The following is a 144,179-nucleotide window of genomic DNA, read 5'->3' on the forward strand; positions in this document are numbered from 1 at the left end:
TTCAAATAATTTAACGACCGGTTCTCTGCCCTAATGATTTCTTCCAACAATCAGTTCACCAAACTGCTCAGAAAGTTAATAACCGGTTCTCCTGAAGTGGTGCGAACCGGCTGAATCCCACCACTGGGTAGAAGGGAACAATCTGTATGTGCGGTGAGCACACACGCATGCTGCTCGTATGAGTGGGGATGCGTGCATGCTCACACACTCACCTGCCACCTCCGTGGCCCAGTTCCAAAAGGCTCAAGGCCTGGTAGTGGGCCACGGCTCAGGGACTGGGCACCTCTGGGTTAGGGGAATGTAGCTGTTCTAAAAAATATTTCTGAGGCTAGCCTTTGTGTCAAAGAAAATAGGAGATCCCACGGTGATTAAAAAACCTGAGTTACTGAGTTCAGAGGAGAAGTTGAAAGCATACTCTTTATTTTTTTCAGTTGTGCCTGACTTTTTGTAACACTATTTCTCAACCTTGGCCACCTTAAGATGTGTGGACTTTAATTTCTAAAATTCTGGGACCTGAAATCCACACATCTTAAAGTTGCTAAGGTTGAGAAACACTGATTTAGAGCCTTTTATAGATTAGCTCTCTCCATTTTTTTTTTCTGATGCTATAAAATTTTGCTTTTTGCCATTCTTAGCATAACTGGTTTTTCTAAGGAGTTTGATTGTACAACATACCCAAAAGATGTATGTTTACCTTCTTACCTTACCTTCCTAATCCTAGGTTTCAGTGACCTGTCTGGCTTGACATGGTCAGTGGATTTAAAACAAGATCGGAACAATAAAAATGTTGATTTGGGGTGATTTTACATTGCTATTTATTTCAGTTATATCTTAACCATAATTTACAAGATAGGGCTTAGTGCACCAAGTTCCAGAAAAGGATTCTGGAGTAAGTTAGAAAGTTTGAACACAGATAATATATAACAACACTGTATTGGGAACCCTGGAGAAAATCTACTAGCAATTCTGTGTAAAACTCTCCTTTCGCTGAGCAAAGGGATCAGTAATCAAGAGTTCTAAGTGGTTCTTCTGGAATGTTGGAGATACATCATGGAGAAGGGCAAAGTTGACTAAGTCATTCCCTGCTCACCATTGGTGTCCTCAGCAAAAAGGGACCCCACCATCACAAAAAAGTAAGCAAGAATTGGCATAAGGTAGGCTTATAGAGTATTGGAATAATATCATATTGGTTGTAACTTTTTCCAGGTCCACCGACTGTCCTACTATTGCAATGCCTTGTCTGCTGTGCCCATCTCTCTTGAGCTGCCTCCTCCTCCTCCTTCCTTTCCCATTAGCCTCCAGTTCTGCGTCTAAGGGAGACACAGTGGTCATAACCAGAAGTGGCCCTATTAAGGGCAAGCAGTTTCTGGCTGACCTTGGATCTGTGACAGCCTATCTAGGCATTCCTTATGCTGAGCCTCCCCTGGGGAAGTTGCGTTTCCAGAAACCTCTTCCACATCAGCCATGGAGTCAAACATTGGAAGCCACCAGTTTTGGCAATTCCTGTCCTCAATTTATTTTCCGGGACGTCCCTGAAGCAGATATATGGTCTCCTAAAACACCATTGTCAGAAGATTGCCTTTCCCTCAACATCTGGGTGCCACATCCACAACCTTCTTCACCAGTCCCTGTTTTGGTCTGGATACACGGAGGGGGATATGCATTCGGCACATCTTCTGTGGACGTGTTCAATGGGACACATTTGGCTGCCACTGAGAATGTCATTGTGGTCACCATCAATTATCGCTTGGGAGCCCTGGGCTTTCTGTACTTGCCACCAGCTGCTCCAGGGAACCTAGGGTTATGGGACCAACAGCTGGCCGTGAAGTGGATAAAAGAGAATGCAGCTGCCTTTGGGGGAGATCCTTCTCGGGTGACCATTTTGGGCCACAGTGCTGCAGGATCTTGTGTGAATCTCCATCTTCTCGCACCAAAAAGCCAGGATCTTTTTGCCCAAGCAGTGATCCAAAGCGGAACAGCCAATGCCTATTGGGCTTTGAGGTCTCCTGAGGAAGCCAGACGGTTATCTCTGGAATTTGTTCATTTGCTAGGCTGCTCTGAGGACAATAATATCAGCATAGTGCATTGTCTGCAAACAAAAAATGTTTCTGAACTTATTCGGCATGAAATAGCTATGTCCTTCAAAGGCCTCCTTGCGGATTTTCCCTTCAGGCCAATCATAGATGGGGACTTTTTGCTTGGTGATCCAGGAAAGCTCATGGAGGAGAGGCAAATTCAGGTCAAACCTCTCCTCATAGGTGAAACCTCTGATGAAGCAGCCACATATGTCCACACTACTTTCCCTAACATCACCGACAATCTCATCAATCAGGAGCAGCTTCTGAAAGGGATACAGCAATTGGTGCCAAATGCAACTGAAGATTTTATTCGGACTATTGCACTGAAGTACAGTGAAGGAAATCACGGCCCAGCGAAATACCGCTCTGCTATGTCCCACTTCTATACAGATCGGATCTATTCATGCCCAATGAGGGAAGCTGCAGCAAATATCAGGAAAGCTGGGAGTCCTGTATATGCCTATTTATTCACACATCGCCCTTCATGGTCAGTCTGGCCTGAATGGATTGGGGCATCTCACGGTGCTGATGTTCCTTTTGTTTTTGGAACCCTTAAATCAGCACTGCCTTTCAATCAAACATACACAGATCTTGGGCACAGGGAAGGAAGGAAGGAAGGAGCCACCAAGAGTAATTTACAGAGAAGATTACGCAGTGTTGCAAAAGATAAAGCATGAGAGTGAAATTCAGCCTGTGGGGGAAATCAGTTTTCAGATGAATGGGACTATTTAATAGACAGATGGAGACACTGGGAATGTGTCCTTGTAGCCCAGTGATAAACGTTATCAGAACTTTCCCATAGGCACCCCTGAATCTCAAGATGCAAATATTTCTTCTAACTAAGACCATTGTCCCCTCTAGATAACAGAAGGGCAGGAAGTAACTTGAGATCAGTTAGGTTATTAATTACCAATGTTTATGCATGCACATAAATCCCCCTCCATTTTGAAATGTATACTGTAAATATGAGTGTCAGGTCTGCCATCATAATGTACTCTACTCACAATAGAATTCCCTATGCCTTTAGGCTTGAAGTTTTGGGCTTGGACAATCTGGAACTGCGCCGTCTGCGGTCCGATCTAAGCACAGTACACAAAATTGTCTGCTAGAATGTCTTGCCTGTCAATGACTTCTTCAGCTTGAGCCACATGTCCAAACAATCGAGACAAACTCAAGATAAACCGCTCCAACTTCAGCAACAGAGTGGTCAACGCCTGGAATGCTCAACTCAACTCCGTTGTTACAGCCTCAAACCCTCACAGCTTCAACCTCAGACTGTCTACCATGGATCTCACCCCATTCTTAAGAGATCCGTAAAGGGGTGTGTGCATAAGCGCACCAGTGTGCCTACTGTCCCTGTCTTACTGTCCCTATTTATCTGTATTTACTCCCTTTGTTCTTGTTTATGTTCATACCTATACTTGTTGTCTTGTACATGTTTGACAAACAGACAAACAAACAAACAAATAAATAAATAATGGCTTCAGCCTACTTTGCTTTGCTGGCCTCTTGCCATAAAATGCGGGGAGGGGGAGAATGAGGTTGTAGGGAAGGAATATGACAGGATGATAGAAACCAGAGGTGTCAGTCTGGAACAGGCTGGCTGATCCAACAACATGAGCATGAGAATGGAATGTGAAACTCCACCAAAGCAGCACCAAACCTTAAAGCTGTTACCAAAACTCCTAATATTATTGGAGTCTTAAACCTGATCAAGATGGGAGGACCTGGAAGAAGGGGAAAAGGCAGGCTTTGCGCAGGAATAGTCAGATCCAGCTTTTCTTGCGCTGTAACCAGTTGAGTTTAGTAAAAGTATACCTTTTGCTACAAATGGATTTGAGGGTCTTTCTTTCCTAATCATCCAATCTGGGACAAGCCTGACAGCATCCTTTTCTCTGCAAGAGTTCCTCCCACGATTTTCTCAAGGGAATTTCTCCAGTACACACTGTTAACAGTAAATACTGCAGCGAGCCTTGATTACTTGCTTTGGGTCCTGCATTTTGATTCCACAAACCCCTCCATGTTTAGTATAAGAGGAATGCAGAGCACCTTAGGTGGACTTTTAAGGTTAAGATTAAGGCACCAGGCTAGATATCAAGAGACTGTGAGTTCTAATCCTACCTAAGCCATGAAAGCCAGAAGGGTAGAATTAGAACTCACAGTCTGATAACATTTAGTCTGGTGCCTTAATCTCAAAAACCCATCTAAGGTGCTAGACTAATCACTCTCTCTCGGCCCAACTCACCTCACAGGGTTGTTAATTTGGGAGAAATAGGAGGAGGAAGGAATGTGGGGTATGTTCTCCACCTTGGGTTATTTGTAAAAATAATAAAGGTGAGATACATATAATAAACAAAAATAAATAAAATTATCTTATTCTAACTAATTAAGGCAAGTTTGGCCTTGGAGTACAAAATGAAGCAGGGCACATCAATACAGTCAGTAAAAACAAGACCAGGAGCTGACTGTGGCTCAGTCCATGAGCTTCTCGTTGCAAAATTTAGACTTAAATTGAAGAAAGTAGGGAAAAGCACTCGGCCACTCATGTATGAACTATATCGTATCCCTGATGAATATACAGTAGAGATGACAAATAGATTTGAGGAATTAGATCTGATAGACAAAGTGCCTGAAGAACTATGGACAGAGGTTCTTAACATTGTATAAGAGGTAGCAACTAAAACCATCCCAAAGAAAAAGGAATGCAAGAAAGCAAAATGGTTATCTGAGGAAGCTAAAGAAAGAAGGGAAGCAAAAGGCAAGGGAGGAAGAGAAAGATACACCCAGTTGAATGCAGAATTCCAGAGAATGGCTAGAAGAGATAAGAATACATGATGAAGTTTATGAATGTCAGTACAACAAAGATGTATAAAACAATGGATATAATATGAACAAATTTGTAAATAAGCTAGTGTAAGTAGAAACTTAGCTGAAGTTTTCTTTTATTTCCTTTTCTTTTTTGTTTTTTTGTTGTATTGCTGCAATTACTGTTAACATAGTACAGTTATAGTTATTAGCATGTATGTTATTTATCATTGATCTGTCTCTGGTTGTGCTTATTTGCATTGTTATCCTGACATGGCACTTTCTATTCAATAAAACAAAATAAAATTAAAAAAAAAATCTTAAAAGACGATGCAGTAAAAGTGCTACACTCAGTTTGCCAACAAATTTGGAAAACACAACAGTGGCCACAGGATTGGAAAAGGTCAGTTTACATTCTAATTCTAAAGAAATGCAATGCCAAAGAATGTTCAAACTATTGCACCATTGCACTCATTTCACATGCTAGTAAGGTTATGCTTAAAATCCTACAAGCTAGGCTCCACCAGTATGTGGATCGAGAACTACCGGAAGTACAGGCAGGATTTTGAAGAGGCAGATTCATTTGAACTAGAGTTCAAATTGCCAACATACGCTGGATCATGGAGAAAGCTACGAAGTTCCAGAAAACATCTACTTCTGCTTCATTGACTATGCTAAAGCCTTTGATTGTGTGGATCACAACAAATTGTGGCAAGCTCTTAAAGAGATGGGAGTATCAGACCATCTCATTTGTCTCTTGAGAAACCTGTATGCGGGTCAAGAAGCAACAGTGAGAACTGGACACAGAACCACTGATTGGTTCAAAATTGGGAAAGGAGTCCTTCAAGGCTGTATTAAACTGCCTATTTAACATATGCAGAGCACATCATGAGAAAGACAGGCTAGTTGAATGCAGAATTCCAGAGAATGGCTAGAAGAGATAAGAATACATGATGAAGTTTATGAATGTCAGTACAACAAATGGGATGAGTTTGATTCTGTGGCTCCCGAGGACGTGGACAGGTTGCTGGGGAGGTTGCATGCGACCACGTGTTTACTGGACCCGTGTCCTTCCTGGTTAGTACTGGCTGCTCAGGAAGTGACACGAGGCTGGTTCCAGGGGATTATAAATGCTTCTTTAGCTGAAGGGGTTTTCCCCGCCGCCTTGAAGGAGGCGGTGGTGAGACCTCTCCTGAAGAAGCCTTCCCTGGACCCAGCTATTTTGGGAAATTATCGTCCAGTCTCCAACCTTCGCTTTTTAGCGAAGGTTGTAGAAATGGTTGCATGGCAGCTTCCCAGCACCTGGAGGAAGCTGTCTATCTAGACCCGTTCCAGTCCGGCTTCCGGCCCAGTTATAGCACAGAGACGGCTTTGGTCGCGTTGGTGGATGACCTCTGGAGGGCCAGGGACAGGGGCTGTTCCTCTGCCTTGGTCCTATTAGATCTTTCAGCGGCTTTTGATACCATCGACCATGGTATCCTGCTGCGCCGGTTGGAGGGATTGGGAGTGGGAGGCACCGTTTATCGGTGGTTCTCCTCCTATCTCTCTGACCGGTCGCAGTCGGTGTTGACAGGGGGGCAGAGGTCGTCCTCGAGGGGCCTCACTTGTGGGGTACCCCAGGGGTTGATTCTCTCGCCTACCCTGTTCAACATCTACATGAAGCCGCTGGGCGAGGTCATCAGTGGGTTCGGGGTGAGTTATCATCTGTACGCTGATGACACTCAGCTGTACTTTTCCACCCCGGACCACCCCAACGAAGCGGTCGAAGTGCTGTCCCGTGCCTGGAAGCCGACGGGTCTGGATGGGGAGAAACAGACTCAAGCTCAATCCCTCCAAGACGGAGTGGCTGTGGATTCTGGCACCCCGGTACAGTCAGCTGCATCCGCAGCTGACTGTTGAAGCAGTTAGTGGCCCCAAAGGAGGTGGTTCGCAACTTGGGCGTCCTCCTGGATGGCGGCTGTCCTTTGAGGAACATCTGGCAGCCGTCACCAGGAGGGCTTTACCAAGTTCGCTTGGTTCGCCAGTTGCGCCCTTCCTTGACCGGGATGCCTTATGCACGGTCACTCACGCTCTGGTTACGTCTCGGCTGGATTATTGCAATGCTCTCTACATGGGGCTGCCCTTGAGGTGCACCCGGAGGCTGCAGTTAGTCCAGAATGCAGCTGCGCGAGTGGTAATGGGAGCCGCCCGGGGCTCCCACGTAACACCTCTGCTCCGTAGGTTGCACTGGCTTTCTGTGGTCTTTCGGTGCGCTTCAAGATCCTGGTTACCACCTTTAAAGCGCCCATGGCTTAGGACCCGGTACTTACGAGACCGCCTGCTGTTACCATATGCCTCCCATCGACCCGTACGCTCTCACAGAGAGGGCCTTCTCAGGGTGCCGTCCGCCAAACAATGTCGGCTGGCGGCTCCCAGGGGTAGGGCCTTCTCTGTGGGAGCACCGACGCTCTGGAACGAACTCCCCCCTGGCTTACGTCAAGTTCCTGATCTTCGGACCTTCCGTCGTGAGCTAAAAACATACTTATTTATTCAAGCAGGACTGGCATAAATAGTGATTTTAAATTGGGGTTTTAGAGATTTTAAACATTTGTAAATTTTTAAAATTTTTAAATTATCGGCCATTTATTAATAGTTTCTTTTAATTTCTTTTAATTGTTTATACTCTGTATTTTATTTTGGCTGTACACCGCCCTGAGTCCTTCGGGAGAAGGGCGGTATAAAAATTTAATAAAACTAAACTAAACTAAACAAAGATGTATAAAATTATGGATATAATATGAACAAATTTGTAAATAAGCTAGTGTAAGTAGAAACTTAGCTGAAGTTTTCTTTTATTTCCTTTTCTTTTTTGTTTTTTTGTTGTATTGCTGCAATTACTGTTAACATAGTACAGTTATAGTTATTAGCATGTATGTTATTTATCATTGATCTGTCTCTGGTTGTGCTTATTTGCATTGTTATCCTGACATGGCACTTTCTATTCAATAAAACAAAATAAAATTAAAAAAAAATCTTAAAAGACGATGCAGTAAAAGTGCTACACTCAGTTTGCCAACAAATTTGGAAAACACAACAGTAGCCACAGGATTGGAAAAGGTCAGTTTACATTCCAATTCCAAAGAAAGCCTTTCCATTCAACAAATGCACTTTATATCTAAAGCAATGAAGCCATAAAAATAATGCACGCTGTTCTTTGTGTATGTTTACAGGTTGTGTAAGTAGTTCATAATTTACGATCACAGTTGGGATTAGAATTTCTGTTGCTAAGCAAGACAGTTGTTAAGTGAATCATAAGTGCAAGGACCAGTTGTAAGTCACTTTTTTCAGTGCCACTTTGAATGGACGTTAAATGAATAGTTGTAAGTCAAGGACTACTGTACTGGAAACAGCCCTGAAATTTTTAAGGATTCTTAATAATGTCACTTATAGATAATTGTTCTTTTATGAGTTCAGTGGTATCATACAAATTCCTGGGTACATTATTTCTCCAAGTGCAATAGAGGAGGCAAAAGGGAGATAAGAAACAGAGCATTACTCTACCATTAAGAGAACAAGCAAAGACTTGCAAGGGAGTAAGTACTGAAGGGGAAACTCACAAGAGGGAGGGTGCCCAGGGTGTGTGACTGGCAGATCCAAGAGTCTATGAGGAGCTGACCTGGGTTTGGAGTTTGACCTCCAGTAAGGAGGAGACCCAAGAGATTTCACCAAGCCAAACTCCATCCCTCCCTCAAAGTCCCCTTTGGGAGTTCCCCTTGATTGTATTTCTCAAGTCAAAACCAGTCTCTTTGGAAAAGAGTAACATCAGAATTACAGAGTTGGAAGGGATCTTGGAGGTCTTCTAGACCAACCTCCTCCTCAAGCAGGAGACTGGCTTCCTGTGGTCTTTCGGTGCGCTTCAAGATCCTGGTTACCACCTTTAAAGCGCTCCATGGCTTAGGACCCGGTACTTACGAGACCGCCTGCTGTTACCATATGCCTCCCATCGACCCGTGCGCTCTCACAGAGGGCCTTCTCAGGGTGCCGTCCGCCAAACAATGTCGGCTGGCGGCTCCCAGGGTAGGGCCTTCTCTGTGGGAGCACCGACGCCTGGAACGAACTCCCCTGGCTTCGTCAAGTTCCTGATCTTGGACCTTCCGTCGTGAGCTAAAAACATACTTATTTATTCAAGCAGGACTGGCATAAATAGTGATTTTAAATTGGGGTTTTAGAGATTTTAAACATTTGTAAATTTTTAAAATTTTTAAATTATCGGCCATTTATTAATAGTTTCTTTTAATTTCTTTTAAATGTTTATACTCTGTATTTATTTTGGCTGTACACCGCCCTGAGTCCTTCGGGAGAAGGGCGGTATAAAAATTTAATAAAACTAAACTAAACTAAACAAAGATGTATAAAATTATGGATATAATATGAACAAATTTGTAAATAAGCTAGTGTAAGTAGAAACTTAGCTGAAGTTTTCTTTTATTTCCTTTTCTTTTTTGTTTTTTTGTTGTATTGCTGCAATTACTGTTAACATAGTACAGTTATAGTTATTAGCATGTATGTTATTTATCATTGATCTGTCTCTGGTTGTGCTTATTTGCATTGTTATCCTGACATGGCACTTTCTATTCAATAAAACAAAATAAAATTAAAAAAAAATCTTAAAAGACGATGCAGTAAAAGTGCTACACTCAGTTTGCCAACAAATTTGGAAAACACAACAGTAGCCACAGGATTGGAAAAGGTCAGTTTACATTCTAATTCTAAAGAAATGCAATGCCAAAGAATGTTCAAACTATTGCACCATTGCACTCATTTCACATGCTAGTAAGGTTATGCTTAAAATCCTACAAGCTAAACTCCAGCAGTATTTGGATCAAGAACTACCAGAAGTACAGGCAGGATTTTGAAGAGGCAGAGGAACTAGCGATCAAATTGCCAACATACACTGGATCATGGAGAAAGCTAGGGAGTTCTAGAAAAACTACTTCTGCTTCATTGACTGTGCTAAAGCCTTTGATTGTGTGGATCACAACAAATTGTGGCAAGTTCTTAAAGAGATGGGAGTACCAGACCATCTTATTTGTCTCTTGAGAAGCCTGTATGCGGGTCAAGAAGCAACAGTGAGAACTGGACACGGAACCACTGATTGGTTCAAAATTGGGAAAGGAGTCCAGCAAGGCTGTATATTGTCTCCCTGCCTATTTAACTTATATGCAGAGCATATCATGAGAAAGGCAGGGCTAGATGAATCAAAAGTTGGAGTTAAGATTGCTGGGAGAAATATCAACAACCTCAGATATGCAGATGATACCGCTTTAATGTCAGAAAGTGAAGAGGAACTAAAGAGCCTCTTGATGTGGGTGAAGAAGGAGAGTGCAAAAGTTGGCTTGAAACTCAACATTAAGAAAACTAAAATCATGGCATCCAGCCCTCTCAATTCCTGGCAAATAGATGAGGAAGAAATGGAGGTAGTGACAGATTTTATTTTCCTGGGCTCCAAGATCATTGCAGATGGGGACTGCAGCCAAGACGCTTGCTCCTGGGGAGGAAAAGCTATGGCAAATCTAGGCAGCATACTAAAAAGCAGAGACATCACCCTGCCAACGAAAGTGCATATAGTCAAGGCTATGGTTTTCCAGTTGCAATGTATGGCTGTGAAGGTTGGACCATAAGAAAGGCTGAGTGCCAAGGAATTGAGGCCTTTGAACTCTGGTGCCGGAGAAGACTCCTGCGAGTCCCTTGGACTGCAAGGCGAACAAACAAGTCAGTTCTAGAGGAGATCAACCCTGATTGCTCTTTAGAAGGGCAGATCCTGAAGATGAAACTCAAATATTTTGGCCACCTAATGAGAAGGAAGGACTCACTGGAGAAGAGCCTAATGCTGGGAAAGATTGAGGGCAAAAGAAGAAGGGGACGACAGAGAATGAGGTGGCTGGATGGAGTCACTGAAGCAGTAGGCATGAGCTTAAATGGACTCCAGAGGATGGTAGAGGACAGGAAGGCCTGGAGGAACGTGGTCCATGGGGTTGCGATGGGTCGGACATGACTTCGCAACTAACAACAATTTTTTTTTTTTTTTTTTTTACATTTATACCCCGCCCTTCTCCGAAGACTCAGGGCGGCTTACATATGCACCTGTCAAATCATAGTTTTAGTTGATTGTGAACATGATGTTTCTGTGAAAGAGAAGAGGGAACTCCCTTAACTCAACTCAATAAAACTCTTTAACTTTTTGTCAATTTGCTTCAACACTTAATTATGTGAATTAGTAAATTGATGAACTATTGATTTAGCTCTTGCCTTGCTGTCCATTGGGCTAATAAGCTAATAGGCTTTCAGAGCTACACATAGTACAGAAATTCAATGCAAAATTATCTCCAGGCATTCACCAAGTCCAACTCCATGATCATCTCAATGGTGCCATCTGCTGGCAATCACCAAACAGTTTTATTACCTCTAAATCAATGTTTCCAATCTTGTCAATTTCTCAGAAATAGACATCAATGGCCACACTGCCTGTGGAATTCTAGGACTGACACTCCATACTGCTGAAGCATCAATGAAATTGTCAAGAATTGGAAACAGTACTCTAAATTAAGCTTTGAAAAATGGAATCAGGAATGAGCTTTGGGTAAAGAAGAACCATGAGGAGTTTTTGTGTGGTAAAAAACATTATAGAGATATTTTTTATGCTGATTATAAATTCCTGAGTTTAATCATGTTTTGGGAAATGTTTCCTTAATTTACAGCATGTTTGGTTCACTATTTTGTGTTTAGCTTTGCCTGCTGGTCTTCAAAGTTCTTAAAAAAAAAACAGCAGAGCAGTTCCTGCAAGCCATCTTAACCCTATCCCTCTTATCTGAATAAAAGGGAACATTCGGTCACACATATTAATAACACATCAACGTCTCCTAAATCTTGCTGAAAACAAAATTGAGAATTCTGATTTACCACATGTAGAGAATGAAATGTTGTACCAAAAGTATAGGGCTCACTTGTCCTTCAGTAGTTGTTGCTTTGGCACTGGGATGATAGTAGAGTGTTCGAAGCAAGAAGAAACATAACACATGTCTAGTGATATATTAAATGTTTGGGTGAAGATGGGGGCCAGTTGTTCAGCACAAGCTTTCAAGCAAGAAGGAGTTATCTTGTCTGGGCCTGGTGCTTTTCCAGGCTTTTGTCTGTGAAATAGACCTTGCACATCATTTTCTGTGATCATCAGAGATGGAGGCCCCAAAGGGATGGAGGAGGCTTGTCTGTTGTTGTGTATCTGAGATGGAGACAGTGGTGATAGTTGACAGTAGGTTCCTCTCAAACATATTTTTTTTATTTTGTTTGTAAAACATATTTTGGTCAGCTGCTAGAAGGTTTGTGGTAACCAGTGATAAAGAGTTTTTGATACATTTGCTGGTTCATTTGTTGAGAGCTGATTCCTCAGCTTTTCAGAGCAGCTTCTTTTTGCTGCTCTGATCTGCCTTGTTGATACATTTCTGGCCTGATTGCACAGCGTTCTATCTCTTTTCCTCCTAGGCTTCCTCTTTGGTACAATGTAGCTGCTTGAGTTTAGCTGTGAACCAAGGCTTGCTGTAACTGTATATTCACAGTTTTTTGATCGGCACACATAGGTCTTCACAAAAACTAACATACAATGTTACAGCATCTGTTAGTTCTTCCATGTTTGCAGAAATATCTTCAAAAATGTTCCAATCTGTGCAATCAAGGGAAGCCTGTAGCTTTAACTTTGCCTCCTCATTCCAAGACTTCACTGATTTAATTGTTGGTTTTGTGGTTTTAAACCTTTGTCTATAAACAAGCACAAGGTGAAATACAATGATCAGAGTGTCCCATAGTTGCTCATGGTAAAGATCAATAAGCATATTCTAATGCTGTGTAGCAGTGGTTTAAAGTACTCCTACCTCTAGTAAGACAGTTGACATGCTGAAAGTCTCTTGGTAGTTCATGGCTTAAGCAAGCATGGCTGACTAACACAATGAGGAACAAATCTAGGTATTTCTCTTCAGCCCACATAATGTGGTCAGCTAGAGTTTATAATGTGTTGTTTATGCAACCTTGTGGGGGAATATATGTTGCAAATAGAAGAAATGATGAAAACTTTTGTGGAGAATAAAATGGTTTGTAATTGATAATTAATATCTGTAAATTCACATCACAGAATTTCTTTAGTGTAGTTACATTTTTACACCATCGGTTGTTGATATAAAGAGACTCCCTCCTTTCTTTTTACCAGATGTTTCTGCAATTCTGTCTGCCCTCTGTATCTGAAAACCTGGCATGTGCAGGCTGCTATCATCAATAGACTCATTTAGCCATGTTTCAGTGAAGCAGAGAGCTGCTGAGTTGTAAAAATCAGAGTTGCATCTGTTTAAAAGAAGTATTTCATCCATCTTATTAGAGACTGGTCTGATATGTTAGTATTTCCTTGGCACTTCAGTCCTGAGTTTTTAAAAAAGAAGGTGGAGGTATTAAATCCATTGGGCTTTTCAGATACAGATGACTGTCATGAGTGCTCTAAAGCATGAATGCTGTCATGAGGATTCTATCTATCTATCTATCTATCTATCTATCTATCTATCTATCTATCTATCTATCTATTTATTTATTTAGTCAAACACAACAGTATATGTAGGTATAAGCATGTAATAACTATACGAATTGGATACAATCAAAGGGAACATTAGGACAGGAACGGTAGGCACGCTGGTGCTCTTATGCACGCCACTTATAGATCTCTTAGGAATGGGGTGAGGTCAATAGTAGATAGTCTTTGGTTAAAGATTTGGGGATTTTGGGAAGAGACCACGGTGTCAGGTAGTGCATTCCAGGCATTAATAACTCTGTTACTGAAGTCATATTTTCTACAATCAAGATTGGAGCGGTTCACTTTAAGTTTAAATCTATTGTGTGCTCGTGTATTGTATTAAATTCAAGAACAGTAGAGATCAATGTATCTCCAAGTTTATGGTCTTCCTAGCCTATAAAGAAACTCTGAGAACCACTTCAAGTTCCTATGTCCTGTGCTGAAGTCAACTTACAATTCTGGATTTTAATATATTAATATAACAACAGAGTTGGAAGGGACCTTGGAGGCCTTCTAGTCCAACCCCCTGCCCAGGCAGGAAACCCTACACCATCTCAGTCAGATGGTTATCCAACATTTTCTTAAAAATTTCCAGTGTTGGAGCATCCTCATCAAACTCCTAGACACACCATTGGTCAAAGCACCAACCTAAAGCTCACCTACATCCTCCTGCTTTCCTTCTTGTCTTCCTTTCTATCTTGGCTGGTTTTAGACAATGATTTGCCTTTAGCATCATCTTTTCAGTTTCTCTCTCTGCTCTATTGGCCAAAATGCTGACTGTGATGTTGGCATTCATGGCTACAAATCCAGGAAACAGAATGAAGAAATGACTGGGGAAGAATTTGGTAATGGCCATTGCACTCTGTGAGTTCATTACTCAGCTGCGAGGCTTGAACTGGAATTTCTCCTCTGATCAGGTCCAAAACCAAGAGTCTTCATTGTCTCACACCTATAGACAAAATTTTGAGAGACTGAGGACTCTACTATCTGCATGTACAACATACTCTATGAACTATTAGGGAGGGATTGTTTTCATTCTCTTTCTCTCACACACGATATCTGGGCCAAGTTGCCTCTTACTCCTCTGGAGGGCACCACCTCCCTCCTGGGGTTCCACCTCTTCATTACAATCCATCACACTTCCCTTGACACTTGATCCCAGATTGAACAGCTAGTGCTGCAATACAATAAAGGATCTGTCACCATGTCTTACATTGCCCTTGGTTATATGGGCATTCAGGCAGCCATCTGTTTCACTGTGGTTTTCCTAGCCATGGAATTGCCAGGTGGTTTCAATGAAGCCAAGGCAATTACCTTCAATATGCTGGTCTTTTGCAAAGTTTGAGTGTCCTTCATGCCAAGCTATTTGAGTATTAATAGAAAGTATAATAGAAATAACAGCCGTGCAGATCCTCTCCATTTTGGCTTCCAATGCTGGGCTAGTAGATTGCATCTTCCTTCCCAAGTGGTACCAAACTGGATTGCAGCTTCATTTGAGTACTAAAGAGCACCCACTGGTGAAAATAAGAAAGTAATAGTTTCAGAATATATCCCATGGTGAAGTGCTTTTCAGTGAATCTTGTTGGGAAGAAAGCCAACCATTGGATTATGAATGCATACCAATGAAACTGCTGGTAATTATCTTTTGAGAATTCTTCCTAATTTCACTGAAAATGCAGCAGTACATTAAAGAGCCAGTTTAGACTGCAATATTTCTGTATCAAGGACTTGTCTTTTTTTCCTATAAATTTTTCTCTGTAGTGTTTGTGCTATTTGAACACTTAAAAAACTTTAAGATAAATATGAAAGCTGTTACAAATTTGTACCCGAGTATAAAAATTATTATTTTAACTTTGACACAATATGAACAGTAGATATCCAAATAAAGCCTGCTAGGTTTGAATGGATAGATCATTTGTATAATAAGATATAGAGCTCCATAGACAATTTCTTTTAAGCAACCAGATGGGGAACCCTAACTTCTTCCTAAAATCACATAGTCTTTGCCAGATTTTGGTATGTTTTTTTGTCTTATTACATTGTCTTTAATGGATTTAATGTTAGAATGATTTTACAATTTTTATAAAAAAATTTTTTTAAAGGAGGGAGTGATCAACATAATTTTGGGTGAAAACTCAGAGTTTTCTGATAGAATACCTTAACTCAATGTTTCTCAACCTCAGCCATTTGTAAGGTAAAGGTAAAGGTTCCCCTCACACATTTGTGCTAATCGTTTCCAACTCTAGGGGGTGGTGCTCATCTCCGTTTCTAAGCCGAAGAGCCAGCGCTGTCCAAAGATGTCTCTGTGATCATGTGGCCGGCATGACTAAACACTGAAGGTGCACGGAACACTGTTACCTTCCCACCAAAGGTGGTCCCTATTTTTCTACTTGCATTTTTACGTACTTTCAAACTGCTAGGTTGGCAGAAGCAGGGACAAGTAACGGGAGCTCACCCCATTACACGGCAGCACTAGGGATTCAAACTGCTGAACTGCTGACCTTTCGATCAACAAGCTCAGCATCTTAGCCACTGAGCCACCATGTCCCTTGTAGAGGTGTGGAATTCAACTCTCAGAATTTCCTAGCCAGCATATGCTGGCTGGAGGATTCTGGAAATTGAAATCCACACTTCTTCAATTGACCAAGGTTGAGAAGCATTGCTGTAACCCTGATGTAAAGATTCTAAACACATATGAAAGAAATGCAAGTAACTAAAATTTTCAGGGATACTTGCCATGAGATGAAGATAAGGAGAATGATGGGTTTTATGGTGTAAGCTACTCAGCATAGTAGGCAGCATAGATCTTGGGTAAAATTAATAAAACAGGTGTGAAGATGTAACTTATCACAATATGCATTTTGCTATACATTTTCTGATTCTGATTTTCTACTACTGCTGAGTTTATTCATTCCTTAAATGAATATCTATGTCTGGGTTAGTCTGAAATGACCATGTGCTTTTCTGATCCCACCCACTACTGATCATCTGACTTTGCCTCTGATAAGCAGGTAGTCCTCAACTTTTGATCACAATTGGGAGCAAAATTTCCATGGTAAGTCATTGTTGTAAGTCAAGCTGGCCTCGATTTTCTGATGATTTTTACATCATCATAATGAATCACTGCAGTCATTAGGTAAATCAAATTCCCCCATGGGCATTTTTTGCTGGAAATTAGCAAAACAGGCGGCAGACCATGTTCATGTGACCAGAGGACACGGCAACCAGTTGTAAACGCAAGGTGGTTGCCAAGTGCCTGAATTGTGATCACCTGATCATAGGCATGGTGCAACAGTCAATTAACAGTACAGGCCATAATTTGCTTTTTCTAAGGCCAGCGTAACTTTGAACCATCGTTAAATGAACGGTTGTAACTTGGAGAGTACATGTAATGAGTAGCTAATTATGATAAATGTTACAATTGTGGTTGAATGCTGGAATAATAGGGGAAATATTATTTTAACACTAGTATAGCTAAAAGTAACTTAAACCTATCTCATTGGGGGATGAAATGATAGCATAGGTCCAGCCTATTCTCCAAAGCACCTGAAGGCAGGACAAGAAGCAATGGAGGGAAACTAATCAAGAAGAGAAGCAACCTCGAACCAAGAAGAAATTTCCTGACAGAACAATTAATCAGAGGAAAAACTTGCCTTCAGACGTTGTGAATGCTCCAACACTGGAGGTTTTAAAGAAGAGATTAGACAGCCACTTGTCTGAAATTTATTTATTTTATTTATTTATTTATTTTGTCACAACAATATATGTAGGAATCATACAAAAGATTATATAGTATATAAACATATATGGGTAAATATAAGGAGGTATAAGCATATATATAGAAAGAAGAAAAGAAAAACAATAGGACAGGAACGGTAGGCACGTTTGTGCGCTTATGCACGCCCCTTATGGTCCTCTTAGGAATGGGGTGAGGTCAATAGTAGAAAGTTTTTGGATAAAGCTTTTAGGATTATGGGAAGAGACCACAGAGTCAGGTAAAGTATTCCAAGCACTGATGATTCTGTTACAGAAGTCATATTTTCTGCAATCTAGATTAAAGCGGTTGACATTAAGAAATGGTACAGGGTCCCCTGCCTGAGCAGGGAGCTGGACTAGAAGACCTCCAAGGTCCCTTCCAACTCTGTTATTCTGTTATTGAGACAAAGCAAAGTAGTTGCCAGGGGACATTTTGGTGTGATATTGGACAAATGGAGAAATGACCTAAGCTGAGTTTACATTCAGGCCAAGCATCTTGTTCCTTAATACAGGGCCTTTATAAGCATTTAGTCCTTTGGCCTCTGGTCACAAGACTGGATTGCAGCTTCATTTGAGTACTAAAGAGCACCCACTGGTGAAAATAAGAAAGTAATAGTTTCAGAATATATCCCATGGTGAAGTGCTTTTCAGTGAATCTTGTTGGGAAGAAAGCCAACCATTGGATTATGAATGCATACCAATGAAACTGCTGGTAATTATCTTTTGAGAATTCTTCCTAATTTCACTGAAAATGCAGCAGTACATTAAAGAGCCAGTTTAGACTGCAATATTTCTGTATCAAGGACTTGTCTTTTTTTCCTATAAATTTTTCTCTGTAGTGTTTGTGCTATTTGAACACTTAAAAAAACTTTAAGAGAAATATGAAAGCTGTTACAAATTTGTACCCGAGTATAAAAATTATTATTTTAACTTTGACACAATATGAACAGTAGATATCCAAATAAAGCCTGCTAGGTTTGAATGGATAGATCATTTGTATAATAAGATATAGAGCTCCATAGACAATTTCTTTTAAGCAACCAGATGGGGAACCCTAACTTCTTCCTAAAATCACATAGTCTTTGCCAGATTTTGGTATGTTTTTTTGTCTTATTACACTGTCTTTAATGGATTTAATGTTAGAATGATTTTACAATTTTTATAAAAAAAAATTTTTAAAGGAGGGAGTGATCAACATAATTTTGGGTGAAAACTCAGAGTTTTCTGATAGAATACCTTAACTCAATGTTTCTCAACCTCAGCCATTTGTAAGGTAAAGGTAAAGGTTCCCCTCACACATTTGTGCTAATCGTTTCCAACTCTAGGGGGTGGTGCTCATCTCCGTTTCTAAGCCGAAGAGCCAGCGCTGTCCAAAGATGTCTCCGTGATCATGTGGCCGGCATGACTAAACACTGAAGGTGCACGGAACACTGTTACCTTCCCACCAAAGGTGGTCCCTATTTTTCTACTTGCATTTTTACGTACTTTCAAACTGCTAGGTTGGCAGAAGCAGGGACAAGTAACGGGAGCTCACCCCATTACACGGCAGCACTAGGGATTCAAACTGCTGAACTGCTGACCTTTCGATCAACAAGCTCAGCATCTTAGCCACTGAGCCACCATGTCCCTTGTAGAGGTGTGGAATTCAACTCTAAGAATTTCCTAGCCAGCATATGCTGGCTGGAGGATTCTGGAAATTGAAATCCACACTTCTTCAATTGACCAAGGTTGAGAAGCATTGCTGTAACCCTGATGTAAAGATTCTAAACACATATGAAAGAAATGCAAGTAACTAAAATTTTCAGGGATACTTGCCATGAGATGAAGATAAGGAGAATGATGGGTTTTATGGTGTAAGCTACTCAGCATAGTAGGCAGCATAGATCTTGGGTAAAATTAATAAAACAGGTGTGAAGATGTAACTTATCACAATATGCATTTTGCTATACATTTTCTGATTCTGATTTTCTACTACTGCTGAGTTTATTCATTCCTTAAATGAATATCTATGTCTGGGTTAGTCTGAAATGACCATGTGCTTTTCTGATCCCACCCACTACTGATCATCTGACTTTGCCTCTGATAAGCAGGTAGTCCTCAACTTTTGATCACAATTGGGAGCAAAATTTCCATGGTAAGTCATTGTTGTAAGTCAAGCTGGCCTCGATTTTCTGATGATTTTTACATCATCATAATGAATCACTGCAGTCATTAGGTAAATCAAATTCCCCCATGGGCATTTTTTGCTGGAAATTAGCAAAACAGGCGGCAGACCATGTTCATGTGACCAGAGGACACGGCAACCAGTTGTAAACGCAAGGTGGTTGCCAAGCGCCTGAATTGTGATCACCTGATCATAGGCATGGTGCAACAGTCAATTATTTGCTTTTTCTAAGGCCAGCGTAACTTTGAACCATCGTTAAATGAACGGTTGTAACTTGGAGAGTACATGTAATGAGTAGCTAATTATGATAAATGTTACAATTGTGGTTGAATGCTGGAATAATAGAGGAAATATTATTTTAACACTAGTGTAGCTAAAAGTAACTTAAACCTACCTCATTGGGGGATGAAATGATAGCATAGGTCCAACCTATTCTCCAAAGCACCTGAAGGCAGGACAAGAAGCAATGGAGGGAAACTAATCAAGGAGAGAAGCAACCTCGAACCAAGAAGAAATTTCCTGACAGAACAATTAATCAGAGGAAAAACTTGCCTTCAGAAGTTGTGAATGCTCTAACACTGGAGGTTTTAAAGAAGAGATTAGACAGCCACTTGTCTGAAATTTATTTATTTTATTTATTTATTTATTTTGTCACAACAATATATGTAGGAATCATACAAAAGATTATATAGTATATAAACATATATGGGTAAATATAAGGAGGTATAAGCATATATATAGAAAGAAGAAAAGAAAAACAATAGGACAGGAACGGTAGGCACGTTTGTGCGCTTATGCACGCCCCTTATGGTCCTCTTAGGAATGGGGTGAGGTCAATAGTAGAAAGTTTTTGGATAAAGCTTTTAGGATTATGGGAAGAGACCACAGAGTCAGGTAAAGTGTTCCAAGCACTGATGATTCTGTTACAGAAGTCATATTTTCTGCAATCTAGATTAAAGCGGTTGACATTAAGAAATGGTACAGGGTCCCCTGCCTGAGCAGGGAGCTGGACTAGAAGACCTCCAAGGTCCCTTCCAACTCTGTTATTCTGTTATTGAGACAAAGCAAAGTAGTTGCCAGGGGACATTTTGGTGTGATATTGGACAAATGGAGAAATGACCTAAGCTGAGTTCAGGCCAAGCATCTTGTTCCTTAATACAGGGCCTTTATAAGCATTTAGTCCTTTGGCCTCTGGTCACAAGACTGAAGTGCATATGTTGTCCTTTAAAAGGAAAGGCGTTTTGATGGAAGATTCCAATTTTTGGAGTGAGGAGGGGGCTGTCTACTTCCTTTCTGTGTCAACCACATACTGCTTTCCTGTCTCTGGTTTTCTCTTTTTGTCAAACTTCCTTTTCGAGGGGATTGAATTAAAGCAAAACAATCGCTTTAAAACTGCATCTTGATATCAGCCGCCTTGCAGTGACGTTCTTTCAAAATCAGAGAGGAAAGCTGATTGCTTTAATTGAGGCAGATCGAAAGTATAATTTAAAGTGAAGAGGTTGTAAAAAAATTCAGCCGAAGAGGTTGTAAAAAAAAAAAAAGGTTTTAAAAGGCTCCTCTGGTGATCCCAGCTGAGTTCCTCATCACCAGAACCTTAGAAAACATGTTTTCTTCAAGCTCTTCAGCCGAAGAGCTTGTTAAAACTATTATTTTAAGAGGTTCTGGCGATGAGGCAACTTCAGCTGGGCTCGTCAGAGGAGCTTTTAAAATCTTTTTTTCCTCTGGCGATCCCAGATGAGTTGCCTGATCATCGCAGGCTTTTAAAATCATTTTAAACAACCTCTTACAACAGCCCCCGCCCATGCCCACCTAATCCCCCCTCCCCACTTACCTAATTACTGCTCCGTTTGGGCTGGCAAAGCCATGCTTTACATCAGTTGCATCAGCTAGCAACTGAATCTGCCTGCCTGCAATCCATCTCCTCAGTGAGCAACTCAATCTGCCTGCTTTGCTGACTGAGGAACTCTGGGAATTGAAGTCCACAAATCTTAAAGTTACTAAGGTTGGAGACCCCTGATCTAAAAAATATAAATAAAATAAAATAAAATAAAATATTTGTGCAGCTTTCTGAGATTTGGTGTGTTTCTATAGTGTTTCACTCTAACTACACAAACACACAAAATTTTATGTGGCATTGTGTGTGTGAGAGAGAAAGTCAGTTGTGTTGTGTTGTGTGTGTGTAAAGTGTGAAAGTTGATTTTTGAGCTTTTTGTGGCTGTGTGAGGTTCCTGCATGTTGCAGGGGCCATTTTGGGTGAAGTGCAGCTGCTTTTACATTGTGTGTGTGAGTCAGTTGTGTTGTGTTGTGTTGTGTTGTGTTGTGTTGTGTGTGTGTAAAGTGTGAAAGTTGGTTTTTGGTACCTCTTATTGTTTTGTATACTTTGTTTTTTATTTTTATTATTTATTGTTATTGGCCACGCCCAGCCAGTCATCTGACCACTAAGCCATGCCCACCAATGAAGCCATGCCCACAGAACCGGTAGGGAAAATTTTTAGATTTCACCCCTGTCCCAATGACTGACCCAGATTGGATCCTGCAACGTTATCCTGGGACATGTACATTCTCCTTCATTTGTAAAAGAGAAATACACTGCTGATCAACATGATTTTTATTTTATTTATTTAATTTATTGATCAAACTTAGTTGCTACTCCTCTTGCAGTTCAAGCAGCTCTTTTATGCAGCAATTTTTGTTAAGCAAATAAGAGTGCAGAGATCTCTCTCTTTCTTTCCCTTATTCTAATAAAAGCCCAGCATCATACAATAGACCAGGGGGTATCAAACTCAATTTCATTGAGGGCTGCATCAGGGCTGTGTTTGACCTCAGGTGGCCGGAGTGGGCATGGCCAGCTTGATGTCACTTGTGTCGGGGGGCGCCTATGGCCCGAGGGCTCTGCCAGTGAAAATAGACTCCCAAGCTCCGTTTTCAGCTGGGATGGCCTCCTGCAGCTCTCTGCCACTGAAAACAGAGCCCACCCCCCCGAGCTTTGTTTTTGTTGGCAGAGGGCTGCATTTTCACTGGCAGAGGAACCGGGGGTGGGGGCGGTCCTTTGCTGTTTAGAGGGCGGCCTCACAGGCCTTGAGTTTGACACCCCTGCAATAGACTGAGATACATTTTTCTTCTCTCTTTACACCAATTCTGACTCAAACATAGCTCATCCACAGTTACTTGTTTCCTGATTTGAAAACTATGAACAGGGAAAGGAGGTCAATGGAAGCATAAACCTTGGCTATTTCACACTTATGACGGTTGAAGCATTTCCATGGTTGTGTGATCAAAATTCAGAGGCTTGGCAACAGTGGTGGGTTTCAAAAAAATTTACTACCGGTTCTGTGGGTCTGGCTTGGTGGGTGTGGCTTGGTGGGCACGGCAGGAGAAGGATACTGTAAAATCTCCATTCTCTCCCCACTCCAGGGAAAGGATACACCGCCCTGAGTCCTTCGGGAGAAGGGCGGTATAAAAATCGAAATAAATAAATAAATAAAATAAATACTGCAAAATCCCCATTTCCTCCTGATCAGCTGGGACTCGGGAGGCAGAGAATAGATGCGGGGCGGGGCCAGTCAGAGGTGGTATTTACTGGTTCTCCGAACTACTCAAAACTTCCGCTACCGGTTCTCCAGAACTGGTCAGAACCTGCTGAAACCCACCTCTGCTTGGCAACTGGTTCCTATTTATGACGTACACATACACCCTGGGGATTGTGTGATCACCTTTTATGACGTTCTGAGAAGCAAAGTCAATGGAAAAGCCAGATTCACTTAACAAGTGTGTTACTAATTTAACAGCTGCTGTGATTCACTTAACAACTGTGGCAAGAAAGGTTGTAAAATGGGGCAAAACTCACTTAACAAATGTCTCACTTAGCAACAAATTTTGTGCCCAATAGTGGTCAGAAGTCAAGGGCTACCGATAGTTGTTATGATAAAAATAATCCTGGCCTACCTTGTGGTAGAAACAGACTGGTGGAGCGTGGAAACTGTTGAAGAGTCTGCAGACACCAATAGGCCAATATTCTACATACCATGTGGAGGTTACTGGAACATACCGTTTATTCATGGGAACTAGTAGGCAATTATCAACCTTGAGCCAAATGTGAGCTTGGACCATCACCCCAATAGGAATCCAAATGGGAATATATCAATTTAGCAAGAATTGTGGATAAATTGTACATAGAGTGATTGTGTGCTTCTGGAAAGATGTTTGCGTCCTAGATTTTAAATATTGGTTCTATGAAATTGGTCAGCTAGGAGATAACCAGATGAAGCCTGAAAGGGGAGGGGGTCAAATATGTCATTAGTTTGGAGGTGCTGTGCTCTCAGAAAATATTAAATCCAGGTCCCCCATGAATTCTGTTGACTTTTATCTCATGCCAATTTGCCTCAACCATTAGTAGATCAGAGTCAGCTTTAATAGGTAGCCTGTAATAATCTTGCGATATAGTACTTTGAACTCAACTCCTGTTTCTGGTTACTTGTACCTGACATTAAGGTATCATTTAATTTAGCTTTGTTCTGATGGAGCGACAAGGTGGTTCCATATGGCCTAAGTTTAACTCACCATTTGAATTGTAATGATACCTATTTAAGAATTTATACTGAAGAAAAGTAGCAACATCTTGACATGGTGGTTTCCAGTTCGGGCTCATGAAGTGTTAGACTTCATATTGGGAAATACTGGGTTTTTTAACTTATCTTTTTTCTGTCTTTCACTTCTTTTTCTTTTCAGGAAACTTTCTTATTATAGAATCATAGTGTGCAACTCATTCAGCTGCTGTAATCAACTGCTATGTTTTCATAAAACTCAGCAATTTTTTAAAAAAGAGCTCAGTAACATGCAAATTTCTCTGGATGGTTCTGAGGAATGAGCTACCTTTAAAAATAGTGATAAAGATACTAAAGTGCATCCAGCTTTGATTCCCACAATGTAAAAAAGATGTTAAGACTCTCGAAAGAGTGCAGAGAAGAGCAACCAAAATGATTAGGGGACTGGAGGCATATGAAGAACGGTTGCTGGAATTGGGTATGTCTAGTTCAGGGATAGTCAAACTTTTTATACCTACTTTTGTTTTTTTTTTGTATCTTTGTTAGTAGTAAAATTTTCTAACTGCCCACCGGTTCCACAGTAATGCACTGTGTATCGTTGTCTGTGCATGCTTCTTGCACATTGTGGATTGGGTTTGGGTTTGGGGGAGTGCCGGCTACCAGCTCTGCTTGTGTATTACAGCTGGGTGGTGTGTGGGGAGATGTGCGAGCTATTCTGGGACATGGCTCTTTTGTTTGCGGTCGCACTATAGCACCATTTAGTTTCACTTACATAATGTGAACTAAACTTATGCGTGGGCGATACAAATAGTATATTTTCAGAAATTTAAATTGTCACGGGGAATTTTATGAAAACCTAATGAAAATGTTTTTAAATAATGCTATGAAATTTTTTTTAAAAGTCAATTAAATTAAAAAAAAAGGAAAGTGCTTCAGTATTGGACAAAACCCCTACCGCTCACCATGACAGGTGGAACACCCACTAGTGGGCGGTAGGGACCAGGTTGACTACCACTGGTCTAGTTTGATGAAAAGAAAGACTAGGGGAGACATGATAGCAGTGTTCCAATATCTCAGGGGCTGCCACAAAGAAGAGGGAGTCAAGCTATTCTCCAAAGCACCTAAGAGCAGGACAAAAAGCAATGGGTGGAAACTAATCAAGGAGAGAAGCAACTTAGAACTAAGGAGAAATTTCCTGTCAGAACAATTAATCAGTGGAACAACTTGCCTCCAGAAATTGTGGGTGCTCCAATTGTGGAATTTTTAAAGAAGAGATTGGACAACCATTTGTCTGAAGTGGTGCAGGGTTTCCTGCCTGAGTAGGGGGTTGGACTAGAAGACCTTCAAGGTCCCTTCCAACTTTGTTATTGTGTATTCTGTATAAGTAACTTTTGGGGAAACATTGGCATTTGTTTAGTTTTTTATTTTTACGGGAGAGCCCTGGATTCATTTTCCATCTGTGAAATCAAGACTTTTGGATTTTATGACTTGTACTGGACTTGTGCTGGACTAAAATCCCTAAAATCTTTCTCAACCATAGCTGGTTGGAGAATTTTGGGAGTTGAAGTTCACACATCTTCAGGTTGCCAAGTTTGAGAAACACGGCCTCAGAATGTTTACTTTTATCAAGCCGACATTAAATTAAAAACTGCAAAAGAGGCAGAAGAAATTGATCTTGCAAAGCACAGGCTGTGGTTTCAAAGGATGAATGGAGGCAGGCACGATAAATAACCAAGCAATGAAGGATCCATATTGGGGTCAGAGGTGGGTTTCAGCAGGTTCTGACCACTTCTAGAGAACCGGTAGCAGAAATTTTGAGTAGTTTGGAGAACTGGTAGTAAAAATTCTGACTGGCCCCGCCCCCATCTATTCTCTGCCTCCCAAGTCCCAGCTGATCAGGAGGAAATGGGGATTTTACAGTATCTTTCCCCTGGATTGGGGAGGGAATGGAGAGTTTACACTATCCTTCCCCTGCCATGCCCACCAAGCCATGCCATGCCACGCCCACCAAACCACGCCCACAGAACTGGTAGTAAAAAATTTTGAAACCCACCACTGATTGGGGTTGTTTGTTCTTTAGTTTTTTCTCTCTGTATGATGCAAAAGTATGCTGGGGGAAAAAAGTAGGAAGAAGAGTGAGCAACAAGGTGGATGTGCTGAACATCTTGGATATATTTTTATTTACTTATTGTCTATATGCCGCCTTTATTATTTTTATAAATAACTTAAGGCAGCAAACATACGCAATACTTCTTCCACCTCCTATTTTCCCCACATCAACCACCCTGTGAGACAGTTGGGATGAGAAAGTCACCCAGCCGGTTTTCTTACCTATAGTGGAACTAAAACTTACAGTCTCCTGTGGTTTTTAGGCCAGGGCCTTAACCAGTAGCCCAAACTGGCATTCTTTTTTCTAACAAAGTTCTTGGCAAAGTTTACAATCCCTTCGGAGTTTCATAATGAAGCGTGACAGGACTCAGGTGGACTTTGGCAAACATGTTTTCTCCTGCTGTGCACACATACCTGCAGCTGTCATGCATGTGTACAATTTCTGGAGATGATAACATTTCTATTGTAATTATTAAAATCACTATAATTGCCAGTGTTGTTATTTGTCCCTAGTGCCACTGCTCTTATTTGTCCCTAGTGCCAAGAACTTTGAAAGTTTTCACGTGTCACTTCAGATGATGAAACTGATGGTGTTTAAAATCACTAATAATTTCTTCAGCGAATCCAGAAAAAAGTGTGGTAGATAATTATACCAATAGTTATTATGATTGGGGTTTTGGATTACCATAAATTAGGAACCATGTAGGATCAATTCTTCTAAAAATCAGAAATATCTTTTTAAGTACTCAAGGTAAGCCTTCGACAAAGTCAGTGTATTTTTTTAAAAAGATGGTGGTTCTGCTATTACTGCTTTCTTTGAACTTTGGGGCAGTAACAACTCAAAGACCAGGTCAGCCGATGCAAAAAATGTATCCTCATAACTATTATCAATGGGGAGAGTATCTCATTGCTGGAGTCGTACCGACCAGGACAGCTGTGTATCCAACACACATTTTCAGATCTGACCCATCCGAAGACTTTTTCCCGTAAGTTAGCTTTCAATTTATCTTCTCCAGTTTAGTTCTTCCTTGATGGAATCAGGTGGTTGGTTTTTTACCAATAGTAGTATACTCTTAGATTCCCAATTTTGGAAAAAAGTAAAGTGCTTTAAAATATGAGAGATGTTACAAAGCGAAGAGAGGAAACACCAAGGTTCACATGAGGATTTTAGTGAAGTATGAGCCGGTGGATAAATCATAAGGTATGTAGTCATTAAGAGTTGACACCAATTGATTGATTACCATTGTACAGGAATAATGGTAGAATTAAACAAGTTGGAATGGTATAAAGTCGGGACCGCTCGGTAACCACTCCCGAAGGGAAAGGATAAGGAAAGAGGAGTAAAGAAGGAAGAAAGTAGGTAGGCAGGTAGGTAGGTAGGAAAGGGAGGGAGAAGAAAGGATAGGAGGAGAAGAAGGAGGAGAAGATAGAGGGTTAGAAAGGATGGTAGTGAGAAGTGGGAAAGAGGAGGGGAAGTAGGAAAGAGAGGAGAAGGATGGTGGGGAAAGTCGAAGAAGGATGAGAAGGGTAGAAAGGATTAAGGGAGGGAGTGGCGGTCGAGCAGCCCTGATTGAGCATAATTTGAGTATAGGATCGATTGTTGGATAAGTGATTGTATTGTACACTGGTCAAATTGTGAGAATTATTGTGGAAAATAAAAAAAATTTGCCTTGAAAAAGGCCCAACGTAAGAGTTGACACCAATTTGAGAGCACTTCATCAACACCTAAAGGCCCTTATTTCCTTTTTAACAGCTGTTCTTGGAAAGTTGCAGTCTACACATTGCTTTTTATTGAGATTTCAGGAATGCTGATTTTTTTAAAAAAATCTTCTAGTGTGATGCCTTCTCCAGTAATCTTGGAGCTACCTTACCTGGGATTCAAATGGATGGGTTAAAAGCTTTTAAAGGAGAAGTTCCACTGAAATGTTCAGGACAATGAGATTTTTAGTTGAAAGAGCAAGCTTAAGAATTAGCATTTAAATGGGCTGATGTCCAGTTTAATTTTATTCTAGGTTACTGGAAAGGAACTTCCAACATATCTTTGCCATCTTAAAAGCCATAGAGGAGATCAACCAAAACTCCCTGCTGTTGCCCAATATTTCTCTCGGCTACAGCATCTACGAAAATTGCTTCAGCACAAGGACAACCTATGAAGCCACCATAGATATAGTTTCTTCTGGTCATGGGATGGTCCCTAATTTCAAGTGTGGAAGGGAAGACAATCCCTTGGCTGTGATTCAAGGAGGGGACTTTGAAACCTTCTTTCAGATGGCTACCATGTTAAGCATTTACAAGATCCCTCAGGTATGAACAAGTCCACACTTTTGAGTCAACCACTTCCATCAATTCTGCAAAAATTCGAAAAAGGACATTGTGTGGACAATGTAAAGTGGGCCAGTTCTTTTCTTCGGTTTGGGAGCTTTTTATTGAAGTCTGCCACAAATAAATTGTGATATATAAGAATATGAATTGATAGAATTTGACTGGTGGTTCTGGACTCCTGACTGAAGAAGAATGTCCATATAGAATGGACCGCTGAGGTTCAGTGAGACCCAAGAAAGAAACAAAGGATGGAAATAGCATGAATTGTTCTTTTTAAGAACAATGGAGGAAAATAATTTCTGCTTTACAGATCTGGTTTCAGAATGTTTTCTAAATTTCCTTTGGGTATTCTTTATTACATATTTTCAGACAACTTCCATAAACATCTTCTATACAACTTAGGCAATATAAATATATACTGAAAGCAATATCAGAAATATGGGAGAGGAATGTACTGTATATGCTCTCAGTTTTTATATTTTGCATGCCATGAAGCTATATGCAAACTGGAGTGGGCTTTAAATGTTTGGGTTTTTTTTGCAATATGGTATTTAAAAAGTTAAATATTTCAATAAAGATATGCATAGAAATGAATAAACTGGGGAAAATATGCAAAAATATGTGATTACAGAAGATCATTTGTAAAAGTGACCATATACAAAAATGTATATACTAGGATTAATGTGTCATTGTTTTCATATAAAACACATACCTGTATGAGATATGATAAATTTCACAGAATTAAAGACACGGTTTAAATCAGTAGAGAGAAATGCAAAGCAATTCCAACTTTAAAACTTCAGAAAAACAATAATAAGCAACTGGGGTTTGAATATAAGATTCCCTTTTGTTACTTTCTCAATTCTAAACCTGACATTATGCAAATAGTTTGAAAATTATTGTAAATATATAGCAGGTTAATCTGGATTTTTGAAAATAATTTTAAGCATTTAAAAATGGCAGACAGATGGGCATTATGTTTTTGTGTGATACTCTAACATGAAATATATTATTTATTATCCTGGAGCTACTGCTACAAGACATCAAACCTATTTTAGAATTTAAAAAAAACAAATAGCAATGAAAACTATGCTGAAAAACAATCCATTTATAACTGTTAATTATATTCTAATAGTAAAATCTGGTGCAGATATGCTCAGAAGATTTAGAACATCAGTGGACCCTTATGGGGTCTGGGAATAAGGAGCCTAGAACTAAGAAAAGCTACATTCTTTTTTTTAAAATAAAAAAAAATTATATATTTTTTTACGTTTAATGTTTGATTTGTATACTACCCAGTGTCCCTCTGTGAGGGAGTTGAGAAGTTTTAATGAATAAAATGAATGATGCATAAATGAATAAAATAAATAAATGAATAAAATAAAAATAAATTCTTCTAAATAAAGCTGAATCAATCCAGAGAGATGGACTTTTGAAAGGCCCTTAATCAGACTTCACAGAGAGGCTAAAGCCTTTTTTTTTTTTTTAAAGAGACTGAATAGTATTTCCAACACTAAGCATTGATTCTGTTTCTCACTTAGCTCACTTATGGCTTTGTTAACCACATTCTGAGTGATGAAGCCCAGTTCCCTTCCTCTTTCTGGATGAGCCCAAAGGAAACCCCACAGTACGTGGGGATCATAAAGCTGCTCCTGCATTTTCAGTGGACATGGATTGGAGTCGTTGCCCCAAAACATGATAGCGGAGATTGGTTTATGAAGACCATTGAGACAATGGTCTTCAGGAGTGGGATCTGTGTAGCCTTCACATTTAAGATTCCACAAATTCATACTGAGAGGGTGGATGATTTTTATGAGGTATTCTCACGTTTTAATGCTCTCCTTACACACCGGACAAGCAAGGTGCTCATTTATTATGGGGATCTTGACACAATGCTTCTGTTGCCTCTTATGTTGTCCAACATTGAAGAAGCCAATCAAACCCCACTGGGGAAAGTTTGGATCTCCACAGCTTTGTGGGGTTTCACTTTAAGCACAACTTTTAGATACTGGGACATCAAACCCTTCCATGGAGCACTAACCTTCACCATCCAGGGAAACCAAAGATCCAAATTCCATGATCTTATTTTGATTCAAGATGATTCCCTTGAATCGCTTTGGTCAGAAATGTTTGACTTCCATGATTCCAACTATAGATTGTCAAGGAAGACATGGAAAAGGGGCCTTCTGAGAAGAAACACAGCAGGCTTCCTCCCAGGTTGGCCTGAGAAAGGAATGTCTCTGGAGAGCTACAACATCTACCATGCAGTCTATGCTGTGGCACACGCCCTCCAGAATATCTTCACATCTTTATCTAGCCATGTTGTCATTCCAAGAGAAGACAAGGTAGATCTTCCAAACCTTCTACAACCATGGCAGGTAAGAGTGAATTCGACTTAAATGACAGCTGAAGTAAATCTTACGTTTTGGATGGTTTTCTTTTCCAGAATCTTTTTATTTCATTCCAGCTCTGGGAATATCTTCTGGTATTTCCTTCCAGCATGTAGACTTGGTTCCTCTACATTCATTTTTTAAAAAACAATGTGTGATTGGATCCTTCATTTGCTGAAAGGCCTGGAGAGCACTTCCATAGACTCTATTGTCCTCCTGTTCTGCAAATCGTAAATCACAGAAGGTCGATGTAGCATCCCCCTTCATTGTTTTTGGAGAGTTGTTGTGTTTGTATACCTAAAGATTGGGAAAGGCTGGAATGGACAATTTTAGGGTAGACAGACTGTGGTTTTGACCAGATCTAAGGATGTTTCTCAAGACTTGTTTTGCTATGGAAGATATTTCACTGGCTTCCGTAAAGGAGTAGACTCATAATGAAATATGAGTTGTGACAGTGTGATGACAGTGTGATCCTTACCTAGTCTCCTGAAAGTTGTAAGTGAAGAAACGTTTCATCAGGCAAAAGTGAGTGCTGCTGAATATGAAGAACATATATGAGTGGGTAAGGTTTATGATGTAATGCCATGGTCCATCATTTTTGTTCCCATCAGTTAATAGCTGATGCCAATGAGAACCACCTAAATCAACCTGTGTGCCAGGACATCAGGCTAACATCTGTGTATTTCTTAACATGTCATCAGAAAGAAAATTCATTGAAAAGTCAGCATTTTTCACAATGTGTTCCAAGCAACCACATACAGAAGACATTTCTCACACAACAATCATGTTCATATAACACATTAAAGCCACATCAGTTTTAGTGTGTCAGCCAACCACATTTTAGCACTAAATGTCAGGTGAATCCAGACCTATGTGGTTACATTATGGCTTAGCATGTCACCCAAACTCAGAAACTGTTTAAGGTATTTGTAGGATTTTGTTTGGTTGATTGCTTATTGAGTTTTATCTAGTATGATGAGCCAACAAAAATCTTCTATAATTACAGCAAAAATGATAAATAAATAAATCAAGCAAGCAAGTTAATCATGTAAAATCATTGTTCAATTAAACTATGGAAAACATCTGAAAAAATGTCTAGTATGAGCTGATATTTACTGACCAGCGAAGGGATTTGGAGTGGCTGAGATGAAATATCTATACAATAACTAAGTGCTGTAGAAAAGAATGTACTTATATGTTATATTGATTTATTAAACTTCCTCAGAGATATTATGGAGAAAGTAAAGAAAATAAAGCTGGAACAATTTTCCCATAATGCAAACAAGGCCAGCTGTATTGCTAAATTTAGGCAACCATTTTTAAAAATGGCCAACTATTCATCCTCATCTTGCCATTTATTGTACATAAATATGCTGTACAGTAACAAAGCGGCCAGTTTGATATAATGGTTAAACATCAGGCTCGAAAATGGGAGACCATGAATTCTAGCCCTGACTGGGCATGAAACCAGTGGGTAACCTTGGTCCACTCATTTTCTCTCAGCCTTAGGAAGGAGGCAATGGAAAACCACCTCTAAAAAAAACCTTGCCAAAAAAACTGCAGGGATTTGTCTAGGCACTCGCTAAGAATCAGACATGATTGAATGGAATAAAGAAGCTTATGAGCTTTCCTACCTCATACTGTATCTATACATATATATAAATAAATGGCTGTGTGTGTATATGTGCATATGTTCCAGCATAACTCTGGAACACCTCGAGCAATTTCAACCAGACTTGGTACACAGATGACTTACTCTCTGGAAAAAAATACTGTGGAGGGGGGGGAAATACGCTCGGGTGTGTGTTCTGTTAAGATACAGCCTGTTGTGCCTTAAAATGGAAACTATTTGATTAGTGGAAACTAATCAAGGAGAGATGCAACTTAGACCTAAGGAGAAATTTCCTGACAGTTAAAACAATTAATAAGTGGAACAACTTGCCTGCAGAAGTTGTAAATGCTCCAACACTGGAAATTTTTAAAAAAATGTTGGATAGCCATTTGTCTGAAATGGTGTAGGGTTTCCTGCCTGGGCAGGGGGTTGGACTAGAAAACCTCCAAGGTCCCTTCCAACTCTGTTGTTGTTGTTGTTGTTGTTGTTGTTGTTGTTGTTATTATTATTTTAAAATGGATTCTGCTGTACAGCACAGCGGAGTTGCCATGGTAACAGCTTCACAGTACTCCACTAGGAGGCTCCCTCTGGTAAGGGGGAAAATCCAACATTAGAAATTACGTTTGGTCCAGACCATTGGGCGATCCGGTAGCGATGGGGGCGGGTAGTTCAGAGAACTGGTAGCAAAAATCCCTGGCCCCTGCGCCCATGCCCAGCCAATCGCCCGGTCCCTACTTGCCTACTTAGCAGCTTCCTGCTTTTTTCAGTCTCGCTCGCTATTCCGGCCTTGCTTCAGCTGTTGCAATCAATTGCATCAGCTAGCAAGTGAATCTGCCTGCTTGCAATTCATCTCATCGGTGAGCAACTCAATCTGCCTGCCTTTTCCCTTGAATTGGGTAAGGAAGGGGGGGAGGGGAAGCTTTTAAAAAAAATAGTTAATTGGGGGTTTTTTTAGGAGTTTTATTTTTTTTTACACATAGCAATTTAAAGTTAAGGAAGTTTAAATTTAGCTGCTTTTATCTAAAAATATAAATAAAATAAAATATCTGTGCAGCTTTCTGAGATTTGGTGTGTTTCTGTACTGTTTCACTCTAACTACACAAACACACAAAATCTCACAAAGCTGTATGTGGCATTTTGTGTGTGTGTGTGTGTGTGTGTGTGTGTGTGTGTGTGTGTGTGAGTCAGTTGTGTTGTATTGTGTTGTGTTGTATTGTGTTGTGTTGTGTGTCTTTAAAGTGTGAAAGTTGGTTTTGGAGCTTTTTGTGGCTGTGTGAGGTTCCTGCTTGTTGCAGGGGCCATTTTGGGTAAAGTGCAGCTGCTTTTACATTATGTGTGGGTCACTTGTGTTGTGTTGTGCTGTGTGCGTGTGTAAAGTGTGAAAGTTGATTTTGGGTACTTCTTATTGTTTTGTGTACTTTGTTTATTATTTTTATTATTTACTGTTATTAGCCACGCCCACCCGCCCACCCGATCACCAAGCCACACCCACCAATTAAGCCACACCCACAGACCCAGCAGGGAAAATTTTTAGATTTCACCCCTGGTCCAGACATTTTCAACAAGGCTTTGATTCTTCTTGAGGACAAATGTATGGCCGTGATTACCACTACGAGACCAACACGACATACTTCACGCAGATTACATACGAGAAAAGAACTACAGCGTCAAACAGCTTAGTGCATATATCGTAGAAAAGAAGCCACTTCCAAATCAAGATCAGAAAAAAGCATATCAAATGATCATGTACAAGAAGATGGTATCATTTTACTTGACATTTCTGGGGGCACAGGGAAAACATTTTTAACTAATTTAATTCTTGCCGAAATCAGGGCTCAGGGTGAAGTTGCTCTTCCTGTCTAATACAGGACTGGGATAAATAAACACCTGGGAAACACCAGGTTATCAGCTAGTGCTAATATAAAAAGGAAGCTAATATGATGATGATGTTATCCATTCAATTATGTCCAAGTCTTGGCAATTCTATGGGATAGGTCTCTCCACATCTTCCAAGAACTTAATACAGGTTCATTTTAGACCCACCAAAATTTAGTATTTTTATATATATGGTACACATTTGTAGCAGCACAAGACTCATTTCGCCTGCCCCCCAAGAGTTAGAGATGGATTGGTCCAAAGTATTGCAGTGAGATTTGAGGGTAAATTAAACTCTCACCCAATTCCCCCATTCCCCCATTCACAGTCTGTTACCTCATTCGTACCCTATCCTTGGATCAAGCCAGGGGTGAAATGCTCCCGGTTTGGACCGGATTGGCCGATCCGGTAGCAATGGCGGCGGGTGGTTTGGAGAACTGGTAGCAAAAATCCCTCCCCCACCCCCGCCCATGCCCACCCAATTGCCCGGTTGCCCACTTGCCCGCTTGCCGCCTCTCTCCGGCTCATTTGCTTTTCCCGCCCAAATGGTAGGAATAGGTTATAAAAAATGCTTTTAAAAGGTAAAAAAAGGCTCTGATGATCACAGCTGAGCCACACGATCATCAGAGCCTTTTTATACTTTTAAAATCATTTTTTTACAACCTATTCGGCCAAATAGGTTGTAAAAAAATGCTTTTAAAAGAAAAAAAACACGTGCTGTTCTACTTATCCCATGCCTCCTTTTGGTGTGCACTGTGTGCACGCGCGCATCTCACATTTGGTGTATGGTGCGCACTGGCATGCAGCGGGCATGCGCAGCCAGCGAACCGGTAGTAAACCGATTCAGATTTCATGATTGGTCCAAGTGCCTGTCTCCTCCAGGGAGCTTCCATGGTTAAAGAGGGACTAGAACAGGGGTTTTAAACTCAAGGCCCGCAAGCCGGATTGGCCCATGCGGTGTTTAGATCTGGCCCACGAGGCCGCCCTGGAAACAGTGAAGGACTGGCCTGCAGTGCCACTGCCAGTGAAAATGGAGCTTGGGAGGGTGGCGGGCGGAGCTCGAAAGCCCATTTTCGCCACCACCGGCACCCCCAACATGAGTGATGTCGAGCTGGCCATGCCCATTCCGGCCCCCCAGGTCAAACGCAACCCTGTTGTGGTCCCCAATGAAATTGTACTTGTACTTGCAGAAATAGAATTTCAGTGACACTGCACAGTTTTTAAAAAAAGATATTAAACAGTTTTCCAGATGATTCTTCACTATTACTATAGCAATAGTATAGTATATTCATCTCTGAGGAAGCAGAGATACTAATAGCCTAATATTGGTATATATTTTTTTATAAATGTATCCAATAGTTTAACTGGTAACATAGATGTAAGGAAAAATGACACTTAAATGAAGATGTTTTCCTTGCTGTATTTTTGAAAAGAACTGAATCTTGAACTACTATAGAAATCTTTGGCACTTTGGAAGAACAATCTGCAATTGACATAGAAAGAGAAATCTTCCCTATCTAAAGTCTGCTTCCTGCACTGCAAAAAAATTTCATAGAGACAACCATTTAAAAATATATATCCTTTTAAAAAAGAAGCTTTTCCAGTGATCCAGAAGTGGCCCAACTACTATTCAAAACCTGGATTGGAGTTTTTCAGTACAACTTGCATTTCAGAGAATAAAGCAGTACTGGAGAAGTTTTTCTTCTACATTGCTGTCTTGAATACCACTAGCTTCTGTTCTGCTCAGACATTAATGTCAATAGTCTCTTGCTAAGCAGGGCATTGTCCATTGAAGGTATTCAATCATATCACCTTGTTTTTCAACCACTTCTTCCAAACTTGAGATTTCTCTGAATCCAACTTCTGAGCTAACTTGATTAGGATAAGAATACATCTTCTCTTCTTCTATTATATCAGGTCTTGGCTTTGCTCGGTTAAAGTTGCTTACCTTCACTGTGTAGACAACCAGACATATCAATGAACATATCAATTCCATAGCCAAGATTCCCAGCATGAAGCAGAGATACATTTTATTGTGATTAGGAAACAAATGTTGCAGTGACACTATCAGCAATAAAGCCACATTTCCTGTTGACTGAATTAGTAGGGGAACCCTTTTAAGATGCCTTGTGGTTCGGTAGATGCGGAGGTAACCTTTGCTTCTAGCTTTGCCGTGATGAAAGTGAATGTATCGTTCCAGGAATAGATGAAGCATCCAGAGAATTACCTAATTTGAGTTTGACACCCCTGGACTAGAACCTGGGTTTCCTCATTCCAGTCTAGTGCCTTCACCATTACACCACTCTGGCTATAGGACTGAGAAGAAGGGAATGGATCCCAAACAGGTCTTGCGGTGAAGGGGCACTAGAACCTGGGTTAGGGTTAGGTTGGGAGAGGTGCATAAAATGAAGCATGGTGGGTTGTGAAAAGAAAGGATGGGGAATTGTTTTTCTCCCTCCCTTATAACACTGGAATTCAGGAGGATGGGCAGCAGAGGTGTCCAAAGTTTGTGTACATAAATGAACTTGATTATTTAGGTGTCTTGCTCATCTTTTAGGGGCCTCTGGTGGCTCAGCAGACTAAGTCTCTATGTTATTAACACAGCTGCTTGCAATTACTGCAAGTTCAAGTCCCACCAGGCCCAAGGTTGACTCAGCCTTCCATCCTTTATAAGGTAGGTAAAATGAGGACCCAGATTGTTGGGGGCAATAAAAGTTGACTTTGTATATAATATACAAATGGATGAAGACTATTGCTTAACACAGTGTAAGCCGCCCTGAGTCTTCGGAGAAGGGTGGGATATAAATTCAAATTAAAAAAAAAAATCTTTTCTGTGCCTTCTGTAACCTTTCTTGAGGTTCAATGATATTTGTACTTGTGGTGTTGCAGTGTCTGTTTGCTAAAAAGTATTCCCAGTATGCATTTTTCTTGCTGAGTTTTTTTCTTCTTCTTTTCTTGCTTTGCTGCAACCCACACACTGGTTTGTTGTTTTCATTGCACTATCCTCCATCATCATTGCCATGGTGAAATCTGTATCCTGTTTGGTCCTCACCCAAATTTAGAAATGCCGAGAAATATGGAGAGAGAGAGAGAGAGAGAGAGGAAATGTCATGGGTCAAAGAACCCTGAGGTTCTGCCTGGTGACACTTCTGCAAATTCAGGGAAATTGCTCACTGGGCCAAAGCGGTTATTTTATTTCAGCATCTGGGCCTTCTTAAGGAGGAGCTGATCTCTTTAACTGGTAATATAAACTATTTCAAATGCTCTCACATGCGGTAAACCTGGCCCTGCTCTGCCTGTAATGTCAGAAGGGGCGCTTCTATCAGTACCAAAACAGACAATATGAGAAGGACACCGGAGAAAAGTATGAATAAAAACAGCAAGCAGGTGTTCAAAAAGACAATATTAATGAAAAAGCAACCACTAACGCATTACAATGTACACTCTAATATAGAAATTGAAGATTTAATCTACTTTTCTGCCTGTCTTCCACTGGAAGACAGGCAAACTGCTAATGACGGTGGTGGCCCACCCACCCAGACATCTCTGTGCATGCACAGAAGCTTCTGCGCATGCAAAGAAGTGTTGCACATGCAAGCAAGCGCCCATGAACGCCCATGAGCAAACCACTAGTGGCCGAAACTGAAACCCACTACTGCTGTCTTTCTATCTATCTATCTATCTGTCTGTCTGTCTGTCTGTCTGTCTGTCTGTCTGTCTGTCTGTCTATCTATCTATCTATCTATTTATTTGTCTATCTATTTGTGTATTTATATCTGGGGGTTTTATTGGGTTTTTATTTTTATAATCTGTCCCAAATCACTGCAAGTGAATTGAGTGGTCATAAAAATTTTCTTAATAAAATCATCTATCTATCTATCCATCCATCCATCCATTCATCCATCATCATCTCTCTTTTTCTCAGATCTATTTATATACGTCTAGGTTGGATTACTGCAATGCTCTCTACATGGGGCTGCCCTTGAGGTGCACCCGGAGGCTACAGTTAGTCCAGAATGCGGCTGCGCGAGTAGTAATGGGAGCCGCTCGTGGCTCCCATGTAACATCACTACTCCGTAGTCTGCACTGGCTTCCTGTGGTTTTTCGGGTGCGCTTCAAGATTTTGGTTACCACCTTTAAAGCGCTCCATGGCTTAGGACCTGGGTACTTACGAGACCGCCTGCTGTTACCCTTTGCCTCCCACCGACCCTTACGCTCTCACAGAGAGGGTCTCCTCAGGGTGTCATCCGCCAAACAGTGTCGGCTGGCGGCCCCCAGGAGTAGGGTCTTCTCTGTGGGGGCAGCGACGCTCTGGAATGAACTTCCCCCTGGCCTATGTCAAGTGCCTGATCTTCGGACCTTCCGTCGTGAGCTTAAAACACACTTATTTATTCAAGCGGGACTGGCATAATAGTGTTGAATTTTAAATTTGGGGTTCTGTAAATATTTTAAATTTTAAATCTAAATTTTTAAATTATCAGCCTTTTATAATCTGCTAAGTTTTAAATGTTGTTTTAAATTGTATATTTTGTGTTTTATCTTTGGCTGTACACCGCCCTGAGTCCTTCGGGAGAAGGGCGGTATAAAAATTTAATAAATAAATAAATAAATAAATAAATACAGGTAGTCTTCAACTTATGACCCCAGTTGGGACCAGAATTTCCTTGGCCAGGCAATGCAGTTGTTAACTAAGATGTGCCCAATTTTACAACTTTTTTTGCCATGGTTGTTAAGTGAATCACTGCCATTATTAAGTGAATCAACACGGTTGTTAAGTGATTCTGGCTTCCATTGACTTTGGTTGTTGAAAACTGACTGGGATCCCACCCTGATCCCAAGACACTGCAACTATCTAAAATAACTGCCAGTTGCCAAGCTCCTGAATTTTGATTCCTTGGCCATAGGGATTCTGCATTGGTCATAAATGCGAGGACCGCTTGTCAACTTTTTCAGTGCTGTTGTAACTAACCGAATAGTTTTTAAGTTGAGGAGTCCCTGTAAGTATTAAATCCTTACTTTCTTAAGCTTTACAGAAGCTTTCTTATAGCTTTATGTTACGTTTCTTATAAAGGCTTGATTTCTGTGGCCGCCAGGCATTCCAGAGAAAATTATTGCAGATATATTTTTCTGTCATTATCAAACCGATTTACCTGATTTGTTTGTGTGTGTGTGTGTGTGTGTGTGTGTTGTGTTGTGTTCCCTTTCTCATTCCAGCTTCACCGTTTTCTGAAAACTGTCCGCTTTAACACTACCACTGGAGAAGAGGTATTTTTTGACGCAGATGGGGAGTTGGTGGCCGATTATGACATTGTGAATTTGGTTGTATTTCCAAACAAGTCGGCTGTACGGAAGACCGTGGGAAAACTAGAGACCCTGGTCTCTGCAGGTCCAGTGATGAGCATTCAGGAAGAGGCTGTTGTGTGGCCCAGCTCGTTTAATCAGGTGGGAAGGAGACTTAAACTCCACAAAGCCAATTAATGTAGGAATTAAAAGTGTGAGTTGAAATTCAGCAGAATTTGACAAATAACCATAGCCAACTGCTCTCTCCCAGGTGTTACCTCTTTTTAGCTGTTCAATTGCTAAGTTGTGTCTGACTTTTCATGACCCCATGGATCACAGCACACCAGGCCTCCCTACCCCCTGTCCTCCATTGTCTCCTGGAGTTTGTCCATGCTCGTGGCCATTGCATCAATGACACTATCTGTCGTGTCCCACTCCTCCGCTGACAGCCGGGTCAGGGAAATCCGAATCAGGCTTGCCTCTGCAGCTCTGCCCAAAGTCCTAGCAAAGTCCTCAGAGCAGGCAGGAGACCAGTAAGTGACTTCAGCAAGGTAAGTTCGACTTTGCCTGACTCAGAGACTGCCAGAAAGCAGATCCTTTATATAGGCCATGGGGTGTGGCTCCATGACTCAGCACTCATTAAGGCCTGCCCCTCCCTTCCTTCTGTTGCCTCCGCCTATCCAATCTTCTGATGCGAGGGTCACTCCAATCAGCAGCTGTTGGAAGTAAACTTTCCTCAGGCTTACATGCTGTGGAGGAGGGGGAGGGGTCTAGCTGCTCCGTTTGCCTGGGCATGGAGCCAGGGCTGGGGCCGGGGGATGCTCCCTCCTCTGCAGCCTGCTTGGGCATGGAGCCAGGGCTGGGACCGGGAGGTGCCCCCTCCTCTGCAGCTTGTCTGGGCATGGAGCCAGGACTGGGGCCGGGAGGCATACATTCCTCCGTGTTCGGGAGCAGATAAGCAGACCCCGGCTGCGGTGAGAGCGGACAAGACACAACACTATCTAATCATCCCACCCTCTGCCGTCCCCTTCTCCTTTGGCCTTCCATCTTTCCCAACATCAGGGTCCTTTCCCTCGAGTCCTCTCTTCTCATTAGGTGGCCTAAGTATTTCAGCTTCAGCTTCACGATCTGTCTTTCCAAAGAACAGTCAGGGTTGATTTCCTTTATCACTGACTGGTTTGATCTCCTTGCAGTCCAAGGGACTCACAAGAGACAGAATAAGAATAACAGAGTTGGAAGTGGCCTTGTAGGTCATCTAGTCCCCTGCCCAAGCAGGAGACCCTACACCATTTCTGACAGATGGCAGTCCAGTCTCTTCTTGGAAGCTTCCAATGATGAAGCTCCCACAACTTCTGAAGGCAAGCTGCTCCAATGGTTGAATGCTCTCACTATCAGAAAACTTCTCCTTATTTCTAGGTTGAATCCCTCCTTGATCAGTTTCCATCCATTATTTCCTTGTCTGGCCTTCAGGTGCCTTGGAAAATTAGGTTGACCCCCTCATCTCCGTGGACAGCCCCTCAAGTATTGGAACATTGCTATCATGTCTCCCCTGGTGCTTCTTTTCACTACACTACCATGCCAAATACTTGCAACCGTTCATCGTATGTTTTAGGCTCCACTCTCCTAATCATCTTAGTTGCTCTTCTCTGCACTATTTCTGGAGTCTCAACATCTTTTTTACAGTGTGGTGACCAAAACTGGATGCAATGTTCTCAAAAAGGGCCGTAATAGCTCAGGCTGTTAGAAGCCTGTTATTAGAACACAGCAGCCTGCAATTACTGCAGGTTCAAGCCCGGCCCGAGGTTGACTCAGCCTTCCATCCTTTATAAGGTAGGTAAAATGAGGACCCAGATTGTTGGGGGGGGCAATAAGTTGACTTTGTAAATATACAAATAGAATGAGACTATTGCCTTATACACTGTAAGCCGCCCTGAGTCTTCGGAGAAGGGCGGGATATAAATGTAAATAAAAAAAATTTAAAAAAAGATGTGGTCTCACTAAGGCTTTATAAAGTGGTAGTAGTACTTCGCTTGATTTTGATTGAAAATAGCTTTTTTTTTTAATTATTTGCATTTATATCCTGCCCTTCTCCGAAGACTCAGGGCGGCTTACACTATGTTAAGCAATAGTCTTCATCCATTTGTATATTATATACAAAGTCAACTTATTGCCCCCAACAATCTGGGTCCTCATTTTACCTACCTTATAAAGGATGGAAGGCTGAGTCAACCTTGGGCTTGGTGGGACTTGAACCTGCAGTAATTGCAAGCAGCTGTCTTAGCTGTCTGAGCCACCAGAGGCCCTTGACCCCCTCATATCTGTGACAGCCCCTCAAGTATTGGAACACTGCTATCATATCTCCCCTGGTCCTTCTCTTCACTAGACAAGAAGAACACCACCACAATTTGAAAACTTTAAGTCTTTGTGCTTAGCCATCCTTGTAGTCCAACTCTCACAGCCATACATTACTACTGAGAAAACCATAGCTCGGACTATACAGTGTTATCTGTTAGGGATAAAGTAACGTTAGATGACTGTAACCAACCTGATCACATAATTCACACAAAATGCCATGATAGGCCTAGCAAAATGTAGGCAAGCTTCTTTGTTACTGGGAAGAAATATTTTGCAATAGCTTGAAGTTTAGGAGATAAATAACATAAGGTTTCATGGATCAGAATCTATTTCATAGGGCCCGGCCTACCATTAGACAGGGGGTGGGAAGTGATTACCTCAGACAGCAACTACTTCAAGGTGGGGAAAAGGCTGCATGGCCATTGGGGATTGCTGACACAAAACCTAGAAGTGTATTCGCATAAATAAAACACGCTCAAGCACTTTCATTTCCTTGACACTCTTCAGACAAAGCCTCGTTCTGTCTGTACCAAAAGCTGCCAACCAGGATACCGCAAAGTGATCCCTGAAGGACGCCAAGTGTGCTGCCATGATTGTGCCCCATGCAGAGAAGGGACAATTTCTACCCAAACAGGTAGGTTACTCTGAAAACATGGCATGTGTCAGATGACCAAAGGCAGATTTACTGAGAATTTTTGTTTTCTGTAGGTCTTACAACAACTTTAGTCATCTTTGCAAGTTCAAATCCGAAGCATTTGGATCAAAAGAGTTAGTACCTCAGCTCTTCTGACCTTATATTGAGCCCCAATACACACCTTAAAAAGGAAAGGTCTAAACAAAATTAGAAGTGACAAAATTAGTAGAACAGAGAAATGCTGTCGATATAATTTACTTGGACTTCAGTAAAGCATTTGATAATGTAGACCATAACCTACTACTAGATAAAGTAGAAAAATGTGGGTTAGACAGCACCACCACCAGATGGATTTGTCACTGGCTGACCAACCACACTCAACGTGTAGTCCTCAATGGAACTACATCCACATGGAGGGAAGTATGCAGTGGAGTACCCCAAAGCTCTGTTTTAGGCCTAGTACGCTTCAACATCTTCATCAATGATTTGGACGAGGAGATAGATGGGGAACTCATCAAATTTGCAGATGACACCAAGCTGGCAGGAATAGCCAACACTCCAGAAGATAGGCTCAAGTTACAGAAGGATCTTGACAGACTTGAACATTGGGCGCTATCTAGCAAAATGAAATTCAACAGTGAAAAAAGTAAGGTTCTACATTTAGGCAAAAAAAACCCCAAAATACACAGGTACCGTATATGTGGTACCTTGCTCAATAGTAGTACCTGTGAGAGGGATCTTGGAGTCCTAGTGGACAACCATTTAGATATGAGCCAGCAGTGTGCAGCAGCTGTTAAAAAAGCCAACACAGTTCTGGGCTGCATAAACAGAGGGATAGAATCAAGATCACGTGAAGTGTTAGTGCCACTTTATAATGCCTTGGTAAGGCCACACCTGGAATATTGCATTCAGTTTTGGTCGCTGCAATGTAAAAAAACAAGCCCCAGGTAAAACCTTTCTGATGGTGCTGTCTGTGGTTCTCAGCTAGATCATATTTGACCATGCACAACACCCATGGTGATCTGTGGAGACTTTTGACTGTTAAGTTAAAATAAATATTAAACAAGTATATATTTTAATTTCAAAAGAAGCTTTGGAGCTATTTTTTATGATTGGAAGAGAACTGAGACTGTATAAAGCATTTGAAGAAAAGCAATTTGGCACATGAGCACAACAGAGGATAAAAATCCTTGTATAAGAGCCGTAGTGGCGCAGTAGTTAGAATGCAGTACTGCAGGCTAACTCACTGCTCACTCCAGGAGTTCAATCCTGTCTGGCTCAAGGTTGACTCAGCCTTCCATCCTTCCAAGGTGGGTAAAATGAGGATCCAGATTGTTGGGGGCAACTTGCTGGCTCTGAAAACCACTTAGAGAGGGCTGTAAAGCACTGTGAAGCGATATATAAGTCTAAGTGTTACTGCTAAGTGCTAGTCTTGCAAAGCTCTATATGGCTGTTTTGCCCAATTGTTTCTGGAAGAGGACACATGTACAGCTACTTGGCTGGTAGTTCCATCAGAATTATGCTGCCCACCACAACGTATATTAGATCATGATGGTGGCGGCAGCGAATGGGCTGCGCTGAACAGGCAGTGCCAAATGGGCCACAACAGTGGTGGTGGCGAACAGGAGGTGGCAAATGGGCTGCAGTGAACAAGTGGTTGGCGCCAGTGGCAAACGAGCTGTGGCTAATGGGCTGTGGTGAATGGGGGCGGCCGCAGAGAATGGGCGGTGGCAAACAGGCCAGATGAATACCGGATGGATGCTGGGAGGCAGAGGCTGAGTTTTTTCCCCCCTTGTTTTCCTCCCCAAATGCTAGGTGCATCTGTTAAGGGTAATTTGGGTTCACAACCAAGGTTGTGGACTGTTGAGCAAAGTACCCTATGCATGAAAACGACTGAGACTGGTTGTATACAATAACAGTCACTTGCAGACAAACTGGGGTTTGATATTCCTTTACTTTTAGGGAAAAGGCAAAGTCATAGTCCAAAAACAATTCCAGGTCATACACAGATAAAGTCAGTCAGTCAGTCTTCTCACCAACGTAGACTTGCAAAACAAACAAGGTCTTCTTTCAGTTTGGCAAAACACAGTTCAATTCACAACAGTCAGTATCTTGAGGAATCAGTAACTAGCCATGATCAAGCAACGATCATAAAGCTCAAATATACAGTTGCAGCATGTCATCAGGTTACAATGCTGTAGCGTCCCTGTAGATTCCCCCAACAAGCCATAATTTAGTAGTCCTTTTATACATTGGCTACAGTGCTCAACCAATCAGGATGCTTGCATGATGCAGCACAGCCTTAAAGCAATATCATGCCTTTCTACAAACATACATAGTTAGTTTATATATTGCCTGGCCAACTAGTTAGGCAAATAATAATTTCCTGACAGCATCTTATAGCCTGGACCGTCTTATAGTCTGAAAAATACGATAATTGTTTTCACTGTCAGGAAGTTTCTCCTTCATTCCAGTTTGCTTCTCTCCTTGATTAGTTTCCATGTATTGCTTCTTTGCCCTGCCCTCAGGTCCTTTGAAGAATAACTTGACCCTCTTCTACTTTGTGGCAGCCCCTGAATATTGGAAGACTGCTATCATGTCTGCTATCATTTACTTCCAATTTCCAGCACAAACTGACCAATAGTGAACAATGGGTTCACTTAATGACTGCCATGTTTGCTTAATGAATGCTGCATCCACTTTATAACCACCATGACCATTGCTAAAAAGGTCATAAAATCATGTCCAGTCATGTGGTGATCCACATTTTGACCATCATGACTTACGACCATAACTGCCAAACTCAATTACGGTTATAAGCCAAAGACCTCCTGTCACTGGCATTTATCTAAAGCAGGGATGCCTGAACCTTTCGTTATTTAGTTAGTATAATCTTGACCTTCCCTAAAAATCCAAATACCAAAATGAAAACAATACAATGAAACCTCAGAAATGATAGATTTATTGGGACAAGGGAACCAAAACATGTCTTCAGATGTCCCCAGAGTCTGTCTACACTTCCCCAAGGGAGGTGCACCTCAAATATGGAAACTGTGGTTAAACATACCTCTTCCTCTCTTCTGTATTCTAGCCATGGTAGCTACATTTAACTAACATATCTGTTGAAAAGCCCTTGATACAAAAATTGAAAAAGCACAGGCGTACTATTATTTCACCTTTACAGCTCTAGGAAATTATTAAATAGACCACAGGATGAGCAGTTGTATAGCCAGAAACTTCCACACAGGGCAAATGTTCAGATAGTTATTTTGTTTGTATGTTTATTTTGCATACAAATATAGGGCAAATGTGGATTGGATATGCTTCAATTTCTCTTAATAGCAATAGCCCTTAGACTTATATACCGCTTTACAGTGCTTTACAGCCCTCTCTAAGCTGTTTATAGAATCAGCATATTGCCCCCAACAATTTGGGTCCTCATTTTACCTACCTCGGAAGGATGGAAGGCTGAGTCAACCTTGAGCCCGGTGAGATTTGAACTGCTAAATTGCAGACAGCTGGCAGTCAGCAGAAGTAGCCTGAGTACTGCACTCTAACCACTGCGATACCGTGGCTAATGGAGTGAAGTGCAAAATTCTGTTGTGCCAGGACATGTAGCAACTTTAGCCAAGACACTGTCTGAGAGATTGACTCAAGATGTTCCCTATAATAGTTTGACTTGGGTAGGCATAAAACAATTGCAATTAACTTTACCTAGCTGTGTTAGAGATGAGGGTTACAAATGGTCAATGACATGGAAGCGTCATTGATGCTTTAGTATTATCTCAGCAGTTTTCAATCTCTAGATTTGCCTTCTTCCATGAGACTCATTTTGTAGATTTTGATGCTCTTTAAGAAATTGCAGTAGAAGCCAGGATAACAAAGAAAATGTCAATTAGGACCTCTGGTGGCTCAACAGACTAAGACAGTCTGTTATTAACACAGCTGCTTGCAATTAATGCAAGTTCAAGTCCCACCAGGCCCAAGGTTGACTCAGCCTTCCATCCTTTATAAGGTAGGTAAAATGAGGACCCAGATTGTTGGGGGCAATAAGCTGACTTTGTATATAATATACAAATGGATGAAGACTATTGCTTAACAGAGTGTAAGCCACCGTGAGTCTTCGGAGAAGGGCGGGATATAAATGCAATATATATATATATATATATATATATATTGTGGAAAAATACCAGGTGGTGAAGTTTCTAAATATATTGTGTTTTTCAGATACAGTTGATTGTCATGAGTGCTCCAAAACTCAATATCCAAACAATGTCAGAGATCGATGTATCCCCAAGATTATAGTCTTTCTAGCCTATGATGAACCTCTGGGAATCACACTGAGTTTCTTTGCCTTCTGCTTAAGTCTAGCTACAGTTCTGATTTTAGGAATCTTCATTAAATACCTAGACACACCATTGGTCAAAGCCAACAACCAAAAGCTCACCTACACCATCCTTGTCTCTCTCCTGCTTTGCTTCTTATCCTCCTTCTTATTCATTGGTCCCCCTCACAAAGTGACTTGTCTCCTGCGCCAAACTGCCTTTAGCATCATCTTTTCAATTGCTGTCTCCGCTGTGCTGGCCAAAACTTTGACTGTGGTGCTGGCGTTCATGGCTACAAAACCAGGAAACAAGATGGACAAATGGCTGGGGAAGAATTTGGCAACGGCTGTGGTACTCACTGGGTCCATGGTTCAGTGCGGCATCTGCGTGACTTGGATTGGAATTTCTCCTCCCTTCCCAGAACTTGACACTGATTCTCAGATTGGACAGCTGGTACTGCAATGCAACGAAGGGTCTGTCGCTATGTTTTACAGCGCTCTCGGTTACATGGGCATTATGGCGGCCATCTGTTTCACTGTGGCTTTCCTAGCCAGAGAGTTGCCAGGAGGTTTCAATGAAGCCAAGCTGATCACCTTCAGTATGCTGGTCTTTTGCAGTGTTTGGGTGTCCTTCGTGCCAAGTTACTTGAGCACCAGGGGCAAATATATGGTAGCTGTGCAGGTTTTCTCCATCTTGACTTCCAGCGCTGGGATCGTGGGCTGCATCTTTCTTCCCAAGTGTTACATAATTGTATTGCAGCCTCATCTGAATACCAAAGAGCACCTAATGATGAAAAGAAGAAAGGAATAGTTTTATGAAATTTGCTATAGAAATTACAAGCTTTGATTTGAGTGTGCCAATGTAATAAATTATTTCATATGAACCCCAGGGAGAGAAAAAGAAATATTTATTCTTTTAATAAATGGGTTTGAATAAATAGGGGTACTTTTGTCTAGAAGCTGACACCTGCTGAAGTTAAAAAAAAAAAAAGTAAAGTAAAAAAGCCTCCAAAATAGTTGGCCAGCAATTTAATTCAGGAGAAAGTGAAGCATTCAAAAATCCAGCTTCTACTTTATTGATAAAACGGATAGAGGCTGCTAAGGAATGGAAACGAAGTGGTTACATAAATTAACTTCCTTTTCGTCGTCGTCCCCCCCTTTTAGTCTTTTTGCTTGTGGTTCTTTCATTTTCAATTTTTATTTCGAAGGGCTTCTTTAAGGCAGAGAGTTTATTCAACATGAATCGTCAACCGCACCATCTGCCAAAACCAAGCGTTCACCCCACATTAATATCAACTCAGCCCAAAGGTATTGAATTCATATTCTAATTGCCTTTATTTTATTTTATTTTATTTTTGAACCATGAAGCTATTCTTGAAGGACTCTTTTGATATTAGCATAAAGCCTAAAGAAAGACTGGGTTGTTTTTTTAAAGGAATTAAATTTAAATTGCTATTTTGCAACCAAACTTCAGCAGCTAAGTTGTTCAGGGACAAAGGACTTCCAGGGCCAAAAACAGGGACTATAACTGCCTATAGGCCATAGGCTTCCAACTGTGCACCTCTGCTGTCTAATTTCAGTCTCAAACAGGGACAACAAAAAATGTAGCTGGCTCTTTTTGTTCTCTTTTAAAGTTTATTGGAAAAAAAATGAAATTTGATGTGGTCTGGTTTTAGCAATAAGATTAGTTTTATGTGGTTTCAAGATGAGAACAGTTCTTTAAATTTAGAATCGTGCTTTGAGCTATATCGATACTTGAGGCTGATTCTGTCTGCCCATTTGCGTAAGTTTCAGGAGCGGTTTTGTTTCTGAAAAGTTTAGGCTTGCTTGACATTTGGTGTTCGCCTTCAGATAGAGAACATTTGTATTAAAAGCTGACATTGGCTTGCTGATACACAAGGCTGTAGTGCAGGGTTATCCACCAGTGTGTGTGTGTGTGTGTGTGTGTGTGTGTGTAAAAAGTCAAGATGGCTGGCATAGCTGAAGCCTCAACACTTTGTTTTTACATCTGTTGCACGATAGGGCTTCAGTTATATGGTCACAACTGCCATCTTGTCAATTCTATGAGGTAATTCCCATTAGGAAGTCAACTCCACAGGAATATTAGAACAATAGAGGTAGCCCTTGACTTACAACCATTTGTTTAGTGGCCACCGGGAAAAAAAGTGACTTATGGCCAGTTCTCACCCTTACAACCTTCGCAACATCCTCAAGGTTCACATGACCAAAAATTCAGCTGTTTTGCAATCTGAATATATTTATGATAGTTGCAGAATCCCAGAGTCATGTGAACATTGCTTGGGGCCTTCTTAGCTGGTTTCTGACAAGCGAAGTCAATGGTGGAAGTCAGATTCACCGAACAACCATGTGATTTATTTAAGAACTGCTGTGATTTGCTTAACAACCGAAACGAAAAAAGTCATAAAATTGGTCATGACTCGTTTAACAACCACCTTGATTAGCTAAGGAAGTTCTGACCTTATGACCCAATTGTGGTCATAAGTTAAGGACTACCTTATATTTCATTGAAATATAGTAACATATCTTGCAAGTTTGCCTGAGTTTTCCCTTCCCTTCATCTTATACGCACAGGAATTAGAAGAGGGAGGTAGGGTCAGTTTTTTTTCTAATACAGGTAGTCCTTGATTTACAACATTTCCTTTAGTGACTGTTTGAAGTTACAACAGCACTGAAACAATGACATGACCATTTTTCACACATACGACCAATACAGCATCCTCACAGTCATTTGATCAAAATGCAGACCCTTGGCAGCTAACTCACATTTATGACCATTGCTGGGACCCCCAAGGTCATGTGATCACTTTCTACAGCCTGACTGTTGTGGTCCTCCAGCAGCCTGTGGAGTTAGCAGCGGAGTTGGACAGTGAGGAGGCTGGGGAGGACAATGGGCCAGTCCTGGAATCAGGGGAAGGCCCGGATGAGGGTTCTTCATCAGAGGCAGAGATGGGGCCAGGGCCATCTGGGAGCAATGCACAGACTCCGGAGCCTCCAGAGGTGGACAGCAGAGAGGCAGAGGAACAGGAGCAGCCTGTTCCTAGTGCATGCATGCGAAGAGCTGCCAGAAGGCAAGAGCAGCTAAAGCAAAAAGGATGACTCTGGAGTAAGGCCAGGAGATGATTGGCCCCTCCCATAAGGCTTAAAAGAGCAGCAAAGGCTCTTAGGCTCTTTGTAGGAAAGCAACGCTGCTACATCTGTTTCTATTCGGTGTCTCTTGATACTGAACTTTGCGGGGCTTTGCCAAGAAAAGCCTTTGGCAGGGTGCCAAAGGAGATAAAGGTTTGTGATAAGGCCAGAGGACTTTTTCTGAAGGACTGTTTTGGAATTAATTTGGACTAAGATGGGAATGAAGTAATTCCCACCTGTTATAATAAAATAGGTTTGTTTAAGACTACGTGTGTCTTTTATGCCTAAGTGAACCTAGGTCACAAAACTGACAAGCAAAAAGTCAATGGGGAAGCCAGATTCACTTAACAACTGTGTTACTAACTCAACAACTGCAGTGATTAACAACTTAACAACTGTGGTAAGAAAAGTCATAAAATGGGGCAAAGTTCACTTAACAAATGTCTCACTTAGCAAAAAAAGATTTTGGGCTCAGTTGTGGTTGTAAGTCGAAGACTACCTGTATTTTTCTACCAAACCTCACTTAACACATGCTTTTTCCATCCCCACTGTTATACTAGTGGTTTCTGCAAAGTCTTCTCTGGGGGTTCCTATACCTCTAGAGTTTTTTTGACACCATCCCATACTTATCACTGATGTCCCTCCTACACCTGTCAATATCATGCAGCCAATCCGTCAGCTACAATGAACTTCCAGGTGCTTCATAAGAACTCTTACATTTTCCAACGTTATTGATCTGTTTTTACTGTATTTATTTCCCAATGCTCCACAGATGCTCCATCTTTCTTCTGGCCCAGAACTGTTTTTTTGATATTGCTGGTAGCAAGCATTGCTCTGAAGTGCACTGTGATCGCTCTGATGTTTTCAGGTAATGATCTGGTTTCATCTTGTAATTTGAATATAAAAACTGGCCCTAAAGTCAACACTCAACCCCTGACTAATAACCACTAGACTTCATCCCATTGTGCAACCCCAGCAGCTCATTCATCCGGCTCACTCAGTCCAGCCAGAAGTCAAGATTGATCTGAAAGCACCAGTCCTGCCCCCTTTAGCATTTGCCCCCCCCCCCCCGGTCACATTTCTAAGAATAAGTCTGTTGATTTCAAAATTGTTTGTCTTAAAGATGACACAATTCTATTTCTAAAGACAAGAAAACAATCTTTGAAACATGAGCTGTCTTTAGCATGAAAAAGACGATTGAAGATCTATTTATGAATGCTATGCTCTCCTGCTATCCTCATTTTCCCCCTCTCTGTTTAATATATCAAGATGTCCACCTCAACCTCAAAAATACACTTTTTCCAAAAGGTTGCCACAATTTTGGCCATTACTGTATATATATGTATGTATGTATGTATGTATGTATGTATGTATGTATGTATGTATGTATGTATGTATGTAAGAAATAACTACATCCAGTGGTGGGATTCAGCCAGTTTGCACCACTTCAGGAGAACCGGTTGTTAACTTTCTGAGCAGTTTGGTGAACTGGTTGTTGGAAGAAATCATTAGGGCAGAGAACTGGTTGTTAAATTATTTGAATCCCACCACTGACTACATCTCTACAGAAATAGAGCACAACAATGATGAAAACTGCCTTGTATGATTTGGGTCAATATAAAAGGGAGAGAAATGACATTGCCATAGGTTTATGCTATAGGCCACCCAACCAAACAGAGGAAATAGATGAACTTTTTGCTACTTGTTAACTAAGGTATGTAGGAAGCACATCATCGTAGTAATGGGGGACTTTAACTATCCTGACATCAACTTGGAGACAAACTGCACCAAGTGGAAGAGCAAACAGGTTCCTGACAAACCTAGCAGACAACTTTGTCTCTCAAAAAGTAGAGAAAGGAACTAGGGGATCAGCCATATTGGACTTAATTCTCACTAACAGAGATGAAATGATAGAAGGTGTTGAAGCTACAGGAACCTTGGGTGAGGGAGTGATCATGCAATATTGAACTTCAACATTATGCAAGCACAAGCAATAGAACAAAGTCAAACTAGAGTCTTGGACTTTAAGAGAGCTAATTTCAATAAACCTAGAGAGAGCTTGGGAAGGATTCCATGGATGAGAATCCTCAAGGGGAAAACAATAGATGATCCTCACTCTGTCAAGGACCTTGGAGTACTCATGTTTAAAGATCTAAGTACCAGAGCCCACTGTAACAACATTGCCAAAAAGGCACTAAGAGTTGTTAACCTAATCTTGTGTAGCTTCTTCTCTGGTAATATTGTACTACTAACTAGAGCATAAAACATTTGCTAGACCAATCCTTGAATACAGCTTATCTGTCTGGAACCTGCACTGCATATCGGACATAAATACAATCGAGAGGGTCCAGAGATATTTCACAAGAAGAGTCCTCTACACCTCTGCTCGCAATAAAATACTTCATGCCACCAGACTCCAAATTTTGGGCTTAGACAACTTAGAACTACGCAGACTTCAATCTGACCTAAGCATAGTACATAAAATTATCTACCACAATGTCCTACCTGTCAATGACTACTTCAGCTTCAACCACAACAATACATGTTGTTGTATTGTTGTGGTTGAAGCAAATAATAGATACAAACTCAAAGTAAACCACTCCAAACTTGATTGCAGAAAATATGACTTCAGTAACAGAGTGGTCAATGCCTGGAATGCACTACCTGACTCTGTAGTTTCTTCCCCAAACCCCCAAAACTTTAAGCTTAAACTGTCTACTACTGACCTCACCCCATTCCTAAGAGGTCTGTAAGGGTCATGCAGAAGTTCACCCGTGTGCCTACCATCCCTGTCCTAATATTCCTTTTTTACTTACTCTTTTCATGTATCCAAATTATGTTTATACTTTTACCTGTTATCTTATATATGATTGACTGATAAATAAATAAATCTTAAGAAGCTTGGGAAATTTTGAAAAGTGAGATTATAAAAGCCCAGTCTAGCACAATACCAATGAAGAAGAAAAATAATAGCTCTCAAAATAAACCAGCATGGCTGCATAAAGATCTCTCTGATAAATTGAAAGACAAAAAGGACAAGTATAAAAAGTGGAAAGAGGGGTACATAACTAGGGCAGAATATCAGCAAATAGCCCAAGCCTTCAAAGATGAAGTGAGAAAAGCTAAGGTTCAAAATGAATTAAGGCTTGAGACAAAAGTAAAAAACAAAACAAAACAAGTATCTTTCAACGTGATAAAAACAAGAAAAAAGTGAAGGAAATGTCCATTGATGGGAGAAAGTGGCAAGAAGGTGACAAGTAACAGGAAGAAAGCAGAACTCTTTAACTCTTTTGCATCTGTCTTTACACAAAAGGAAAAAACAGTCCAACCTATCAAAAATAGCACCACAGAAAACAGATTAGGAACACAAGTTAAAATAGGGAGAAAATGGGTAATCGGGTATGTCTAGTTTAATGAAAAGAAGGTCTAGTCTAGGGATGATATGATAGCAATGTTTTGATATCTCAGCAGTTGCCACAAAGAATCAAGCTATTCTCCAAAGCACCTGAGGGCAGGAGAAGAAGCAATGGGTGGAAACTAATCAAGGAGAGAAGCAACTTAGAACTAAGGAGAAATTTCCTGACAGTTAGAACAATTAACCAGTGGAACAACTTGCCTCCAGAAGTTGTGAATGCTCCAGCACTGGAAGAGATTGGATTTTAAGAAGAGATTGGATAACCATTTGTCTGAAATGCTATAGGGTTTCCTGCCTAGGCAGGGGGTTGGACTAGAGGACCTCTAAGGTCCCTTCCAACTCTGTTAATATTCTATTCTATTTTCTCATTCACTGGGAGCCTCTTTTGTTCCCTTTTGGAAACAAATCAAAATTGAAGAGAGCACTGCATTCGTTCCCCATTTTAACTGCCGGAAATCTGGGGAGCAGAGGTTATAAATATCTTAGTCTTCCCTCTTCTCCTCACAATATTTTCCATTGGCTGCAGAGGAGTAGTGTCAGGGCTGCCATTCAGCTACGCCGTGCATTGTTTGCTGTCAGTCTGCCACAGCAATGGGGGTAGGGACCAGTGGGTGGGATAAGAGGGACGGTTAGCAGGAGGAATTGAGAATCTGTCCTGTGAGAATCACTGGCCATTCCAAGGTCAAGCAAAGGAATACAGAAACACCCAGCCTGCAAAGACACGGACTGTTTCCCAAACAATTTGTTAGCACCTAACTGGACACACTTTGATAACCAGGGTGGGGGTGGATGGGAACAAGGGAAAGTTAACCATATGCTTTGGGCATGAAAACCTCAGATTCCGCTTTGCTTCTTTTGTAACCATTTCGCTTTAGTAAAGTGTACCTTTGGCTAACCATGGGCCAGAGAGTCTTTCTTTTCTTTTTTTTTAATTCAAAAAGTTTTACAGAAAATTTCCCTCCCCTTTCCCCCCTCCCCCTCTCCCTTCACAACCCCCCTCCCCCCCCCGACTTCCCGGAACGAGCACAAGGTATAGTTAAAAATAAAACAAACATATGGTAATAAATTTCGTCCCAACTTAATTATACCCCTACAATTCCTAACTTCCCCTGAAAACAATCAAAAATAATACATCATAATCATTCAAAGGCAGTCTGATAACTCTTAGTCTGATATCTACTTTGAATATAGTCAATCCATTTTTTCCATTCCTTTAAGTATCTTTCTTGCGTATTGTCTTTCAAAAAGGCTGATATTTTCGCCATCTCAGCCAAATTGGCAACTTTCAATATCCATTCTTCTATTGTAGGTACTTCTTTTTTCTTCCAGTACTGTCCTATTAATAATCTTGCTGCTGTTAGAGAGTCTTTCTTTTCTAAGTGACCAAGTTAGGACAGTTGACAAGTAGAGAGTGGGGTACAGATTATAGAGATCACCATGAAGCTTCACAGGGAAACAAAAAATTCAAGAGGGTCTCTGCAGAGCCCCATTTCTTTCTTTTTTTTAAAAAAAATGTGGTTCATGTGTGCAATCCACATAAAGGGTGGCAGAGGTTCAAGCTCATAGTCCTGGCCATCTTGCCTATCACCATAATCCTGATGGCTCAGAAGTTAGAATGCAATATTGCGGGCAAATTCTGGCACAGCCTCGAGTTCGATCCTGACCAGCTCAAGGTTGACTCAGCCTTCCATCTTTTCAAGGTTGGTAAAATGAAGGAGCCGTGATGGCACAGTGGTTAGCAGCATGCAATATTGGAGGCAAATTCCACTGACAGGCTTTAAGGGTTCGATCCTGACTGGCTCAAGGTTTATTCAGCCTTCCGTCCTTCCGAGGTCGGTAAAATGAGGACTCGGATTGTTGAGGGCAACATGCTGACATGGTAAGCCATCCAGAGAGTGCTGTAAAGCACTAAGGAACAGTATATGAGTATTATTACTATTATTATATAATAGTACTTTTTAATTGTATTCATTCAGTCAATCATTCAATCCATCAGTCAACATGACCACCAATCTCAAAAACATGATTCTGCTCACAGCCATTAAAAATGATATAAAAATAGCAGAAGACAAAATAAAAAAGAGGAATGGGTATTAGATAGCTTCACTGCCTTATTTATAAAGTAACAAAAGCAGGATAAAAATTCAATAAATAAAGTTATAAACAATAAACTGGTTCACTGATGTGATGAAAAGAGAGAAAGAATTAAATCAATGATTGGAAAGTAACTGAATTAAGTATGGCTGTTTTGAAAGGAATAACAAAATTAAATTCAGTTAATTTTTGGTCCTGGCTATACTCTGTTCTTTCTGGAGGCCCCAACATGCCATTCAAAGCCTGAGTACAACTTTTAGCCCAAGAAAAACTCCACACTCTGAATTTAAAGCAAGAACACGACAGTCCAGATCTTAAACAAACTTGGCCCTTCTAATCCTCCTCCTTTCCCTTCAATGGTGCAAATTTTGCGAAGCCCTTGGTAGGACTGGGTGGCCTACTCCATCTCTCACTTCCTTAAAAAACTAAACCAAATTATTTATCATTCAGATCCATACATTGTTTCTCCTCTCCAAGAATAAAATTGCCCAAAGTGGTTTGCAAATCACAAAAGAAACAAATCCACGTCTACCCCTGCAGAGTCTCCAAAGAGCCAAGCATGGGGTAAGAACTAAGTAGCTAGTCCTTAGCTTTTGGGGTTTTTTCAAGCCAAAGCTGCCTTGGAGCAATAGAACTCTGACACAACTTCTCCAAAAGACAGCATATATTAATAAACTCCTTGCAATGACTGTGTAAGAAAAAAAGCGAAGAAAACAATGACAAATGTGTTCTAACATCAAGCTATTCTCTAAGGTTCGCAAGTTCCTAGTGAAGGAATCAAGGCAAGGAAAGGGATCCAAAGTTGTCTACAGAAATGTATTCCTTGTGGATCGGCTAAAGGCCACATAACAGGTAATCCTGGTTCTTTCCATCAATAAACATCACCTAGGTCTATATATCGATGCCAGCTGTGGTTTTTAAAACATTCAGAACTCATTAAGGAGAACTAAAAGGCAGGTGTAAGGATCCATCTGAGATGTCTCCTCAGAGTCCATTAAGTTATAGAGTCAAGAACAATACTTTTTACAGGATTCTGATAGGTTAAGAGTCCCAACCGAGAGGAAGCAAGGCCAATGGAATGCTAGAAGGGAAAGAAAAGTGGGAGGGAGCAGAAGCATAGAAGTTGTCCAATGGGAGAGCTTGAATCTAGGCAGAAGATTCTATAGCTGTTGCCCAAAGGACCCAAACGGGGAAGACCATGAAGTAGAGATGTACCTTCTGTGGCTTCCCACTCTAAGTGCAAGAAGAGTCATTTACAAGGAAGGGAAAACAGGGAGTAATTTTACAAACAGTCACGCTAGCCAGGCTCAATCTCAGATGTCTTTTATTATTGAAATAGAAAGGGTTAGAAAAGGGAAAGGCTGATCCATAGGAAGGATCCCTAATCTCCTCCCATCCCCTGTGACCTTTAAAGCCATAACATTGCATGCTGGACAAAAAACGTTAACTGGGTTTTAAAATACAGCGCTCTGTGTTTCATGTAACGGCATCCATTCTCATCCGAGTGCAGTTATTCAACTCTGAAGGATATAGTTGTGTGCATGCATGCCTGCTATTTCCTTTTCTATTTGTTTTGGTGGCATCACAAATCAGCCTTTTAGATGGCATTTTTTGGTTTTTGCGGCTCAAGCTAATTAAATCATTTCAAGAAAGAGGGTAACCACACTCCATTGAACTGTGTTTTAACTTGTGATCTTCGTATGCAATAAAGCTCTGTGATTCTCAGTCAGATAGACTGACCCCATAAATCATGATCGATTGTGTTACAATCTGCATTGACATTTTAAAAATATTTTCCCCTTACATTTGACGTTGTTTCAAAATAAATTTAGTCCAGATTTTGCAATGACTGGGGCTTTCTTGCACAATCAAGTTACGGGTGCTTCTGCTTTGAACTGTTACCATTTCTGTATTTTTAAAAATAAATAAAAACCACAATTGAATTTTCTTTGCAACTTCTTCTTGCCTAAAAGACGAGGTATGGTTTTTGTAAACCATTTTAACTTCGGTCCCATCTTTTTCATAGATCCCTAGGATATGAGCTCCATAGTACTGAACACTTTCAAAATCACTTATGATTTTCAATTTTATTACTTATTTACAATCAGCATCATTGTAATCTTCTCAATGGAAAAAAAATCCCCTGAATTGAGGTGAGATCCCACCTCTAGATCTCTATTCTTGCAAAACAAATGGATAACTATAAAAATGATTTGAAGGGATATAAATTACATAGCTGATGGTGAACATTTTTCCATTCTTTCTTCCATGCAGCAAATCTGACCCTGAATCCAAGCACAGCACATCCCCAGCTCTACGTATCCTCCGATTTGAAAAGCGTAAAATGGAGAGGCATGAATCAGCAAGTGAACGGCAGTCTTCTGAGATATGACGTTTTGGCCAGCGTCCTAAGCCACGAGAGCTTTAATTCTGGGAAGCTTTGCTGGGAGGTAGAGGTGGTGGAGGAAGGGGAATGGTGGGGGGTGGGGATTGTTAGGGAATCTGCAAACAGAAACGGGGCAATTCTCCTCGATCCTCGAGGGGGTTACTGGGGAGTGCAGCGAATTAATGGGAAGCATCAATCAATCACTCAGCCCAGGACAAATTTGACATTGTGCCATTCCCCAAGAAGGATCCGAGTTTCTTTGGACTATTTAGAAGGTCTTGTGGCATTTTTTGATGGCGATACGAATGCTGAAATCTTCACTTTTCCAAAAGCAAATTTTGCTGGAGAGAAGATTCATGCGTGGTTCTTGATCTTTAAGTGGAAAGCACAACTTCTCCTCCACCCGTGACACAATGGGACAAAGACCATCATCCTGTTGGAAGAACTTCAGACCACCTGCCTTAATCTCTCTTCCATTTCTTCTCTTTCTCTCTGCCTTCCTGTACGATGTGCCCTTCGATTGTCATGAATGAAAGCAAATATACGTATCCTAGGATAACATTGCAGGATCCAATCTGGATTCTTTCGACTTTTTTTAATGCTTTTGTTCCCCTCCTTCTCTGTTATCAGCTTTTTAAATTCTAAATCAAGTAATAAACTGCATTTCAAGTAATACTTCTAAACTCAAAGATTAGAAGGGATAAATCATGTTTCAACCTGTCTCCTATATTTGAGAATGAGTGTACTAGAAAGGACTAGGACACAAATAATTATCTTGACTTTGAGAGTTCACTTGCCAAAACCATGTACCTTGCATCCATTGGATCTCTTTATGCTTCTGGCCACTGGGAGTTGAAGTCCACAAGTCTTAAAGTTGCCAAGTTTGGACACCCCTGCAGTAGGAGATGCATAAATTGGGGGGGGGGGAATCCTTGGTTTTGGAGGAATAGAAATAGAATGGATGGAACCAGAATGAACACTACATTTAATTCCCAATGACATGTTGACCCTAACATACTTTATGCTTGATGAGTGAGAGAGCCTAATTATCTACTGCAGGGGTGTAAAACTCAAGGCCCGCAGGCCCGATCCAGCTGTGGAGTGCTTAGATCTGGCCCACTGGGCTGCCCTGGAAACAGCGAAGGACTGGCCCATGGTGCCTCTGCCAGCAAAGACGGAGCTCGGGAGGGACACACACAGCCCTCCAGAGCTCCATTTTTGGCTGTGGCTGCTTCCTGCAGCCTTGTGCCAGCGAAAATGGACCTCGGAAGGATCACACACAGCCCTCCCAAGCTCTGTTTTTGCGGGCAGAGCACTTGGGTCCCCACAGGCTCCCCTGACATGACTGATGTAAAGCTGGGCCTTCCCACCCTGGCCAGTCCCACCCAGCCCCCTGAAGTCAAACACAACCCTGATGCGTCCCACAATGAAATCGAGTTTGACACCCCTGGACTAAAACCTGGGTTTCCTCATTCCAGTCTAGTGCCTTCACCATTACACCACTCTGGCTATAGGACTGAGAACAGAAATGGACAGAGTACAGCAATTGTCATTTGAGGGAACTTCAAGGCGGCTCCCAAATTACAATACAGATAATCTTCAACTTACGTCCACAATTAAGGCCAAAGTTTCTGTTGCTAACCAAGACAGTTGTTAAGTGAATTTTGCCCCATTTTATGACCTTTCTTGCCAGAATCCATAAGTGATTCGCTGCAGTTATTAAGCTAGTAACACGGTTGTAAATTGAATCTAGCTTCCACAGTGACTTTGTTTGCCAGAAAGTCACAAAAAGTGATCCCATGGCCTCAGGGATACCCCAAATCATCATAAGTATGAATCAATTGCCAAGGGTCTAAATTTTGTTCACGTGACCACAGGGATGCTGTAATGGTCGTTAAGTGTGAAAAATGGTCATAAGTCACTTTTTCCCCGCAGTTGGAAATTTGAATGGTCAGTAAATGAACTGTTGTAAATTGAGGACTATCTGTATGCAGAATAACTCATGTTCCCACAGAACCCTCACTGACAATAGAGTCCTGACCATTACCTGGAATGAGTCTTCTATCACTAATTTATTATGAGAGGCTAATTAGGAGATGGGGCAGCTATCCCGTTTTTCCAGTGGTGAAATTCAAATTTTTTTACTACCGGTTCTATGGGCATGGCTTGGTGGCCATGGTGTGGCTTGGTGGGGGTGGCTTGGTGGGCATGGCAGGGGAAGGATACTGCAAAATCCCCATTCCCTCCCCACTCCTGGGGGAAGGATACTGCAAAATCCCCTTTCCCTCCCCACTCCTGGGGGAAGGATACTGCAAAATCCCCATTCCCTCCCCACTCCTGGGGGAAGGATACTGCAAAATCCCCTTTCCCTCCCCACTCCTGGGGGAAGGATACTGCAAAATCCCCTTTCCTTCCCCACTCCTGGAGGAAGGATATTGCAAAATCTCCATTCCCTCCCCACTCTGGGACCACCCAGAGGTGGTATTTGCCGGTTCTCTGAACTACTCAAAATTTCTGCTACCAGTTCTCCAGAACCTGCTGGATTTCACCCCTGCGTTTTTCCCAGTCTAGCCATCTGGATTTTTTTCTCCAAGAAGATGTCATGAAGCCATGGAGTTGGACTTTCCTAAAACATGGTGAAGGAATAGCAATAGCACTTAGATTTATATACAGTGCTTTACAGCCCTCTCTAAGTGGTTTACAGTGTCAGCCTATTGCCCCCAAACAATCTGGGTCCTCAATTTTACCCACCTCGGAAGGAGGGAAGGCTGAATCAACCTGAACCTGGTGTGCCTCGAACTGCCAAACTGCAGTCAGCCAGCAGTCAGCAGAAGTAGCCTGCCGTACTGCACTCTAACCATTGTGCCACCGTGGCTCGTCAATCAAATGGTAGTGGAGTGATCGTCCTTAGAAATTGAGGTTCTGAGTCTCAACAGACCTAGAAATATCTGCCCTCAACTCACTAGTTGTCTCCTGATCACCTTCAACCCAGAATTGTCCACAAAGCATCAGTTGTGTACTGATGATCCCATCTCCTCCCCCACCTCTTTGAATGAAACATCATTTATAGGGCTGGCTTTTGAAGGCAATTATGTAATTGCTTCAGACTGGCTGTTTAAGAAGCTCAAGGAATTGGTAGTTTCTCGTTTGAAGACTGCGAAACTTGCAACTGCCATTAAACAATAAGCTCTGGAAGATGGATGTAGATGGATATGCCTATATGGACCCACAAAACAGAAACTTGCCAGCTTCTAAACAGAGCAAAGGTAACAACTTAAACAACTATTTTTTACTGCCCTCTGCATGTGGGCAGTAATTTTTTTAAGGCAATTTAAGAAAATAGCGAAAGTGAATCCAGCCCTTAGGAGTTTTATCTTTTTTATTGTAGAAAAAAAAAGAAAGCCAAGACTGCCTTTCTTAATATCTATAGGTGCATGCAGAAATTTTCTTTTTTCTTTTTCTTTTTCTTTTTTTTGTTCCTGAAGAATACATCTGAAATCTACAGATTAAATTTGCCATTTTGATTGGCGGGCATGGAGAACAACTGAGCTTTTAAACGTTGAAGCAGATTTTTTCATTTCCTGCAATGGGACAAGATCTTGGAGGGATTAAAAAACAGATTTAAAATTTGTGATAATAATGGGGAAGGTTTGATGCTACCCACAATGGAGGAATGGTTGCTGAAGAGGATGGAAAAATTAATTTCTAATGTTCGAATGATGATGGTTAAATTAGCTTCTTTGATCAGAAGAAAAACAGTATCTACATCTGTAAGCTAATTGGAAACCCCTTTTAGACTTTCTGAATGAATTGGAAAAAATATGTTCTTATGATTTATGGTTTTGATGATTAGAAAAAAAAATGGATAATAGAAAACATGAGAGATTTTTTTTTTTGCAATCATGGGTAAACATAATTTTACAATTCTACTTATATTTACTGAAGTTTCTTCTATTTCTTTGTCATTCATTCTTTCTTTCCCTCCTTGCTTCTTCTATTCTTTACCTATGTTATTGTTAAGTACTTTTTAAACTTTGAATAAAATTGTCTTAAAAACTGAAGTTTTTTTTATCGATTGAACTTCCTGTATTCCAACTTTCTATGGTCTAACAACTTTTTGGTGTCTGTTTAGCAGCTCTTCATATAACTTTTTTTTTAAATTTACAAAATGCACTTCAAAAAAATTACTCCTTCCTTATCAGATTTTTTTTTTAATTTAAAATTTTATTTTAACTCAAACATCATCTTTCATCAAACAGTGTGTCGTCTGGGTACAAATATTTTGTGCAAATATTTTATACAATAACAATTGCAATTTACAGTCATATTTATTATTTTATCTAATCTTAACTTAATACTGATCATAATATATAACATACCTAATACTATAAATCCTCTTCTTAACTTATTTAACTTTGTTAAAACATTTTCTCTATTTCACTCCTCTGCTTTTTTCCACTTCTCATATTTATTCTCTAATCATTGATAAAATAGTTCCCATAAATTATAATAATCAAATTGTTCCTTCTCTTTAATTTCAAGTGTTAACCTATTCATTTCTGCACATTCTAATATTTTCCTAATCACATTCTCATCCATAGAGATTTCTTCATTTTTCCAATTTTGTGCAAATGCAATCCTAACTGCAGTTATTATGTGAATTATCAAATATACATTTTCTTTACTGTAAGTTCCTAGCAAAATCCCCAACAAAAATAATTCAGGTTTCAGATAGATATGTGTTGTATCATCTCCTCCAACCATGTACATATTTTTATCCAATATTTTTTGGCTTTTACGCATGTTCACCACATATGATAATACGATTCTGATGTCTGGTGGCATTTCCAACATTTTGCTGTTTTATGTTTTATGTTTCCCTCTTCTCCACCATCTTATGATCTGGTCATATTAGGCAGGAGAAAACATTTAAAAATCAAAGAAGATGGAATACATGTCGATGCCCATATGCTCTAAAGCTTCTAAAGATAAGCATGTTTTCTTCAAGGTTCATCTTTAATTTTATGTTTTAGGAAAGGAGAGAAGACTGACGTGTTTAGTTTCCCACAAGGTTCATATCCTGTCATTTCTTGTTTATAAAACACTGCATTGAGCGGAATAATGCATATTAAACAACTCAATTAAATTTTTTATTAAAATCACAGGCCAGCAAAAGGAGGATGGAATACAAACAATAATTTTAAAAACTAATATATATATACCTCACTATATCTCTTATAATACAAAACACTCTCAACAAACAATTTGAAAAAATATTAAGCCTGGTTTGAGGCACAGGTGGATTTTAATCACTGCTGTGCAAAACCTGGCAAGGTTTATGTCATGGCAGTATTAGTGTCTCCAAGCCACATGGATGTATACAATTGTCCTGTGCATATTTAAAGACTGAGTATTTATAAGATATTGGTGAAATGAGGGCAACATGAATGTCTCTGTTGCGCTGGCACAGGAGGAACAGTTTTTAAAGTTTATTTACAGGTAGTCCTCAACTTACAACAGTTCATTTAGTGATGGTTTGAAGTTGCAACAGCACTGCAAAAAGTGCCTTATGACCATTTTTCGCACTTATGACCATTGAAGCATACACACACCCATGGGCATGTGATTTACACTCGGATGCTGGACAACTGGTTCATATTTATGACGGTTGCAGTTTCCCAGGGTCATGTGATCCCACTTTGTGCCCTTCTAGCAAACAAAGTCAATGGGAAAACCAGATTCACTTTACAACGGTGTTAGTAATTTAACAATTGCAGCAATTCACTTAACCAATGTGGCAAGAAAAGTTGTAAAATGGAGCAAAATCCATTTAATAAATTTCTCAGTTAGCAACATAAATTTGGGGCTCAATTGTGATCGTACGTCAAGGACTGCCTATATTAAATGTATAGGCATCCCATCTCACTGTTACAGTGACTTCGGCCTCTGCTCTATTGTCTCTCTATGTCCAGAGTCATAGTGACATTGCTTTTCTGGGCAGGGAATTTTCTTGCTTCAAGAGCAACCGAAGAGCATGTATTAAGCAACTAGATGGACTTCTACATTTTGTCAGTCTTGTGACAATGGAAGAAGAAACAAAGTGAGGGGAATCCACTAACCATCTTCCTTAACTGTGTGGTTTTTCCTTAACAGCAATGTGCTGAAGCTGCCAAAAAAAAAAGCCAGCACAGTTGTAGGCTGTGTTAAGAGAGGGATAGAATCAAGATCATGTGAAGTGTTAGTATCATTTGATAATGCCTTGGTAAGGTCACACTTGGGATATTGCATCCAGTTTTGGTTGCCACAATGTAAAAAAGATGTGGAGACTTTAAAAAGAGTGCAGAAAAGAGCAACAAAGATGATTAGGGGAATGAAGGCTAAAACATAAAGAACGGTTGCTAGAATTGGACATGTCTAGTTTAATGAAAAAAAGGACTGGGGGGGGGACATGATAGCAGTTTTCCAATATCTCAGGTGTTGCCACAAAGAAGAGGGAGTCAAACTATTCTCCAAAGCACCTGAAGGCAGGACAAGAAGCAAAAGATGGAAACTAATCAAGGAAAGAAGCAACCTAGAACTAAGGAGAAATTTCCTGACAGTTAAAACAATCAGTGGAACGACTTGTGGGTGCTCCAACAAGAGGGGATTTTAAGAAGAGATTCAACAACCATTTGTCTGAAATGGTATAGGGTTTCCTGCCTGAGCAGGGATTGGACTAGAAGACCTCCAAGGTCCCTTCCAACTCTGTTGTTGTACCCTGTCCTGTCCTGTCCTGTCCTGTCCTGTCCTGTCCTGTCCTATCCTATCCTATCCTATCCTATCCTATCCTATCCTATCCTATCCTATCCTATCCTATCCTGACAGCACCATCCACAGGTCTCCTGCCTGGAAGAGAAGATGTCTAGATTTTATGCTAGAAGACTTTCTAGGCTGCTCAAGAACAAATGCAGGGCTGTGCCTCTAGAAAAGATCTCTCACTGAAAAGATTCAAAGCATAGCACCTCGTCCCCATAATGTTCTTTGCTAAGCCTGCACCTGCCTACAATTCCTTCTCTCTACAAAACAACATAGTCAAGGCAGTCTGGTGCCAGCTACACATAAGGAAGCAAAAAGAAACCCCATTCATTGCTCCCACTTGTGGCCAAAGTGGGATTAGCTGCTCTGGAAGAAGTTGAAATGATCCATTGGAAAGACGGTAGGTTGATTATTTTTTGGTCTTTGCAAAAGCTGCTGCCTACTTATCATTCGCCCATTGTCCTAAGTCTTCCCTTAAAGCCTTCCAGAAAACCTTTGGAAAAAGGCAATCGATTTAGCTTCTAGGTGCAAAACTGGGCTGCCACACCTCTCGGTTTTATGTTTCATTTTAACTTTGAAATTGTTCTTTGGTCTTTTATTTTTGGTTCATACGGCTACAATAGGCTTTGCTGAGGAATTAGTTAAACCAAAAGGAAATAGAGGGGAAATGCAAAGCAATCTCTCCTTCAGTATCTTCTGAAAGGAAATGGAAAACTTTTTAAGAAGAGACTGGACAGCCACTTGTCTCAAATTGTATAGGGTCTCCTGCTTGAGAAGGGGGTTGGACAAGAAGACCTCCAAGCAAGGGTGAAATCTACTTACCTTCCCTACCGGTTCAGAACGGTTCAGAATGGTTGAACTGGTTCAACTGTCTACTATTGACCTCACCCCATTCCTAGGAGGTCTGTAAGGGGCATGCGCATAAGAGCACAAGTGTGCCTACTGTTCCTGTCCTATTGTTTCCTTTCGTTATATCCAATTAATATAGTTATTACATACTTATGCTTATATATATGCTTATATATTGTATACAGTGGTGGGGTTCAAGTAATTTAACAACCGGTTCTCTGCCCTAATGATTTCTTCCAATGACCAATCTGAGCAGTCTGCCAAACTGCTCAGAAAGTTAACAACCGGTTCTCCCGAAGTGGTACGAACTGGCTGAATCCCACCACTGATTGTATAGTTATTTCATGCTTATGCTTATATCTACTGTGTGACAAAATAAATAAATAAAATAAATAAAATAAAATAAATAGAAGTGCATGTGCCACTTGCGAGCATGGACCCTCTGCGCATGCGCAGAGGGTAAAAAACAGGTTATTTTCTGGTTAAAGTCAGGAAGTGACGACCAAGCGGGTGGGCAGAGCCTCGCGCTGCCACTGCTACCAGTTCTCCAAACCACCTGCCGCCACAGCTACCAGTTCGGCCGAACCAGTCCGAACCGATAACATTTCACCCCTGCCTCCAAGGTCCCTTCCAGCTCTATTCTGATCGAAAGGATTGAAGAATGATGGACCCCGTTCTGTAACTCTGCCGTTATACCACACAATATAACAAGAGGAGCAGAATTTGTAGTGCAGCTAAACAATGCCACTTCCATAATTTTTTTCAAGACAAGTTCCTGTGGTCACCTGTGGCATCTGCTTTACTTCCCCATCTAATGTCGCTGTGAGGAAGGTTGGGCTGAAAGAGTGAGCCTGACCCTCAAATTGTGAGTGTAAACCTCGGCCTAATCCCAATATTTTAATACCCCACAACACAGTTATGGAAGCTGGTGGAGGGATGGAAGGTTAAACTCTATGATTAATATCCACAGGTTGTTCCTTTAATCTCTGCTGCAAGATTGTGCTTGGCATTTCGGTGGCGGGAAATGTAGCTCTGGCTGTGCTTTTGATTCTTCTCGTGCGCGGAGGTAAGACAAGTTCTGCAGTCTTCTCTTAGCTTGTTATGCTTTTTTCATGCAGTAATGCATAGTTGCAGGAATACACAGAACCAGGAGTGGGCTTCAGATCCTTTAGCAATGGATTTGCAGCCCCGTTGCTGAGTGGACGTGGCCTTGGTGGGCGTGGTCTAGTCGGCCCTCTGCACCACGGCGGGGGGGCTTTTTCACCCTCCCCAGGCTCCGGAGGCTTTCCTCGAGCCTCCAGAAGGGCGAAAATTGCTTCCCCCAGTGTTGTGACTCCGCCCCCCCGGGCCCATTTCCAGACTTATGGAACCTCCAGTAGGCCCATTTTTTGCCCTCCCAGACCGCCTGTGCGGCTCCTGCACTTACCTGGAATGATGAACAGACTGTGTGGAGACTCCTGGGAGGGGAGGGGCAGGGTGGGCGTGGCCAGCCAGGGGTGGCATTTGGGGGTTCGTCAGACCCCAGTGATCCTTGGCTAGAGGATCACTCAAACCCTGCCCAACCCCCAGGAGCCCATCCCTGCACAGAACCATATTCACACCCAAAATATTTTTTTTTGTTTGTTTAATTATTAAATTCAGAAACCATCCATCTCCCTCAGAGGGACCCTGGGCAGCACACAAATCAAATATTAAAACATAAAAATGGTATATAAAGTGTTTAAAAGAGGCAAGGATAAATAAAATTCAACATTAAAAATTAATCAAAAGGAGAGGGGAGAACATTCAGGGTGCTAATCCATGGCTGTGTACTCCACTCACTATACTCCAGGCAAAGCCCTCAGAGCCATGTTTTACACCTGTCCGAAAGGCCAGGAGAGCGGGGGGGGGGCAGCCTCACCTCTGTGGGAAGGTAGGATGTTCCAAAAGGTGGGGACAACAGCAGAGAAATCTCTCTTCCTGGGTCCCACCAGTCAGAATTGTTTGATGAGGTCCACAACATGTCTTCCCTGCTTTGATCAAGTGGGGCAGGCTGATGTACTAGGGCCGTGATGGCTAACCTATGGCATACATGCCACAGGTAGTACGCAGAACCATATCTGTGGGCACACGAACGTTGCCTAGCTCAGTTCCAGTGCGCATACTCGTGCCAGCCAGCTGATTTTCGGGCCTTCCGGGCCCACCGGAAATTAGGAAATGGGCCGTTTCCAGCACCTGGAGGGCCACCAGGGGTGGGTGGGGAGGGCCATTTTCGCCCTCCCCAGGCTCCAAGAAAGTTTCTGGAGCCAGGGGAAGGTGAAAAACAGGCCTACAAGGCCCACTGGTAACCTTTTCGCCATTGTGTGCCAAAAGAGGGAGGACCGTGGGAGGTTTGCATGCAGGGGGTGGGGCACAGGGGGCCATTGAATTATGGGTGTTGGCACACACATGTGTGACCCCCCCACACTCCCCCAGCTTTTGGCATGCAACGGCAAAAGGTTAGCCATCAGTGTACTAGGACAAAGATGATACTGTAGGTAGGCTGATCCCCTGCCATACAGGGCTTTAAAAGTTATAACCAATGTCTTGAATTGGACCAGAAAGCAAACTGGCATCCAATGCAGCTTATGTAGGAAAGGTGTTACATGCCATGTTCTTTGGGTGCCCAAGTTTCCCTGCATGGCCGCCTTCTGTACCAGCTGAAGCTTCTAGATACTTTTCAAGAGTAGCAGTAGCCCCATGTAGAGCATATTGCAATAGTCTAAACTATAGGATGACCATGGCACGAGTGACCGAGCAATTAATAACTTGAATTGGTGAATTGGGCTCACTGGTGAGGAAATCCTTTGAAATGACTGAATCTGAGACAAAACTACTGACCTTGCCGATCAGAAAGGTCGGCAGTTCGGCGGTTCAAATCCCAGGTTTCCTGCGTGAGCAGGGGGTTGGACTAGATGACCTCTAGGGTCCCTTCCAATTCTTTTACTGTTACCGTTAACGTCTTGATATTTTGCTCTTATTCATAGGGACTTTGTTTCTTAAAATAACTCAGAATAGCAATAGAAAACTAACGGGGTTTTCTACTTTCCTGAGCCGCTTGTGAACCAGTATAAAACAGATGGTGGTGTTGGATGTCATTAAACTCAAATTATTTTTTCAAGATTTCCAGGTTTCAAAACCTGAACCTTACCAGATCCGCAGCTGTATGCTCAACTGTATTCCTTGTCGATCTGCTACAAACAGCATAACAGGTAAACTCCAACTGCTCTAGCATTGAGCAACATAGTTATTCCCCTTTGTGGTTTCAAAGACCTTCAAGAGGTGGTGGAAAAGCTCACCCACTGATGAGCTGTTTTCAGAAACAGACTTTGCCCCGGCGACAGGATGTTCCAGTGTCCTTTGAAGCTCCGCGGTGGTCATTTTGGTTTCCTAGTGCAGCAGGGAAATAAGAGGATAGGATAGCCAAGGTTTCTATGGGTGAAATAAGGGGATGGGATAGCCAAGGTTTCTATGGGTGAAGCCTGAGGGAAATAAGGGGATGGGATAGCCAAGGTTTCTATGGGTGAAGCCTGAGGGAAATAAGGGGATGGGATAGCCAAGGTTTCTATGGGTGAAGCCTGAGGGAAATAAGGGGATGGGATAGCCAAGGTTTCTATGGGTGAAGCCTGAGGGAAATAAGGGGATGGGATAGCCAAGGTTTCTATGGGTGAAGCCTGAGGGAAATAAGGGGATGGGATAGCAGAGGTATTTGTGTGCCAAGTCTGAGGGAAATAAGGAGGTAGGATAGGAGAGGTATCCATGGGGCTAGCATAAGGATAGGATAGGAGGATAGGATAGGAGGATAGGATAGGAGAGGCTTTAGTGAGGCAAGCCTGAGGAAAAGAAGAGTTTGAGTGAAAGAGGCAAGCAGAGGAAACAACGAAGGAGCAGAGGCTGTGGAAGGAGAGTCCAGAAGGCAGTTCAAGAGAGAGTGAAGAGAGAGAGAGAAAGAGGAAGAAGGTCCATCCAGCCACCTGAATACCACCCCATCACGTGACCTGCCTGCTGAAGAAAATACTAACCATCACCCTACCGCATGACCTGCCTGCTCAGAGGAGGTTGACCACCACCCCAACACATGACCCCGGCAAGCAGAGGTGCATCAGAGAGGGACCAGGGTGGACTGGCAGCCATACAAAGAGGGCCAGGAGAACCCAGACTCCAGCGACCCTTACAAGGGTTAGCTCTACACTAGCAAAAGGGGCACTGGAGTGCAAAATAAAATGCGTAGCTTCTTCTCCAAAAACACTACATTACTAACCAGAGCATATAAAACATTTGCTAGACCAATTCTTGAATACAGCTCGACTGTCTGGAACCCATACCATATTTCTGACATCAATACAATTGAACGTGTCCAGAAATATTTTACAAGAAGGGTTCTCCACTCCTCCGAATACAACAAAATACCTTATGCCACCAGACTTGAAATCCTGGGTTTAGAAAATTTAGAACTACGCCACCTTCGAAATGATCTGAGTTTAACTCATAAAATCATCTATTGCAATGTCCTTCCTGTCGAAGACTACTTCAGCTTCAATTGCAACAATACATGAGCACACAATAGATTTAAGCTTAATGTTAACTGATCCAATCTTGATTGCAGAAAATATGACTTCAGTAACTGAGTTGTTAATGCTTGGAATAAACTACCTGATTCTGTGGTCTCTTCCCAAAATCCTCAAAGCTTCAACCAAAAAGTATCTACAATTGACCTCACCCCATTCCTAAGAGGTCTATAAGGGGCGTGCATAAGAGCACAAACGTGCCTACTGTTCCTGTCCTATTGTTTCCTTTTGTTATATCCAATTAATATAGTTATTACATACTCATACTTATATATATGCTTATATATTGTATAGTAATTTCATGCTTATGCTTATATCTACTGTGTGACAAAATAAATAAATAAAATAAATAAATAAATGTTGCTCAATGATGAAAACCTTTTGGGGGAAGGAAGATAACAACTACAAAAGGGATACCAGGCCCTTTTGCAGTTATTATGCTTTCCTCTGGCAGTATGCATTGCTGAAGAAGTTGGCCATTCAGTTGCAACAGGAACTAAGGACGACGATAACAGGAATTTAACAGGAATGTGAGCTGTGTTTAAAACAATAACAGAGTTGGAAGGGACCTTGGAGGTCTTCTAGTCCAACCCCCTGCTCAGGCAGGAAACCCTACACCACTTCAGACAAATGATTGTCCAATCTCTTCTTAAAAATTTCCAGTGTTGCAACTTCACAACTTCTGGAAGCAAGTCATTCCACTGATTAATTGTTCTAACTGTCAGGAAATCTCTTCTTAGTTCTAGGTTGCTTCTCTCCTTGATTACTTTCCCTCCATTGCTTCTTTCTACAATCTATTTTATGCAGCAATTCTTACAAATGTGTAGACCAATCTATAAATATGCATTCAATCACCTTGAGCATGAAGGAATAGCCTATTCCTTTTGTCAATGTTTTTTAACAATGTTACCTAATTTTAATTTCACTCTGATCGCCTAATGTATGAGTATATGTATGACTATAACTTGTTGCTGGCAATCCTTATGATTTATATTGATATATTGACCATCAATTGTGTTGTAAATGTTGTACCTTGATGAAGGTATCTTTTCTTTTATGTACACTGAGAGCATATGCACCAAGACAAATTCCTTGTGTGTCCAATCACACTTGGCCAATAAAATTCTATTCTATTCTAATGAAATATGGGAAGATGTTGTGGTTCTCCTGCCTAGTCTTTCTTGTCCATTTACATTTTATTAAAAGTATTGTAAAATACAAAATAGAAAAGTAAATAAGAGGACAATGAGGAGGAAGGGGAGAAGGGGAAGAAAAGTGAGAAAAGATAGGGAAAGAAAAAGAAAAAAACCCGTTGATATCTGAATCTCTCTGTCACAGTAGAATAAGGCATTAACAACAGATCATAACTTTTTGGTCTTCCATAATAGTATGAATAAGTCATTTCTATAAAGATCTAGCAATCTAATCTGTAAAACCCAAAATCAAAGTTTCATTCTTTTCCACATGAAGCACAAAGTTCAGAAGCGGTTTCCATGTGGAAACAAAAGTAAAAGGTAAAGGTTCCCCTTGTACATATGTGCTAGTTGTTCCCGACTCTAGGGGGCGGTGCTCATCTCCGTTCCAAAGCCAAAGAGCCAGCGCTGTCCAAAGACGTCTCCGTGGTCATGTGGCTGGCATGGCTAAAGGCCAAAGGCGCACGGAACGCTGTTACCTTCCCACCAAAGGTAGTCCATATTTTTCTATTTGCATTTTTTACGTGCTTTCAAACTGCTAGGTTGCCATTACATAACGCTAGGGACTTGAACCACTGAACTGCCAACCTTCTGATCGACAAGCTCAGTGTCTTAGCCATTGAGCCACTGCGTTCCCTGGAAACAAAAGTATTTATGTTCTTTTCTTTAATCAAGATAGTGAGTTTTGCCATTTCAGCCAGCCCTGTCCGTCCATTTTTGCGCATTTCAATAGTCTTGCTGCTGCCAACATATATAGTAACAAAATTCCCCCAAAAAAATTCTCCAGTTCTTTTTCCATTAGACCAAAAAGAAAAAGTTCTGGTTTCATTTTTATCTCCCTTTTCAGAATTTTCTGTATTAAAATATGAATCATAGTCCAGATTTTTTTTTTTGCTTTGTCACATGTCGACCATAGATGATTTTTTTTTTTTTAAAAGTCCCTTCTTTGTTTTTACACTTCCAACATACATTTGACAAATGCTGGAAATGTAAAAACAAAGAAAGGACTTTTTAACCATCTATGGTCGACATGTGACAAAGCAAAAGAAAAAAAGGGTGGGGTTTTTTTGCCTAGTCTTTCTTTCTGAGCTAAGAAAATAAGTTTTTCCCTCCCTTTAGGCACAATCCAGCAGAAAATAAAATGCTTTCTTCAGGAATCAAGGGGAGAGCTATCTATCAGAGGTTTCCAGAGGAGGCCAGTTTGAGGAAGATCTATTTCAAGCCTGTGAGAATCAAAAAATATAGCCTATTGATCTATTAGATTCAGTAAGTCCTATGGATAATAGCAAGCCCCAGAAGAAAGAGATATGAACCAAAGTTTTCAGCTAGGATGGTTTCAAAATGTACCAGAACTATTTGTAATTCTGCTGAGCGGTTGCTAACTGTGAAACATGTTTTTGCAAAGTATGCACTTGTATGGATACATTAAAAACAGGAAAAATGAAACTGTTGGAAATGAGGAACTGAAAGTAATGTACACAGGTGTTTATGGAAAGTGACAGTTAGTGAAGTTGTGAAAGGTGTATGTGGTTAGAAGAAGAGTATAAAGGATAGGGTTAGAGATCAGCTCAGAGCCATTTGATTTAAAGCAGTCCTTGTAGGATCTGCTGTATATCATTGGACCCCATTGCAATGGCTTGTTAATACAATGCTATTCTAATATATAATATTGGCATTGCTATTAATGCTACTATAATAGTAATGCCAATGTTAGTATATCTTTTATATCTATTCATTTCTTATGTTCCAAATTATTAGAAACAATAAATCTCTGCTCTTAAGGTAAGAATTATTGCTACTGCTGTCTTTGTTATTGGAATTTTCTTATGACAAGCCCATCCCCAAAAGTAAAGAATTGGAAAAGCAAAGCGATGCACTTGATGAACAAAAGAAACGCGCGCCTTCCAGTGAGACAATATCAGCCACCTGAGAATGATTGTACATTAAAAAACACAGCTGCGTAGCTCAAGACTCCTCATAATAAGTTCATGTCTTGAATTTGAACCAAATTCAAAATGAGACCTGCATTTTTAGAGGAATGGTTTAAAAACACCCTGGATAGGTGTGTAGCAGTGGTGAAATCTGAACCAATTTGCTACAGGTTCGCTGGCCACGCAAGCGCCATATGCACCCTGTGTGCGCACATGCGCAGTATGCACCAAATGTGCGCTGCACGCATGTATGCATGCGCAGTGTGCGCCAAAAGGAGGCTTGGGAAGGTAAGTAGAACAGCGAGGGCAGGGCATCAGCTGTGCCGTGCAATTTAGCTTTGCTAGAAAGCAGGATCATCAGAAATACCAGTTCAGAGGAATTGGTAGCTTTTTTAAGCTACCGGTTCAACTGAACCGGTAGCTTTTTAAATTACCGGTTCAATTGAACTGGTAGCTTTTTTTAACTACTGGTTCGCCCGAATAGGTAGCTTTTTTTTTACTATTGGTTCACTTGAACTGGTAGTTTGTATCACTACCGGTTCGCCCGAACTGGAGCAAACCAGTAACATTTCACTCCTGGTTCATAGGCACTAACACAAGTGAAGCAGTTTCCCCAAGTACCATATCCCTTCTGCCTAAATTTCAGAATATCTGAATGGGGTTAGTCCTTTAGATGAAACATTCATACATGGGGAGCTATATACTCCACCTCCTCCTCCTCCTGCTGAATGGAGACATGCTTTCCTATCCTGGAAGAAGGGCAAAGAGGACCTCCTTTCTCCAAGATAAGAATTTTTAACCAATGTCTATGGAGATTCTCAGTCATCCAGGTCATGGTTGTCCCAAAGGTGCTTTTTCAGGAGGCAGTTGGACTTTCTGGGGTTTTTTTTGAAGGCGTTTTACTTCTTATACAAGAAGCTTTTTCTGCTCTGAGGAGAAAGAAAATCCAGAAAGTCCAATTGCCTCTTGAAAAAGTTCTAAACCAATACTTCAGGGCTGTTGTGCTTCAGCAGATTCTAGAATGGAAACCAGAAAAATAAAGGACTGAAGGATTTAAACTTTAATACAGGTAGTACTCAACTTACAGCCCGGACTGAGCCCAAAATGCCCGTTGCTAAGCAAGGCAATTATTAAGTTAGGTGTCAGCGTTCCAGAAAAACCCTTCGCTAAGTAAAAACAAAGCAAGCATCTTTCAAAGTTCTTTTACTAGGATAGGTAAACTGGCACATCTGGGAAAATCAGAATCTGAGAGATCCGGGTTTTCCCTCAGTAAATCAAAACCCCCAAAACTACCCCGACTCCTTTTGCCAATCACATGCTCCATCTCGAGACATCACTCCGACCACAGCTTCTCCAGATACAGGACCGGCCTGACCTTGACCCGCAGGAAGAATGCTATTATATCTAATGGCAAACCCTCTACCAAATCCCCCCTCCTGAGAAAGTGACAGCACGGAAGCTTCCGGCCTAGTATGGCTTCCAAAGCTGACATTAATCATGTCCCATGGCCAGTGTGGACCACTGACACTCTTCTTTATTAATTCTTTGTTTTCTTTCCTAGGATATAGCTTCTTTTCCAAGGGGGGACGCCTGTCAGGCCTGGAAACCATACTAGACTTTAGGATTCCAGACGCTGCCACATTTTTCCCCTGAGGGGAAGAAGGAGGGCTGAGGGGTATGGTAACATTCTTCAAGCGGTCAAGGTCGGTTGGTGTTCACATCTGCAGGAGGAGTGGCGAGAAGATATTCGAATGAATTGGGAAAATGTGGGACCATGTGACCAGCAAAGGGGTCAGGGGGATGGGACTCTTGGGGTTTGTATAACTGGGAAAAGAATCTGGAAGTTCAGTTTTGGAATTTCACTCATCGTGTGCCAGTTTCCTCATGCTAGTAAAGAATCTGAAAGACAATGGCTTCTAGGTTTTTTTTATGCAGAAGAGGTTTTTCTGGAACCTTGGCATTGACCTTTTTTGCCATGGCTGTTGCAGTTAAGCGAATCATGTGTTTGTTAAGCGGATCTGGCTTCCCCCATTTACTTTGCTTGTCAGAAGCTCCTTAGGAAAGTTGCAGATGACAATTCCAAGACCCCAAGATGTTGCATCCATCATAAATACATCCCAGTTATCAAGTGCCCAAATTCTGATCATGACACTGCGCAGATGCTGCAATGGTCATAAGTGTGAGAACCAGTCATAAATCATTTTTTCCAGTGCCGTCACTAAACAAATGATTCTAAGTTGAGAACTACCTAGGGAGGCAACGAAGAGAACATGTGGAAGGACAAGTTTACGTGGCACGGAGTTCAACGCACCAAAACTAGCAATCATTAATTTGGACAAGAGAGAATTAGAGGAAAAGAAGTCGGAGCAAAGCTAAAGTTTTAATCAAACCTCACTTTTACAGAGAAATGGAAGGAAAAGGATATCTGTTAAAGACAAACATCTTGTTAAATCAGAATTTATGGAGATTTTACACGAGAGCCATTTTGTGCACAATATAGGCAAATATTATGTAAATTATGCAAACTGTAGCTTAATTATGCAAGATGACTTTGTAAATTATTTTAAATTACTAATTTTTATTTATTTATTTATTTTATTTGCATTTATATCCCGCCCTTCTCCGAAGACTCATGGCGGCTTACACTATGTCAAGCAATAGTCTTCATCCATTTGTATATTATATACAAAGTCAATTTATTGCCCCCAACAATCTGGGTCCTCATTTTACCTACCTTATAAAGGATGGAAGGCTGAGTCAACCTTGGGCCTGGTGGGACTTGAACCTGCAGTAATTGCAAGCAGCTGCTGTTAATAACAGACTGCATTAGTCTGTTGAGCCACCAGAGGCCCTTTTTTGCATCACCCAGGTAACTTTTATATAAAATATGAAGTCTAGGTTTTTTTCTATTGCATCCAGAGATAGGGTGTATGTAAAGCAGGCTTATTGTATATAATTTAACAAAAACTATTCTGAAAAGACATACAGTAATTCCTTGACGCAATTGCTATTTTTCCCAGACAGATTTATCTTATTACTTCCAGTTCTTCCAAGGTTTGGGGTCAGAAAGCCTTACTCCTTGGCAAAATTAGCCAACTTTTTTTTTTAATTCATGACATAAGAAAAACTAGATGGCATGCAAAGGATGGTAATTCCTTCTTCCCAAAACTGTTTTCTTTCTTTCAAACAGCAAACCTGACTCTGGATCCAAGCACAGCTCACCCCCACCTCCACGTATCTCCAGATTTGAAAAGCGTGAGATGGAAAGCTATGAAACAGCAAGTGAATGGCAGTCCTCTGAGATACGAACTTTTGGCCAGCGTCCTAAGCCACGAGAGCTTTAGCTCTGGGAAGCTTTGCTGGGAGGTGGAGGTGGTAGCAGAAGGAAACTGGTGGGGGGTGGGAATTGTTAGGGAGTCTGCAAACCAGAATGGGCCCATTGTTCTTGAGCCAAATGGAGGTTACTGGGGAGTGCAGCGAATTGAAGGGCAGCACCAAGCCATCACTCATCCCAGGACAGATTTGTCACTGAGTCATTCGCCGAGAAGGATCCGAGTTTCTCTGGACTATTCACAAGGCCTCATAGCATTCTTTGATGGCGACACGAATGCTGAACTCTTCACTTTTCCTAAAGCAAATTTTGCTGGAGAGAAGATTCACGCTTGGTTCTTGATCCATAAGTGGAATGGACAGCTTCTCCTCCATCCATGAGATGGTGGAGCAAAGGGGTCATCACACTGAAGATCTTCAGACTATCTGCCTTCAGCTCTCCTCCACTCCTTGTGTTTTTCCATGCACACCATTGTCATGGGTGTCTTTGACTTCCTTTGATCTTCCTGCATTATCTTCTAAATAAAAGGTCTCCTTCTATTTCACCTGCCTCTTGTTTCCAAATGCCACCCTTAGCCCTCTAACCAGAGTCAAATATTAAGGGATGAAAAAAAATCACAGATTTTTTTCAGACATTCAAGTAACAAAAAACAGCAGATCCACAGAGATTAAAACACAGGGGGAAACTGTTATTTCTGGGAAAGACCATCAAAGGATAATTCTAGGACCAGTAGGATATTTTTAAAAGAAAGGGGATGTTATAAGAGAGGACCACACCAATGTGCTTCCATGAGTCACATGGGTATGGAAGCATCTTAGATGCTTTTTAAGTCTTGACACAATGCTCTCTTCACTTTCTGAGGGCCACCTCCTGCATGTTCTTTCTTCCACTAATCTCTGAATTAGGGGCTCAGCAAGGCATTTGCTGAATTCCTCCTTCAGTCCTTTTTGATATTACTCCTCAGCCAAAAGAGAAGAAAAAACTGACCCCACTGGCCAATTATCTAACATTCAGAAACTCAAAGGAAAAGGGGTAAAATCATGCCTCATTTTTAGCAAGTTGTAGAAAGCTAACCATGTGTTTTTAGCAATAACTTATGATTATAAAACTCTGTCTTAGCATGACTCAAGTTGTTTACTGTGAATTGGAAGAAGGAACTTCATGACCATCTGGAATTCACCCATTAGGAATAATGCCAACTGATGAAATCTATAAGCCCTGAAACTACATTTCGGTGGGCAAAGAGTAGATGAAACTGAGATCTCTAATAATTTGGAATCTGGAGACAAAAATCACTTTTTCCTGTCTTCTCTGGGAAACCCAAAGTCAGGTAAGTCTGGAAATTGTTGTAGACTCATTGGAAGACACTCTCTTTTGTTTCCCTAATTAACTTGTCAAAGCGTGTTAGACTGTTATTATCATTCTATATGGAATTTCCTGACACAATTCTATACATTAATCACTCATTGCTTCGGTGAGGTGTATTTACACCATAGTCAGCAAAAGCCCTTGGTTCTTTGGTATAGACCGGGGTGTCAAACTGGATTTCTTCGAGGGCCAGATCAGCATTGTACTTCTCTGCAAGCCCAGGAGGCGGAGGGGGGGGCAGGGAGTGGAGGGGATGGGACGGATGCCTCCTGTAGCATCCTGCCAGCCAAAATGGGGCATAGGGGGGTGCGGCCCGCCCACCTCTAATTTTTGGCCTCCATGGCTTCCTGCATCACATTCCTGGCTGAAAATGGAACGCACTGAGGCCCAGCGAGGCTCCTGTGCGGCCTATTTTCAGCCTCCCCGGCCTCCGGCAGCACTCTCCAGGCCAAAAACCGGCTGGGAGTGGCTGCACGCAGATCCCCTGCGGCCCATTTTGGATGGCAGAGGAACCATGGGCCGGTCCTTTGATATTTCCAGGCCAGCCCTGTGGGCCAGATTTAAGCACTCGGCAGGCCAGATCCAGCCCACGGGCCTTGAGTTTGACACCCCGGGTGTCACCCTGTTCTTCTCATAGGTGCCCAAACACAGTTAAAGTGTTCCCAGACTCTCATAATCAGAGTTTAATCATAGGAACTTTAAAATCTTCTCCATCTGTAGCTATTTCTTTGCTCCTGTCAAGTTCCAACTTTCATGGAGTCTCTTGCTGGGGAAGACAGACGTCTGCCCAGACACACTGTTTGGCTGGTTCAGATGCACCATTGCAATTGTGAACACTTCATTCATGTTTCCTATACTGAATTTAAGAAAAAAAAATTCCACGTTGCGTAAAACTCCTGAATAGAATTCCTTGGTTATAAGTGGAAGGCCATCAGGCCAAATGGCTTTAAAACAGATTAGGCAAATTCCATGAGCAGGATAGTCAAACAGAACTATCGTATTGTCTAGGGGTTAAGATGTTGGATGAGGAGCAGGGAAACCCAGGTACTAGCTCCCACTCAATCATGGAAGTTCCTTGGAGAACTTTGAGCCATTCATTCTCCCTCAGGCCAAACTACCTCACAGGATTGTTGTGACAGGAGGAGGAAACACTAAGTAGGTCATTTTAGGCTTCTGTTACAAAACGCAAAATAACGGTGACATAAATTATAAAATAGACCTTAGAATGTTAGTTCGTGAGCCACCCCCTAATGGCCTCGGTGGGAAATCAGCTGTTAAACGATATCACTGCTGATTGTCTCCCCTTCTCCTTCTCCTCCTCCTCCTCTTTCTCCTCCTTCTCCTCCCTTCCCCCACTTTTTCCTTCCAGGTCAAGAGGGTGAGTGGACTAAAAATATAGGTGGGACATAGGTAACTATGTGGAACCACGATAAACACCTCCATTCTAAAATCGATCGTTCTGTTTTTCCCTCTTACTTTAAAATTTGGCCTTCAGAGTTGATATGCAACTTGGATTTGGAGAGATAGAAACAAAATGAGTGAAACCCAAATATTTAATTCCCAATGAAATATGGTCTCTCATTTCTAATGACAGGAGAAGAGCCTGATGGTCTACAAAGAGGCTCCAAAGCTATGTAGAATGTTTTATTTCAATGCACCTTATTCAACAATCTAGTTGTGAATCATTTAGGAGCTCATCACCATATCTTGGGATGATTCATTCTGTTGCATAGGAGGTGTGCCACCCACAACTCCTTCCGACAACTTTCCCAATCCAGACACCTGACTTCTTCCTCAAGGGTTGCCGTAAACACCTGCAACGAAGCTTACAGAAACAGGTTGAGAAGTAAAGAGCAGAAATGACCACCTCCATTGCTGAGTCTGGCTAAAAACACCTCTCAGCTAACTATCCTATAGGCAACTTCAAGCACCAATTCACTACTGATGATCGTAACTAAGGAATAAGCTGGTCTCCTATCCCACTTGGGCAAAAAGTATTTACTAACTTGGAGGCTGGCTTTGTAAAACCAGTTGCACAACTGCATCAGACTGGCTGTTTGAAGAAATTTTGAAGAACTGTCACTTCCTCTTGCGAAGACTATAAAACTTGCTACTACCAAAAAAAATAAAAAAGTTCTAAAAGATGGATGAAGATGGATATATGAGCATTGATCCAAGTAAGAGAGACCATCCCTTACCAGCCATTAAAGGAAAGAAAGGTAATATCTAATAGCTACTTATTTTTTTTTATTTTACTTTACATATTGGCACTAAGTTTTTTTTTAAGGGAAGTTAAGAAAAAGGTGAAAGTGAATCTAGTCCCTATTGTTTTTTTGGTGGGGGGATTACATTTGTTAAATGCCATTTCTGTTTGCTTTCCTTGATTATCTACGTCCTTTGCTTAGTTTAAGTTCTTTCTGTATATCTAGCAATTATGCGAGGGAGGGAGGGAGAGAGTTTGGTCTAGTGATTAAGGCACTGGACTAGGAACCAGAAACAATGAATTCTAGTTCTGCCTTAGCCATAAAAACCAGCTGTGGGATTTTGGGCTGGTCACGGTTTCTCAGCCCAACTCACCCCACAGAGTTGCTGTTGTGAGGAAAATAGGAGGAGGAAGGAGTATTACAAATGTTCGTCCCCTTGAGTTGTTTATAAAAATAATAAAGGCAGGATATTAAATAAATGTATAAATTTCATCCAGAAGCTAGAGACTAAAATAGAGAGGTTGGCTGGCTGGCAGGATAAACAACTGAGCTTTTAAAAATGGCAACAAATCTCATTTCATACAATGGTACAACATTCTGGAAAGATAAAAAGCATTTTTAAAGTTTACAGAATTAGAGAATATCAGAGTTGGAATGGACCTTGGAGGTCTTCTAATCCACTTCCTGCTTAAGCAGAAGATCCTATACAATGGCAGCCAAATGGCTGTTCAATCTCTCCCCACAACTTCTGGAGGCAAGCTGTTCCACTAATTAATTGTTCTCACTGACAGGAAATTTCTCCTTAATTCTAGGTTGGATCCCTCTTTGATAAGCTTCCATCCGTTATTTGCCCTCAGGTGCTTTGTAGAATCCCCTCTTCTCTTGACAGCCCCTCAGGAATAGAATAGAATAGAATAGAATAGAATAGAATAGAATAGAATAGAATAGAATAGAATAGAATAGAAGACTAGAGAACAGAGAATAGAGCTGGAAGGGACCTTGGAGGTCTTCTATCCAGCCCTCTGTTCAAACAGGAGAACTTATACCATCTAAGACAAGTGACTGTCCAGTCTCTTCTTAAAAGCTTCCAGTGTTTGAGTGCCCATGATTTCTGGAAGCATGCTGTTCAATTTTCCTCAGTGTTTAGAAAGTTTCTCTTCAATTCCAGGTTGCTTCTCTCTTTGATTAGTTTCCAACCATTATTTCTTGTTCTGCCCTCTGGTGCTTTGGAGAATAATTTGACCCCCTCTTCTTTGTGGCAGTGCCTGAAATACTGGAATGCTGCTATCATGTCACCACTAATTCTTCTTTTCTTTAGACTAGCCAGACCCAAAACCTGCAGCCATTCTTTGTATGGTTTAATCTCCAGGCCTTTGATCATCTTAGTTGCTCTTCTCTGAACTTTTCCCAAAGTCTCAACATCTTTGTGTGTGTGTGTGTGTGTGTGTGTGTGTGTGGTATGGTGACCAAAATTGATTGCAGTATTCCAGGGTTGGTCTTATTAGAGTTTTGTAAAGCGGCACTAATACTTCACATGGCATGATTTTGATTCTATGCCTCTGTTTATACAACCCAAAATCATATTAGCTTTGGAAAACTACTACCATATCACCTAGTCCTTCTCTTTGTTAGATGAGACATATCCAATTCCTGCCACCCTTTCTTCATCTGTTGTAGCCTCTAATCATCTTTATTGCTCTTCTCTGCACTCTATCTAGGATTGCAAAATCTTTTTTTATATTGTGTTATCCAAAAACTGGACCCAGTATTTTAGGTATGGTTTTACTAAGGTAGGATAAAGTGGTACTAACCTTCATGTGATCCTGGTGCTATCCCTCTGTTGATGCAGCCTAGGACTGCATTGGCTTTTTTGGCAGCTGCAGCACACGGCTGGCTCATACTTAAATGATGGTCTGGTAGAACTTCAAGATCCCTCTCACAGTTTGACAACTCATCATACGAGTGGAACACTAACATTCCACTATTTTTATACTAGTCTAGTGTATTACTAGTATGCATTGTCACTATGGTAGTATCATACTAGTGGAACTCGTATGACAACTTGTCATCCTAGTGGAAGTTTTTATAGAATGAATTTCCTACATTAAGTTTCCTTCTCTGCCTGGCACAGCACTGTATAACGTGTTAGGTTTCTTGTTTTGCAAAATGTGCTTCAGAGAAATCAAGTAATCCCATTCTTGCCCCATCAAATTGTCTACAATATTGTTTTCCTCCTCCTCTATCACCTAATGATCCAGTAATCTTAGACAAAAAGAAAAAGAAAAGAAAAGAAAATTGGAAGAAAAAGGAATACCGATTCACATCCATATGACCAGAGGTCCCTCAAGATAAACTTGCTTTCTTTTGAGATTATAATTTCATATATGTGGGAAGAAGAGAAGTTTGCAAAAAGTTTAGTTTCCTTTACTGGTCATTTCTGCTTTATAAAAATTGCAGATTGAAGGGAAGAATGCATATGAAGAACATAATGGACTTCTCCCACATTTTGAGAATTTAAAAGTCTAATTTGTCTTCCTATATGTGAGTGGAAAATAAAGTTACTGTGTCCTGTGATGTACTTTGCTGGCGCTGTCTGGAGAGAAGCTCTGAGTGGGAAATTCCAGCAGCTTCGTCTCTGTCCCAATATTTGTGTGACATCTATTTAGGGTGGCTTTGCTTTTTCCTGCAAAGCAGATGTTTCCAGTCTACTAGATGTGATTGATTGCTAAGGCTTTACGAGTGGAATGGGATTCTCTCTAATCAATTACTGCAAAAATAAAATTGAGATGACTTTTCCCTAAGTAGTTTGATCAGGCTATGTTTGAAGAACTGAGCAACAAAGCAACTTTAGAGAATACCTCATTTACATACCAAATGCCTCTTACTTTAATAGTACATGCTCTTTTTATGTATTTTTAACATTTGGCAAGATCTGCAAGTCTTTTTCAGAATAACGGAATAGTAGAGTTGGCAGGGACCCTGGAGGTCTTGTAGTACAACATAAGAAGTTCAAACACACGAAGAACATTTGCAGGATTTGGGTTTGGCTCGTCTAGAGAAGAGAAGGACTAGGGGTGACATGATAGCAGTATTCCAGTATTTGAAGGGCTGCCACAAAGAAGAGGGAATCAATTTATTTTCCAAAGCGTCAGAAAACAAGACAAGAAGCAACCTGGAATTAAGGATAAACTTCTTAACAGTGACAACAATTAACCAGTGGAATAGCTTTGCCTTCAGAAGTTGTGGGTGCTTCACCACTGGAAGTTTTTAAAAAGAGACTGGACAGCCACTTGTCAGAAATGATATAGGATCTTCTGCTTGAGCTGGGGGTTGGACTAGAAGACTTCTATGGTCCCTTCCAGCTCTATCCTGATAATGATGATGATGATAATGATGATTCCCTGCTCAAGCAGGAAACTCTACACCATTTCAGAAAAAGGTTGTCCAATCTCTTCTTAAAAGCCTCCAGTATTGGATCACCCACAACTTCTGGAGGCAGGTTGTTCCACTGATTCATTGTTTCGTCAGGAAATTTCACCTTAGTCCTAGGTTGGTTCTCTCCTTGATTAGTTTCCATCCATTGTTTCTTGTCCTGCCTTTAGGTTGCCCCACCCCCCGCCCTACTTTGTGGCAGCCCCTTAGATATTGGAAGACTGCTATCATGTCACCCCTAGTCCTTCTTTCCAGCTCTGAGGGTCTTCTATGGAGCTGGGATCTGCCCAGGTGGGGCGTTGTTTAGATGGGTTTGTATCAGTAGTGGGTTTCAAATCCCAGCGCTACTGGTTCACTATTGGGAGTGCACAGGTGCACGTGGTTGCTTTGCGAGTGTGCAGTGCTTCTGCGCATGCACAGAGCATTTTTGATGACATCGGGTCGGGGGGTGGAGCCTCCCACCACCACCACTACTGGTTCGCCTGAGCCAGGGCGAACCGGTAGCAACCCACCATTGGTTTGTATTTGACCCACAAGGAAGTGGCAGAGCTCGACTACCTCAAGGCACAACCCTCCCTTACCCACAATGGAAATGCTGGGTTTGCAGATGATCCCAGGATGGTGGAGGTTGTTAACTGAACAAACCTCTTCTTGACTCTTCTGCATTTCCTTCCAATCTTGCCATAGTGCAGCTTGTAAAGAATCTGGTCTATCCAAGTATAGATAGTCAGTTGGTGGAAGGATTTCTTTCCTTGGTATGGAGTTGGTTCAAGTCCCCTTCCGACCCTGTAAATGATGCTGTGTTTCTTTCTATATATGGAAGGGCGATATCCTGATTTTTTCCCCCTCCTCCCAGCTTTTATATGGTAATGGACTGCAGACTTTTATCTGAGGCCCCCACTGTCAGCCCTGTGACAAAGGGAGGAGAAACAAAGCTGGGGGAATCCACTAATCGCCTTCCTTTGCTGGTCTTTCCTTAACACTTTAAGGATGGAACCATCCACCCGTCTCATTCCTGAGGCTCAGAAATCTGGACAGCAAATTTTAGGCTAGCAGACTGCTTGAAGGACAGATGCATTGCAGGTTAACATTTGGCCATGCCCTAGAACAGTGATGGAGAACCTTTTTGGCACCAAGTGCCGAAGCTACCTGCTCTAACCTATGGCAGTGAAACATAGACACTAATCTCACAATTGATACAAGAGCTACAAGTGGCACAAAGAGTCATGGAAAGATACATGCTCAGCATTACAAGACAAGATAGAAAGACCTGCACATGGCTTAGAGAACAAACGAAAGTATACAATATCATCAAGAGAGTAAAAGAATTGAAATGGAAATGGGCTGGTCACATAGCAAGACAAACAGATGGCAGGTGGATCAAGGCAGTCCTAGAATGGATTCCTGTCGTGTCCCACTCCTCCGCTGACGGCCGGGTCAGGGAAATCCAAATCAGGCGTGCCTCTGCAGCTCTGCCAAAGTCCTAGCAAAGTTCTCAAGGCAGGCAGGAGACCAGAAAGTGATTTCAGCAAGATAAGGTAGACTTTGCCTGACTCAGAGAATGCCAGAAAGCAGATCCTTTATATAGGCCATGGGGTGTGGCTCCATGACTCAGCACTTATCCCGGCCTGCCCCTCCCTTCCTTCTGTTGACGCCGCTTATCAATTCTCCTGAAGCGAGGGTCACTCCAGTCTGCAGCTGTTGGTAATTGACCTTCCTCAGGCTCACATGTTGTGGGGGAGGGGGAGGGGTCTAGTTGCTCCGTTTGCCTGGGCATGGAGCCAGGGCTGGGGGCTGGAGGCGCTTCTTCTTCCTCAGCCTGATTGGGCATGGAGCCAGGGCTGGGGCCGGGAAGCATGCTAGGGCATTCCTCAGCATTCGGAAGCAGATAAGAAGGCCCCGGCTGCGGAGAAAGCGGATGAGGCACAACAGATTCCACTTGATAAAAAGCATCCACGAAAAAGACCTAAAACAAGACAGATCAATGATATCAGCATGTATTGAGCCACAGTGGTGCAGTGGTTAGAGTGCAGTACTGCAGGCTACTTCTGTTGACTGCCGGCTGCCTGCAATTTGGCAGTTCGAATTTCACCAGGCTCAAGGCTGACTCAGCCTTCCATCCTTCTAAGGTGGGTAAAATGAGGACCCAGATTGCTGGGGGCAATAGGCTGACTCTGTAAACCACCAAGAGAGGGCTGTAAAAGCACTGAAAAACAGTATATACCAGTAAGTCTAAATGCTATTGTTATTACAGACCCAACTGGCAAAAGAAAGCTCAGGACCATATTGGTTGGAAACATGCGGAAGAGGCCTTCATCCTGCAGTGGATAGACAATGGCTAGAATGATGATGATGAAAAAGAAGAAGAAGAAACGTCAAAAATATCTATGTTTAAATCCCAATGTCTAGGCCATCTAACCATTGATGCACAGCATCATTTATATTAAAACAAAAATCAGATACAGCCTCAGTTTACAGCTGGTCATGGTGTAATCTACAGTTTGACATGGGACCCCGCAGTCACACTGAGGAGAGGATACTGCACCCCATTTATATTTTATTATAAGTCCTGGCAGACACCAAGCATCAGCTGTGAATCCTATTCAGGATTGTCCATAGCTGAGGGGATAGTTCAAAATCTGGCACCTTTTTTTGTGGGGTCACTTATACGTCTTCCTATGTCACTTATTTGGCTTTCCGTTGGAAATAAATGTTAAAGTTACAATACTTAACGTAAATTAAGGAACGGATGATGAACTTCATAATTCCCTTACAATCCCACAGATCCTCCGATGAATCCTCTCCTGTGGAAAATTTTGTTCGGCATTTCGGCTGTAGGAAATGTGGTCCTGGCTGTGCTTTTGATTGTTCTCATTCTTCCAAGTAAGAAATGTTCTGCTTTGTTCCTTCAACCTGTCGTCGTCGTTCTCTCCTGCTACCATATACCGCCCTGGTGACGCAGTGGTTAGAATGCGGTATTGCAGGCTGACTCTGCTCACTGCCATGAGTTCGATCCTGGCTGGTTCAGCTTTCCATCCTTCCAAGGTGGATAAAATGAGGACCCAGATTGTTGGGGGCAATACTCTGAATCTGTAAGCTGCTTAGAGAGGGCTGTAAAGCACTGTGAAGTGGTATATAAGTCTAAGTGCTATTGCTATAAGTACAACTCATCTGCCAAACAGGAGTGATGCAGATAAACAATGGTGGGTTAAGATTATTTCTACTACTCAGGTAATATTTTTATTGTCACATTTGTCACAGTAGCACAATTTGCCATCAGTACATGTAGTCCTTGACTTATGACCAGTTGCTTGGTGATCATTCATAGTTATGAGAGACCTTCTCAGAGCTATTTACGACCCAGTTTTGAAGTTCGAACAGCCCCTCCCTCCAAGTCACATGATAGGATTCGGGCCGCTTGGCAACTGGCCTGCCTTTATGGCTTTTTGCAGCATCCTGTGGTCAAGTGACCACCATTTAAGATGTTATTGGTTGGAAATTGGCATTTGCTTCCAATTCCAGCAAAAGATGTCCATTGGCGTCATGGTCTCAGCACAAAAAAAAAATCATGAAATTGGGCGCAGTCATATAATGACCCATTTAATAACCTCATTGACCTAACACCAAAATTTGGGCTCAATTGCAGTCATAAGTTAATAATAATAACAGCAGAGTTGGAAGGGACCTTGGAGGCCTTCTAGTCCAACCCCCTGCCCAGGCAGGAAACCCTACATCAAGTTGATGACTACAAGTTGATGACTACCTGTATGTACCCCACTGTATGTTCCAAGATATACTGGATGATGAGAAAATACGCTGAGAGCATCACAACATTTTTAAGTTTTTCCCATCCCATTTGCTGATATGTCAACTACATAGATCTGAATAGACTTTCAATATGAAAATCCATCAGTCCAAGTGAAGAATATATATTATGCTGAATATATCATTTGTAATGTGTGAAATTGTAGAGGCCAAGTGCTATAAGCACTTAGACTTATATACTGCTTCACAGTGCTCTACAGTCCTCTCTAAGCGGTTTACGGAGTCAGCATTCTGCCCACAACAATCTGGCTTCTCATTTTACCCACCTTCCGAGCCAGTCAGGATCGAACCCTTAAAGCCTGTCATCAGAATTCGCCTCCAATACTGCATGCTAATCACTGTGCCATCCCGGCTCCTTCAAGATGCACTTGAAAAGATAGACCAGATCTGTTTCCGAATTGACAAGGGAAAAAACATGGCTTAGGTCCAAAATAAGAAGGATGTATGTGTTTAGGCAGACACCTCCCTAATTCATATGCATATAGATCATACCACATATTTGAGAGGATTTATGTGAAATCATACGAGATGAGACTGGGTTTGTCACTGTGAGCTTCCAGAGTTTCCTTCAAGATCTTTTTATGCCAGCAGTCCTGGGGACTCAGGGGACAGGTGAACTAGTGAGGTGCCTCCATTATTTTTAATATCTCTTTGTCTATTATTCTTTGTCCTAGTTTGGTTTTTCTACTGTTTAATGTATTTATTCACTGTGGGGTCCCTGTTGCTTTCTAAGCTTGATCGTTTTCTTGCAGATGTTTCATTACCTAACTAGGTAACATCATCAATGCTAGAAAGAAGTGGGGTTTGCATTCTGTTTATATACATACGGCTTGCCCTGTCAGTGTTGGTGAGAGCATTATTAACTGTTATTGATAATTATTGATATATGATTATAATTAATTATTAACATAATAATTATTTTTTAACAGTTAACTGCTTTTAGTTCTCTTTTACACCACCCAGAAACACTTGTTTGTGAGATAGGCAGCTATATAAATTGGTTTAACAAATAAAAAAAATCATATTTGAGATGATTTCACCCTAGACAAGAGAAAAGGTGACTCAGGGGCTTAATGACACTGGAGATGGTCTCAGTTCTGGTGGCTTGAGCCCTAGCACTGTATGACAGAGTGAACTCACTTCAGCTTCTGTCCACTTAATAGTTTGAAAGCATGTTCTATATAGGTAAATAAATAGGTATCACTTCAGTGGGAGATGAGTTGGTGCCCTATGCAGGCAGGCAGTTTCCTGACAGCTCTGAACCTTCCCGATTGTGGTGCCCATCCAAGGAGGCCTTGAGTGACATTGCAGGAAGAGCCACTTGTCTTTCTCTCTGGTGCAAAGCCAGCTCGCCCTCCTGTGGCACACCTTGGGAAGCACACCAACATATCCTTGCCAGGGCTGGTGCCTTGGCAAGCCAAACTATTACTGTTTAATAGCATTTTGGTCCCTTGGCTACTGTAAATTATAATAACAATAATGATGATGATGATGATGATGATGCACAAACTGACTATAAACAGTGGCATGACAAAGTGGCAACAATATGCATTGGAAGATCAGCAAGAAATATCATCTGCCTGTAAGCAAGAACTGGTGGGGCCATAAAATAGAAAATGTCATAAAAAATGAAGAAGTTACCTTGCTCTGGGACTTTAGAATTCAAACAGACAGGCACTAGCCACATAACTTTCCGGACTTAACAGTTGTCGATAAGAAAGACAAAAAAGTCTGGATCGTGGATGTGGCAGTGCCTGGAGACAGCAGAATAGAATAGAAAGAACTGGAGAAGATAACAAAGTACAAAGACCTACAAATAGAAATAGAACAACTTTGGCAAAGGCAAGCAAGGGTAGTACCAATAGTAATAGGCACCTGGGGTGCAATCCCCAAACAACTGGAGCATCACTTGAACACCATAGGCATTGACAAATTCGCCATCAGTCAATTGCGGAAGGCAGCTTTACTTGGAACAGCTTCCATCCTGCGATGGTATCTGTAACACCATCAAACATCCAGTTCTGCCAATCCCAGACTGTTAGGTAAGGACTCAGTAGGTAGACAAAAATGCCAAACCCACTCTGAACATCTGGTTCACTGTGTGATGATCAATAACAACAACAACAACAACAACAACAACAACAATACCAGGTGATGCATGAATTGAAGAGATCAGCTAGAAAAAATAACAAAATATTGTGATTTGCAAATTGAAGTTAAGCGATTGTGGAGGAAGAAATCAGTGTTGTACCAATAGTAATAGGATCCTTTGGAGCAATAACCAAAGGGCTGCCTAGATAGATGAAAATTTTGAACTTATCAGACCTGAATATCTTGACTTTGCAAAAAAAAAAAAAATCACCTTACTCAGAACTGCCCTATATGAATATATAGCAGGGGTGAAATCCAACAGGTTCTGGAGAACCGGTAGCGGAAATTTTGAGCAGTTCGGAGAATTGCCAAATACCACCTCTGGCTGGCCCCAGAGTGGGGTAGGAATGGAGATTTTACAATATACTTCCCCTGAAGTGGGGTGGGAATGGAGATTTTGCAGGATTCTTCCTCTGCCACGCCCACCAAGCCACGCCCACAGAACCGGTAGTAAAAAAATTTGGATTTCACCACTGCTATATAGAGCAGTTCATCTTAATAGATGCTACTTTAACAGCTCGGAGATCCTTGGTTATGACTTGACTGTGAATTGAACTGAATATTAACCATAATAATAACAACCCTAGACAAATGTAGTTCGCGATGTTTTGGTCTTATTCATAGGGTTTTTCTTTTTAAAATAACTCCTTAAACCATCCTCCAACAACAAAACCTGCAAAATTCCAATGTTTTCTATTTAGTGGAAATACTTGTTTTGTGATCCGGAATAAATTTTCTCAGATGGCATCCATGCTCTAAAGTTGATTTATTTCTTAAGATTCAGAGAATTTCAGTGTTCCGAAGCTCCCATCGAAGCCAATCTCCAGCTGCGTAATGAATTGTATTCCTTGCCGATCAGCTAAGGACAGTATAACAGGTAAGGTCTGCCTTTTCCAGCATATAGTAAAATGGGACTCTTTTCATCTCCGCTTTCATTCATGTTGAAAATGAACAGTGTTGAGTGAATCTGGCTTCCCTGTTGACTTTGTTTGTCAGCAGGTCACAAAAGGGAAATCGCATGACTTTGGGACACAACAACGGTCACAAATATGAACCAGTTCAGGGGTGAAATCCAGCAGGTTCTGACAGGTTCTGGAGAACCGGTAGCGGAAATTTTGAGCGGTTTGGAGAACCGGAAAATACCACTGCTGGCTGATCCCAGAGTTGGGTGGGAATGGAGATTTTGCAATAACCTTCCCCAAGGAGTGGGGAGGGAATGGGGATTTCGCAGTATCCTTCCCCTGGAGTGGGGTGGGAATGGAGACCTTGCAGTATCCTTCCTCTGCCATGCCCACCTAGCCATGCCCACCTAGCCATACCACGCCCACTAAGCCACGCCCACAGAACTGGTACTAAAAAAATTTCACTCAGCAACATATATTTTGGCCGCTATTTGTTGTGGCCCCTCAGGTGCCAGCAGAGCTAGCAGTGGAGTCAGACGAGGAGGAGGGCGAGGGGGAGCCTGGCCAGCTTTGAGGCCTTTGGAAGGCTCTGATGAGGAAGCAGAATGAGAGGCAAATGCAGATGCAGAGCTGGGGGCCTTCCGTCCTTCCCCAGGTGAAGACGCAGCTGTTTTCGGGCCTGAGATGAGTAATATGGAGGAACAGATTGGGCTCATCCCAGATACATGTATGCAAGGAGAGGAGGGGAGGGGAGGGGAAGGGAGAGGAGAGGAGAGGAGAGGAGAACAACGGAAGGCAATAAGCAGGGTCTCAGGGAAAAAAAATTGTAGACGCTAGCCAACCCCTCCCTGGCTGGGAAATAAGTATTAGGAGTTTGGGAGTGGCCTGTTGTTGCAGATAACCATTTGTTTTCCAGTGTACATCAATCAAGTTGGATTCCTTTGCCAGAACCAGGTTTGTGGGGACTAATTGCTCTGTATCTGAGGTGTCAAATGCAGAGTCTTCCTGCTGGGAAATAATAGATGGTGAATTTGCCTCAGGCTGTGTGAACAGGAACTGTTTCTGTTTGGCTTAATCACTGAAGGACTTTTTATCTTGAGTTCTCATGTGAACAGAGACTGTTCGTGCCCTTTTTCAGAAGGGGAAAAGACTCTCATTTGTGACTAATTATTTTTGGTTTTCTGTATCCAATATGAATAAAAACTATCCCTGCCCTGTTTTTAAAAAGGGGGTTGTTTTATTCGTGAGTAGGTGGTTTCTCATTGGTTGTGAAGGCTGGGTCAGAACACCATTGTGGTCATAAGTTGAGGACTACCTATATATCAACAGGTCACTTCTGACTATAGTAACTACACACTGCTCTGGTAGTGAGCATTGCTAGACAAACAGGCATCCAATTACCACATGAATTAAGCACAAAGAAAGCTGGGATCACCCATCGGAGCCTGGGACTGTATTCCCCTGCCTGGGTTTTTTCTGCCTGAAGTAGGAAAAATAAGTTGCTCACAATTTTTCTCTCTTTGGCCACAATCCAGCAGAAAATGAAATGCTTTCTTCCAATATTTCTTCCAATATTAATAAGAGAGATGCTACCTAGCAGTGGTGCATTTCCAGATGAAATAAATTCAGGTTACGGATGTATTTCAACTCTATCCCATATCGCAACTGTATTAACACAGGTAGACCTTGACTTACAACAATTCATTTAGTGGCCATTCAAAGTTACAATGGCACTCAAAAAGGTGACTTATGACCATTTTTCACACTTATGACCGTTGCAGCATCCCCATGGTCACATGATCAAAATTCAGATGCTTGGCAACTGCCTCATATTTATGATGGTTGCAATGTCCCGGGCCATACGATTCATTTTCGTGACCTTCTGACAAGCAAAGTCAATGGTGAAGCCAGATTCACTCAACAACCATGCAAGTAACTTAACAACGGCAGTGTTTCATTTAACAACTGTGGCAAGAAAGGTCGTAAAAAGGGGCAAAATTCACCTAACAAATGTCTCACTTAGCACTAGAAAGTTTTGGGCTCAATTCTGGTCGTAAGTCGAGGACCACCTGTAACAAACTCACTTCCTGGATGATGAAATTTTGAAAGAGGAAAAGTAAATGAATCTTAGCAGGAGTGTGTGGCCTCTCTCTCTCTCACACACACACACACACACATACACACACACACACACACACACACACACACACACACACCCCAGGACAAGCCAGAAGGATCCCGGTTTGAGATTTTCACTTTCTCTCTGAATTCCATGGTGTGTGTAGGGGTTAGTTTTCTGGATGAATTGTTGGTGGCTGAATAAGTAGCCACACAGGTAGTCCTAGATTTACGACCTTAATTGAGCCCAAAATTTCTGTTGCTGAGCGAGACGGTTGTTAAACAAGATTTGGCCCATTTTACGACCTTCCTTTCCACGATCATTAAGAGAATCACTGCAGTTGTTAAGTTAGAAGAGCGGATCAAATTATTCTGCAAAGCACCAGAGGCCAGGACAAGAAGCCATGGTTGGAAACTAACCAAGGAGAGAAGAAACCTCGAATTAAGGAGACACTTCCTAACAGTGAGGACAATTATCCAGTGGAACAGCTTTGCCTTCAGAAGTTGTGGGTGCTTCATCATTGGAGGTTTTTAAGAAGAGACTGGACAGTCACTTATCTGAAAAAGCATAGGTTCTCCTGCTTGAGCAGGAGGCTGGTCTAGAAGACCTCCAAGGTCTCTTCCAGTTCTATTCTATTCTATTCTATTCTATTCCATTCTATTCTATTCTATTCTATTCTATTCCATGGCAAACGGCAACCGTCATAAATATAAATCAGTTGTCAAGGATCCTAATTTTGCTTACATGACCATGGGGATGCTGCACTGGTGTTAGTGTGCATTAGTGTGAAAAATGGTCATAAGTCACTTTTTTCACTGCCATTGTAACTTCAGATGGTCACTACACGAATGGCTGTAAGTTAAGAACTATCGTTCTTCTACTACATGATTATGGAATGGGCGGAATTTCCCCATTCCTGGAATTCAAGTAGAGTAGAGGATTAGTCATCCTTAGGGCATTTTAATCAAGGGCTCAGTTTTCTCCTTCTGAGAAGAAGGCTGGCAAAGGCCCAAGAAGATTCTGGGTGGGTAATGCAGACACACAGAAGTTTATTTTAATAAATACAACTAAGGGCAGAGATGAAAAAGAGTGCTAAACATCAAGTTTACATGGCATATCTTTATACTAATTAATATTTATTAATCTGAGCAAATCAAGAAAGGGAGAGTGGGAACAAAATTGAAATGGCAATGCAAGGAAAGAATACCTCTTAAAGCCAAATGTCTGACTGTGGAATCAGCATTTAAGCAATATATTATAAGGTCCCAGAAGTTTCCCTGGGCCACTGAGATGCCAAAGAGAGTGTGACTCAAGAGGAGGATTGCAAAAAGAAGCAGATTTTATTTTTGGCCAAAACAAAATACTGGGTGAAACTATATCCAGAACATACAGACACAATGGATGTAAGGAATAGCCACACCTTGGGGAAAGTTTGGCATCCTTTTATACCTTCAGACATCAGCTTAGTACCCAATTCTGGGCCCCTGGCCCATGCCTTCCTTGTAGCCCTGCATTGGCCATGCAGCCAGGAACAGGGGGGCGGAGTGCTTAGAAACAGAGGGGCTAGATGCTTAGCAACACAGGTATTTGCCTGAGGTAACCCTGCCAGGCCATGATATACCCTGCTCCAGGCACTGAGTTGTACACAAAAACAAGATAACAGGAGTTAGATCACTGGTAGAAGCAAATGGCAGAGGCAATTCTAATTCATACAGGAGCAAAGCAATTCTTACAGAAGTAAAATAGCAAGTTATTATTACATCCCAGGAATTCTACCTATTCTACTATTATTATGTCCCATATATGGCTGTGGATGCCGGCGTCCCGGTACAGTCAGCTGCAACCGCGGCTGACTGTTGGGGGCGAGTCACTGGCCCCAACGGAAAGGGTGCGCAACTTGGGCGTTCTCCTGGATGGACGGCTGTCGTTTGAAGACCACTTGACGGCCGTCTCCAGGAGAGCTTTTTACCAGGTTCGCCTGGTCCGCCAGTTGCGCCCCTTTCTTGACCGGGATGCCTTATGCACGGTCACTCATGCTCTCGTCACTTCTCGCCTGGATTATTGCAATGCTCTCTATGCAATGCTCTCTACATGGGGCTACCCCTGAAGTGCACTCGGAGACTTCAGTTAGTCCAGAATGCAGCTGCGCGGGTGATTGAGGGAGCACCACGTTGCTCCCGGGTAACACCACTCCTGCGCAGCCTGCACTGGCTACCTGTGGTCTTCCGGGTGCGCTTCAAAGTTTTGGTTACCACCTTCAAAGCGCTCCATGGCTTAGGGCCCGGGTACTTACGGGACCGCCTGCTGTTTCCACATGCCTCCCACCGACCCGTGCGCTCTCACAGAGAGGGTCTTCTCAGGGTGCCGTCTGCCAAACAGTGTCAGCTGGCGGCCCCCAGGGGAAGGTCCTTCTCTGTGGGAGCACCTACTCTCTGGAACGAACTTCCCCCCGGTTTACGCCAATTGCCTGACCTTCGGACCTTTCGCCGGGAACTGAAAACTTATTTATTTGTTCAAGCGGGACTGGCCTGATTTTTAAACTCTACATTTTAAATTTTAAATTTTTCAATTGTAATTTTATTGGGTATTTTATATGGTCAATTGGACGGTTTTAATTTCGGCCTTTTATTGAATAAGTTTTTTAATTGTTATTTTATTGTATATATTAATTGTTTTATATGAAGGCTGTACACCGCCCTGAGTCCTTCGGGAGAAAGGCGGTATAAAAGCTTAATTAAATAAATAAATAATAAATAAATAAGTGCCCCATTACACTGAATAGAAGAAAGCAGAGAAAAGAATGCCTGTTTTGCTTGCAAAATTCAGTTCCCTTTCTTTTCCTGGCTGCTGGGGGAGTGGGGATGGGTGGGGGAGAAGGGGGCCCATTAAATGCAAAATGTATTTCTGTACACAAAAAACCCTACCTTCACTACAGCAACTTGTAATGCCCCTTTTCGGGAATTCAGCCCAAGTTTGAACTTAAAAGTAGAACTTGGCTTGGGAATTATTTGGTCAGTTTTGGAATGATTAAACAGCAGCCGTAGCAGCACTACACTTGTTCCAGTTGCTGAGGTGAAGTAAAGATGGAGTAACTAGGTTTGGATTTTTGTGGAAGGACTGGCGCAGGAAACTCCTGGTTTCATTCATTTTAAGCATTGGCTTTTTGCATCAATTCCAGTTTAGTAAATCTCGGAGTTTTTCTAAATTTAGCAGATACGATAATCCCACAGACCTCCATTATATACACTTTTGCCAAATACTCCATATGAGAGTATTTCCTCCTTGCCCCACACCTTTATGCTATCTGTATAAATTCATCCTAATGTTTCTACCACCACCACCCCTTTAATATTGTAATTACTCCTGATAGGAACTGCAATACACCATATGAGATAGGTAGGATCACTGTATTGTAATTAATTGAAAATGCAGTGTAAGAGATTTGATATGATCTCTGAAGATATTTTGATGGAAGGTATTCAAGAAGGAGGATATGTAGCTCCTGAACATGCACAGATCACCTTTGCTTCACATCAAGGAAGGTCACTGCTTTTTTTTTAATAGTCCTCCAGTTTAAAGTTGTGTGCCCATACACACTCTGCACCCTAACCTTTGACGTGAGAGACATCAAGTTGGCCACACCCTCCCAGTCACATGACCACCAAGCCACACCACCAGACAAGCCACACTCACAGAACTGGTATTAAAAAAATTAGAACCCCCCCTGCCCTCCCCCATCAATGGTGTCCCACTTTACCAATGTTAAAATCTGGTCACTATAATGTGTGTGTGTGTGTGTGTGTGTGTGTGTGTGTGTGTATGTATGTGTGTGTGAGACACGGTGGCTCAGGGGCTAGGACATTGAGCTTGTTGATCGAAAGGTCGGCAGCTCAGCGGTTCGAATCCCTAGTGCTGCCGTGTAACGGGGTGAGCTCCCGTTACTTGTCCCAGCTTCTGCCAACCTAGCAGTTTCGAAAGCACATAAAAATGCAAGTAGAAAAAATAGGGACCACCTTTGGTGGGAAGGTAACAGCGTTCCGTGCGCCTTTGGCATTGAGTCATGCCGGCCACATGACCACAGAGACGTCTTCGGACAGCGCTGGCTCTTCGGCTTTGAAACGGAGATGAGCACCGCCCCCTAGAGTCGGCAACGACTAGCACGTATGTGCGAGGGGAACCTTTACCTCTCTCTCTCTCTCTCTCTCTCTCTCTCTCTCTCTCTCTCTCTCTCTCTCTCTCTCTCTATATATATATATATATATATATATATATATATATATATATATATATATATATATATATATATATATATACACACACACACACACACATATATATATACACAAACATATATGCACACAGAGAAAGACATACAGACATAGAGACGTACACACACACTGATTTTGCATAATGGACATGATTTTTAGATAATATATGCAAGTGATAATGTATACACCAATTACAGTACAAAAATTATGTGACTTCATAACATGCAAAAAAAGAAAAAAGCCTCCACTGCATTAAAAGGTGTATTGCTTGGGAGTCGAAAATAAAATAAATTTTCGTTTATGGAGCAAAAAACAACCAACATTTGAAATTTTATCGAAATTAAACTCTTTGATGTAATTGTTTATAATTTCTTGGCTAAATTTACCTTGCTCCCGGGGCTTTCAGTTAGAAAACATTTATCTAATAATGAGCTAGGATTTTTTTTTTTCTTAAGCTAACAAATTTTTTGAAGATTAGCCACTACGTTTCCTAGGGATTAAAGAAACTAATTTCTTTTCGTCATGTATCCCACACCTTTTCCCTTACGGGAAAAGGGCTTTTAGAATTTAGAAGATATAATTTCAGCATAACTTGGCCACAAGTTACAATATTTCTTATTAATGATATAAACAGATGGCATGAGAAAGATGGTAATTCCTTCTCCCCCACAACTTTTCTTTCTTCCACACAGCAAATCTGACTCTGGACCCGAACACAGCTCATCCCCAGCTCTACGTATCCTCTGATTTGAAAAGCGTGAGATGGAAAGACATGAAACAGCATGTGCCCAGCAGTCCTCTGAGATACGACGTTATGGCCAGTGTCATAAGCCACCAGGGATTCAATTCTGGGAAGTTGTGCTGGGAGGTAGAAGTGGTGGAGGGAGGGGAGTGGTGGGGGGTGGGAATTGTTAGGGAATCTTCAAACAGAAACGGACCGATTCTTTTCGATTCTCGTGGGGGCTACTGGGGAGTTCAGCGAATTGATGGACGGTATGAGGCGATCACCCATCCCAGGACGAATTTGACATTGTGCCATCCTCCGAAAAGGATCCGAGTTTCTCTGGACTATCCACAAGGCCTCTTAGCATTTTTTGATGGCGACACGAATGCCGAAATCTTTGCTTTTCCGAAAGAAAATTTTAAGGGAGAGAAGGTTCACCCATGGTTCTTGATCTATAAGTGGAATGGACAGCTTGTCCTTCACCCATGATATAGTGGAACAATGGGCTCATCATGCTGGAAAAGCTCAAGACTATCGGCCTTCAGCTCTCCTCCACTCTTTCTGTTTCCTCTTTCTCCACCCCATTTCTATTTCCTTTGTCTCCAATTTCTTTTGTCCTTCTTTTCCCTCTATTGCAGGGGTGTCAAACTCAATTTCATTGAGGGCTGCATCAGGGCTGTGGCTGACCTTGGGGGGCTGGGTGGGCATGGCCAGCTTGATGCTACCTCTCAAACTGTTGGCATGTTGCTTCTTTGCATTGTGTAGATTGGGCCAAAGCCACCACTTTCCTGATGTTTCCTCTTCGCATTGGGTAGACTTGGCCAAAACAACTTGGGCTGGCCCCTTACGTTTTCCAGGATGGCCCCATGGGTCGGATCCGACCACATCATGAGCCGGATCTGGTCCACGGACCTTGTGTTTGACAGGTTCTGACAGGTTCTGGAGAACCGGGAGCGGAAATTTTGAGTAGTTTGGAGAACCGGCAAATGCCACCTCTGGCTGGCCCCAGAATGGGGAGGGAATGGGAATTTTGCAGGATCCTTCCCCTGGAGTGGGGTGGGAATGGAGATTTTGCAGTATCCTTCCCCTGCCATGCCCACCAAGCCACGCCCACCAAGCCACATGACCCCCACCAAGCCACGCCCACAGAACCAATAGTAAAAAAAAATGGATTTCACCACTGGTTTGACACCCCTGCTCTATTGCCACCCCAAATGCCATAACCACAAATATCTCTTCTAGATAAACAATTTCATGAGCGACAATAATTAGCTATGTTTCAAAAATAATTTTAAAAAAAGTTTAATGAAAAAGAACTGGAGGCATAAATGATGTTTCAATCTTTCACCTGAATTTGAGGACTGTGCTGAATACTTATTTGTGAGGGATCCTTAGTGGTCTCTGAGATTGGTAGTCTTTTTGTGTTCCGGGCAGCCATTCAGCCAGCCAGCCATGCCTGCCCTCCCTCTGTGGCAGCCCACGTGGATCCCAGGCAGCACAGCTTCGGGGCCTTTCCTGCTTCTCCTTGTAGCACTGATCTCCTTGGCTTTTGAAATCCAGCGCTCTTGGATTTCAAGAGTGCTCGGGCTCGGCAGATGAAGAAGCGGCACTGGATTTCAAAAGCCAACCAACTCAGTGCTACAACGAGAAGAAGTGCCACTCGTCAGTGGTGGGATTCAAATTTTTTAACAACCGGTTCTGTGGGCGCAGCTTGGTGGGCATGGCTAGGTGGCCATGTGACCAGGTGGGTGTGGCTAGGTGGTCATGTGGCTGGGTGGGCAAGGCTAGGTGGTCATGTGACCGGGTGGGCATGGCTAGGTGGTCATGTGACCGGGTGGGCGTGGCTAGGTGGTCATGTGACTGGGTGGGCGTGACCAACTCAACATCACTTCTTTGCCCCAATGATAGTTTTAAGTATTAAAAAAAATCATATACCATTATTATTAGTTTATTATAAAAGAGGTACACAAAACTAGATTGTTACAAGAGTTTTAAAATATTAATAAAAAACTATTAAATACTTAACAAAAAACAATAAAACTTATCTAAGGTATTGCGAAATCGCAGTTTTATTGGCGTCCTCAATTGCCTCTTTTTTCACTTTCACATGAGCATCATCAGCACTGTGATTTCCTCTCAGCCACTTCTTAACTAAAGGAATAGGGTCCCATTTCTGTAGGGGTAGGCCAACTAAATTAATGGTCATTAAGTTAGTTATATTAGAAACAGTTAGGTGACTTCTGCTCTCTGAACATATGATGTTCATTTCCGCAAAACCCCTTTCCGCTTCTGATGAACAATTGTTGGCAATTGTTCTGCCAATAGCTTTAGCTTTCTTAATACTGTAAGGAATTGCATATTTCTCGGAATCTCTCAAATCATTTTCTATAAAATCTCTAAATCGTTGATATTAATTTTGTAATTAAAAATATCACTAAATGCATCCAATTCTTTTTCAGCTGCTTTCCATGGAACTATTCTTCAATATTCCAGTAATCTGGCTCCAAAACATTTAGAAATTGTAATTTATTTGTGTCTTGAAATTGGCTACCTGTTTTTAAATGTTCACAATCCATTAGTCTTTTCTTTAAAATTGTTGTGATGCTTTCTAAAAGTCTTTCCCGAGGAAGGCTAACAAATCAATGATTTTCTACGAATTTTATATTTTTGAAGGTTTCTGAAGTAATTAATCCATCATCTTTTCCTTTCTAAGCATTTCAAATGCTTTAATTGATCTTATCACCAATTTTTCAGCCTTTATGATGTCTGTATTTCTTGCTTGCAGTACATTTGAAAGAAGAGAAATTTCTTCCAGAATATGGATCATCAATGCCAAATCAGTCATCAAATGTATATTTTCAAGACATTTTTTATTTGAATGAAAATAGTGATGTAGCACTGGATAAGCACGCCACACAGCTAGGGTTGACCTTAAACTACAGGCAGCCCATCTTGGTCCGAAAACTCTACCAATCTTTATGATGTTGATTTCAAGTTCTTCGGATATTTTGTTAAATTCAGTCTGGTTCTTATTGGATTGATGAAAAATAGCATATATCTTATCAATAAATATTTTTAAATGATTTACTTGCATTATTTCCTTTATGGGGTCATCTAAAACAAGTTGGAGATGATGGTTTGAGCAGTGCCATATTATGATGTTTGGAAACTCTTTTGTTATTCTAGTGTCACTCCAGATTTTATCCCAAGCATAATGCTAGCACCATCAGAGCAAAATGCTATTAAATTTTTTGGTAGCTAGTACTTAGTAAACCCAACATTTTTAAAGCTTTCCATAACTAAAGAACATATTGCCTCTGCATCTTGTTTTTCCAATTCAACTAGCTCAAAAAAAATTATTGGTGAGTTAACTGAATCCTCAACTTTTAAGTAAAGTATAAGAACTGGTTTGTAAGGTATTGTTGAAGCTTCGTCAATAATTAAACATATTTTCAGATTTTTTTCAATAATTTTAGTAAATAATTGTTTTTTAATGTCTTTTGCAATGAAATCAACTATTTTCACTGCAGTTTAACGTGAATGCAATCCTATTTCCAGATCTACTCCATTTTTAATTTGTGGGGACTGCTTTCCAAGAGCATGTTTCTCCATTTCTCATCAAGGGAAATATAATATTCTGCCTTTTTAATATTTCCTAAAATATTTCATTCTTCCACCCTGTTTTCCCCAAAAATAAGACATCCCCTGATAATAAACCCAATCAGGTTTTTGAGTGCATGGCAATAAGGCAAAGCACTTATTTCAGGGTTCAAAAAAATATAAGACGGTCTTATTTTTGGGGAAACACAGTAGGAGGGAGATGGGTGCTAACTTTCTACAACTGCAAACTGGGAAAGACAAAACTGATTTGACATATTATCTTTGATTGAATTGGCAATCTGCTCTCTTACTCAGACTTCCCGACTGCCAATGGCCTTTGTCTCCTTTCCCACTTTTTCTATTAACACCCACTTTTTCGCAAGTACTTCAAACAGTGCAGCTATTTCCTCAAAGAAATTAAAATGTATGTAGTTTGGAGGGTTGGCATTAGTCCTAAGGGCCTCGAGTGCCTCACTCTGTTAATTTGCAGGCTTTGGGATTAATAGAATGGTGGTTTCCACCTTCTGCAGTTGCTGGAAATGTCTTTGGAGAGTTTTCCACGATTTATCTGATACTCACAGAGAGGTAGAATAATGTTGAGACACGGGAAGTCCTCCCAGGTCAGTCCCATTAGGACAAAATTGTGACATTGTTGAAAACACAGACTGTGTGATGGGGCTTTTCTTCTGGCCTGACTAGCTGGCCAATCACATTGACTTTAATAATGCAAAGGCTGGAGGTAGAAGCCCAACAGATGAACTTGCTAGGGCAGAGGGCTTTGAACTTGGCAGCTTTAAGACTTATGGACTTTAACTCACAGAATTCTCCAGCCAGCTATGCTATGTTATGCTATGCTATGCTATGCTATGCTGTCTGGAGAATTCTGGGAGTTGAAGTCCACAAGTCTTAAACCTGCCAAGTCTGAAGATTTCTGCGCTAGGGCATGAAAGCTTATTCTTGTATAATAGTCTCTCTCTCTCTCTCTGTATGCTGTGCTTCAAGCCTGTGCTGACCCCTAGTGACTGCCTCAAAATTCCTATATTTTCCTCTGCAAGACTTTTGCACTAGAAGATGGGAACCCACTGGGGACAGTAAAATTAACAATTGTAAATAGAAACTAAACAAGGCGTCAAGAGTGTAGGAAGTGAAAACGGCAGTGTTTTTTAAAAAGCAGATTAACTTCATTAGAAATTAATACCAAATTAATTAATAATTAATTAATACCAATACCGAGGGCCATCACTCTGCTAAACAAATAATTCCATCAACACTGTCAAACTATTTACTGAATCTGCACTACTATTAATCTTCTCATAGTTCCCATCACCAATCTCTTTCCATTTATGACTATATGACTATAACTTGTTGCTAGCAATCCTTATGATTTATATTGATATATTGACCATCAATTGTGTTGTAAATGAGAGAGAAGAGGAAGAGGAGGATGAGGGAGATAGAAAAAGAAAGATAAGAGTGAAAGAGACAGAGAGAGAGAAAGAGAAATGAGAGAGGGAGGAGAGGAGGATAGAGAGGGTGATAGAGAGATAGAGAGAAAAAGAAAGACATGAGAGAAAGGAAAAGATGAGAGGGACAAAGAAAAAGAGAGATGAGAGAGAGGGAGGGAAAGAGAGGGAGATACCTATTTCCCGTAGAAAACATGGGGAGTCACAAAACCTGGGTAGGTATGACTGGGGGGGGTTGTCATGTGACTGGGTGGGAGTGAGTGACGTAGAGTTGGCCACGCCCACCCAGGTTTTGTGGCTCCCGTTTTTTTTTTCTACCAGGAAACAGGCCCAAGTGGCTCTTTGAGTGTTTACGGTTGCAGACTCCTGCCTAAGATAATTCCTTGTATTACTTCAGAAACATTTGCAGCTGTTATGTACCATATAAGGAGTGAGTTATAGGCTTCACTCAGGTCCTCCAAAAAGGCGGGAAAATACTTAAAGCTCATTGGTTAAGCTTCTGGCAGCCCTCTGTAAAAGAGGACACTGCCAGACAAGCAGGTTGTTGGGTTGTACTGGTCTACTAATAAAGAGCTGTTGTTACTGAAAGAGCTGTGTCCGTCTCTTCCATCATCGAATCTAACAGCAGCCATTATAAAACATTCTCTTAACGTGAACCTTGCTTTCATTCTCTCTTTTCCCTCAAAAGGTGCTCATGCTTCATTCCACCCTTAAATCTTCCAGTGCACACTTTGTCTTTCTTCATTTTAAACAAGGGTGTCTGCAGGGAATTATTTTTAAAAAAAAATCAAGATGGTAGTCACCTAAGTATGATCAAAGATCAGTTTGTTATGTGTGTTACACTATAATGGCCACCATCTTGGGTTTTTTGATCTTTTCTGTGGAAATCTCGGTGAAATTTCTGTGGAAATCTCGATTATCTCCTTGATCCTATTAGCCTCTCTTTTGCTTGTGCTTTTCATTTTACATTAATCTATAGTAGGCAAAAATCAGAAGAAATATTTGGAGATTAACACATTTTAGTCTATGGCATAAACCTTCCTGAGGGTACAATCTAAAGTAATGTAACTCTTCTTCAGAAGAAAGCATTTATTGTGAGAAAGAATCAGTGTTTAATTTTGATCAAAAGTACAAAGCTGGGTAAATCATTCCAAACATTGGATGGCAGGAGAAAAACAGGAATAAGATTGATGTGGCTTCAGATTGATGGCAGGATGACAAATACCAGATACTTTACAGAGGCCTAATGCAGCATATCTTTATTAAAGGAAGTTAGTTATAGGAAATACAAAGGCATAATGTAGCGTATATGTGCTACAGGAAACAAATGTTTACAGAATAACAAGTTTCTACTAATTTAAGTATTCCAGTATATGATATTCTACTATTATTTATTATATCCTTATTACAATTTCCCTTCATTGTGAAAATAAAAGGATTTTTATCCTAAGAATTCAGACAGTATTTATTAAGAGGTTCTTTTTGAGGGAGCAGGATTAATTAAAAGCCTGTCTCAAATCAAGATATAACAAATTACTCCTAGCAATTTATTATTTTAACAGCAAAAGTGATGTGGGTTTTAGTTGTCTCCTTATTTGTCTTCCAACTTCCCACCAGTCTGAAAGGACAATGGATGCTTCTGGAAGGTTCTCTGGTGCAGCTTGTCATCATTTCCCCAGGCTTTAAAGAGAAGTCTGGATGATTCCTGAGAGAAATAAACACACAACCGTTATTCTGAAGCCAACAAAACTATAGTGAGGTTTTCAAATGGTGCCTTTGAGATATGGGTGCCATTTTCAAAGAGGTTCAACCTAAGTGGCAGCCTTCATAGTAGGCCAGTTCAAGACACAGGCAGAGCAGAGATTCCAGGATGCTGTTCTCTTTAATTAGTTAGAATAAGATAATTTTATTTATTTTTGTTTATTATATATATATCTCCTTTATTATTTTTACAAATAACCCAAGGTGGAGAACATACCCCACACTCCTTCCTCCTTCTATTTTCCCAACAACAACAGCTCTTTGAGGTGAGTTGGGCTGAGAGAGAGTGACTAGTCTAAAGTCAGCCTATTTAGTATAAAGGGAACACACAGCACCTTAGATGGGTTTTTGAGATTAAGGCACCAGACTAAACGTTATCAGACTGTGAATTCTAATCCTATCTTTTTGGCTTTCATGGCTTAGGTAGGATCAGAACTCACAGTCTCCTAATGTCTAGCCTGGTGCCTTAATCTTAACCTTAAAAGTCCATCAAAGGTGTTCTGTATTCTTCTTATACTAAACATGGAGGGGTTTGTGAAATCAAAATGCAGGATCCAAAGCACGTAATCAAGTCTTGCTGCAGTATTTACTGTTAACAGTGTGTACTGGAGAAATTCCCTTGAGAAAAGGATGCTATCAGGCTTGTCCCAGCTTGGATGTTTAGGAAAGAAAGATCCTCAAATCCATTTGTAGCAAAAGGTGTACTTTTATAAAGTCAAGTGGTTACAGCACAAGAAAAGCTGGATCAGAGTATTCCTGCGCAAAGCCTGCCTTTTCCCCTTTTCCCAGGTCCTCCCATCATGACCAGTTTTAAGACTCCAATAATATTAGGAGTTTTGGTAACAGCTTTAAGGTTTGGTGCCTCTTTGGTGGAATTTCACATTCCATTCTCATGCTCATGATGTTGTTCCAGATTGACACCTCCAGTTTCTGTCATCCTGTCATCCCCCTTCCTTACGCCCCCATTCTCCCCCTCCCCACATTTTATGGCAGGGTGCCAACGAAATAGGCTGAAGCCATTATGATGGCAGACCTGACAGATTCACTCATATTTATACATTTCAAAATGGAGGGGGATTTATGTGCATGCATAACATTGGTAATTAATAACCTAACTGATCTCAAGTTACTTCCTGCCCTTCTGTTATCTAGAGAGCACAATGGTCTTAGTTAGAAGAAATATTTGCATCTTGAGATTCAGGGGTGCCTATGGGAAAGTTCGGATAACATTTATCACTGTGCTACAAGGACACCTTCCCAGTGTCTCCATTTGTCTATTAAATAGTCCCATTCATCTGAAAACTGATTTCCCCCACAGGCTGAATTTCATTCTTATGCTTTCTCTGTCTCAGCACTGAGTAATCTTCTCTGTAAGTTACTCTTGGTGGCTCCTTCCTTCCTTCCTTCCTTCCCTGTGCCCAAGTATTTGTTTATGCCGAGATCTAGAGGTTTCTCCAGGTTCCTCTTCCACAAAGGCCATTGGCATCAGCTTGGAGAGCTTCCATTTCACACATTGAAGCTGAGCCACAACAGCACTCCTTAAAAATGGTTTAGATTGCCAATGTGAAACTACTGTTTAGAAAGAAGTCTAGCCCCCTTCTGAAATCATCCAACTTTATCCCAGTTGAAGGCTGTTACTATAACTAAGGACTGGATTCCTACCTTCCGTCTTCTTCCTAGTTTGATGAAACAGAATCACCTTTGGACTTCTCTGCAGAACAAAGAAAAATGAAATGTCAAGATAAGGTGTGCATCTTATCTCTAAAGAATCTGAATCTAGAAGTAGGATTCTGAGGATTCCATGATTCATGGCATAATATATATTTATTAAATATATATCAAAACATTATTGTTCCTCACATGGTCAGATGTTTAGACTGGACTACTCAGTCCTTCCCAAAAAAATGAAATGGGCAGATATTTTTTATGGTATTAAAGTTATCATTGCAGGATGTAAGTTATTCCAGATAGCTGTACACCGCCCTGAGTCCTTCGGGAGAAGGGCGGTATAAAAATTTGATAAATAAATAAATAAAAATAAATACATAAAGCTGCCTTTTGCAATTGACTGAGAGGAACTTTGTCAATGACGATGGTGGTCAAGCAGTGATCCAGATGTTTTAGGATGCATTGTTGTTGTTGTTGTTGTTGTCTTTATGTGAGCAACTAAGGTTTACTTAGAGGACATTACTAGAGACCCAACTCTTGGGATGTCATGAAATATGCTTGCTCTACAAAATTTATCACTAGCATTACAAAATTGCCCAGTGTAAAATCAAATGAGTATCTTACAGCAAAGAGTGGCAATACAATCAATTTTTAGAGATTGCTCAATGAGTGAGATGGGCGATCTCTATATTTAATGTATAAATGGTTTTAAAAATATCTTTTTCATCAACCACTACTCCCTTCCAAAGGCAAAACTAATAGCTGAACTTACGTGTCTCTTCAGCCTTTGAAAAAAGCCTCTTTAAAAAATCACAGTGGTTTTTCACCCTTTTCTGGAATGGCTTCGTATTAAGAAGGAAGAAATTCTGTTTTTTGGCATTATAGAGTGGCCACTTATTCTTGCTGGCTGCGGACCGAGTGGGATTCCTATGGAGGAAGAAAAGGACATTGATGGAAACTAATCAAGGAGAGAACCAACCTAGAAATAAGGAGAAATTTCCTGACCATGAGAACAATTGATCAGTGGAACAGCTTGCCTTCAGAGGCTATGTGTGCTTCATCGCTGGAGGTTTTTAAGAGGAGACTGGACGGCCACTTGTCCAGAATGGAATCGAGTCTCCTGCTTGAGCAGGAAGTTGGTCTAGAAGACCTCCAAGGTCCCTTCCAACTCTGTAATTCTGATGTAGCTCTTTCCCAAAGAGACTGGTTTTGACTTGAGAAACTATAACCAAGGGGAACTCCCAAAGGGGATTTTGAGGGAGCGAGGGATTTTGGCTTGGTGAAATCTCTTGGGTCTCCTCCTTCCTGATCCAAACCCAGGTCAGCTCCTCGTAGACTCTTGGATCTGCCAGTCCCAATCCTCACACCCTGGGCACCCTCCCTCTTGTGAGTTTCCCCTTCCCTACTTATTCCCTTCCAAGCCTTTGCTCGTTCTCTTAATGGTAGAGTAATGCTCTGTTTCTTATCTCCCTTTTGCCTCTTTTATTGCACTTGAAGAAATAAAGTACCCTGGAATTAGTATGATACCACCGAACTCATAAAAGAAAAAATATCTATAAGTGACATTATTAAGAATCCTTAAAAATTTCAGGGTTGTTTCCAGTACAGGTAGTCCTTGACTTACAAATATTCTTTTAATGTCCATTTAACGTCCACTCAAGGTTACAATGGCACTGAAAAAAATGACTTACAACTGGTCCTTGCACTTATAATTCACTTAACAACTGTCTTGCTTAGCAACAGAAATTCTAGTCCCAACTGTGGTTGTAAATCATGAACTACTTCTGTTAGCACAACCTGTAAACATACACAAAGGAACAGCATGCATTACTTTGTGGCTTAATTGCTTTAGATATAAAGTGCATTTGTTGAATGGAAAGGCTTTCTTTGGACTTAAAATACAAATTTTTGAAATAAAGTGAACCACTTACCCAGTTCTTGCAAATTCTGCCCAGTAATGCATCATCTTACGGCTCAGCCTGGCTTCAACCTCTGTGTATGTTTGATTGAAAGGCAGTGCTGATTTAAGGGTTCCAAAAACAAAAGGAATATCAGTACCATGAGATGCTCCAATCCATTTGGGCCAAATTGACCATGAAGGGCGGTGTGTGAATAAATAGGCATATACAGGACTCCCAGCTTTCCTGATATTTGCTGCAGCTTCCCTCATTGGGCATGAATAGATCCGATCTGTATAGAAGTGGGACATAGCAGAGCGGTATTTCGCTGGGCCGTGATTTCCTTCACTGTACTTCAGTGCAATAGTGCGAATAAAATCTTTAGTTGCATTTGGCACCAATTGCTGTATCCCTTTCAGAAGCTGCTCCTGATTGATGAGATTGTCGGTGATGTTAGGGAAAGTCGTGTGGACATATGTGGCTGCTTCATCAGAGGTTTCACCTATGAGGAGAGGTTTAACCTGAATTTGCCCCTCCTCCATGAGCTTTCCTGGATCACCAAGCAAAAAGTCCCCATCTATGATTGGTCTGAAGGGAAAATCCGGAAGGAGGCCTTTGAAGGACATAGCTATTTCATGCCGAATAAGTTCAGAAACATTTTTTGTTTGCAGACAATGCACTATGCTGGTATTATTGTCCTTGGAGCAGCCTAGCAAATGAACAAATTCCAGAGATAACCTTTTGAGTTCCTCAGGAGACCTCAAAGTCCAATAGGCATTGCCTGTTCCGCTCTGGATCACTGTTTGGGCAAAATGGTCCTGGCTTTTTGGTGCGAGAAGATGGAGAGTCGCACAAGCTCCTCCAGAACTGTGGCCCAAAATGGTCACCCGAGAAGGATCTCCCCCAAAGGCAGCTGCATTCTCTTTTATCCACTTCAGGGCCAGCTGTTGATCCCATAAGCCTAGGTTCCCTGGAGCAGCTGGTGGCAAGTACAGAAAGCCCATGGATCCCAAGCGATAATTGATGGTGACCACAATGACATTCTCAGTGGCAGCCAAATGTGTCCCATTGAACACGTCCACAGAAGACGTGCCAAATGCATAACTTCCTCCATGTATCAAGACCAAAATAGGCACTGGTGAAGAAGGTTGTGGATGTGGCACCCAGATGTTGAGGGAAAGGCAATCTTCTGACAATGGTGTTTTAGGAGACCATATATCTGCTTCAGGGACATCCCGGAAAATAAATTGAGGGCAGGAATTGCCAAAACTGGTGGCTTCCAATGTTTGCTTCCATGGCTGATGTGGAAGAGGTTTCTGGAAACGCAACTTCCCCAAGGGAGGCTCAGCATAAGGAATGCCTAGATAGGCTGTCACAGATCTAAGGCCAGCCAGGAACCGCTTGCCCTTAATAGGGCCACTTCTGGTTATGACCACTGTGTCTCCCTTAGACGCAGAACTGGAAACTAATGGAAAAGGAAGGAGGAGGAGGAGGCAGCACAAGAGAGATGGGCATAGCAGACAAGGCATTGCAACTGTAGGATGGTCGGTGGATCTGGAAAAATTTACAACCAATATGATATTATTCCAATACTCTATAAGCACACTTTATGCCAATTCTTGATTAGTTTATTGTGATGGTGAGGCTCCTTTTTTGCTGAGGACACCAATGGTGAGCAGGGAGTGACTTAGTCAACTTTGCCCTTCTCCATGATGTATCTCCAACATTCCAGAAGAACCTCTTAGAACTCTTGATTACTGATCCCTTTGCTCAGTGAATGGACAGTTTTACACAGAATTGCTAGTAGATCTTCTCCAGGGTTCCCAATACAGTGTTGTTATATATTATCTGTGTTCGAACTTTCTAACTTATTCCAGAATCCTATTATGGAACTTGGTGTACTAAGCCCTATCTTGTAAATTATAGTTAAGATATAACTGAAATAAATAACAATGTAAAATTACCCCTAATCAACACTTTAACTGCTCCGATCTTGTTTTAAATCCACTGACCATGTCAAGCCAGACGAGTCACTGAAACCTAGGATTAGGAAGGTAAGTGTGCCCTTTTTTAGGTGTGTTGTTAAAAAAATGCTTTTAAAGGGTTCTGGCGATCAGGCAACTCAGCTGGGATCATCAGAACCCTTTAAAAGCATTTTTTCTGCAACCTCTTCAGCTAAATGCTTTTAAATGCTTTTAAAAGGCTCCTCTGGCGATCCCAGCTGAGTTGCCTGATCATCAGAGGCTTTTAAAAGTATTTTTTACAACCTCTTCGGCCTAATCTCTTCTATTCTTCTCCAGGCACTGCCACATCCACTATCCAGACTTTTTTGTCTTTCTTATCGACAAGTGTTAAGTCCGGGGTGTTATGTGGGAGGTGCCTGTCTGTTTGAATTCTAAAGCCCCAGAGCAATTTAACTTCTTCATTTTCTATGACTTTTTCTATTTTATGGTCCTACCAGTTCTCGCTTACGGGCAGATGATATTTCTTGCAGATCTTCCAATGCACCATTGTTGCCACTTTGTCACACTGCTGTTTGTAGTCAGTTTGTGCATCATCATCATCATCATCATCATCATCATCATCATCATCATCATCATCATCATCATTATTATTATTATTATTATTATTATTATTATTATTATTATTATTATTATTTACAGTGGCCAAGAGACCACATGCTATTAAACAGTAATAGTTTGGCTTGCCAAGGCACCAGCCCTGGCAAGGATATGCTGGTGTGCTTCCCAAGGTGCACCACAGGAGGGCGAGCTGGCTTTGCATCAGAGAGAAAGACAAGTGACTCTTCCTGCAATGTCACTCAAGGCCCCCTTGGATGGGCACCGCAATTGGGAAGGTTCAGAGCTGTCAGGAAACTGCCTGCCTGCATAGAGCACCAACTCATCTCCCACTGAAGTGATACCTATTTATTTACCTATATAGAACATGCTTTCAAACTATTAGCTGAAGCGAGTTCACTCTGCCATACAGTGCTAGGGCTCAAACCACCAGAACTGAGACCATCTCCAGTGTCATTAAGCCCCTGAGTCAGCTTTTCTCTTGTCCAGGGTTAAATCATCTCAAATATGATTTTTTTATTTGTTAAACCAATTTATATAGCTGCCTATCTCACAAACAAGTGTTTCTGGGTGGTGTAAAAGAGAACTAAAAGCAGTTAACTGTTAAAAATTAATTATTATGTTAATAATTAGTTATAATCATAAATTAATAATTATCAGTAACAGTTAATAATACTCCCACCAACACTGATAGGGCAAACTATTTGTATATTTAAAAAATGCAAACCCACTTCTTTCTAGCACTGATGATGTTACCTAGTTAGGTAATGAAACATCCACAAGAAAACGATCAAGCTTAGGAAGCAACAGGGACCCCACAGTGAATAAATACATTACACAGTAGAAAAACCCAAACTAAGACAAAGAATAATAGACAAAGAGATATTAAAAATAATGGAGGCACCTCACTAGTTCACCTGTCCCCTGGGTCCCCAGAGCTGCTGGCATAAAAAGATCTTGAAGGAATCTCTGGAAGCTCACAGTGACAAACCCAATCTCATCTCATATGATCTCATATAAATCCTCTCAGATATGTGGTATGATCTATACATATGTGAATTAGAGAATTAGAGTCTGCCTAATCACATACCACCTTCTTATTTTGGACCTAAGCCATACTTTTCCCCTTGTCACTTTGGAAACAAATTAATCAGTGAACAGCTTGCCTCCAGAAATCATGGGCACTCCAACACTGGAGTTTTTTAAGAAGAGACTGGACAGTCACTTGTCTTAGATGGTTCTCTTCCTTGAGCAGAGGGTTCTCTTCCTTGAGCAGAGGGCTGGTCTAGAAGTCCTCCAAGGTCTCTTCCAGTTCTATTCTATTCTATTCTATTCTATTCTATTCTATTCTATTCTATTCTATTCTATTCTATTCTATTCTATTCCTGAGGGGCTGTCAAGAAAAGAGGCGATTGACCTATTCTCCAAAGCACCTGAGAGCAAATAACAAATGGAAGCTTATAAAAGAGAGATCCAACCTATTATTGAAAAATTTCCTGTCAGTGAGAACAATTAATTAGTGGAACAGCTTGCCTCCAGAGGTTGTGGGCAGAGCTTGAACAGCCATTTGTCTGGCATTGTATAGGATCTTCTGCTTAAGCAGGAAGTGAATTAGAAGACCTCCAAGGTCCATTCCAACATTCTGTAATTCTGTAAAAATGGTTTTTATCTTTCCAGAATTTTATCCCATTGTACGAAATGAGATTTATTGCCATTTTTAAAAGCTCAATTGTTTATTGTTCTAGCCAGCCAGCCAACCATTCTATTTTAGTCTCTAGCTTCTGGATGTAATTTATACATTTATTTAATATCCTGCCTTTATTATTTTTATAAACAACTCAAAGGGACGAACATTTGTAATACTCCTTCCTCCTCCTATTTCCCCCACAACAACAACTCTTTGTGGTGAGTTGGGCTGAGAGAAAGTGACCGGCCCAAAATCCCTCAGCTGGTTTTTATGGCTAAGGCAGAACTAGAATAGAATAGAATAGAATAGAATAGAATAGAATAGAATAGAATAGAATAGAATAGAATAGAATTTTTATTGGCCAAGTGTGATTGGACACACAAGGAATTTGTCTTGGTGCTTATGTTCTCAGTGTACATAAAAGAAAAGATACCTTCATCAAGGTACAACACAACACTTAATGATAGTCATAGGCTACAAATAAGCAATCAGGAAACAATCAATATCAGTATAAATCGTAAAGATTACAAGCAACAAAGTTACAGTCATACAGTCGTAAGTGGAAGGAGATGGGTGATGGGAACGATGAGAAGATTAATAGTACTGCAGATTTAGTAAATAGTTTGACAGTGTTGAGGGAATTATTTGTTTAGCAGAGTGATGGCCTTCGGGAAGAAACTGTTCCTGTGTCTAGTTGTTCTGATGTGCAGTGCTCTATAGCATCGTTTTGAGGTAGGAGTTGAAACTGTTTATGTCCAGGATGTGATTGTTTCTGGTTCCTAGTCTGGTGCCTTAACCATTAAACCAAACTCTCTCTCTCTCTCTCCCTCCCTCCCTCCCTCCCTCTCATAATTGCTAGATATACAGAAAGAACTTAAACTAAGCAAAGGACATGTAGATAATCAAGGAAAGTGTTCTCTGACAAACAGAAACGACATTTAACAAATGCAATCCCCCCCACCAAAAAAACAATAGGGACTAGATTCACTTTCACCTTTTTCTTAACTTCCCTTAAAAAAAAACTTAGTACCAATATGCAGAGTAAAATAAAGAAAGATAAGTAGCTGTTAGATATTACCTTTCTTTCCTTTAATGGCTGACAAGGGATGGTCTCTTCTTTTAGAACTTTTTGATTTTTTTGCTAGCAGCAAGTTTTATAGTCTTCGCAAGAGGAAATGACAGTTCTTCAAAATTTCTTCAGACAGCCAGTTACAGTTGTATAACTGGTTTTACTTCTCAGCCTGTTTCTGTAAACTCAGTTGCAGGTGTTTACCGCAACTCTTGAGGAAGAAGTCAGGTGTCTGGATTGGGAAAGTAGTCAGAAGGAGCAGTGGGTGGATAATTCATTTTAGGCAACAGGATATGGTGATGAGCCCCTAAATGACTCACAACTAGATTGTTGAAGAAGGTTCATTGAAATATGGACTACAAATCTTGATCAGGGCAAAGCAATAGATGCAAGAATAGACTTCTGTAAAGCTTTTGACTCAGTAGCACATGATAAACTTCTCCTAAAACTAAAATCCTATGGCATCTCAGGACCCTTCCACAATTGGATAACAACTTTCCTGTCAAAAAGACAACAAGTGGTCAAAATTGGCAATGCTCTATTAAATCCTGTTCCTGTCAAAAATGGCGTTCTCCAAGGCAGCGTTCTTGGACCAACACTCTTCATATTATACATTAATGATCTCTGTGACCATATTACAAGTAATTGTGTTCTCTTTGCTAACGATGTCAAACTATTTAACATCACCAACAATACAGCTATCCTCCAAAAAGACCTTGACTTCATATCTGAATGGTCTAAAACTTGGCAACTCCAAATCTCAACCAGCAAATGTTCAGTCTTACATATTGGAAAAAAGAACCTAAACACTAAGTAGAAGCTCGATGGACATTACCTTACTGATGATCCCCACCCTGTTAAAGAACTTGGAGTTTTCATATCAAATGATCTAAGTGCCAAAGCTCACTGCAACTACATCGCAAAAAAGGCCTTAAGAGTTGTAAACCTAATCTTGCGTAGCTTCTTCTCCAAAAACACTACACTACTAACCAGAGCATATAAAACATTTGCTAGACCAATTCTTGAATACAGCTCGACTGTAAGCATCACACAAAAAGATTATATAGTATATAAACATATATATGAGGAAATATTATAAGGTCACTACCTGACTCTGTGGTCTCTTCCCAAAATCACCAAAGCTTCAACCAAAAACTGTCTACTATTGACCTCACCCCATTCCTAAGAGGTATGTAAGGGACGTGCATAAGAGCACAAACGTGCCTACCGTTCCTGTCCTATTGTTTCCTTTCATTATATCCAATTAATATAATTATTACATACTCATACTCATATATATGCTTATATATTGTATAGTTATTTCATACTTATGCTCATATATACTGTGTGACAAAAATAAATTAAAAAAATTAAAAAAAATAAAACATTCTACAGAGTTTTGGAGCCCCTTTATAGGCAATCACGCTCTTCTCCTTTCATTAGAAATGAGAGACCATATTTCATTGGGAATTAAATATTTGGGTTTCACTCATTTTGTTTCTATCTCTCCAAGTCCAAGTTGCATATCAACTCTGAAGGCCAAGTTTTAAAGTAAGAGGGAAAAACAGAACGATCAATTTTAAAATGAGGTGTTTATCTTGGTTCCACATAGTTACCTATGTCCCACCCATATTTTTAGTCCACTCACCCTCTTGACCTGGAAGGAAGAAGTAGTGGGGGAGAGGAGGAGGAGGAGGAGGAGGAGGAGGAGGAGGAGAAGGAGAAGCAGAGATGACCAGCAGTGATATAGTTTAATAGCTGATTTCCCACCGAGGCCATTAGGGGGTGGCTCACGAACTAACTTTCTAAGGTCCATTTTATAGTTTATGTAACCATTATTGTGCGTTTTGTAACAGAAACACTAACCTACTTAGTGTTTCCTCCTCCTGTCACAACAATCCTGTGAGTTAGTTTGGCCTGTAGGAAGGGAACTTCACCTAGGCAGTGTTGAGCAAAAGGAAACCAAGCCAGGGTGCATCATAATAACAAAAGACACTGACTCAGAATTAAATCTGGCCAGGAAAAAACCCACAAAACACATTATTATTATTATTATTTAATTTGATTTTTATACCGCCCTTCTCCCGAAGGACTCAGGGCGGTGTACAGGCAAAATAAAAACAACAATACAAATATACACAATTTAAATACCCTTAAAAAACTTATTCAAAATTAGCCTGATATTAAAAAATCATCATCAATTAAAACCCCATTTAAAATTTGTAAAATTCCCTTTTAAAATCCAATTAAGCCAGCCCCGCGCGAATAAAAAGATGGGTCTTCAGTTCGCGACGAAATGTCCGAAGGTCAGGTATTTGACGTAAACCAGGGGGAAGCTCGTTCCAGAGAGTGGGAGCCCCCACAGAGAAGGCCCTTCCCCTGGGGCCGCCAGCCGACATTGTTTGGCGGACGGCACCCTGAGAAGTCCCTCTCTATGGGAGCGTACGGGTCGGTGGGAGGCATGTGGTAGCAGCAGGCGGTCCCGTAAGTACCCAGGTCCTAAGCCATGGAGCGCTTTAAAGGTCGTAACCAACACCTTAAAGTGCACTCGAAAGGCCACAGGCAGCCAGTGCAGTCTGCGCAGGAGCGGTGTTACATGGGAGCTACGGGTAGCTCCCTCTATCACCCGCGCAGCTGCATTCTGGACTAACTGAAGCCTCCGAGTGCACTTCAAGGGGAGCCCCATGTAGAGAGCATTACAGTAATCCAAGCGAGAGGTAACGAGGCATGAGTGACTGTGCATAAGGCATCCCGATCAAGGAAGGCGCAACTGCGGACCAGGCGAACGTGGAAGAAGCCCCCCCTGGAGACGGCCGACAAATGATCTTCAACCGACAGCCGATCATCCAGGAGGACGCCTAAGTTGCGCACCCTATCCTTTGGGGCCAATAACTCGCCTCCGACAGCCAGCTGCGGCTGCAGCTGACTGAATCGGGATGCCGGCATCCACAGCCACTCCGTCTTGGAGGGATTAAGCTTGAGCCTGTTTCTCCCCATCCAGACCCGTACGGCTTCCAAACACCGGGACAGCACTTCAACAACTTCATTGGGGTGGCCCGGGGTGGAAAAGTACAGCTGAGTATCATCAGCGTACTGCTGGTATCTCACCCCGAAACCACTGATGATCTCACCCAACGGCTTCATGTAGATGTTGAACAACAGGGGCGAGAGAATCGACCCCTGCGGGACCCCACAAGTGAGGCCCCTCGCGGTCGACCTCTGCCCCCCCGTCAACACCGTCTGCGTCCGGTCGGAGAGATAGGAGGAGAACCACCGATATACGGTGCCTCCCACTCCCAATCCCCCCAGCCGGCGCAGCAAGATACCATGGTCGATGGTATCGAACGCCGCCGAGAGGTCTAATAAGACCAGGGCAGAGGAATAACCCCTGTCCCTGGCCCTCCAGAGATCATCCACCAATGCGACCAAAGCTGTCTCCGTGCTGTATCCGCGTCGGAAGCCGGACTGGAACGGATCTAGATAGACATCTTCATCCAGGTATTGGGGTAGCTGTCGCGCCACGGCACTCTCTACAACCTTCGCAACAAAGCGAAGGTTGGAGACTGGACGATAATTACCCAAAATAGCTGGGTCCAGGGAGGGCTTCTTAAGGAGGGGTCTCACCACCGCCTCTTTCAAGGCGGCAGGGAAAACCCCTTCCAATAAAGAAGCGTTGATAATCCTCTGGAGCCAGCCTCGTGTCACCGCCTGAGTGGCCAGTACCAGCCAGGAAGGGCACGGGTCCAGTAAACATGTCGTGCCGTGCAGCCCCCCCAACAACCTGTCGACGTCCTCGGGAGCCACAGGGTCAAACTCATCCCAAATGGACTCAACAAGACGTGCCTCCTCTCCCTCGCTTGATCATCCCAATTTCGGTCCAGACCGCCCCTCAGCTGAGCGATTTTATCGTATAGATAACCGCTAAACTCCTCGGCTCGTCCCTGCAACGGGTCATCCCGCACCTCCTGATGTAGGAGAGAGCGGGTCACCCGAAACAGGGCGGCCGGGCGGTTATCTGCCGACGCAATGAGGGTGGAGGCGTAGAACGCCTCGCTTCCCTCATTGCCACTAGGTAGGTCCTAGAATAGGACCTAACTAGTGTCCGATCAACCGGGCGACTGGACCTCCAGGTGCTCTCCAGGCGTCTTCTCTGGCGTTACATCTCCCTCAGCCCCTCGGAGTACCAAGGGGCCGGACGAGATCTCCGCCGGGTCAGAGGCCGCAAAGGCACGACACGGTCCAAGGCCCGCCGCGGCCTGTTCCCAGGCCGTGACCAGTTCCTCAGTCGTGCCGTGGGCCAGTTCCTCAGGAATGGCCCAAGCTCCGCCAGGAACCTCTCGGGTCCATCAGGCGCCTGGGACGGAACCACCGTATAGGTTCCGTCTCCCTGCGGTGGTGAATGGCGGTTCGAAGTCTAGGCGAAGGAGAAAATGATCCGACCATGACATTGGTTCTGTTACTAAGTCATCTAACACCAGATCATTAAGCCACTGCCCAGAGATATAAATCAGATCCAGCGTGCCTCCCGAGTGCGTGGGGCCATCATTTACTCGAATCAGGTCCAAGGCCGTCATGGAAGCCTGAACTCCCGAGCTGCCGTCGATGACAAGCCAACTGATGGCAGGTTAAAATCCCCCATGACTATAAGTCTGGGGGTTTCGACCGCCACAGCAGCGAGTACCTCCAACAGCTCAGGCAGGGCTGTGGTCACGCAGCAAGGAGCCAGGTACGCGATCACCAAGCCCAACTGATTCCTATAGCCCCATCGCACATAGAGGATTCACAGCCGGCAATCTGAGGAACAGTGGTCTCCCTCGGCTCTAGATCCTCCCTAATGTCAACCGCCACCCCCCCACCCCTACCTTGGTCCCTCGGCTGATGGAATGCTCGGAAACCTGGCGGGCACATCTCGACAAGGGGGACCCCCCCCTCTGGGCCCAACCAGGTTTCCGTAATACCCATAAGGTCCGCGGACTCCCCCTGAATAAGATCACAAATCAGGGGGGCCTTATTTACCACGGACCGAGCATTACATAACATCAGCCAAGGTCCAAGCTCTGAGGATCATGGCCACCGAGGCAGGTCGGGACTGAGGGCCGGAGCACGCGATCGCTCTCAAACATCGAACGCGTGCTCCCTCAACACGATCGGCCCCTCCCCCGCCATATCTGCCTCTCCCACTTACCGTACAGATTGAGTAACCCTCTAAACCTGGAACGCCTTCCCCTGCCTTCAGACAAGATGGAATAGTGTCGCGAACTAGCACAGGGCTGGATCCTCCCAGCGGGTTTTGTCCCCACCCGCCAAATCCCTCCCCTTAAAAAACCCTTATTTAAAAAACTATTTAAAAAACCCCACAACTTCTTCTTGGCCGCATGCCACCTCTCTGGGTCCCAAGACCCTTCGTTAAGGTAGGCCCTTGATAGTTTGGAGGGCCATTCCTGCGAGGCGGGGGAACCTCGCAGTTGTCGTAGTTCGGCGAATGAGTATCTCATGGGAAATAGTCCATTTACAGCGACAAGATGTCCATTCCTGACCGGCGAAGATGTTCTGGTCGTACCTGTAGATCGTCAAACCCGGTGTTAGGCATATTACTAGCCACTCGGGCAGAAATATTATCATAGTCCGTAGAAAGTCCAAATGGGTCCAGAGACAACCAGGGCTTGGCATAATAGCCTCCCCTTGGTTGTTTCCTCGGCTACAAAGATGGAAAAGTCAGTAGCCGGGATAGTATCCCTTGGGTTCCCGGCAGCATACCATCATGGGACAAACCCGTGAGGCCTGCTAATCAGGACGAAATTCTGTCACCGGTACCGTCAGTGCCGTCTTTGCCGTCCAACACCGTGCCGCTGTTGTACCTAACCAGGCCAAGCCACCTCTCAGTCGACGATGGAAAACACGACCTAAGATGTAAGCCGTAGATAAAATTACGGCATTCTAGGCAGGCCATGGTAAAAGTCAGCAGTGGGGGGGAAGAATATTCCGGGCCATGTTCCGGGCCATGAAGAAACCTCAAGGCTATTTAAAAGACAATACCAAGAAATACAGGAAAGGAAATAATCAGGTCACACAGACATAGCCGACCGAATAAAAGAAATAGATTAGATCAAGTAAAAGACAAGATTCAATCACAAGCCTAAATAGATTAACTTCAGTCAAAGCATATGGAAAACAACTAACGGGAGAATACGTTAGAATGAACAGATTAAACCGGAACACACACCCGAACACGAAACCCACCCACATTAAAATAATCAGAAAGACAAAACACAGAAAACTTAGCGAGCACATACACAAAAGGAAAACCCATCAAGTACTCCCGAAACAAAGAAATGAAAAGGGAAAAAGAGTATAAAAAATGTACACTTACTGTATATGGTTGTCAGCTCACCCAGGAACGTGGTCCTTGCAGCTTGCTGGATTCGTCTTCCTGAAAAATAAAGAAACCTCGCTTTCACGCAGCTCGCTTCAATCTCAATTCTTCTAATACATCGGCAACGCTCCAATCTGCTGGAGAGGCTCTCCCAGCCGGGAAATTTGAACCCATTCGGGGAACGATCTATCAGGCCTGAGGGAGAATGAATGGCTCAAAGTTCTCCAAGGAACTTCCATGATTGAGTGGGAACTAGTACCTGGGTTTCCGTGTTCCTCGTCCAACATCTTAACCCCTAGACAATAAGATAGTTCTGTCTGACTATCCAGAATTTGCCTAATCTGTTTTAAAGCCATTTAGCCTGATGGCCTTCCACTTATAACCAATGAATTCTATACAGGAGTTTAACGCAACATGGAACAATTTTTTTTCTTAAATTCAATATAGGAAACATGAATGAAGAGTGAACACAATTCCAATGGTGCATCTGAGCCAGCCAAGCAGATTCCACAGTGTGTCTGGACAGACATCTCTCTTCCCCAGAAGGAGGCTCTGTGAAAGTTGGAACTTGATAAGAGCAAAGAAATAGAGATGGAGAGGATTTTAAAGTTCCTATGATTAAACTCTGATTATGAGGGACTGGGAACACTTTAACTGTGTTTGGGCACCTATGAGAAGAACTGGAAAAAGAACTGTTGGAAGAAATATCCATCTGGGTTCAGTTCCAAGTGGGGAAAAAGACACTGGAAACATGGAGACTGCTTGGAAAGATGGTCAGGATCACATGGCTTGAGTTCCTGAACAGAAAAGGGGATGAGATGCTGTGCACTCCCTGGCTTTATGCTTTTTCTGAGCTTTGAACTTTCTGGGGCACAGGAAGAGTATCCTGATTGGTTGTCAGACTCCCAGGGGGTGGGAGTCTTAGCTAGCCTTGCCGGCTGATGTAATCTTCCCAGGTGTCATGTGGTGAGTTTCTGTTGCTAGATGGGTCCTATTGTGTTGCAGATGATGGACCATTGACAAAGGTGGGGAGAATGAGTGAGCTTGGCTGAGGCCTTAATGGCCCATTGACAAAGGTGGGGGATGGCAGGAAGTTGCAGGGAGCTGTTTTGTCCTTAAAACATGTTTCTCAATATCTCTCATCCAGGGAAATATATTCTTCCTTTTAATATTTTCTAAAATATTTCATTCTTCTAAGAGGGGGTGGGTGCTAACTTCCTACAGAACCAAGGGCTTTTGCTGACTATGGTGTAAATACACCTGACAGAAGCAATGAGTGATTAATGTATAGAATTGTGTCAGGAAGTTCCATATACGATGAAAATAATTGTCTAACACACTTTGTCAAATTAATTAGAAAAGCAAAAGAAAGTTCTTTGTCTTCCAATGAGTCTACAGCAATTTCCAGACTTACCTGATTTTGGGTTTCCCAGAGAAGGCAGGAAAAAGTTATTTTTCTTTTGTCTCCAGATTCCAAATTATTTTTTAAAAAAGTGATTTTTGTCTCCAGATTCCAAATTATTAGAGGAGATCTCAGTTTCATCTACTCTTTGCCCACCAAAATGTAGTTTGGGGGCTTATAGATCTCATCAGTTGGCATTATACCTAATGGGTGAATTCCAGATGGTCATGAGGTACCTTCTTCCAATTCACAGAAAACAACTTGATGAGTCATGCTAAGACAGAGTTTTATAATCATTATTGCCTAAAACACATAATTGGTTTTCCACAATTTGCTAAAAATGAGCATGATTTTACCCCTTTGAGGTTCTGAATGGTAGATAATTGGCCAGTGGGCTCAGTTATTTCTTCTCTTTTGGCTGAGGAGTAATATCAAAAAGGACTGAAGGAGGAATTCAGAAAATGCTTTGCTGAGCCCCTAATTCAGAGATTAGTGAAAGAAAGAACATGCAGGAGTGGGCCCTCAGAAAGTGAAGAGAGCATTGTGTCAAGACTTAAAAGGCATCTAAGATGCTTCCATAGCCATGTGACTCATGGAAGCACATTGGCATGGTCCTCTCTTAAAACATCCCCTTTCTTTTAAAAATATCCTACAGGTCCTAGAATTATCCTTTGATGGTCTTTCCCAGAAATATCCATTCCCCCCCCCCCGGTGTTTTAATCTCTGTGGATCTGTAGTTTTTTGTTATTTGAATGTTTGAAAAAATCTGGGACTTTTAAATATTTGACTCTGGTTAGGTCCTTCCTAACTTTCTTTCTTGGCTCATTAGGCAGTGGTGGGCTGTGCCATCTCTCATCTGATTGTTCCTTGGGCAGCATCTCTTGTCCTCCTCTCCCAAAGTTGTTCCCACATGTCATTACACCTACATGTCCTTCCAAGGCCCAAGGCCATCTTTAGTCTGCATACCACTGCTGAACATTCAGCTATAATGTAACTGTGAAAAACATCAGGATACTTTTTAAAATGGAGCTGTTTTATCTTGGTTCCTGGCATATACCTAGGTCCCACCCCATCTTAGAAACCTATTCACGCTCTTGATCCAACCCCACTATCTTAGACTTCTTGCAGTCAAAGATACTCGTATATAATTCAATATTTAGTTTCCACACATTCTTCTCACAAGCAGAGATTTAAGGTGATGTAACTTCCATATTGTTCCCAGGTACCGCTAGTTCTGTTGTGTTCACCCTATGAATTGATTGATTCTGTTTTAAAACCAACAATACTGATAGGCATCAGCTGTTAATTGAGATGAATCCCATAGAAAGATTCTGAAAGAGATTTACTTTTTCAAATTCAGTATGGAAAATACTCTGAATGCCTAGGTTTCAATACCTGAACCAGCCAAAGCAGGTCCCAGACTCAGAGTGTATCTGGGCAGCCATCTGTTCCCCCCAGCATTTCTGTTTAACCATTGGATGATGGATTCAAAAAGTTTAAAACTGAGTGGCCAGAAGCATAAAGAGACCCAATGGATGCAAGGTACATGGTTTTGGCAAGTGAACTCTCAAAGTCAAGATAATTATTTGTGTCCTAGTCCTGTCTAGTACACTCATTCTCAAATATAGGAGACAAGTTGAAACATGATTTATTCCTTCTAATCTTTGAGTTTAGAAGTATTACTTGAAATGCAGTTTATTACTGCAATTTAAGGGATTTTTAATTTAGAATTTAAAAAGCTGGTAGCAGAGAAGGAGGGGAACAGAAGGATTTTAAAACCCAGATTGGATCCTGATTGGATTGGATCCAACCCAGATTGGATCCTGATTGGATTGGATCCAACCCAGATTGGATCCTGCAATGTTATCCTAGGATATGTATATTTGCCTTCATTCATGACAATTGAAGGGCATATTGTACAAGAAGGCAGAGAGAAACAGAAGAAATGGAAGAGAGATTATGGCAGGTGGTCTAAAGTTCTTCCAACAGGATGGTGGTCTTTATCCCACTGTGTCATGGGTGGAGGAGAAGTTGTGCTTTCCACTTAAAGATCAAGAACCACGCATGAATCTTCTCTCCAGCAAAATTTGCTTTTGGAAAAGTGAAGATTTCAGTGTTCGTATCGCCATCAAAAAATGCCACAAGGGCTTCTAAATAGTCCAAAGAAACTCAGATCCTTCATGGAGAATGGCACAATGTCAAATTTGTCCTGGGCTGAGTGATTGATTGATGCTTCCCATTAATTCACTGCACTCCCCAGTAACCCCCTCGAGAATCGAGGAGAATTGCCCTGTTTCTGTTTGCAGATTCCCTAACAATCCCCACCCCCCACCATTCCCCTTCCTCCACCACCTCTACCTACCAGCAAAGTTTCCCAGAATTAAAGCTCTCGTGGCTTAGGATGTTGGCCAAAATGTCCTATCTCAGAAGACTGCTATTCACTTGCTGATTCATGCCTCTCCATCTTACGTTTTTCAAATCTACGTATCCTCTGATATATAGAACTGGGGATGAGCTGTGCTTGAATTCAGAGTCAGATTTGCTGCGTGGAAGAAAGAAGGGAAAAATGTTCACCAACAGCTGTTAAATTTATAGCTCTTCAAATAATTTTTATAGTTATCCATTTGTTTTGCAAGGGTAGGGATCTAGAGGTGGGATCTCTCCTCAATTCAGGGGATTTTTTTTCAATGAGGAGATTACAATTTATGCTTATTGTAAATAAGTAATAAAATTGAAAACCGATAGATCGAGGCAAGGAAAAGATGACAGGAACTTTCAACCCTTTATTCACTCAGCAAAATCCAAATACGAACAGCTCACTCTTTATAGAGCTCCGGCATGCAAGCTGGAAGAAGTTGCAAATAAAAATTCAACTGTGGTTGTCTTTAAAAAAAAAAAATACACAAATGGTAACAGTTCAAAGCAGAAGCATTGCTAACTTGATTGCGCATGAAAGCCCCAGTCATTGCAAAATCTGGACTAAATTTATTTATTTATTTGTCAAGAACATATTAGGTAATATATATAAGCATGAACGGAATACATAAAATAGATAGAAATAGAAGTAACATTAGGACAGGGATGGTAGACATGCTGGTGCTCTTATGCACGCCCTTAACAGACCTCTTAGGAATGCGGTGAGGTCAATGGTGGGATTCAGCCAGTTCACACCACTTCAGGAGAACCGGTTGTTAACTTTCTGAGCAATTTGGCAAACTGGCTGTTGGAAGAAATCATTCGGGCAGAGAACTGGTTGTTAAATTACTTGAATTCCACCCTGAGATCAATAGTAGAAAATCTAAGGTTAAAGTTTTGGGGGTTTGGGGAAGAAACCACAGAGTCAGGTAGTGAATTCAGGCATTAACAACTCTGTTATTGAAGTCATATTGTGTTCTCTTTGCTAACGATGTCAAACTATTTAACATCACCAACAATACAGCTATCCTCCAAAAAGACCTTGACTTCATATCTGAATGGTCTAAAACTTGGCAACTCCAAATCTCAACCAGCAAATGTTCAGTCTTACATATTGGAAAAAAGAACCTAAACACTAAGTAGAAGCTCGATGGACATTACCTTACTGATGATCCCCACCCTGTTAAAGAACTTGGAGTTTTCATATCAAATGATCTAAGTGCCAAAGCTCACTGCAACTACATCGCAAAAAAGGCCTTAAGAGTTGTAAACCTAATCTTGCGTAGCTTCTTCTCCAAAAACACTACACTACTAACCAGAGCATATAAAACATTTGCTAGACCAATTCTTGAATACAGCTCGACTGTAAGCATCACACAAAAAGATTATATAGTATATAAACATATATATGAGGAAATATTATAAGGTCACTACCTGACTCTGTGGTCTCTTCCCAAAATCACCAAAGCTTCAACCAAAAACTGTCTACTATTGACCTCACCCCATTCCTAAGAGGTATGTAAGGGACGTGCATAAGAGCACAAACGTGCCTACCGTTCCTGTCCTATTGTTTCCTTTCATTATATCCAATTAATATAATTATTACATACTCATACTCATATATATGCTTATATATTGTATAGTTATTTCATACTTATGCTCATATATACTGTGTGACAAAAATAAATTAAAAAAATTAAAAAAAATAAAACATTCTACAGAGTTTTGGAGCCCCTTTATAGGCAATCACGCTCTTCTCCTTTCATTAGAAATGAGAGACCATATTTCATTGGGAATTAAATATTTGGGTTTCACTCATTTTGTTTCTATCTCTCCAAGTCCAAGTTGCATATCAACTCTGAAGGCCAAGTTTTAAAGTAAGAGGGAAAAACAGAACGATCAATTTTAAAATGAGGTGTTTATCTTGGTTCCACATAGTTACCTATGTCCCACCCATATTTTTAGTCCACTCACCCTCTTGACCTGGAAGGAAGAAGTAGTGGGGGAAGAGGGGAGGAGAGGAGGAGGAGGAGGAGGAGGAGGAGGAGGAGGAGAAGGAGAAGCAGAGATGACCAGCAGTGATATAGTTTAATAGCTGATTTCCCACCGAGGCCATTAGGGGGTGGCTCACGAACTAACTTTCTAAGGTCCATTTTATAGTTTATGTAACCATTATTGTGCGTTTTGTAACAGAAACACTAACCTACTTAGTGTTTCCTCCTCCTGTCACAACAATCCTGTGAGTTAGTTTGGCCTGTAGGAAGGGAACTTCACCTAGGCAGTGTTGAGCAAAAGGAAACCAAGCCAGGGTGCATCATAATAACAAAAGACACTGACTCAGAATTAAATCTGGCCAGGAAAAAACCCACAAAACACATTATTATTATTATTATTTAATTTGATTTTATACCGCCTTCTCCCGAAGGACTCAGGGCGGTGTACAGGCAAAATAAAACAACAATACAAATATACACAATTTAAATACCCTTAAAAACTTATTCAAAATTAGCCTGATATTAAAAATCATCATCAATTAAAACCCCATTTAAAATTTGTAAAATTCCTTTAAAATCCAATTAAGCCAGCCCGCATGAATAAAAGATGGGTCTTCAGTTCGAAATGTCCGAAGGTCAGGTATTTGACGTAAACCAGGGGAAGCTCGTTCCAGAGGTGGGAGCCCCACAGAGAAGGCCCTTCCTGGGGCCGCCAGCCGACATTGTTTGGCGGACGGCACCCTGAGAAGTCCCTCTATGGGAGCGCACGGGTCGGTGGGAGGCATGTGGTAGCAGCAGGCGGTCCCGTAAGTACCCAGGTCCCAAGCCATGGAGCGCTTTAAAGGTCGAACCAACACCTTAAAGTGCACTCGAAGGCCACAGGCAGCCAGTGCAGTCTGCGAGGAGCGGTGTTACATGGGAGCTACGTAGCTCCTCTATCACCCGCAGCTGCATTCTGACTAACTGAAGCCTCCGAGTGCACTTCAAGGGAGCCCCATGTAGAGAGCATTACAGTAATCCAAGCGAGAGGTAACGAGAGCATGAGTGACTGTGCATAAGGCATCCCGATCAAGGAAGGGGCGCAACTGCCGGACCAGGCGAACCTGGTAGAAGGCCCTCCTGGAGACGGCCGTCAAATGATCTTCAAACGACAGCCGATCATCCAGGAGGGCGCCTAAGTTGCGCACCCTATCCTTTGGGGCCAATAACTCGCCTCCGACAGCCAGCCGCGGCTGCAGCTGACTGAATCGGGATGCCGGCATCCACAGCCACTCCGTCTTGGAGGGATTAAGCTTGAGCCTGTTTCTCCCCATCCAGACCCGTACGGCTTCCAAACACCGGGACAGCACTTCAACAACTTCATTGGGGTGGCCCGGGGTGGAAAAGTACAGCTGAGTATCATCAGCGTACTGCTGGTATCTCACCCCGAAACCACTGATGATCTCACCCAACGGCTTCATGTAGATGTTGAACAACAGAGGCGAGAGAATCGACCGCGGGACCCCACAAGTGAGGCCCCTCGCGGCCCGACCTCTGCCCCCCCGTCAACACCGTCTGCGTCCGGTCGGAGAGATAGGAGGAGAACCACCGATATACGGTGCCTCCCACTCCCAATCCCCCCAGCCGGCGCAGCAAGATACCATGGTCGATGGTATCGAACGCCGCCGAGAGGTCTAATAAGACCAGGGCAGAGGAATAACCCCTGTCCCTGGCCCTCCAGAGATCATCCACCAATGCGACCAAAGCTGTCTCCGTGCTGTATCCGCGTCGGAAGCCGGACTGGAACGGATCTAGATAGACATCTTCATCCAGGTATTGGGGTAGCTGTCGCGCCACGGCACTCTCTCCAACCTCCGCAACAAAGGGAGGGTTGGAGACTGGACGATAATTACCCAAAATAGCTGGGTCCAGGGAGGGCTTCTTAAGGAGGGGTCTCACCACCGCCTCTTTCAAGGCGGCAGGGAAAACCCCTTCCAATAAAGAAGCGTTGATAATCCTCTGGAGCCAGCCTCGTGTCACCGCCTGAGTGGCCAGTACCAGCCAGGAAGGGCACGGGTCCAGTAAACATGTCGTGCAGCAGCCCCCCAACAACCTGTCGACGTCCTCGGAGCCACAGGGTCAAACTCATCCCAAATGGACTCAACAAGACGTGCCTCTCCCTCGCTTGGATCATCCCAATTTCGGTCCAGACCGGCCCTCAGCTGAGCGATTTCATCTAATAGATAACCGCTAATCTCCACGGCCCGACCTTGCATCGGGTCACCCCGGACGTCCTGATGAAGGAGAGAGCGGGTCACCCGAAACAGGGGGGGCGGGCGGTTATCTGCCGACGCAATGAGGGTGGAGGCGTAGAAACGCCTCGCTTCCTCATTGCCACTAGGTAGGTCCTAGAATAGGACCCAACTAGTGTCCGATCAGCTTCGAGCGACTGGACCTCCAGGTGCTCTCCAGGCGTCTTCTCTGGCGTTCATCTCCTCAGCCCTCGGAGTACCAAGGGGCCGGACGAGATCTCCGCCGGGTCAGAGGCCGCAAAGGCACGACACGGTCCAAGGCCCGCCGCGCCTGTTCCCAGGCCGTGACCAGTTCCTCAGTCGTGCCGTGGGCCAGTTCCTCAGGAATGGCCCAAGCTCCGCCAGAACCTCTCGGGTCCATCAGGCGCCTGGGACGGAACCACCGTATAGGTTCCGTCTCCCGCGGTGGTGAATGGCGGTTCGAAGTCTAGGCGAAGGAGAAAATGATCCGACCATGACATTGGTTCTGTTACTAAGTCATCTAACACCAGATCATTAAGCCACTGCCCAGAGATATAAATCAGATCCAGCGTGCCTCCCGAGTGCGTGGGCCATCATTTACTCGAATCAGGTCCAAGGCCGTCATGGAAGCCTGAAACTCCCGAGCTGCCGTCGATGACAAGCCAACTGATGGCAGGTTAAAATCCCCATGACTATAAGTCTGGGGTTTCAACCGCCACAGCAGCGAGTACCTCCAACAGCTCAGGCAGGGCTGTGGTCACGTAGCAAGGAGCCAGGTACGCGATCACCAAGCCCAACTGATTCCTATAGCCCCATCGCACATAGAGGGATTCACAGCCGGCAATCTGAGGAACAGTGGTCTCCCTCGGCTCTAGATCCTCCCTAATGACAACCGCCACCCCCCCACCCCTACCTTGGTCCCTCGGCTGATGGAATGCTCAGGAAACCCGGGGGCACATCTCGACAAGGGGACCCCTCTGCGCCCAACCAGGTTTCCGTAATACCCATAAGGTCCGCGGCCCCCCCCTGAATAAGATCACAAATCAGGGGGGCCTTATTAACCACGGACCGAGCATTACATAACATCAGCCAAGGTCCAAGCTCTGAGGATCATGGCCACCCGAGGAACGGTCGGGACTGAGGGGCCGGAGCACGCGATCGCTCTCAAACATCGAACGCGTGCTCCTCAACACGATCGGCCCCTCCCCCGCCATATCTGCCTCTCCCACTTACCGCAGATTGAGTAACCCTCTAAACCTGGAACGCCTTCCCCTGCCTTCAGACAAGATGGAATAGTGTGAACTAGCACAGGGCTGGATCCTCCCATGGGTTTTGTCCCCACCCGCCAAATCCCTCCCCTTAAAAACCCTTATTTAAAAACTATTTAAAACCCCACAACTTCTTCTTGGCACATGCCACCTCTCTGGGTCCCAAGACCTTCGTTAAGGTAGGCCCTTGATAGTTTGGAGGCCATTCCTGCGAGGCGGGGAACCTCGAGTTGTCGTAGTTCGTGAATGAGTATCTCATGGAAATAGTCCATTTACAGCGACAAGATGTCCATTCCTGACCGGCGAAGATGTTCTGGTCGTACCTGTAGATCGTCAAACCCGGTGTTAGGCATATTACTAGCCACTCGGGCAGAAATATTATCATAGTCCGTAGAAAGTCCAAATGGGTCCAGAGACAACCAGGGCTTGGCATAATAGCCTCCTTGGTTGTTTCCTCGGCTACAAAGATGGAAAAGTCAGTAGCCGGGATAGTATCCCTTGGGTTCCCGGCAGCATACCATCATGGGACAAACCCGTGAGGCCTGCTAATCAGGACGAAATTCTGTCACCGGTACCGTCAGTGCCGTCTTTGCCGTCCAACACCGTGCCGCTGTTGTACCTAACCAGGCCAAGCCACCTCTCAGTCGACGATGGAAAACACGACCTAAGATGTAAGCCGTAGATAAAATTACGGCATTCTAGGCAGGCCATGGTAAAAGTCAGCAGTGGGGGGGAAGAATATTCCGGGCCATGTTCCGGGCCATGAAGAAACCTCAAGGCTATTTAAAAGACAATACCAAGAAATACAGGAAAGGAAATAATCAGGTCACACAGACATAGCCGACCGAATAAAAGAAATAGATTAGATCAAGTAAAAGACAAGATTCAATCACAAGCCTAAATAGATTAACTTCAGTCAAAGCATATGGAAAACAACTAACGGGAGAATACGTTAGAATGAACAGATTAAACCGGAACACACACCCGAACACGAAACCCACCCACATTAAAATAATCAGAAAGACAAAACACAGAAAACTTAGCGAGCACATACACAAAAGGAAAACCCATCAAGTACTCCCGAAACAAAGAAATGAAAAGGGAAAAAGAGTATAAAAAATGTACACTTACTGTATATGGTTGTCAGCTCACCCAGGAACGTGGTCCTTGCAGCTTGCTGGATTCGTCTTCCTGAAAAATAAAGAAACCTCGCTTTCACGCAGCTCGCTTCAATCTCAATTCTTCTAATACATCGGCAACGCTCCAATCTGCTGGAGAGGCTCTCCCAGCCGGGAAATTTGAACCCATTCGGGGAACGATCTATCAGGCCTGAGGGAGAATGAATGGCTCAAAGTTCTCCAAGGAACTTCCATGATTGAGTGGGAACTAGTACCTGGGTTTCCGTGTTCCTCGTCCAACATCTTAACCCCTAGACAATAAGATAGTTCTGTCTGACTATCCAGAATTTGCCTAATCTGTTTTAAAGCCATTTAGCCTGATGGCCTTCCACTTATAACCAATGAATTCTATACAGGAGTTTAACGCAACATGGAACAATTTTTTTTCTTAAATTCAATATAGGAAACATGAATGAAGAGTGAACACAATTCCAATGGTGCATCTGAGCCAGCCAAGCAGATTCCACAGTGTGTCTGGACAGACATCTCTCTTCCCCAGAAGGAGGCTCTGTGAAAGTTGGAACTTGATAAGAGCAAAGAAATAGAGATGGAGAGGATTTTAAAGTTCCTATGATTAAACTCTGATTATGAGGGACTGGGAACACTTTAACTGTGTTTGGGCACCTATGAGAAGAACTGGAAAAAGAACTGTTGGAAGAAATATCCATCTGGGTTCAGTTCCAAGTGGGGAAAAAGACACTGGAAACATGGAGACTGCTTGGAAAGATGGTCAGGATCACATGGCTTGAGTTCCTGAACAGAAAAGGGGATGAGATGCTGTGCACTCCCTGGCTTTATGCTTTTTCTGAGCTTTGAACTTTCTGGGGCACAGGAAGAGTATCCTGATTGGTTGTCAGACTCCCAGGGGGTGGGAGTCTTAGCTAGCCTTGCCGGCTGATGTAATCTTCCCAGGTGTCATGTGGTGAGTTTCTGTTGCTAGATGGGTCCTATTGTGTTGCAGATGATGGACCATTGACAAAGGTGGGGAGAATGAGTGAGCTTGGCTGAGGCCTTAATGGCCCATTGACAAAGGTGGGGGATGGCAGGAAGTTGCAGGGAGCTGTTTTGTCCTTAAAACATGTTTCTCAATATCTCTCATCCAGGGAAATATATTCTTCCTTTTTAATATTTTCTAAAATATTTCATTCTTCTAAGAGGGGGTGGGTGCTAACTTCCTACAGAACCAAGGGCTTTTGCTGACTATGGTGTAAATACACCTGACAGAAGCAATGAGTGATTAATGTATAGAATTGTGTCAGGAAGTTCCATATACGATGAAAATAATTGTCTAACACACTTTGTCAAATTAATTAGAAAAGCAAAAGAAAGTTCTTTGTCTTCCAATGAGTCTACAGCAATTTCCAGACTTACCTGATTTTGGGTTTCCCAGAGAAGGCAGGAAAAAGTTATTTTTCTTTTGTCTCCAGATTCCAAATTATTTTTTAAAAAAGTGATTTTTGTCTCCAGATTCCAAATTATTAGAGGAGATCTCAGTTTCATCTACTCTTTGCCCACCAAAATGTAGTTTGGGGGCTTATAGATCTCATCAGTTGGCATTATACCTAATGGGTGAATTCCAGATGGTCATGAGGTACCTTCTTCCAATTCACAGAAAACAACTTGATGAGTCATGCTAAGACAGAGTTTTATAATCATTATTGCCTAAAACACATAATTGGTTTTCCACAATTTGCTAAAAATGAGCATGATTTTACCCCTTTGAGGTTCTGAATGGTAGATAATTGGCCAGTGGGCTCAGTTATTTCTTCTCTTTTGGCTGAGGAGTAATATCAAAAAGGACTGAAGGAGGAATTCAGAAAATGCTTTGCTGAGCCCCTAATTCAGAGATTAGTGAAAGAAAGAACATGCAGGAGTGGGCCCTCAGAAAGTGAAGAGAGCATTGTGTCAAGACTTAAAAGGCATCTAAGATGCTTCCATAGCCATGTGACTCATGGAAGCACATTGGCATGGTCCTCTCTTAAAACATCCCCTTTCTTTTAAAAATATCCTACAGGTCCTAGAATTATCCTTTGATGGTCTTTCCCAGAAATATCCATTCCCCCCCCCCCCGGTGTTTTAATCTCTGTGGATCTGTAGTTTTTTGTTATTTGAATGTTTGAAAAAATCTGGGACTTTTAAATATTTGACTCTGGTTAGGTCCTTCCTAACTTTCTTTCTTGGCTCATTAGGCAGTGGTGGGCTGTGCCATCTCTCATCTGATTGTTCCTTGGGCAGCATCTCTTGTCCTCCTCTCCCAAAGTTGTTCCCACATGTCATTACACCTACATGTCCTTCCAAGGCCCAAGGCCATCTTTAGTCTGCATACCACTGCTGAACATTCAGCTATAATGTAACTGTGAAAAACATCAGGATACTTTTTAAAATGGAGCTGTTTTATCTTGGTTCCTGGCATATACCTAGGTCCCACCCCATCTTAGAAACCTATTCACGCTCTTGATCCAACCCCACTATCTTAGACTTCTTGCAGTCAAAGATACTCGTATATAATTCAATATTTAGTTTCCACACATTCTTCTCACAAGCAGAGATTTAAGGTGATGTAACTTCCATATTGTTCCCAGGTACCGCTAGTTCTGTTGTGTTCACCCTATGAATTGATTGATTCTGTTTTAAAACCAACAATACTGATAGGCATCAGCTGTTAATTGAGATGAATCCCATAGAAAGATTCTGAAAGAGATTTACTTTTTCAAATTCAGTATGGAAAATACTCTGAATGCCTAGGTTTCAATACCTGAACCAGCCAAAGCAGGTCCCAGACTCAGAGTGTATCTGGGCAGCCATCTGTTCCCCCCAGCATTTCTGTTTAACCATTGGATGATGGATTCAAAAAGTTTAAAACTGAGTGGCCAGAAGCATAAAGAGACCCAATGGATGCAAGGTACATGGTTTTGGCAAGTGAACTCTCAAAGTCAAGATAATTATTTGTGTCCTAGTCCTGTCTAGTACACTCATTCTCAAATATAGGAGACAAGTTGAAACATGATTTATTCCTTCTAATCTTTGAGTTTAGAAGTATTACTTGAAATGCAGTTTATTACTGCAATTTAAGGGATTTTTAATTTAGAATTTAAAAAGCTGGTAGCAGAGAAGGAGGGGAACAGAAGGATTTTAAAACCCAGATTGGATCCTGATTGGATTGGATCCAACCCAGATTGGATCCTGATTGGATTGGATCCAACCCAGATTGGATCCTGCAATGTTATCCTAGGATATGTATATTTGCCTTCATTCATGACAATTGAAGGGCATATTGTACAAGAAGGCAGAGAGAAACAGAAGAAATGGAAGAGAGATTATGGCAGGTGGTCTAAAGTTCTTCCAACAGGATGGTGGTCTTTATCCCACTGTGTCATGGGTGGAGGAGAAGTTGTGCTTTCCACTTAAAGATCAAGAACCACGCATGAATCTTCTCTCCAGCAAAATTTGCTTTTGGAAAAGTGAAGATTTCAGTGTTCGTATCGCCATCAAAAAATGCCACAAGGGCTTCTAAATAGTCCAAAGAAACTCAGATCCTTCATGGAGAATGGCACAATGTCAAATTTGTCCTGGGCTGAGTGATTGATTGATGCTTCCCATTAATTCACTGCACTCCCCAGTAACCCCCTCGAGAATCGAGGAGAATTGCCCTGTTTCTGTTTGCAGATTCCCTAACAATCCCCACCCCTCACCATTCCCCTTCCTCCACCACCTCTACCTACCAGCAAAGTTTCCCAGAATTAAAGCTCTCGTGGCTTAGGATGTTGGCCAAAATGTCCTATCTCAGAAGACTGCTATTCACTTGCTGATTCATGCCTCTCCATCTTACGTTTTTCAAATCTACGTATCCTCTGATATATAGAACTGGGGATGAGCTGTGCTTGAATTCAGAGTCAGATTTGCTGCGTGGAAGAAAGAAGGGAAAAATGTTCACCAACAGCTGTTAAATTTATAGCTCTTCAAATAATTTTTATAGTTATCCATTTGTTTTGCAAGGGTAGGGATCTAGAGGTGGGATCTCTCCTCAATTCAGGGGATTTTTTTTCAATGAGGAGATTACAATTTATGCTTATTGTAAATAAGTAATAAAATTGAAAACCGATAGATCGAGGCAAGGAAAAGATGACAGGAACTTTCAACCCTTTATTCACTCAGCAAAATCCAAATACGAACAGCTCACTCTTTATAGAGCTCCGGCATGCAAGCTGGAAGAAGTTGCAAATAAAAATTCAACTGTGGTTGTCTTTAAAAAAAAAAAATACACAAATGGTAACAGTTCAAAGCAGAAGCATTGCTAACTTGATTGCGCATGAAAGCCCCAGTCATTGCAAAATCTGGACTAAATTTATTTATTTATTTGTCAAGAACATATTAGGTAATATATATAAACATGAATTGAATACATAAAATAGATACAAATAGAGGAAACATTAGGACAGGGACGGTAGGCATGCTGGTGCACTTATGCAAGCCCCTTACAGACCTCTTAGGAATAGGGTGAGGTCAATGGTGGGATTCAGCCAGTTCACACCACTTCAGGAGAACCGGTTGTTAACTTTCTGAGCAATTTGGCAAACTGGCTGTTGGAAGAAATCATTCGGGCAGAGAACTGGTTGTTAAATTACTTGAATTCCACCCTGAGATCAATAGTAGAAAATCTAAGGTTAAAGTTTTGGGGGTTTGGGGAAGAAACCACAGAGTCAGGTAGTGAATTCCAGGCATTAACAACTCTGTTATTGAAGTCATATTTTGTGCAATCGAGTTTGGAGCAGTTCACTTTAAGCTTGTATCTATTGTATGCTCGTATATTGGTGTGGTTGAAGCTGAAGTAGTCACTGACATTTGAAACAACGTCAAATGTAAGGGGAAAATATTTTTAAAATGTCAATGCAGATTGTAACACAATAGATCATGATTTGTGTGGTCTGTCTATCTGCCTCAGACTCACAGAGCACACAAAGATCACAAGTTAAAACACAGTTCAATGGAGTGTGGTTACCCTCCTTCTTGAAATGGTTTAACTAGCTTGAACCGCAAAAACCAAAAAATGCCATCTAAAAGGCTGATTTGTGATGCCACCAAAACAAATAGAAAAGGAAATAGCAGGCATGCATGCACACAACTATTTCCTTCAGGGTTGAATAACTGCAGAACGGAAAGCCTGTGATATCTGCACTCGGATGAGAATGGATGCTGTTACATGAGACACAGAGCGCTGTATTTTAAAACCCAGTTAACCTTTTTTGACCAGCTTGCAATTTTATGGCTTAAAAGGTCACAGGAGATGGGAGGAGATTAGGGATCCTTCCTATGGATCAGCCTTTCCCTTTTCTAACCCTTTCTATTTCAATAATAAAAGACATCTGAGATTGAGCCTGGCTAGCGTGACTGTTTGTAAAATTACTCCCTGTTTTCCCTTCCTTATAAATGACTCTTCTTGCACTTAGAGTGGGAAGCCACAGAAGGTGCATCTCTACTTCATGGTCTTCCCCGTTTGGGTCCTTTGGGCAACAGCTATAGAATCTTCTGCCTAGATTCAAGCTTTCCTACTGGACAAAGGTCTGTCAGAGTTCTATTGCTCCAAGGGCAGCTTTGGCTTAAAAAAACCCCAAAAGCTAAGGACTAGCTACTTAGTTCTTACCCCATGTTTGGGTCTTTTGAGGTTCTGCAGCGATGGATGTGGATTTGTTTCTTCTGTGATTTGCAAACCACTTTGGGCAATTTTATTCTTGGAGGGGAGAAACAGTGTATGGATCTGAACGATAAATAATTTGATTTGGCTTTTTAAGGAAGTGATAGATGGTGTAGGTCCCCCAGTCCTACCAAGGGCTTGGCAAAATTTGCACCATTGAAGGGAGAGGAGGAGGATTAGAAGGAGCACGTTCGTTTAAGATCTGGACTGTCGTGTTCTTGCTTTAAATTCAGAGTGTGGAGTTTTTCTTGGGCTAAAAGTTGTACTCAGGCTTTGAATGGCATGTTCGGGCCTCCAGAAAGAACAGGGTACAGCCAGGACAAAAAATTAACTGAATTTTTATTTTTATTTATTTATTTATTTATTTATTTATTTATTTATTTATTTATTTATTTATTTATTTATTTATTTATTTTGTCAAGCACAACAATGTATATAAGTATAAACATGAAATAAACACAAAAAAGGAATACAACCAAAGGGAACATTAGGACAGGAATGGTAGGCAGGCTGGTGCTCTTATGCACGCCCCTTATAGACCTCTTAGGAATGGGGTGAGGTCAACAGTAGACAGTCTTAGGTTAAAGTTTTGGGGATTTTGGGATGAGACCACGGAGTCAGGTAGTGCATTCCAGGCATTAACAACTCTGTTACTGAAGTCATATTTTCTACAATCAAGATTGGAATGGTTCACTTTAAGTTTGAATCTATTGTGTGCTTGTGTATTGTTGTGGTTGAAGCTGAAGTAGTCTTCGACAGGAAGGACATTGTAGCAGATGATTTTATGAGTTATGCTCAGGTCATGCAGAAGGCGGCGTAGTTCTAAATTTTCTAAATCCAGAATTTCAAGTCTGGTGGCATAAGGAATTTCGTTGCGATCAGAGGAGTGGAGGACTCTTCTTGTAAAATATTTCTGGACACGCTCAATTGTATTAATGTCCGAAAATGCAGTGTGGGTTCCAGACATATGAGCTGTAATCGAGAATTGGTCTAGCAAATGTTTTCTTTGCTCTGGTTAGTAGTGTAATCTTTCCAGAGAAGAAGCTACGCAAGATTAGGTTTACAACTCTTAATGCCTTTTTGGCGATGTAGTTGCAGTGGGCTTTGGCACTTAGATCATTTGATATGAGAACTCCAAGGTCTTTGATAGAGTGAGGGTCATCTACAAGGTCATGTCCATCAAGCTTGTATTTAGTGTTCTGATTCTTTTTTCCAATGTGTAAGACAGAGCATTTGTTGGTTGAGATTTGGAATTGCCAAATTTTTGACCATTCCATTACAAAGTCAAGGTCTTTTTGAAGGGTAGCAGCATTGTTGGTAATGTTAAATAGTTTAACATCATCGGCGAAGAGAACACAATTACTTATAATATGGTCACAGAGGTCATTTATGTATAATATGAAGAATCTTGGTCCTAGAACACTGCCTTGGGGGACACCGCTATTAACAGGAGCAGGATTTGATAGGGCACTGCCTATTTTGATCACTTGTTGTCTGTTTGAGAGGAATGCAGTTATCCAATTATGGAGAGGTCCGGAGATGCCATAGGATTTTAGTTTTAGAAGTAGTTTGTCATGTACCACTGAATCAAAGGCTTTATAGAAGTCTATGTAAATTGCATCTATTGCTTTGCCCTGATCAAGATTTGTAGTCCATATGTTTTTGCAGTAAAGAAGTTGTAGATTACAGGATAATTTTTTTCTGAAATAAAATTTAATTTTGTTATTCCTTTCAAAACAGCCATACTTAATTCAGTTACTTTCCAGTCATTGATTTGATTCTTTCTCCCTTGTCATCACATCAGTGAACCAATTTATTTTTATAACTTTATTTATTGAATTTTTATCCTGCTTTTGTTACTTTATAAATAAGGCAGTGAACCTATCTAATACCAATTCCTCTTTTTTATTTTATCTTCTGCTATTTTTATATCATTTTTAATGTCTGTGAGCAGAATCATGTTTTTGAGATAGGTGCCCATATTGACTGATGGATTGAATGAGTGATTGAATGAACACAATTAAAAAGTACTATTATAATAATAATAATAGTAATAATACTCATATACTGTTCCTTAGTGCTTTACAGCACTGTCTGGATGGTTTACCATGTCAGCATGTTGGCCCCAACAATCTGGGTCCTCATTTTACTGACCTTGGAAAGACAGAAGGCTGAATCAATCTTGAGCTGGTCAGGATTGAACTCGAGGCTGTGGCAGAATTTGCCTGCAATATTGCATTCTAACTTCTGAGCCATCAGGATTATGGTGACAGGCAAGATGGCCAGGACTATGAGCTTGAACCTCTGCCACTCTTTATGTGGATTGCACACATGAACCACATTTTTTAAAAAAAAGAAAGAAATGGGGCTTTGCAGAGACCCTCTTGAATTTTTGGTTTCCCTTGAAGCTTCATGGTGATCTCTGAAATCTGTACCCCACTCTCTACTTGTCAACTGTCCCAACTTGGTCAGTTAGAAAAGAAAGACTCTCAGGCCCATGGTTAGCCAAAGGTACGCTTTACTAAAGCCAAATGGTTACAGAAGAAGCAAAGCCGAATCTGAGGTTTTCATGCCCAAAGCATATGGTTAACTTTCCCTTGTTTCCATCCACCCCCACCCTGGTTATCAAAGTGTGTCCAATTAGGTGCTAACAAATTGTTTGGGAAACAGTCCACGTCTTTGCAGGCTGGGTGTTTCTGCATTCCTTTGCTTGACTTTTCAATTCCTCCTGCTAACCGTCCCTCTTATCCCACCCACTGGTCCCTACCCACATTGCTAAGGCAGGCTGACAGCAAGCAATGCAAGGCGTAGCTGAATAGCAGCCCTGACACTATTCCTCTGCAGCCAATGGAAAATATTGTGAGGTGAGACTTCCGGTTTGGCACCGTAGGTGATGGCGGTGATCTTTACGATCACCAACCTCTGGATTATGTGGAATCGCTAGGACAGCTTAAATCTGCTGTCCAGCGGTTCGGAAAAACCCCTCTTCGGGAGAAGGAGAAGGTGGTGAGCTGAGGGCAGAGGTTGAATTTCCCTAAAGCCCCTGAGAAAAAAAGGGGTTTGAAGGGTTAAGTTCCCTCCAGTAACCTGAAGTGCTCCAGATCCGAGGATTCTTCTGCTTTGGCGGAACCAATCACCACGACCAAACGCCGAGATTTATTTTGGACAATAAAGGATTATACCGGACAGAATGAAAGTGGGAGAACTTTATGCAAGTAGCCAAGCCGATTCCCCGATACTTTGTAACAAGTTTGAAAACAGTAAAAAAATGGAGGCGAATTGTTAACAAGTTAACGAGTGGAAAGCGAAAGTGATACTTTCAGCGTTTGTCGTCTGCAGTTGGTAATTTGCATGTTACTTGCTGCTTTAACTCTTTAACTCCTTGCTGCCTGCTGATAGAATCTAGGGAGATTTTTAAATACTGCTTTAAAAGACTGTGTTTCTCAGAAGTTAAGAAGATTTAAAGTGAATATTAAGTTGGAAATAAATAAATAAATAATTTTATAGAAGATGGCAGCCAAACAATTAAAGTCTACTGTAACAAAGAGCTCTGGAACTTTATCAGCTGGTGCCTCTCCAGCTCATACAGCAGAGACTAGAACATTGAATTTAGAGGCGTTACAAGAGAACTTAAAAGGCTTTATAGAAGAAAAATTTAAAGTAATAACTGATGAGATGTCTGAAATGAAAGAGCAGATATCAGAAATTCAAGTGGAAATAAAGAAGTTAAAGCAGGATTTGTAATGGCAGTACGAAGTTTGGCAACGAATGTGATTTTATTGGAGGAGGAGATTGAAGAAATTAAGCAACATAATTTAAAATTAGAAAATAAAATGGATGAATTTCAAAGTAAAATGGAAAAAACAGAGGATGAAATAGTTTTGATACAATATAGAAATATGGAATTTGCTCTTAGAATTCGAGGTTTGAAAGAAAATAAGGAAGAGAATTTAAGGAAATTTTTCTGAAGTATTTGCTGAGATATTAGCAGCTCGTCCAGCAGATGTGGCTTATCAAATTGAAAAAATATATCGTGAATTCTTGGATAGCAAGGCAAAAAGTTGCCAGGGGATGTTGTTATTTATTTTACAAACAGAACAGTGAGAAATCAGATTTTGCAAGCTTCATATAAGGGGGAGAAGATTCAGATTGCTGGTCAAGATATTTTGATATTAAAGGAAATTCCACCAAAAATGTTAAGGGCTAGGAAGGAATTTGCCTTCCTGGTGAATGAACTTAAAAAACATCAGATTGAATATAGATGGGATATTCCAACTGGTATAATAGTATATTATGCAGGGAAAGTACATTGTTTCAATACGGTTGGAAAAGCAAGAGAATTTTATGTTGAGGTATTAAAAGTTGGAAGTCTTCCCCCATTGGAAGCTAGAAGAAGGGAGGGTGAAGTGAAGGAAAGAGAAGTGAAGCAGATACAAGAACAGATTGTGATGGAAGAAGATTTATTACAAGTGTTGGAAATACCTACGACGGGTTTAGATTCAAAAGAACAAAGGCTGACAAGAGCTGCTGCTAAACGCAAGGAACAAGAGATGAAGGCACAACAACAACTGGCAACTACTACAATGGAAACAGTGGGAGGAGCAAGGCCTAAAGTAAAATGTGATCTGCGGCTGGTGTTCCAAAAGTTTCCTTCGGCCGATAATGGCAATTAAACTATTATCTTGGAATGTTAATGGCCTGAATTCACCGCAGAAGAGAAGGAAAGTATTTCATTATTTGAAACAATTTAAAAATGACATTACCTGTTTACAAGAAACACATATTAGATCTTGCTAAATGTTGGAGATGCGATTGTGAAGATGCTACTTATTACCATATATGGTGGACTTGTAAAAAAGTTAAAGCATTTTGGATTAAAGTATGGTGGATCATGCAGAATATTTTGAAAAAGAAGATTAAGTTTACTCCGCAGTTCTTTCTACTAGGAATAATTATGGACTATACAGCTATAGAGACTAAATTGATTTTGAACTTAATAACAGTCGCAAGACTTTTGATTGCTCAGTATTGGAAGAAAGAAGAATTACCTACAATCGAAGAATGGACACTCAAAGTATCAAATCTGGCAGAGATGACAAAAATCTCCGCTTACTTGAAAGACTATATACTAGAAAAATATATTTTAGAATGGAAAATGTGGATTGATTATATTTAAAATAAGTATCAGATAAAAAAAATATCGAATAGCATATGAGTAAATTTAGGAAATATTTTGTATTAGATATATTTTTGAAGGAGAGGGGAATTGAGAGTGTGACTAAGTGTGGTGTGACTAGAGATTATAATTTAGGAATTATTTTGGATTATGATTGTTAGTTTTGATACCCTGCATTTTGTTCTGGGAAGTCGGGGTGGGGGTGGGGGTAAGGGGAGGGAATTGGGGGGTTGGTAGAGATGGAGTGATGGTTAATGTACAGGGATTATTGAAGAAATATAATTAATGTAGGGTCGGGTCTGCATAGTTACCATTTTAGAACGGTGAGGAGGAGAAAAGAGAGAGTAGGAGGTAGGAAAGAGGAGAAGAGGAAGGAAGAGGGATAGTAGAGGGAGAAGGAAGGTGTAGGGTGGAGGGAGGAGTGGATGTAGATAAGAGAAGGAGAGGAAGGTTTGGAAAGTAAAAGAAGGTAGAAGAGGGAAGAGTGTTAAAAAGGGTGGTGGTGACTGGGCAAGCCCGACTAATTGTATATAACTGTACATTGGATGAATTATTTGATATGATTGTAAAAATAAAACTTTTTATAAAAAAAAAAAAAAAGAAAATATTGTGAGGGGAAGAGGGAAGACCAGGGGTGAAATGGTCCCGGTTCTGATCGGATCTCGCGATCCGGTAGCGATCGTGGCCGGTGGTTCGGCAAAGTGATGGTGGAGCAAAGCTCCGCCCACCTGCCCGGGTGTCATTACTTTCTGGTTTTAACAGGAAGTAATGTGTTTTTTACGTCTGTGCATGTGCAGGTTTTGTGCATGCGCAGAAGGTTTGCATGCGCATGTGACGCGCACATGGACAAGCGAAGTGAGTGCCACAGTGTAAGCACTTCCAAACCGGTAAGGAAGGTAAGTAGATTTCATCCCTGGGGAAGACTAAGATATTTATAACCTCTGCTCCCCAGATTTCCGACTGTTAAAATGGGGAACGAAAGCACTACTCTCTTCAACTTTGATTTGTTTCCAAAAGAGAACAAAAGAGGCTCCCAGTGAATGAGAAAATAGAGTAGAATAATAACAGAGTTGGAAGGGACCTTGGAGGTCCTCTAGTCCAACCCCCTGCCCAGGCAGGAAACCCTACACATCTCAGTCAGTGTTGTGACCCAGGTTCCTGGACCCGGACTTCTGGACTCGGATGATTCAGAAAGTGAGGGAGAAGACCTGGCAAGCCCTGCTTCTCTTGAGCCCTTTCCCTCCCTGGCACCCACTCAAAGGGAGGAGGAGGGGCCGGCAAGACCTGATTCCCTGGAGCCTTCTTCTGATTTGGCAACGCCCCAAGAACAGTTTTGGAGTGATGCAAGGCTGCGCAGGCGTGACCGGCGCGCGCAGCAGAAGCAGTGTTGGGATAAAGCCAAGTCATAATTGTCATGCAGTGACATCTGCAGAGACTATAAATAGGAGGCGGGACTTCCTGGTTTTTTGTCTTGGACAAAGCAATGAATTTGCGCGGGCAAACTGTTTCAATGGAGGGAAGAATATATTCGTGAGTAATTCTGGCCTTATCTATAATTTCCTCGTTATCTCCAGAAACTTGGCAGGCCCGTGGGTAGACGTGGCCAGGACATCTATCTATGTAAATAAAAGGAGAAAAGGATGCCTCTGACTGACTCTTTGCTGGGAGTATTGGGGGGAGGGAAACAGAACAGTCAGATGGTTATCCAACATTTTCTTAAAAATTTCCAGTGTTGGAGCATTCACAACTTCTGCAGGCAAGTCGTTCCACTGATTAATTGTTCAAACTGTCAGGAAATTTCTCCTTAGTTCTAAGTTGCTTCTTTCCTTGATCAGTTTCCATCCATTGCTTCTTGTGCTACCCTCAGGTGCTTTGGAGAACAGCCCGACTCCCTCTTCTTTGTGGCAACCCCTGAGATATTGGAACACTGCTATCATGTCTCCCCTAGTCCTTCTTTTTATTAAACTAGACATACCCAGTTCCTGCAACCGTTCTTCATATGATTTAGCCTCCAGTCCCCTAATCATCTTTGTTGCTCTTGTTGACTCCCCCTTCTTTGTGGCAACCCCTGAGATATTGAAACACTGTTATAATGTCATCCCTAGACTAGTCCTTCTTTTCATTAAAATAGACATACCCAATTACCCATTTTCTTCCTATTTTAACTTGTGTTCCTAATCTGTTTTTTGTGGTGCTGTTTTTGATAGGTTGGACTGTTTTTCCCTTTGTGTAAAGACAGATGCAAAAAGTGAGTTAAATAGTTCCGCTTTCTTCCTTTTGCTTGTCACCTTCTTGTCACTTTCTCCCACCAATGGACCAATCATTTCCTTCACTTTTTTCTTGTTTTTAACATGTTGAAAGAAGCTTCTTTGTTTTGGTTTTTTTACTTTTGTGCAAGCCTTTGTTCATTTTGAGCCTTAGCTTTTCTCACTTCATCTTAGCAGGCTCAGACTATTTGCTGATATTCTGCCTTGGTTGGCCCCTCTTTCCACTTTTTATACTTGTCCTTTTTGTCTTTCAATTTATCAGAGAGTTCTTTATGCAGTCATGCTGGTTTCTTTTGAGAGCTGTTGTTTTTCTTCTTCATTGGTATTGTGCTAGACTGGATTTTTATAATCTCACTTTTCAAAATTTCCCAAGCTTCTTGAGTTGTTTTCCTCTTGAGGGGAAACTCTCATCAATGGAATGCTTCACAAGCTCTCTCTAAGTTTATTGAAATTAGCTCTCTTAAAGTCCAAGAGTCTAGTTTGACTTTGTCCTATTGCTTGTGCTTGCATAATGTTGAATTCCAATATTGCATGATCACTCCCCCACCCACCCAAGGTTCCTGTAGCTTCAACTCCTTCTATCATTTCATCTCTGTTAGTGAGAATTAAGTCCAATATGGCTGAGCCCATTGTTCCCTTCTCTACTTTTTGGGAAGCAAAGTTGTCTGCTAGGTTTGTCAAGAACCTGTTTGATCTTCCACTTGGTGCAGAGTTTGTCTCCCAGTTGATGTCAGGATAGTTAAAGTCCCCCATTACTACAATGATGTGCTTCCTACATACCTTAGTTAATGAGTAGCAAAAAGTTCGTCTATTTCCTCTGTTTGATTGGGTGGCTTATAGCATAAACCTATGGCAATGTCATTCCCCCCCCCTTTTATATTG

The 144,179-nt window shown here is 41.8% G+C and overlaps 5 protein-coding genes and 2 pseudogenes across 9 annotated transcripts in view; 4 read left to right on the forward strand and 3 right to left on the reverse strand.

The window, feature by feature from the left end:
* LOC131190397 (acetylcholinesterase-like) overlaps nt 1-2,755 on the forward strand; it is a 9,795-nt gene extending 7,040 nt beyond the window's left edge. Inside the window, exon 2 of the mRNA XM_058167716.1 lies at nt 1,207-2,755. Coding sequence (XP_058023699.1) covers nt 1,232-2,755 — 1,524 coding nt within the window. The 5' untranslated portion in view covers nt 1,207-1,231. The remainder of the gene's footprint in view (nt 1-1,206) is intronic.
* A 21,540-nt stretch (nt 2,756-24,295) lies between these two features.
* LOC131191682 (butyrophilin subfamily 1 member A1-like) lies at nt 24,296-60,096 on the forward strand. Of its 3 annotated transcripts, XM_058170070.1 has the most exons (8): nt 24,350-24,412; nt 28,056-28,347; nt 30,521-30,743; nt 39,457-39,684; nt 48,044-48,143; nt 50,755-50,850; nt 56,245-56,343; nt 57,766-60,096. In XM_058170070.1, the coding sequence occupies exons 3-8, from the start codon at nt 30,600-30,602 to the stop codon at nt 58,284-58,286; spliced, it is 1,188 nt and encodes a 395-aa protein (XP_058026053.1). In that variant the 5' UTR covers nt 24,350-24,412; nt 28,056-28,347; nt 30,521-30,599; the 3' UTR covers nt 58,287-60,096. The 3 variants fall into 3 exon arrangements, with proteins under 3 accessions (XP_058026056.1, XP_058026053.1, XP_058026054.1); XM_058170071.1 differs by lacking the exon at nt 24,350-24,412 and having other exon boundaries at nt 28,036-28,347; XM_058170073.1 differs by lacking the exons at nt 28,056-28,347; nt 30,521-30,743 and having other exon boundaries at nt 24,296-24,412; nt 57,766-60,095.
* Nucleotides 35,508-36,485, reverse strand: LOC131191694 (transmembrane protein 192-like; annotated as a pseudogene).
* Nucleotides 60,097-60,636: 540 nt separating the features above from the next.
* Nucleotides 60,637-77,101, forward strand: LOC131191684 (E3 ubiquitin-protein ligase TRIM15-like). 3 transcript variants are annotated; one of them, XM_058170076.1, is made up of 5 exons: nt 60,655-61,143; nt 62,793-65,072; nt 66,492-66,587; nt 68,662-68,751; nt 76,422-77,101. In XM_058170076.1, exons 2-5 carry the CDS (start codon nt 65,054-65,056, stop codon nt 76,940-76,942), a joined length of 726 nt encoding a protein of 241 aa, XP_058026059.1. In that variant the 5' UTR covers nt 60,655-61,143; nt 62,793-65,053; the 3' UTR covers nt 76,943-77,101. The 3 variants fall into 3 exon arrangements, with proteins under 3 accessions (XP_058026060.1, XP_058026059.1, XP_058026058.1); XM_058170077.1 differs by lacking the exons at nt 62,793-65,072; nt 76,422-77,101 and adding an exon at nt 74,793-76,057 and having other exon boundaries at nt 60,637-61,143; XM_058170075.1 differs by lacking the exon at nt 62,793-65,072 and having other exon boundaries at nt 60,661-61,143.
* Nucleotides 77,102-79,567: 2,466 nt separating this feature from the next.
* On the forward strand, nt 79,568-100,638 carry LOC131191683 (butyrophilin subfamily 1 member A1-like). The gene is made up of 4 exons (XM_058170074.1): nt 79,568-80,149; nt 86,351-86,449; nt 90,321-90,419; nt 97,524-100,638. Exons 1-4 carry the CDS (start codon nt 80,074-80,076, stop codon nt 98,042-98,044), a joined length of 795 nt encoding a protein of 264 aa, XP_058026057.1. The 5' UTR covers nt 79,568-80,073; the 3' UTR covers nt 98,045-100,638.
* LOC131191680 (E3 SUMO-protein ligase KIAA1586-like) lies at nt 99,597-101,970 on the reverse strand (annotated as a pseudogene).
* Nucleotides 101,971-103,860: 1,890 nt separating this feature from the next.
* LOC131191678 (cholinesterase-like) lies at nt 103,861-113,495 on the reverse strand. The gene is made up of 5 exons (XM_058170064.1): nt 113,290-113,495; nt 107,979-109,499; nt 106,820-106,974; nt 106,042-106,090; nt 103,861-104,323 (listed from the first exon to the last, which is right to left on the reverse strand). The coding sequence occupies exons 2-4, from the start codon at nt 109,472-109,474 to the stop codon at nt 106,056-106,058; spliced, it is 1,686 nt and encodes a 561-aa protein (XP_058026047.1). The 5' UTR covers nt 109,475-109,499; nt 113,290-113,495; the 3' UTR covers nt 103,861-104,323; nt 106,042-106,055.
* Between the last annotated feature and the right edge of the window lie 30,684 nt (nt 113,496-144,179).

The sequence above is a fragment of the Ahaetulla prasina genome, chromosome 2, assembly GCF_028640845.1.
Source record: "Ahaetulla prasina isolate Xishuangbanna chromosome 2, ASM2864084v1, whole genome shotgun sequence".
In the NCBI taxonomy this organism is placed as follows: Eukaryota; Metazoa; Chordata; class Lepidosauria; order Squamata; family Colubridae; genus Ahaetulla; species Ahaetulla prasina.

Coding starts and splice junctions, on each gene's coding strand:
- LOC131191682 (XM_058170070.1), top strand. CDS start 30,600: ATGTCTCTGGAGAGCTACAACATCTACCATGCAGTCTATGCTGTGGCA. Junction 39,685..48,043: donor GGCCCAGCTCGTTTAATCAG/GTGGGAAGGAGA, acceptor TTTATTTCGAAG/GGCTTCTTTAAGGCAGAGAG. Junction 48,144..50,754: donor AATATCAACTCAGCCCAAAG/GTATTGAATTCA, acceptor AATGCTCCACAG/ATGCTCCATCTTTCTTCTGG.
- LOC131191684 (XM_058170075.1), top strand. CDS start 61,074: ATGGATGTAGATGGATATGCCTATATGGACCCACAAAACAGAAACTTG. Junction 66,588..68,661: donor GATTCTTCTCGTGCGCGGAG/GTAAGACAAGTT, acceptor TATTTTTTCAAG/ATTTCCAGGTTTCAAAACCT. Junction 68,752..76,421: donor TGCTACAAACAGCATAACAG/GTAAACTCCAAC, acceptor TCTTTCAAACAG/CAAACCTGACTCTGGATCCA.
- LOC131191683 (XM_058170074.1), top strand. CDS start 80,074: ATGGATGAAGATGGATATATGAGCATTGATCCAAGTAAGAGAGACCAT. Junction 80,150..86,350: donor AGCCATTAAAGGAAAGAAAG/GTAATATCTAAT, acceptor ACAATCCCACAG/ATCCTCCGATGAATCCTCTC. Junction 86,450..90,320: donor GATTGTTCTCATTCTTCCAA/GTAAGAAATGTT, acceptor TTATTTCTTAAG/ATTCAGAGAATTTCAGTGTT.
- LOC131191678 (XM_058170064.1), bottom strand. CDS start 109,474: ATGCCTTGTCTGCTATGCCCATCTCTCTTGTGCTGCCTCCTCCTCCTC. Junction 106,975..107,978: donor GCAGAATTTGCAAGAACTGG/GTAAGTGGTTCA, acceptor CTTCCTCCATAG/GAATCCCACTCGGTCCGCAG. Junction 106,091..106,819: donor TTCAAAGGCTGAAGAGACAC/GTAAGTTCAGCT, acceptor TTTGTTCTGCAG/AGAAGTCCAAAGGTGATTCT.